Source organism: Zeus faber (genome assembly GCF_960531495.2).
Source record: "Zeus faber genome assembly, chromosome: 6".
Taxonomy (NCBI): Eukaryota; Metazoa; Chordata; class Actinopteri; order Zeiformes; family Zeidae; genus Zeus; species Zeus faber.
In genome coordinates this window covers 13,295,224-13,439,402 of record NC_137201.1, presented here as the reverse complement: position 1 = coordinate 13,439,402, position 144,179 = coordinate 13,295,224, and the positions used below count along the sequence as shown (strand labels likewise).

The 144,179-nt window shown below is 42.5% G+C and overlaps 8 protein-coding genes across 8 annotated transcripts in view; 5 read left to right on the top strand and 3 right to left on the bottom strand.

The window, feature by feature from the left end:
* Positions 1 to 1,497, top strand: part of phrf1 (PHD and ring finger domains 1) — an 18,344-nt gene extending 16,847 nt beyond the window's left edge. The window contains exon 20 of the mRNA XM_080002795.1: positions 1 to 1,497. This exon is cut by the window's left edge and continues 472 nt beyond it. The gene's annotated coding sequence lies outside the window, so the exon portion shown is untranslated.
* A 149-nt stretch (positions 1,498 to 1,646) lies between these two features.
* Positions 1,647 to 5,908, bottom strand: irf7 (interferon regulatory factor 7; the record flags this gene model as incomplete). Its single annotated transcript, XM_080002793.1, has 10 exons — positions 1,647 to 2,208; positions 2,300 to 2,415; positions 2,608 to 2,809; positions 3,211 to 3,413; positions 4,428 to 4,571; positions 4,713 to 4,764; positions 4,869 to 4,963; positions 5,066 to 5,237; positions 5,330 to 5,483; positions 5,892 to 5,908. The coding sequence occupies 10 exons, from the start codon at positions 5,906 to 5,908 to the stop codon at positions 2,032 to 2,034; spliced, it is 1,332 nt and encodes a 443-aa protein (XP_079858919.1). The 3' UTR covers positions 1,647 to 2,031.
* Positions 5,909 to 9,667: 3,759 nt separating this feature from the next.
* LOC307231917 (aquaporin-9-like) lies at positions 9,668 to 10,717 on the top strand (the record flags this gene model as incomplete). The annotated part of the gene is made up of 1 exon (XM_080002792.1): positions 9,668 to 10,717. The coding sequence occupies one exon, from the start codon at positions 9,668 to 9,670 to the stop codon at positions 10,715 to 10,717; it is 1,050 nt and encodes a 349-aa protein (XP_079858918.1).
* Positions 10,718 to 31,804: 21,087 nt separating this feature from the next.
* On the bottom strand, positions 31,805 to 42,080 carry LOC307232159 (hydroperoxide isomerase ALOXE3-like). The gene is made up of 14 exons (XM_080003061.1): positions 41,847 to 42,080; positions 40,708 to 40,909; positions 40,536 to 40,617; positions 39,616 to 39,738; positions 39,236 to 39,339; positions 38,937 to 39,109; positions 34,893 to 35,036; positions 34,491 to 34,694; positions 34,295 to 34,381; positions 34,042 to 34,208; positions 33,632 to 33,753; positions 33,421 to 33,521; positions 32,796 to 32,966; positions 31,805 to 32,441 (listed from the first exon to the last, which is right to left on the bottom strand). Exons 1-14 carry the CDS (start codon positions 41,991 to 41,993, stop codon positions 32,262 to 32,264), a joined length of 2,007 nt encoding a protein of 668 aa, XP_079859187.1. The 5' UTR covers positions 41,994 to 42,080; the 3' UTR covers positions 31,805 to 32,261.
* Positions 42,081 to 45,285: 3,205 nt separating this feature from the next.
* On the top strand, positions 45,286 to 64,980 carry ferry3 (FERRY endosomal RAB5 effector complex subunit 3). Its single transcript, XM_080002641.1, has 14 exons — positions 45,286 to 45,385; positions 47,103 to 47,291; positions 49,417 to 49,562; positions 51,240 to 51,421; positions 52,169 to 52,268; positions 53,530 to 53,654; positions 55,067 to 55,173; positions 56,036 to 56,230; positions 57,311 to 57,439; positions 58,587 to 58,655; positions 58,795 to 58,997; positions 61,506 to 61,563; positions 61,698 to 61,765; positions 63,729 to 64,980. The coding sequence occupies exons 2-14, from the start codon at positions 47,111 to 47,113 to the stop codon at positions 63,819 to 63,821; spliced, it is 1,656 nt and encodes a 551-aa protein (XP_079858767.1). The 5' UTR covers positions 45,286 to 45,385; positions 47,103 to 47,110; the 3' UTR covers positions 63,822 to 64,980.
* A 20,626-nt stretch (positions 64,981 to 85,606) lies between these two features.
* LOC307231800 (solute carrier family 45 member 3) lies at positions 85,607 to 103,705 on the top strand (the record flags this gene model as incomplete). Its single annotated transcript, XM_080002640.1, has 5 exons — positions 85,607 to 85,754; positions 89,682 to 89,872; positions 90,006 to 90,669; positions 102,888 to 103,153; positions 103,253 to 103,705. The coding sequence occupies 5 exons, from the start codon at positions 85,607 to 85,609 to the stop codon at positions 103,703 to 103,705; spliced, it is 1,722 nt and encodes a 573-aa protein (XP_079858766.1).
* Positions 103,706 to 108,682: 4,977 nt separating this feature from the next.
* On the top strand, positions 108,683 to 127,047 carry LOC307231388 (fibroblast growth factor 4B-like; the record flags this gene model as incomplete). The annotated part of the gene is made up of 3 exons (XM_080002072.1): positions 108,683 to 109,076; positions 109,884 to 109,987; positions 123,514 to 127,047. The coding sequence occupies 3 exons, from the start codon at positions 108,683 to 108,685 to the stop codon at positions 123,688 to 123,690; spliced, it is 675 nt and encodes a 224-aa protein (XP_079858198.1). The 3' UTR covers positions 123,691 to 127,047.
* An 8,159-nt stretch (positions 127,048 to 135,206) lies between these two features.
* Positions 135,207 to 141,366, bottom strand: tigara (TP53 induced glycolysis regulatory phosphatase a). The gene is made up of 6 exons (XM_080002474.1): positions 141,284 to 141,366; positions 140,347 to 140,384; positions 138,685 to 138,806; positions 138,105 to 138,182; positions 137,805 to 137,915; positions 135,207 to 135,734 (listed from the first exon to the last, which is right to left on the bottom strand). Exons 1-6 carry the CDS (start codon positions 141,319 to 141,321, stop codon positions 135,360 to 135,362), a joined length of 762 nt encoding a protein of 253 aa, XP_079858600.1. The 5' UTR covers positions 141,322 to 141,366; the 3' UTR covers positions 135,207 to 135,359.
* Between the last annotated feature and the right edge of the window lie 2,813 nt (positions 141,367 to 144,179).

The following is a 144,179-nucleotide window of genomic DNA, read 5'->3' as shown; positions in this document are numbered from 1 at the left end:
TTTTCTTTAGGCACAGAAGGGATATTAATCACGAGCATACTTAATTTTGTTGATTTAAAGAATAAATTGCAGTTTTGCATATTTGAGAAATGTACCACGCACAGAAAAGTAGATTTCTTTGTAAATAATATGAATTTGATAAATCTACTCTTCGGTTCCGTACTGTTTTGGTTAAGTTAATAGTTCTCTTGTCATAAAGTTTATCAGTTTCTATGTATTTTAAGTCTTTTTTATGTCCTTGCACGAACCTCCACTGTCTGACTGACTGGTAGATGTTCAGAGCAAGATGATAGAACTCAACACACAACCCATAGCCAAGGTTAGTTCTGAAGGTGTGATATTTAAGTCTACTGTGATTATTTGAACATTGATAGATATCAAAAACTACTTGAATCTTGCAAATAGTCATGTTGGTTTTTATCTGCGAAAAAGGAACCTTTGGCTTGTTCAAAATACTCTTCATTAGCCCTGATGCTGCTTCTATTAAAACCTGAAAGGAATTTCCCATTCTTACTCGATTTTGGTTATAAATTTAAAGGACACTGGAAGTGTCAAACATGGCAAAGTAAAATAAAATAATTGCTGTTATTTGTCCAGAAGAGTAAGTTAATTTAGGTCATGTGGTGTGGTTTAGTGTAAGGTTGGAGTACACAGTCTGTGTAAGGGATTGTTTAAGATGTTTTGTTTTTTTTGTTTGTTTTTTTTTGGCCCAGATTATATACATCTTTATAGGATTTATTGCGGTGAAACTCAAAATACAAAACATATGCATTTGTGTCCAACGCGCACTAACTCATAACTCCTTCCTTACGGTGTCTGTCCAGTAGTTTCAGGTCAAGTATGTCCTAAAGGTGGTTAAGAAGCCATAGCGTAGTGTACTGACGGGAACTAAGACAAGCAGAGTCCAGGAGGGTCTCAGTTCCGTCCCTTTTTTGTGATTTGTTTCTTTTCTTATTTTGAATTTTTTTTATTTACAAAACCTTGCTCTGTGATCTCCACTGGCCTGACGAAGAACGTCTTGTGGGAGGGGAAAAGCTGACGCTCTTTTATATTAAGACAGGGGGTCAGATCTAAAAAGGTGCTTATTTTTATTTGAATGTATTTCATTGCTCTATCTTAATTTACTTGGTCAGATAGGTGTTTCAAGAGGGAGCACAAAAAAAAAAAATACTAGATGATAAATGCGATTTGTACCAATTTAATAATTTTCTTTATGTTGTACAAATTACAGGTAAGAGGGCTTCAGGAACTTAAAACTCTGACAGTTAATTGGTGAACCTTCTGTGAAGAGACACCCATTAAGTGTCATTCTATCAAATCTTTGTTGCCTGGTGATACAATATAGGCCTTGCGAACGTTTCTCTAGCTGCAGCTTGATAATTCTTGTGTTGCTGTTCTAAACCTATGGCAGATTCTAAACTGATACTCATATTTAATTATTTGTAAATATGTTTTGGGATAGTGTTTTAATAAATAAAAAATGTTTATTGGATACAAGGGCATTTGTGGTTGCAATATGTACAGTATGCATTCTACTCTTCTGGTATCTACTGTATCAAGCAAACAAGGGACATTTTCTTGCAAATACTATTAACTACAGGATGTTTTGATCCATAAAAAAATATATTTTGGGGCAAATGGGTTTCATAACATCAAATTGAACTGACGTGTGCTGCCAATGGACATTTTAATAGGATATAGAGCATGCTACCTATGTGCTTATAAGGTATGACACCATTTCTTGTCGCTGTAGTCGAGCAAAAGATAAATGTAACATTTACAATGTGACTACCATATAAAAAAAGTGCTCAAGTACATAAATAACTATGTAAACAGATACTTTGAATCATTGGCTTCATCCAGTGACAAGATTAATAATGCGGAAAGAAAGAAGAGTAAGTCCCATTCCTTTGTCCACCAGATCCTAAAGCTGGAAGTATAGCAAAGGGAGGGATGGTCAAGGCATGTGAGTGTTTCTTTTAAGGTCCAAGCAGAAGCTGCGAGTCACCAGAGCCGTAGATCGACTCTGGTCTAGATGTGCTCAGTGGCTTGTGGGGTCTCTTCTGAGGTGGGCAGGCCAAAGGCGGAATAAATCAGGTCGTAAAGGCTGTCGTGCGAGATCTGCAGGCTGACGTTGGCGCTGTGAAGAGACGATGCGCCCTCCATCTGGGCCATCTCGTGGAAGTGGCGGCAGATTAAAGGAACCACCTGGAGGAGGGGAGGGGAGTGTTCAGTTAGACCTGGTGTCTATGTTGTATCGATAAAGTTCTTAGAAGGTAGGATGGGATAGTAGGGTTACCTTGACGACAATGAGCTTCTTCTCCAGTGGTTTACCATCTGGGAACTTCTCCCCAAAGCACATGTTGATGGTGTAGCCCGGGGAGCCCCCCTGGTTCTCCTTGAACTGTTTCAGTTCTGAAACATTAAGGACACAACTGTTGGCTTTTGCACTGCAGTTCTGTAAGACCTCAGAACATAAATACAGCAGAACACTTCCTCTAAAGATTTCAACCACTTCTTATTAAACAAATTCAGAACAGGGTGGTGTTTCACTTCTTGTTGGGTTGGTGGTATTTGGATGTTGCAAATTTGTGAAAAGACGCCTACCATTAACATATTTCTCAAAGCTGAGAAGTTCCACCAAGGTATTGAACGGAAGCTTCTGAGGGTCTGGATCGGCCACGCTGGGGTCATTGGTGCTGGCGAACACATGGCACCTGTCCTGCCTGACGGCATAGACCCCAGTGTCCCGGACCTCCAGGAGTAGACCTCTCTGAATGCTGTTGAGGATGCAGTTGGTGTAATCGATCTAGTGGAGAAAATTGAACAAGGCAAGTTTATTTATATAGCACTTTTCAATACGCTTTACATAAAACATCAGAAGCATTAAGACAAAGTGCAAAAGAACCATAAAAAGACAGAATGCATAAAAAAAATATATTGCATAAAAGTTACAGTGCAGTGCAAGAAATTAATCCAAGAAACCTTGTTTTACTCTTTGTTAGCAATTATTTAGCCTATTCCCAGAATAGTGTTTTTCCCTATTGGGGCGATTTCTTAGCCCCGGAGAACCGGTCTGGAGATCTTTGTATTCACCTATTCCCAGAATAGCGTTTGTTTTTGTTGTTGTTTTTTTTTGAGGTTATTAAAATGCTATTCTTTGAAAATCTCTACGATGCTATCAACGGGTCGTCATGGTCACGGCCGTGCCTGTTTGCGGTCCAGCAAGGTGTCGGTGGTGGGGAAGCACAGCGGGCTGGCGTTGAGCTCGGGAGCCTCCTGGCAGAAGTGGAGCTGGATACGAGGGCATGACAGCTGCGTTTTCAGCATTTCTCTCTTTCTGTACTGGATGGAGATTTCCAGGTCGTAGATGGACGGCTGGAGGGGCGAATTGGGCACTGGCTTGAGGTTTGCTACGGACAAAAACACATCGTACAATCAATTCAGCATTCTGCTTTGGAACGCTTTTCTCTCCCAGAAAAGTCTCTGAAGGACGTGGGACCGCGGCCGCACGTCTGCTCGTCTGCCGCTAGTCTACCACGCAGTCGACCAACAAGTCTGATCCCTTGTCTACCCCTAGTAGCAATTAGTCTACCAACTAGTCATCCACTAGTATTCTACTTGTCTACAGCTACAGACAAGTCTACCATTAGTCTCAAGGCTTTGTCTACATGTATATGGGTATTTTTAAAAACACATTTTGCAATCGCTTAAAAGAAACTACGCAATTCCGTCCACACCAACAGTGTTTTAGAAAATATCTCCGTCCGCAAGAAAACGCAAAAACGCTAAGATACGTAAGCTGAGAAGTTGATCGGCTTCTTACCGAGCTGGAAACACAACAGCACAGCACGGCACTGGCGTACTTTGAGCCGCAGAGTGGTGCCTTGAGAACTATTGGGCGCGCATCCGCTATAAAAAACACACACCGTTATCATCAGCGGAGAAAATACGGGATATTTACGGGGAAATACCCTCCATTAAACCTAACAGTACGAGCCACATGTCAACGCTCGGATAGTCCGCCGTCGTTTGTAGGTTGCTGGATGCTCAACGTGTGAAACAACATGCGCGCGTGTGTAAATAGAGGTCATGACGTCATCGTCTGGTGAAACCTCAGTTTCCCCGGTCCCAAAGAGATACGCAGAGGATGGAGGTTTGAAACATCTCCACCCTGGAGGGCGTTTTTCCAAAAGCGTCGCTTTCAAAGACCTGAAACACAGTTTTGGTGCGGACGGGAGGCCGCAACATGGAGAAAATACTACGTTTAAAAAAAAATACCCATATACACGTGTGGACGGGGCCTAAGATCAGTCTACCGACTAGTCTACCATGATCGCGAGTCTACCACCAGTCTACCAACCTTTTTTTGAGGCCATCTTTTTCATTGTATTCCAAGTGCTACGACGAAAGCCGGATGAACGTACCCCGGTAGTAAGACTGTTGCTCTGGCAGCTCCGTGTGGTTCTGCGAAAGGGGTACTGGTTCTGCTGGCGAGGGCTGGACCCCCGGGTAACTACAAGGGGCAACTGGACAAGGCTGGACATAGTTCTTTGCCCACAGGTCCTCCTCTTGTCAAATACAAAGAGACAGAATACAGATTTAGAGATGAGCACGCTTCGACCTATGTTGTATGGCTTAGCGTGCGGAAAAGTTTGAGATGTTTGGTAGAGCCTTAGCGTGGCAGTAGCCAATAACGTGAGATGCTTTACCCGTGGGGTAGTTGGTGAGGTCCAAGGTCATGAATTGGTTATGCAGATTGTGCTGCTTGGAGAAATATTGCATTGGAGGGATTCGAGATAAAGGAAGGCAAAACACATGATAAAAAAAACCCATTCACTCACGATGCACAACTGTAATTGTCGTACCTCACTCCCCGATGGGTGACATTCTGTGGGCGAACTGTAGAGGACTGGGACTGTGATCAGGTCGTCGTCTTCTATGTGCTGACTTTCATAGCTGTCTGCAGATGCAACGGCAATAACCCAGATTACAGGCTGCATTAGGCTGCGTTAGGCTGCGTTAGACCAAAAAAAATCAAAATGCCAAGAAATTGTAATCTTACACCCGATATTGATGATTTCGTAGATCTTATGAGGGTCTTCGGAATTCTTGGAGTTGTCCACAATCATCCTGAAGCGCTTGGTGAGGTTGTTCAGAGCGCAGCGGAAATTAGTTTTCCACTTTGCTTTGTCGTTGGGAAATTCGTGGATCTTACCACTGGCCACTGCCCAAGCCTGTAAAAACCATGAAAAAATAAAAGTTAAGTAAATTTAAAAAAAACCCCAAGAATTCCATTGTATTACCAAAGGAGAGGCGACGGCCCTACCCTGAATATTTTGCAGTCCTCGTCGTTACAATCCTTCCTGGAGTTATGCTTCCAGGGGACTCTGAACTGGTTGTGGCCCACATAGCACAGGCCGGTGTACTGGCCTGTTGCCACCTGCGCCACCAGCCAGTTCGAGAACTGTGGCTTCACGGTGCTATTAGAATAGGAAAGACAAAAACTATGAGATAGGAATCAGAATCAGAATCTGTTAATCCGGCATTAATCCGTAGATTTTCATAGACAAGGAATTTGGCCTTGAGGTGAGGATCGGTGCATTGCTGGAAAAGAAAGTCAACAAACTATAAAAATATATAGATGTTATACAAAATTATACACAGTATACATTAAGTTAAAAGGTAATATCTGGAGTTAAGTGACGGTATGGTTGCTGGTATCAGTATAAATACAGTATGAATATACATGGCTATTCTGTACAGGATCAATACATATGTGTACAATACTACAGCCGTGGATCACAACATTATTTGATTAGAAACTAGAGCTATGTGTTTGTTTTTACACAGAGAGAGAGAGAGAGAGAGAGAAAGCAACAGCGTCCTACCTTTGCATGTTCAGCATGTCTCAGCGGGTTCAGTGAACACTTCCTTATTTATAAGCTCTACTGGTGACGTCGTGGGCCTTCCCACTTCCTGGCTGGGTGGGAGGAGGATTGAAAAACCCTGATTCTTTGTCTCAGATCGCAGGAACGAACACGGAGCGCTTGCAGACATTTAAAAACTGTGCCGAATGAGACCTGCTGGTGAGGTGTGGTGACTGGTTGGGTACGTCAGACAGGATGCAGGATAAGGGTTTTTTGTTCAGTGTGAAACATAAGATAAGAGAGATAAGTCGGTGTGAACGCAATAATGAACCAAGTTGCACTGCCATTAAATATCCCAATGAAAACAGCCGATACAGCCTCATTTACAAGAGATTCAAACCATACTTTTCTGTTGTATTGTTAATAAAGATGGCTTCCGGAATGAAGCACATTCCCAATGATCATTCTGTTGTATAGGATAAAAGACAAGGACTGTAAATCTAAAGTAGAGTTCTGATTCAATTAACAAGAGAACTCCAATTCCAATTTGATTTCATTTATATCCATTAGGTCACACGAGAATACAATAATGACATATATTTGGCCTGTCAACGCGAACAAGCATTCAATTAACGTTTGAGATGAGACCCAAGGAAAGTGCGGCTACACATGTTGTGGTTAAGAGAGACGTGGAGCGATTAAATACTTTCTATAAACTGTGCTGTTATTGAGGTGCTTTTAATAGGAATTGATTCAATTTTGACAGCATGTTGTCACCTGTAATGATCGCTTCCCAAATGTTTGGGAACAAACATGCAGCGAGTCTAGCCTGGTTAGAATGACATTATTTGATGTTGAGTTTTTGTGGTCCCCGCATGCTGGCACATTATCCAAAATGCTGCTGGGCTGGTTTCTGGCATAGCAACGTGGCCTCGAATTAGTCACGCGCTTTCGTTTAAATCACGTGATTACAATGATACAGTTAGAAAGATGGGGAATGTATTTTACAACCTCTATGGACGCACTGTTGTACAGTCCCCCATGCTCGGGCATGCTTGGGCCGTTTTGAAACGGTTCGATGCTCAGGAAGTGCCCAGAGGCACTTTTGGTCGAGAGGAGCTGCAGATCAGAAATAGCGGCTCAGCTCTGTTCCTAGGAATCCAAACAAAGTGCCGCCGCCTACTGTGAAGCGAGCGCACCTCTCGCAGGTGTGGGGCCGCTCTGTGTCTTTCAACGGGACGGAATTTTTAGCCGAGCGAGAGTGGTTGTGGGGACAACCCCCCGCACTGAATAAGAGCAAGATGGACGCTACATTGCATGCCGTCACTCAGCTGGGGCCCGACGTGAAACTTCCTCTTTCCACTGTCGGCGTTTCATATTATAATTGGATTGGAAAACACCACTCGTCTCATCCGTCCCCTTGCCCAAATGTACCAGGGCAGGTATGATGCAACGTGTTGGCACACAAACCAAGCACAAGCGCCTCACTCTCTCTGCACTTTTCTTCCAAGGGGGGCGGGACGACTCGTTTTTGAGACCCGACAAGGCTCACCGCGGTCAGTCTGCATGAAAAGCAGTTTGAGTCTTTCTTCGCTCCAGAGGAAAAGGGAAACGAGACGCACGGTGACTTCCACTTCCCTCTTCCTGCTCACTGGAAGCCACTGCGCCGCACATGGAAAGAGAGTCTGGTGGGAGGATGTAGCCAGACATCGGCGCGATTTAGTGCGGCTTTCACATCCCTTTTTCACGTTACTCAAAAGCCAAACGTGACATATATGCCCCTTTCCCCCTGCACCGAAAAGCTGGTAACACCCACCAACAATTGACATTTGTCACCAGTAGGAGAGGAAAAACCCGGGTCTCAGTCTTGGGTCAAATGACCCGGTAATAGATCCGGGTTTTAATCGGCTCCACCTGCGATCGGCTCTGATGTAAACAGGACACCCAGGTCGACACGCTCATTTTGGCCCCTTTACCTGCACGATGGGAGGTGCATTGAAGTTCCGGATGCTAGCGCATAAATAGACATGAATATCCGTGTATTATTCCATCATTTCATATCCCATTCAGAATCCAAAAGCAGAAGTTATTGACTTTTTCAGCATGGGGGGGGCCATGAAATGTTGTGAGTGTGGGGATGGCACCGTGGGGAGCACAGCAGAGAACCCCCACCGGTCCCCGCTCCCTGGGGTGATAGTGTAGGGCTTAAGCGGCATTGTGTGTTCAAACAAAATTGAGATAGTTTAGACGTCAGAAACATTGTCATAGACGAGAAACTGGCCTTGATGCATCGTCGTACAGACATTTAGCACAAAAAAAGTTTGAACAGTCAAAAGAATGACTCTAAATGAGCATGAAGGAAGCACAAACTTGTTAATGACAGCAATGCAATCCAACCATTAGTTATCACATCATCCTCCAACTCGGTACACTAGTGCACCGTGAGGGTTGGCCAGGTGTGCCTGAAACATTTTCAAATTACACTTAAAAAAATTTAAAAAAATCAAAACCACCCCTTCTGTTGCCAGATCAAAATTGAACAGCTGTACTAAGTCATGAGTTCCAGGTTTGAGAGATTTACATTATGAATTTATATTACAATATTTTGCGGAAACCTTTTGCAGGTTTCCCATGGGAAAATGCAGTGCACAAACCAGCGAGGACCCAGTCGACATGGAAACATATGAGGGGAATTCCCCACAAAGCCCCCCACTTCCTGGTAGCTGCGGCAACCAGATGTGATGTATTTGTGATGTCACAACTCTCCCCCTATAAAGCTGAATGCTGGGTGGAGAAGCTGTCGACAGGAACCCCAGAAGAAGTGGAAGTAGTAACCCAGTAGGGCTGAAACCCGATGGTTCTTGTAAATTTCTAAAATGATCGCGACATGAAATGTGGCACATGCATATATATTCTCTTGCAAATCTCTTGCCGATCTTCACAAAAAAATACATTCTTTCGAAACAATTATTAGTCAAAATATGCAGTTTTGTTGTTATCGGTACACAGCCTGGCCCAGGCGTATTTATGTGGCCAATCACATATGACGCCTAAAACTAGTTGGCCGCCAATTTGGAACGTATATACCAAGTTTGGTGTGAATCCATTTAAAGGTTACAGAATGGCAGGCCACATGGTGCCGCTATAATTAAAGAGCAACTATCAGGTTCTTTTTCATGAATTTACAGTCTTGGGCTTATAGAGAAGATGCTTTGAAAAAAATCGATCATTTAAACAGGCAAAAAAGCTTAGAAATGCAGAAAAAAATTAAGTGTTTTAAGGTCACAGGTAAAAAACATGAACATTTTTTTTTTTTTTTTTTTTTTTTATGTCTGACGTTGATGTCACAGGGGGGAGTGGTCAGCTCTGTGAGTCAGATAGCTTCACGGCTGTGAGGATGGTGAAGTACCTTGTTTAAGATTTATTATTTAGAACAGGAAGTAGTTATCCCCGCATTCATTGTTTCATACAAGTAGATTTCAGTAGAACTGCTGTAGATTCCAATATTGTACAGATCACTCTTCTTCTTTTTTGACATCTCATATCTTGGTACACTTTAGGAGGAAACCTGCTAAACATCCTTTTACAGCTTGCACCATAAGATCTAAATGGCTTTCATGGGCTTGTCCTGTTAATGTCAACTTGCTGCTATAGTCATTATTATTTTTATTATTATTTATTATTATTATTATGATTATTACAGGAAAAACTGTTAATAAGTTGCTGAGATGACAGTTGCTGATATAGTCCGGCGTGCAAGGGTGAATCATCAAGGAAGAAATATGGAGCACCCAATAATGACGAAAATTAAGCGCCGTTGGGGCCTGAAGACGGTCCTTATCAAGGAGTTCCTGGCCGAGTTCCTGGGGATATTCCTCCTCATCCTGTTTGGGTGCGGTGCCACGGCCCAGGCGGTGCTCAGCAAGGGAAGGCTGGGGGAGCCCCTGACCGTCCACATTGGCTTCTCCATCGGCCTCATGATGGCCTCCTGCGTGGCGGGGGGCGTGTCAGGGGGTCACGTGAATCCCGCTGTCTCATTCGCCATGGTGATCCTGGGCAAGTTGCCCCTGAAGAAGTTCCCGGTGTATGTGCTGGCACAGTTCCTGGGAGCCTTCACCGGCTCCTGCGCCGTCTATGCCCAGTGCCATGACGCTTTGATGGAATACAACAAGGGGGAGCTTACGGTTACGGGTGTGAACGCCACCGCCCTTATATTTGCGTCCTACCCAGCTGAACATCTCTCGGGCCTGAATGGGTTCGTGGATCAGGTGATTGGGACCACAGTGCTGATCCTCTGCATCCTGGCCATCAACGACATGGGCGCACCGAAGGGAGTGGAACCTGTCTTGATCGGCCTGATCCTCATGGGGATCGGAGTGACCATGGGCCTGAACTGCGACTACCCCATCAACCCCGCACGGGACCTCGGGCCGCGGATCTTCACCGCTGTCGCCGGGTGGGGGATGGGCGTGTTCAGCGCCGGAGGCTTCTGGTGGTGGATCCCCGTGGTGGGGCCCATGGTGGGCGGGGTGCTGGGGGCGGCCCTGTACCTCTTCCTTATCGAGCTGCACCACAGCGAGCCACGCAGCAGCAGGCTGCACTGCCGGGGTGAGTCGCACCGGGACGAGCCGCAGCAACCCAACCTGCAACGCGCCAAGGAAGCCCAGCAACCGGATGATGAGCTTACAATGGACATCAAGGTCAAAAATGACAGGATTATTGTGGGCGATGTGAAGGGAGAACCAAAGAACGAACAAGAAAAGGATAGCTTACTCCTCTCCCCCATAGGAAAAGATTTTTATACTGAAGCACCTAAATTCCCTGTGAATTTTGTGATAAGGAGTTAATGCCAGATATTATCTATGTGCATTATTTTCAACATAATCACATTTTAAAGATTTTCTGGACTTGACCGTCAATAAAAATCGGAATTATTTTGGAATATTTAAATATTTTGCTTGCAGAGTAAGATGTTTTGTTAAAAATCTCAAACAACCAGCTTGATCGGGAATTGCAGGCTAAGTTTGTACATAACCCATATTTTCATGTCATATTGCACAATACCGTTTTGTTTAGTTGAGGATACAATAATTATTTTCTTTACTGGAAAGCATTTAAGACATTTCCAGCTTTTTTCAGTTTTTTTACATTGATTTTTGGATGATCAACGGCAACAAATGAGCCCTTGTCGGTAAAAATTCCAAATTTATCACATTAGTTGTGATGCAATTCGATTTTTTTTGATCAGCAGAAGCTTATTGCATTCATTCGGGGGAAAATAAAATCAGCCTCTTATTATGTTATAAGGTGATCTTATCTCATTATAATGTGATCTTCATGTCGTTATAACATGAAAAGATCAGCGCTCGACGTGGGCAGGTACACAACTTGTACACATTTCCACTTTCATTTTATACGACATTTCCTTGCTCACCCGTGTTGTGCTAAGTTCCGCCTGCCCGCTGAGAATTGCATGCCCCTTGCAGGAGCGCACACAGCCAAAGTGGAAACTACCAGACAGGCAGCGTACTGTCTTTACGCTCTTTACGTCTTTACCGTACTTTAAAAACGACTCATATTTGTGGGTGTTCATCAATGATGAATAATGATACTTGAGTCTGAAATTTATCTGAGAATATTTCTGAGGGTGAACTCCATGGTGTTTTTAAATGCGGAAAAAGGCCAAGCTCTGTAAACTCTGCGGATGCATTATTTGACAAAACCGATTTTGACGGGATTTGCATCCCCCTGTGTTTTCAGCCAGGAAGACTATACGCATATATTAAATTCTCAATTTCAAATCAACAGGCCAAAACATGAGCTGATAAGTGTCTGAAAAGAAACTCATGAGGTGGAGGCATTATTTGGCAAAATAGATTTTACCCCCGCCGATTATGGGCTGATTGATTCCTGTGCCATTGAAGCCTTGGAGGTTCAACACTTCTCTTTTAGCAAACCAGGACTTTTATGTATTCATGAACAATATTTTAGACATTTTTTACGAAAGCACACCAGAACAGCACAATATTCCCTGGGATGTTCTGGGATGCTCTGAAGTCTTATCTTAGGGGGGAAGCATCATAGCATTCTCATTGTCTCTAAAAGAAAACTAGGAATACCCTCCACTTTCCACCCTAGAGATGGAAAATGAAATCAGAGACTTAGAAAAGTGTCACGGGTCAACTCAAAATCCTCAGCTGCTTCTGCAGCTAAACAATCTCAAAATAAAATATAACACTCTAAACCAGTGGTCCCCAATCTAAGGCCCGCGGGCCGGATACGGCCCGCCCTCCACATTCGGCCCGGCCCCCCGAACAATACCAGAGACGCATTGTGATTTTTTTTTTTTCAGTCTGGCCACGCGAATCCTACACTAGCCCCTGTCAAATAGAACGGAATAATGGCGAAAAGGTTAGGTAAGACAAAAATTGATTCAGAATGCAGGGTATTTAACGTGCAGTGCTCAAACGATTATTTTTTTGTTCAGTGCAAAGAAAAGGCTGTTTGTCTCATCTGTCAAGAGGCGGTGGCGGTATTCAAAGAATACAATCTGCGCCGATACTATGAATCCCGTCACAAAGACAATTATGATAACTTGCAAGGCCAAATGCGAGCAGACAAACTCTCAAAGCTAAAAAGCGGACTGTTAGCTCAGCAGAATACATTTGTACGCCAAGCTCAGCTGAACCAGGCATCCGTTCGGGCCAGCTTTCGGGTTGCTCAACTGATAGCGAGCGGCGGTAAACCTTTTACCGATGGAGAGTTTGTCCAGAAATGTTTGAATGCTGTCGCGGAAGAGGTGTGACCCGAGAAGAAAGACGTCTTTAATGCCGTGAGTCTGTCGGCGAGTACAATCACCAGACGTGTATAATGTATATGCCCAGCTGCAGCAGAAGACAAAAGAATTTGACTTTTTCTCATTAGCACTGGATGAGAGACACAGCTGCTCATTTTTGTTCGTGGAGTTAGCGCAGCCCTCCAAAGTCTCAAAGGGACTACAACGGGGGAGGATATTTTCGACAAATATGTCAAACCATGGAAGAGTTGGACCTAGACTGGTCAAAGCTCGCCAGCATCACGACTGACGGGGCTCCTAGCGCGATGGCACCTCGCATTTTTAACAGACGTGACAGAAATGCTGAACAGCCTTAACTTGCAGCTACAAGGCCAGGGGAAACTCATTTGCGACATGTATTCGCACATAAAAGCATTTGAGGTGAAACTTGCGCTGCTTTTGGAACAAGTGAAAAAGCACAATTTCATCCATCGCCCTGCTACCCAAAACCTCTCTGCAGAGAACCCAGCGGCACGGCACAACAGAAAGTTAATGTTCAATGGACTTTTTTTTGTGAAGAACCCAGAGATGATTATTTATTTCACAAATAGTGTTATTTATTTCCTGACTTGTTTTCTGTGGAGATCCCAGAGAGGGTTATTTGGTTATTATTTATTTCATAAATAGTGTTATTTATTTCATTAATAGTGTTATTATTTATTTCCAGATTTTTTTTTCTGTGAAGATCCCGGAAAGGGTTATTAATATTTGGTTATGTGTGGCTTTCTGGAAAACAATAAATGTTTACGTTTAGGCACCCCTGCGATCATCACACTTTTTCTGTTACAGACTGACCCCGGCCCCCATCAGGGAAGGGAAAAGTTATGTGGCCCTCACAGGAAAAAGTTTGGGTACCCCTGCTCTAAACACTAAAGAAATTGAGATGACTTTGCTCAATTCAAAATATAGATTCGTAAAAGAGGGCGAGACAGTTGGTAACTTCTATCGTGGCAGATGAAGTACAAGAACAATTTTAAGGATAGCAAAACTGGAGGGTCATTATATTGGGACCCATGAGACATTTGCATCTTATTATAAAGAACTTTATAAATTGGATTCTGCTAACAACTCAGAGATCCTTTCCACATACCTGAACCAAGTTAATCTTCCTACATTATCTGAATCTGCTAAAGCTTCCCTAGAGAGGGATTTCTCAGCTGAAGAAGTAATCAATGCTATGAGACTCCAAGATAGGAAATAGACACTTCTCAAAACGAAGAAACACCTCTCCCCTGTGTCGGAGGGCCCTGGAAACGCCACTTGCATGGCGTGTAGCAGGTGGAACTGCCACAGTGGCACCTGAACAGGGACTCTCCGGCACGGGGAAGGGACACAGAGGGGCCATCCAAAGAAGGACTGGAGCCACCAGCGGGTCAAGGGGCGGCCACAGCACCGGCCCTCTCCCGTACCGGCAGCAGCAGCACCCAGGATGTCCAGCGGAGGACCGGGGGAGAAGCAGTTGCAGCAAACCACCGCAGGTAACGGCTTTCAGCTAGCTGCTCCGCCCAGTAGCCACCGCTGGGACCATCCAGCAGCCCAGCAGCCAGGCCAACCCTCCAAGCAGCCCTCACAACACACGAGAGGAGCCCTTGTCATGACATGCTTTCCATCTGCTCCGGGCTTGTTCCACCTTGCCCACTGCTCTACAATAAAACTGGTGTGTTTTCAACCTCCATCACCTGTGTCAGAGGGCCTTGAAAACACCACTCGGGTGAAGCGTGGCAGGTGAAACTGCTACAGACCCATTACTTTATTCTTCCCATAGGCCAATTTCCCCTATTATTATCGGCTATTAAAGTTGTATCCATACGTTTGGAAAGTGTTATGCCACATATTATCCATCTAGATGTGTCTTTATCAAGGGTCGTTCATCATCTGATCAACTTACGAAGATACTTCAATATAGTGTACCATACTAGTAATTTGAATGGAATGGAACTATCTGATGGCAGTTTTAGTTAAGTTCAACTTTGGCCCAATTTTCATTGCTTGGATTCAAACACTGTACAACTCCAAAATTCCATAATATGGACAAACTATTTACTCATCACCCTCACTGTTCACGATCGCCATAGAGCCGCTCAGAGCAATGATTAGGTCTAATACCCACCTTAGCGATATTGGCAACGAGAACAAACCATTATTTCTTTATATACAGATGACATTTTATTCTACCTTCAAAACTCCTTGACCGTCCCACTATTGCTGGATTTACTGAGTGATTTTCGGAAAATCTCAGGGTATAAAGTTAACTGGTCAAAAACTGAGATTATGCCAATCTCCCAGTTTAACTATGACAGACTACAAAATCAACTAAATTGGAGATGGTCTCATTCCTTCAATAGGTATAGGGGGTGTGAGCATTCCTTCCAAAATACCTTTGGTCTTAATTACCCCCCGGCAATTCAGAAAGTCTCGAAAGACTTGAGAGTGAGTCTGCTCCCTCTGTCCCTGATAGGCAGGTCCAACATAATTAAGATTACTGTTCTGGCCAAATTCCTATACCTATTTCAAAATCTCCCGATTACACCACCCGTTAATTTTTTTGAAAATGACAAAGTCCTTTTTCATCCTTTATATGGAACAACGAAGCAGCTTGAATTAGAATGACGCTTCTATACCTTCCTACAACAGGGGGCTTAATCTACCTAACCTGAAACTGTACTTTTTGGCTGCACAGCTCAGTCAGATTAAGCAGTTGCTCTCACTTCCTCCCTGTCCTGAGTAAAGGCTGAAATGTTTGACTATTCCCCATACAAACTGAAATACCTCCCCTATTTTGGTCTTAGCGTTGTTAATAGAAATACTCACAACCCTGTGATCTTAAACAGTATGCACCTATGGAAAATGTTACATAAATTTTTGGGTCAGAATGAACACATTTCTCCATTTACCCCCATTTGGAGAACTCCATGCTTATCAGTTTTCTTTAATGACGATACATTAAAATCTTGGGACAAAGTGGGTATACATGAAACTGCAGGACTTTTATGTCCTTTCCTCAAATACAGATATAAATAAATATCTCCAATTTTCCCGATTATACTCCGGTTCTTTGAGGTTCGACATATAGTGGAATCAATACAACTTTCACTACATGATCCACATCTGTTTAAGTTGGATGCTGTTCTAAATACTACAGGCAGAGTCACTCAATGCATCTCCAAGGTCTTCAGAATACTGTTGGACAGCTCCCCAACTTACACTGAGAAGGTTAGGCAAAAGTGGGAGAATGACATTGGCAAGATAGTAAGTACAGCAGATTGGTCCCAAATGTGTTCTAGAATTCACAATCTCCCTTATTACTTCAGACATAGACTATCCCAACTTAAAGCTGTCCATAGAGTATATTTTACACCTGAGAAAATGTATAAAACATTTCTGCGCTGGTGTTGTACTAGGTTGAAGGGAACCTTTTCCACGTATGCTCTGGTCGTGTTATTAATTAATTTATTAATGTAGTCCCTTTTTTTTGAATGATGTTACTGACACTATCGACGTGTCTCAAAGTTTCTATCCCATGTTCACAAAAATGTCTTCTTGGGACCCATTCTGACCCATGGAACATGTACCAGAAAACAATACATTGACCTCACCCTACTGGCAGCCAGGGAATGTATTACAGTACTACACCTTGGAAATCTTCCACTCCTCCATCCATATCACACTGGAATTGAACTCTCAAGTGACATACCCCTTGACAGAATATATTATAACAACAGGTGTAAAAGACATGGATTTCTATAAATAAATAGACTTTATGGCATGCAGGCATACACGGGTATCACTTTAGAATATATCTTTTTTCCATTTTTATTCTCTCATTTAAATTTAATTTAATTTTGTTGCATATAATTTTTTTGTAATTAAATCTTTTATTAATTTTTCTCTGTACAGTCGTTGTCCTGTCTTTGTCTCAGTTCTGTGTCCCCAGGTCAATGTACCTATCTAACCTGAAAGCCATAACCTTTTAGGGTTAGAATTATAGTATAAGGTCAACCATATACCATGGCCTATGTTACTGTTGTTTTTACTTTCACTTTCGAGTGAACGAGTGGTGCAGGTGTGTTTAGGGCCTGGGGAGCTTGGGTAAGTTTGAGTGCGACTTGCTCATGAGGAGGGTGAGCGTCGAGTTGCCGGTGAGGGTATGTTTGTGTGTGTGTGTGTGTGTGTGTGTGGATGTGTGTGGGTGTGTGAGTGTGTGTGTGAGTGGGGATGCTCTCTACTAATTTTCACATCTTTTATGCTACTTTTCTTTTGGCACGGGGAAAAAGTGCATACATGATAACATGGGGTTTCATTCGGTTAATGTGCCATTGTAAAACGTGTAAAAAATTTTATGATTTGTGCACTCCTATATGAAGACATTAAAAGATAATTTAGGGAAAGTTCATTTTAAAATAATTAATTCTTGCAACTAAAGATAGGTGTAGCAGAGACCAGCATTCCAAATCTTTTTGCGGCCACATTAAGCGGCATCACTTTTACTAAGATTTATACCCTGATAAGTGACTGAAGAATGTGAAAGCGACGAGGGCAGTAGGAACAGAAATAGAAAGGTCGGATGTGTATAAAATAAATCACCCGCATAGAAAGGCAACTTGTGTTCATGACCATATTTAACTATACCTTTGATGAGCAAAGTGCTATTGCATGGGGTTCTATGGCGAGGGCAACCCTTAAGGGCTAAACCCTAAACCCTTAATCCTAAAGGGCAACTCTGGTGTGTTGACCGTTGCAGAGGGAAACATCCTGAATGAGTGGTCTCAGTCCTGACAGAGGCTTGAGGGCATGAACACAGAACTCTCATCCAAGTTATGGATTTCGAGCCAAAGCCAAATATATTTCCAGTGTACAAATGGTATTTCCACTCCACCCGGTCAGGCGCTTTTCCTGCATCCAGGGATTTACAGTTAGGGCCTCAGAGGCGTTGGTGACAGAGGGATTATATACGAAACTGAATAATCGTTGAAGATTGAAGAATGAGCGTCTATTATTTATAAATCCTGTCTGATCAGGAGAGATAATTGATCAGAGGAAAATTTCCAGACGTGTTGCCCAAAGTTTAGATAGAATTTCATAGTCGCCATTTAAAAAACGAATTGGACGGTATGATGCAGAGTCAAGAGGGTCTTTATTTATTTATTTATTTATTTATTTATTTATTTATTTATTTATTTATTTATTTTTAAGAATAAGACAAATAGTTGCCTGAGTGAAAGTCTGTGGAAGATTTCAACTAGAACAGGGGCTATTTTGGAGAAAAAAAAGCTTTTTCAAAAACCCTGCCAAATAGCCATCAGGTCCTGGCCTCCACCCGGATTGAAGGGATTTGACACCATTAGACAATTCTCCAACAGCGATCGGTTGGTAAACATTTTTGAACCCAATCCTGGCTGGCTAAAGCCACAGCAAGGGAGCGGAAGAAATCATCCAATTCCAAAACATCCACTTCATTTTCAGAGCTGTATAAAGACTGGTAAACTCTCTTGAACTCGTCATTGATCCCCCTGGGGTCTAATGATATCCCAGACCATGTACGAATTTTTTGGAATCTGGTGTGATGATGATTGACTTAATTTGTGAGCTAGCTATTTACTGGCTTTATCTCCTTGTCTGTAGTTAGTGCTCCTAGACTTTACAAGCAGTTCAGTAGCCTGGTCTGTTAGTAATCTGTCAAATTCTCTTTGCAAAGTTAAATGCTCCTTATAAATATCCGGAGATGGTGAAATGGCATAAATGTCATCTAATTGGGCAATACAGCGTGTTAACACAGACAGACAGCCTATCTTCTTAAGTTTGTTTTCATGTGCGGTGTAGGAAATCACTTGCCCTTGATACAAGCCTTTAAAGTTTCCCAGAGAATCGATGCAGAGATGTTTGCAGTTCAATTTCCACTTATTAAAAAAGTACATTTGAGCCGAAACAAAATTGACAAAGTTTTCATCACTGAGCAGTTGAGTATTTGGCCGCCATGGCGGTCACAGGTTATCATCAGTTTGAAAGACTACTTCCATAGTAACAGGGTTGTTGTCAGATACAACAACTGGATCACAGGAACATGGAGAGAGGGAATGGAGAAGTTTGTCATCTACAGTGGGTAGTCTAGGCGTGTAAAAGTATGATGAATACAGAGTATGCTTTTGCAGATGATTGAAAAATCTCCAAGGATCTGAAACTGCGAATTAAGACATAAAAGTTTGGACAGCCGTAACTGAGGTTGACAAGGTAGTAGATTCAGTGGAGGATGGATCCAAATGCAAGCCTAACAAACAATTAAAGTCACCTCCTAAGATCAACATATGCGAGGACATATCGAGGAGTGTAGAGAAAACCATTTTGAAAAAAATCTCCATTGTCCCAACTGGGAGCATAGATTTTGACAAAAAGTACATTCGTATTGAACAGCCTCACCACTAACAATAATGTATCTACCATTGGGAGAGATCACATTAGAACATCTAAAAGATACCGATATGTGAAGTGAAATAGCCACCTGTGGTGTGGGGCTGGCGTGGTTTGAGCAGCCACACCTGTCTTAGGTCTATGTCATTGGGCCCGGGATCAGGGTGGCTGTAAGCATGTTGCTTGTAAGAGTAATCAACGAGCAACAGGTTAAACACCCATCCCCAAATGCACACACGGGAGGGGCCCTTGTCATGACACATTCCAATTCAGAAAATGAAAACCGTTCCCTCCAGCTGGATGGCTGTCTTAAGGGAGAGAGGATGTGTAAAGGACAGCACAATATAAACTGAAGATCTTAGTTGACCCTAATAGTACAAGTTTAAAAAAGAAAGACAAGTGACAAAGCACAAAAAAACATATTGAAACCACATACAAATATAGAGTGAAAAACCCCTTTCCCACAAAACCTCCCTTGACGAAGCAAAACCCGAAGTACAAAACATATTTAGAGAAGCGCATGATGACTCTAACTCCTTGCTACCTGAGGCTGGTGACCATTGAACCAGAGTAAGCCCAATGACAGTAAATTGGACAGTAAATTGGCCCCCAGTAGAATGCGGAACAGAGTTTAAAGACAATAAAATGGCTCACGTCATAAAACTGCACCTGAACGATGCAAACAGCCAAAGTAATGGACTGACCGAAACAGAAATACACGCAATTTGGCAAGAATAGAGATATGGATTTGATCACCGACTCAGCAGCGATTGAGAGACGCGTCCTACGTCCTACAGGCTTCCAAGAGCTCCCCCAGAAATCACCTTATTAAGTTACACATCAGTAGAAAAGAACAGAAGAAAAGAAGTCTAGCCAGGCTTCATATAAAAGGATCATTTTTTTCACGATCTTAAATGCTATGGAGCGTTACTTTTAAATGATGTGTTTATTCAAATGTATCTGAAGGGAAATGTAACAATCAAAAACATAACGATATGTTTCTCCTGTGGGTGTTTTTTTGCAATAGCGATGAAAGAAAATGTTACAGTTCTGTCACATTAGTATTGAATGGCGCAGAGGGTGCCTGAGCACCTGCGCCTTTTCCCCTTTGATGCCCCATCGGCCCTATGGTATCCTTTCTATCCTTTTTATTTTTTATTTTTTAAGCATCGATGGGCATAGAGGTAGTGGATTTTCTGGGCAAGGTATGCACATTCATGAGGAATGTGTCCTCTCCGCACACGCGATGTGAAAACACCGTACATAACGGGAGCACTTCCTCACGCACTCTCTTACTCATCTAGTACCTATAAAGTATCTAGGAACAATGGGCTGCCAGGTAGCAGGCCTGGGGACCAACCAGGGAATCACACTTGAAATTTAAAAGCTATGAGTAACTAGAAACTTTTAGTACTGTTAAATGAAGGCGATATTAACTTATAAGAAATTCTGCAAACAAGCAGCAAACAAACAAACAAACAACAACTTATTGGAAATGATTTAAAAACAGTGTAAAACCCTAACCTGTCCGAACCGTATTCAATTATACATTATTATTTTAGTGTGACTGAATCTTTACAGATCGCCTAAGTTTTTTGTATTCTATATACCTATTATTTTTTATGGATGGCGTAAATATATGGAGCACTGTTGCTGGTCTATTTCCACCATCTACTGGTCAAATTAAGTAACGTTGTCAAATGACTGGCACAGTTTGCAATGTTTGGGTGCTTTTCAGTAAACATTTGTGAATTTTGTGAAGACCAGCGGGGTAACAAGACACAGGGATAAATGAGGTCAAACTTTTTTATCTAACGTTCCTTTTACCAGTTCTGTATATTATTGGGGATATTGGGGATCTCACTTTCATTTTTCTAATCGCAGAAAAGACAGCTTTGGAAGGAACAATAAAAATGACTCTTGGGAATAATATGAAGATTAAAATGTTAATGATGTGATGAAAGATGAGGGATCTGAGTCATAGTGGGGCTGCATGAAAGCCATGTGCGGCTGAAGTTTTGCAACACCTCAGAACTTGCTCTTGTTGTAGAAATAAAGATGGAGTACCCCTGCATGTCTACTGTATGTCTTCCCATGAGCTTTAGGATGATATTTTAGCGTTCTGACAAAATACTCTCCATCTCCAAAGTGCAGTGTCTCAATAATCAGGTTCGACAGTCACAAAATTAGTGTCGTTCATGAGACATGCTTTATCTATAAGACCACAAAACTCAATCTCATCTCTTATGTCTTCAATCATGCGATCAAATAATTTGCATAATAGAGAATACACATATTACTCACCACTCCACAAAAGGTTCTCTAGAATTGACTACTATTTTACAAGTGACTCTGCTATGTCCAAAAATACTGAACCTGAAATCACCTGAAATCCAACCAATCGTAATCTCTGATCACAGGCCGATTAGTTTCAGCCTTATAAAAGAAACCAACCCAAGCGTCCTAGCAGGTGACGGTTTAACACGTAACTTCTGACGGATAGACAATTTTACCGTTTCTTTTCCAGATAATGGACATGCTTCATTGAACTGAATGACTCTCCAGAAATATCACCATCCTTACTCTGGGAAATGGCAAAGGCAGTTCTGAGAGGTAGGATCATTTCATTCTCCACTCACAAGAAAAAGAAAAGACAAGAATGCCAAAAAAAGACTAGAACCAACCAATAGGAGCCTTTCTGTGTGGAGTTTGCATGTTCTATCCGTGCTCACATGGGGTTTCCTCCACCTCACGTCAGTAAGGACCCCCACCAAAAACATGCACCCATCATCGTCTGACCAGCGATGGACACTTATCACCTGGTCCCCGGGCGCGTCCACGTACGCTACCCACTGCTCCTGGCTGTGCCCCCGGAGGAAGGACAAGCCAGGATGGGTCAAATGCAGAGGAACCATTTCACCGGCCACCATCAAAGCATGTGTGTGTGTGTGCAAGCATGTGTTGTAGTGTGGTGTGTTGCGTGACAAATAAAGACTGTTTCTTCTTTCTTCTTCTCTGTTTCATCGGGCACCATTAGATACCTTGGTATTGATATCTCCACCAATCTGTCAGATTTGTTTACGATTGTTGTTTGTGAACTTTATTCAATTGCTCAAATCCATTGAAGAAGACCTCACTCGATGGAACAACCTACCCATCTCACTAATTGGTAGGATAGGAGGTTGGCTTAGCTGTTTTATACTCTAGACTCAATAATCGAAAAATTCTATTGGAAATACAAGAAACCGAGATGTAAACTAGCAACACTACAGAAAACAAAGACTGTGGATGCCTAGCAAACCCACACTTCAGAAACTACTGTTGTTTCTTTATTGTCAAGGATGTGCTGATGAAGAAGAAATCTCTGCAGAGGCTGACTTGATTATAATAATACGTTTATTACAAGGTAGAACAGGGTCAAACCAGACTTGCCATGGATGTCTGGGAGAGAACAGAAGTCAAATGCATTCTCTCGCGAATGAAGCAAGAGACAGTCTTTTAGACAGACATAACACATCTGGTTCCATTACATAGGTCACAGTTCAGCACCTGTCTGACATAAATCTAAAAATTTTCCATTCTCTTCTCACAGGGGCCCCTTCTACTTCCCTTCTCCCAAGGGTGCCTAAATAGACACTCTAATGTTGACGTTCTCCGTGTAACAATGGAAGCAACATATGTTAGTAATTATAATATCAATGGGCTCGTTCTTGGGAACCCAGTGCAACCCAAACCTTCCAAACACCTCCGTCCGATTTAGCAATCCATTTTTAATTTATAATTAAATGGTGACAACCGGAGAAAAAATTGGGCCATGGATGTGAGACATTATACAAACAGAATGTCAGGAGTTATTAATATCTGATCTCCCATTCCTTACTGAATCAATAAGGAAATATAATTGCTTTAAAAACCCATTCATCGCAGTCTGTCAGCCTGGTTAGTGATTCCTCAAACTTAGTGGTCACACTCTATCCCCAAACAAATTCACCCCTGGCACAACCCAGATTTTCTGGTTAAAATCAGACAGATGATCTTCAGGTCTTGGAACCTCAAGTCAAATTGACGAACAACATCCTACAACCAACTCCAATGATTGAACTTCTTACTCATATATGTAATTAAAAAAAATCCCTTTTCCAGAATATACAAACTTTTATTAAAAACAGATGACACTTTATCTTTACCTACCATGGAATGGGAAAGAGACCTTGCTGTTTCCACTGATATCAACCTGTGGCTTATTTCCAACAAAACCTTTTCTATGACCTGTAATTCCAAAATGCAACCCATCCAATACCGAACCCCGTTGGGTTGCGGGAGCTGCTGAATGAACCTGGTTTGGGTAAAACTTTGAAGGTGATTATCTCAGAATCACAGTTTGCCACACCCTTGTCATCAACAAGTCATAGCTTTAAAAATATTTGCTCGATTTGCACAGGTGACACCTTTTTTGGAAGCTCTGATTCTTCACTTTCAAATGATGCGCAAATAAAAAAGTCGAAAACCGCCAAATGACCCTAAAGTATGCGGTGGGTCACATATAAGATTCTGCACAGAGCTCATATCACCCAACACAATAATGTTCATAATGGGTTTTGTGGATAAAGATGTTTGTTCTCACCGTTCCCTTAATATTACAGATGACTCATGCCATCTGGCTATTCCCACCTATCCAAACATTCTGGACCAACATCACCAAGAATCTATCTACCCATCTGGGTCACAGCATTCCAGTCTCCCTGTCTGTATGTCTCCTCGGTGACCTCTCCTCAGTTGACAACACAAAACCATTTTGATCACCTTAGGGGGGATTGACATCCAGACTACGTGGATGGGCACTCGGTCTCGGGGCTGGAGTCTGGTTGGCTGCGGTGGGGTGGGCCTCGCCCTTGCATACGGCGTGGATTCGGGCGGGGTGTTGGTCTGTCGGCGTGGAACCTGGCTCCGGGGCTTCGGTCAATGCCTGGCACCCGTGGGCTGGGTTCTGCGCCTGAGGCTGTGTCTTGTGCCTGCACATGGGGTAGGTTGTATGTGTGTGCTTCGGGGGTGTGGGGTCTCCTCAGGCTCTCTGGGACTGGGTTATGCGCCTCGGAGCCGGGCGTGGAGGTTGCTCTGTGGGCTTCGGGCTTCTAGTTCTCTCTCTTAAGACTGTAGCAATGACCTACATTAAATAGTTTGAGGGGGGAAGACAGCAAAAGTAACAAGAATCTCTATGAAATAAATCCCCAGTGACAACCAGAATGGGTGCCAATAATAGTAAAGCCCAACAGAAGGATCAGCAAGTGAGGAGATCAAATGAATGTTTTGGAAAGTTGTTGGAAAGTATATGAATGGAAAAGATGAACAGACTGGTGTCCCCACTGGCTGTCATGTTGAAACCCTCGTTTGTCACCTGGTAGACGGCGACCTTTGCTGACACCATCCTCCAGGCTGAACACGTCTATGAGACACACCAAAGGGACAAAAGCCGAAGATCAAAAGAAACAACGTGAGTGCCAGACCCAGATGACCATGCTCGCTCAGCCCATCACTCAAGGTCAGCAAGGTCCATCACAGGCCTAAGCGAAACCCCTGAGGCCAGACCCAAAAAGGCGGGAAATTCCATGGAAGCAGTCCTAATGGAAGCCATCCTAATCGCAGATGCTGAGGAGGTCCCAACCCAGGCTACAACACCTGTTATAGTTGCTGCCAGGAAGGACACTGGGCACGCAACGGTTCCATGCCGCCACAGAGACGACCACAGGGCAACTTGGGTGAAACAGGGGAGCAGGACAATATCAGAGTTGGAGGAGGGGACCCCAGGGAATGACCCAAGTCATGGCTCTGCACACCCTGATCAGGTGACAAGTACACATACACGTCACAAATGTGAATATTGAGAATCGTACCCACACACATCAATTATACCCAATGACAAAAGTGATGGCAAAATACACACGTCCATGTATTAGAATGCCGTTATCAAGTTCCCAGTCATTGATTTACAAATTAGAAGTCACAAATTAAACTTTATCGTCGACCCGAAGCCTCACGCTAACTAAAACTCCGCCACGAAACACCCGTTAAACCTAATTTGTCCGCTAAAACATGTACCATCATTGGCTGTAGTAATACAGTGGTACCTCGACTTACGACTGCATCTACTTACGACTAATCCAAGATACGAGTATTGATAGTCGCGAAAATTTGTATCGACTTGCGACCGACTGCTCCAAGATACGACCGTGGAAATTTGCAGTTGGCGCATCGGTGGCCAGTCAGCAGCCAGTCAGTAGGCGACCTACATCGTGTGTGCGCGTAGTTCGTGGCTTATCAATATTTTTTTCATATTTACAGTGTTTGTGCTGTGCATTTTGTTTATTTTCACCCTACATGATTTCTTAATTTATATGGGAAAAATTGCTTCAACATATGACTGTTTAAACATACGACTGTTCTTATAGAACGAATTACAGTCGTAAGTTGAGGTACCACTGTATTACAAAATAATGACACTACACCTCGTTGTTTCACATACCATATTTGCATCTTTATTTTGTCATAATTAATAGTATTTCATAAGTTTGTGTCTTTCCTTAATTACTTTATCTTACATGTTTAGTTTTTGCTCCGGAGCCATCTTGCACGCACTGATCAAGGCCTGCAATCTTCTGATCCGAAGTCATATGTGCGCTGCTGGCTCTCCACCTAATAATGGGTCTTAATGACTGAGAGGGTTGGCGTAAGTACATACGAGCTCCTCCAGTAACTTGATCCAAGCGCGATTTAATGCTGGACACAAATAGCACATGCAGGGCCATTTAGTGGCTGTGGTTTTGAGAATTGCGGTGTTCTTTTTATTTTTTTTTACTCTGTCATTTTTCTAAATTACACATTTATCTGATGGCCAGTGAAAGAATATAATGCATAAAAATAGATTTATGGTGGGATTTGTTATTGGCAACGCAATGGTGACAGAAGAAAAAGCAGGATATTCTGGCTTTTTCTTCACCAGGATCCTTCAAACTAGTGCATGTGTTTCTCGTGTTTGTTGGATTTAGTGTGTGGCGGTAGTGTATAGAGCACATTTTGTATATTCTGTATATATTAAATATTTTCTTTATATATTTTATATACAGTATTTAGTGATTAAATACTTGCATACATACATACTGTCTGTAATTTGCAGCATTCTTTGATTTTGTACCAAACTTAAAATCGACAAATCTCTTGTTTATCAAAATGTACTTGGCCCAATAAACAGATTCTTATTCTTAAGTCATAGTCTAGAGCGGCCACCAGGGGTGCTGTGAGCTACTGCAGAGGATCGTGGAATGTAAAGTAAAACCATTTTAGCTTTCATTGCCGCGATTTTCTGATTTTGGAAAGCGCTGATTCAATCAATTGAAATGACGATTGGAATATTTCAAACATGAAACTGTATCATGGAAATACGGAATCCTGTCAGCAATTTCCTTGCCATATCAATATTTTTAATGCATCCGATGTGAATGTATTCAAATTTAAAACGCATGGGTTTAAATTTCATTCTGATGAGCTAGTAATAAAAATGGGATACTTGTTTCGCTTTTTCTCTTTTGAATGGTCTAGTAAATTTAAGGTTGAGCAAGAATAGGGTTATTGGGCCATACACTCATTATGAGTTTCATTCATAGATACAATTAGCTGGATATAATAGCAGCGTTTGCGTGGCTGTGTACCCAATGTACCCATCAGCCAATGCGGTGGGTACATTGGTAACAGGGAGCCCCACCAATCAGAGACGTCGCAGTTATACTTAGGATTATGGGTAGTGTTGTCTCATGACATGACGAATAAAACATGTTTTTTTCTCAAATCAAGTTTGATATCATACGGACTTGTGGCTTCTAAAAGAGCAAAACTGAATTATTTTATTTATGCGTAAATATAAGGTAGTTATTTATAGACATTTTAAACCCTAATGCTAAACCTTAACTCTATAAACTACACAAATTCCGAGACCATTTTGTAACGCATCTTGATGCAATTGCCTCATGGGTAAAAAAGTTGTATTATTAAAAACCTAAAAAGAAACAGATTTGAAAACAACATGCATGTGTTACCAGGGGTTTATTTAGTCGAGGAATATACCTGCGTTTTCCGAATTTACATATGTAATTTTCAAAGCCGTGAATTATATGTTAGGTCATTTTAAGTGGCGCGCCTATTAGCACGACCACCCATTAAAAAGTATTATTTACTACCTTATTTTGGTAGCGTTTTAAATTACTGTGCTATCTGGCTTCAAAGGTGATATCTGGTCAGCATATCAGTTTAGGGTCCACATATATATACACTACTCACAAAAAGTTAGGGATATTCGGCTTTCGGGTGAAATTTCAGGATGAACCTAAAATGCACTATAACCTTTACAGGTGAACTTAATTTGACCTTCTCTAAACTTTTGAATGCACATGTCCAACTGTTCAATGTTTCAGTACTTTTTGCACAACTTGCTGTTCTCTAACAAGGAGCTGAACGGCAAAATTCACAACAGGTGTTTGATCCATGAATCAACCAATACATTTCTTGGTTCAATTAGAATTGGTATTTAAACAGTCCTCTTCATCATGCTGTTCACATTTTGACATCATGAGACCAAGATGACACCTAACAACTGATCAACAGTACCTCGCCTTTGTGAGGCTTCAAACAGGATGTTCTCAGAGGGAAGTGGCCACTGAGCTTAGAGTGTCACAGAGTGTCATCAGCAGGTTGCAACAGAGATACAGAGAGACTGGAAGAGTCACAGAAAGGCATAGAAGTGGACGTCCTTTGGCCACATCCCACACTGATGGGCGCTTCATTTTGAACAGTGCCCTGCGGAACCGGATGATGAATGCCACTCAACTCCAGGCACATTTAAGGGAGGTGAGAGGCACCCAAGTGTCACGTCAGACCATTCGAAACCGTTTACATCAGCGTGGTCTGCGTGCTAGACGACCTGCAAGGGTACCTGACCACACCACCAGGCACAGGCATCATCGTCTTGCATGGGCCAGGGAGCATTGACCCTGGACGAGGGACCAGTGGCCTCAGAGCTGTTCTCTGTTGAAAGTCGATTCACGTTGAGCAGAAATGATGGCCGCCAACGATGTTGGAGATGTCAAGGAGAGCGCTATGCATCAGCCACTGTTGTCACCAGACGAGCCTTTGGTGGTGGTGGTGTTACAGTGTGGGCAGGTGTGACTAGTCAATACAGAACTGCCCTACACTTTGTGTATGGTACAGTGACAAGCCCATACTACCTGAATAACATCATTAATCCCCTGCATGAACAACACAGGCCTAATTTCATTTTCATGGATGACAATGCTCCAGCTCATCAAGGTCACATCATTATTGAACAGCTGCTGGAGACTGGGGTACCTCAAATGGAGTGGCCTGCACTTTCTCCAGACCTGAATTCCATAGAAAACCTTTGGGATCAGCTGAGTTGCCGTGTAGAGGCTCGTAATTCTGTACCCCAGAACCTCAATGACCTGAGGGCCGCCCTTCAAGAAGAGTGGGGGGCCATGCCTCAGCAGACAATAAGTCGACTTGTGAACAGCATGAGACGTCGTTGTCAAGCTGTTATTGATCCTCAAGGCCACATGACAAGTTATTGAGACATTGACATTTTTTGTTGTGGTATACCCACCACTGTTGTTGGCTTTTGTTTCAATAAATTGTTTGAGATGAGGAAATCACCATTGCATGCTTCTACTTAAATGCCCTACTTTCATGATATAATATCACTGTACCATGAACTTTTAACGTTTTCCATAAATTTCACCCGAAAGCCAAATATCCCTAACTTTTTGTGAGTAGTGTATATACATGTACTCAATTAACGACCGAGTTCTGGTCCAGGTCGTTTAGCAAATTGGTCGATAAGCGAGGCCTGTTTTATTTCACAGTAAGGGGCATGGTGATTGCGAACGCTAGTGTAGTGAATACTGACAGACTGCGGGAACAAGACTGAGACTGAGAATGGTGATGAGGGATGAGATGCTTGACGCAGAGACGCTGAGACGGCGCGCGCACGCCACAGTATTGCGATACCGACTAGTCAGAAAGCTGGTCTAAGTCAGAATGGTCGTTCAACAGGTAGGTTGATAAGTGAGGAGTACCTGTATACTGCCTCCCGAACGGTACTCGAGCCGGTGATTCACACTCGTGGGATCGGAGATCTGAAGTAAGCGTGGAAATACGAGTATCTTGTTGTGGATACTTCCCAAGAAAAGTAAGAAAAGAGGAGGAAGTGGAAGTCGAACCCCAATATATACCTGTGTGGACAAGATGGTACCGTGGCGTGGTCAATTCCTCTGCCTTTCAGGCATGAATGCAGAGCGTTTTGACTGCACTACGTGATCCGACGATCAGTCCCATGAGTAATAGATTGCGGGCCCTGTGATAGGGAATCTAAGGAGCTTGTGAAAAGTGGCCAATTCCTGAGTCCTAATCAAGGTTACCAAAGTGCCAAATCACTGTTAAAAAAACATTTTGGCAAATAATGAGGAAGTTGCTGTGCAAACTTAGGGAATGATGGAGAGCTGCAGCCTGTGAGCTATAGAGGCAAAGAGGTTACAAAGTTATGTTTCCAAAACTGGTTAATTTAATTGAATACAAGTAAAAATACTGTCAGATTTGGAGATATTCAAGACTCGAGAGTTGACACTGGCAAAAGGAGTTTAAAGGTCAAAAGTCAGATGTGTAATGGAAGCAGTATTTCTACTGTGGCAGCTGTTAATACTGCTGTGGAACCAGAACAACCAAAAGGAAGTAGCGTTCCACTTGGCAATTCCAAGAAATTCTGTTTATGCTGTGGAACAGCACACGGCTCATCTGCAATGTGTGAAATTCCAAGCACCCAAGCATTCTCCATAAGAAAAGGAGAAAAGGAGAACAAAATGTTTAGAGAAAAGTAGACTATTCAGCACTTTTCAGCAACAGGAAGTGCCAGTGAGCAGTACTCTTATAACTATGCAATCATGCGGGCATACAGGGTCCGGAGAAGAGGATAAATGTGTCCTTTCAATTGTGCCTGTACAGGTGAAATCACAAAAGGGTGATAACATGGTGCAGACATATGCATTCTTAGACCCAGGAAGTACAGCTACTTTTTGCACTGAGAATTTATTGAAGCAGTTGAATTTGACAGGAACCCGAAAGGGAATATTACTTCGCACATTGGGACAAAACAAAGTTGAGACTTGTGATGCATTTAAAGGATTAGAACTCTGCAAGCTTGATGGTGATCAATTTCTTCCCCTCCCAGAAGTCAACACACTAAAGTCAATGCCTGTGTCTAAGAATTCTCCTAAATGCTCCTTAAAAGGAAGAAGTAAGGAAATAGCCATAACTGGACAAAATCCAAATTAAGGAAATTGACACAGATGAGGATCTGTTGATTGGTACCAATGCTCCACATCTCATGGAACCTCTGGAGGTTATAAACAGTCGTGGCAATGGCCCATATGGAGTGAGAACTGAATTAGGATGGGTCGTTAATGGGCCTCTGAGAAGTGGAAGTTTTCAAACCTGGAAAAAGGGAACGCTGTTCAAGGTAACAGTGATATTTCCATGTTGAAAGTAGGAGGCAGATTCAGTTAAGCAGCCATGCCTGAAGAAGTTAAACACCCTGTGATTCTATCAAAAGATCAACTTGTTTCCATATTCCTTTTACAACATATTCATAGACTCATGGGACATGCTGGAAGAAATCATATGTAAAACCGTCACTTTGGTCACTGTGATGGCTGCTGGGCTGGCTGCTTTTGGTCATTGTGTTGGCTGTGGCTATGGTCACTCGAAGTCTATGGGTGGTGCTTAATCAGTGAATTTTTCCAAAATGTGTAAAGCCTAATGTGTAAGGCTCAAGTTTTCTCTTCTTTCTTGTCTTGTAAAGTCTCTTGTCCCAAACAGTCATTAAAAGACAAAATTCATCAGTAAAGACTGAGGTCAAGTTTCAACACGTATTTGCCCAGTGTGGAGGAGTATGGCCCATCAACTTATTTGTATCAATTCTTCCCTAGAAGTTATCCACTGTTTACTTAGAGTCCCCGATGAGCCCAATCAGCCTGTACCAGAGTTTGGTCGTCTATTAGAATTCTTCCTCCTTTTAATTCTCAACAGCGCCATCCATCATTACTAAGGTTGATCTGCGTAGCGCCAACAACATAAGTGCTGACAACCAATAATGCCAGCTCAAGCTTCCAGTGGACATTGGACCAAGCTTTAACCAATTTCAAGCAGCACCTTGTTTTCCATGAGCCAGGAAATTCTTTCCTTCACTGTTGCCTGTACTACATGTACCCAAAACAAGCCTTTGCGCCAGAATCTTCCTGATCTCCTCTGCCAGAATAGTTAAATCCATATTTTGATTATGAGGATGATTTCATGCCTTCTCAATGCCTTCTCATCTACATTTAGAATACATTTATTGAGGTTATGTTGGAATTGTAACATTTTCATAGTTTAGCCATCATTACTTCGGGACTTCGAATCAAATCGTAAAATGTGTTATTTTCTTCTGAGTTGATAGTTTGGTAAAAAACTTGTGGTTCTTCATCAATAGCTTTTGTATATAATTTAAGAGAAGAAGTCTCCTAAATATCATGCTTTTAGGTTGAAAACTTGAAATATGAAACTGACACGAAATCCCAAGCACCATTTTATAGTAATGTGACAGAGTTGGAACATTTTATTTTATCGCTATTGCTTTGCAAAAAACACCCACAGTAGAAACATATCGTTATTATATTTGATTACTACATTGCCCATCAGATTCATTTGAATAAACAAAACATTTAAAGGTAACACTCCAGAGCATTTAAGATCATGAAAAGAATAAATCATTTTATATGAAGCCTGGCTCGACTTTATGTTCTTTCCTACTGATGTGTAACTTTATAAGGTGAGTTCTTCTTGGGAAAACATTTCTTTAAAATTGTATTTGTAGGACATTCAACATTGTATTAATTACAGGATTTCTGCTGCATCTTTTTCTGTGTTTGTGTGTGTGTGTGTGTGTGTGTGTGTGTGTGTGTGTGTGTGTGTGTGTGTGTGTGTGTGTGTGTGTGTGTGTGTGTGTGTGTGTGTGTGTGTGTGTGTGTGTGCACATGTGGTAAAGTAGTGCCCATTATTCACAACGATACACTATTCTCCACCTCAGCAGGCTTCAGGTAATTGTAGGGGAGCTTGAGATTTGAGTTCCTCTTTGAAATAGTGTCATTGATGTCAGAAAGTTCTGCTTGGAAATTTTTGATAATCTGCCTGGTTTTCAGCTCATCAAAACGTTCTTCAGGGTATGACCCAAGAGGGACCTGAAAGCACAAGGAACATTCCATCATGAATATTTAAAATGACCACCTTTTGAACTTTTAAACAGTAACTCTCAGTCAGGCAATAAGAGTTTGAGGCATATATTAAAAAAAAATCAAAATACTCTCAAACAGGACACATGTTATGGCCATGTCAAACACTGAATAACTTTTAGGGCCCCATTTTTTAATTCCTTTCACATGAATGTGGTAGAACGCTTGGCCCTAACTCTACTACTCTTGTTTTTTGTATGATAAAATAAGAAGATAATTCGATTAAAGGGTCTTGGGGATGTTTATTTGTACTGTTATGTTTTTTGTTGAATCTATGCCAAATATATTAAACTCCAAACTCACCAAGTCAGCATATTTCTTGCTCAGGATCCATGTTGCTACTATATGCCCAACTGTGTCCATTACAACTGGTAAAGTCTCCAAGATGGTCTTCATGGTCGCCTGCCCCTTACTTGTTGCAGGAGGCTTACGTAGCATGAGGGGATTATTGGGGAACCAGCTGCTAAAGTCAAACTACAAGAGAGATTGTTAGGATGTGGTTCATCTATGCCTGGGTACTCGACACTGGAATAACTTAGAACAGTAAAGTCATGGTGATGACATGTAATAGGAGGAAAGAACATCTTGGATATATAAGGAGGTCGGAAAGATCGATTTGTCAGTCAGGCTCTGGAGCCCCACTCACTGTTTATTGTTTACTTGACTCTCAGATACACAATAAACTTTTTCGCATCAGACCCTGCTCGATTCCAGTGTTTAGTTCTTCCAAGTTTTTGAGGCCAGAACAGATAGAAACATTGTCCAGAGATCCAGACTTTTTACTGGTACAGGTCTGGACCTTCTTGGTCACGATTTCCTTGTGGGTAAGTTTACTTTTGTCGCCTCTATGTATTTTGATATACTTGATCAACAGGAATTGATTGCATTTACTGTGTAATTTTCTTGGCCAAACACGTCACACTCTCACCTGCCCGCTATTCACCGCAGCATGTTGAGCGGATGCTGTGAAGATCACCATTGTGATGAACTTTACGACCTCCTCTGCTGTGTTGAAGAATTCTGGGATTCCTGTACATAAAAGGTCTCACTTTTCACCTTTTGGTAAGATTAACATTATGAAATGAAAAACAGTATTGGGCCTTTGCAATGTTATGACAACAGAGCATAACAGCATGTACCTGAGGAGCAGTTGCCCATGAAACCCTTTGTAAAGATGTCATTGATCCACCTCTGGAGCTCAGGGTCTTTGGAAATCTCATGATCTGTAGGGTAATAGTGCTCCACCATGGCCTTGACAAAGCTTAAGAGAAATGGAGAGGTTGTTGTCCATCATGCCATACAACTAAATGCATAAACTAACATTAGGCTATGAAGTGAGATCTCCTGGATGTCTCCTCAGTTTCATCCATACTATGCTTTCTGCTGTCATCCTTAAATTTTTAAGCTGAAAATTCTATGAAGATTGTCACTTCACATCAGCAAACTATTTGGCCTTACAGGGCCCACAATTCGTGTTTTTATGTGGGCCGTGTTGGAAGGCGGTCACTTCATCACCTTGTGTGCTCAAAGTTTAAAGTCTAGTTGGAACCTGTAGATGGCGTTCCATAGCTTCAATCCATCATCCCTGTAGTAAAAGTTGGGTATTTCCTCCAGACCCCTCTCGGCAATGTTGTCAGGCAGACAGAGGGAGCTAAAAGTAGTCACAGAGAGGGACCGCCTCATGATCTCACAAAGCCCCTCCTCTCCAATTGTGATCTGAAATTGACAAAGGATTATAAGTTATTTCAGTTCACCAAATCAACAAATTATTTAAATTTGCAGTTAAGAATAAAAATAAATACCTGAGTTAAAAGTCCGTGTGGTCCTAAAAGTTTCTCACGAGCAGCGGTGTTTATTTGCAGAGTGTAGCGGAAGTGGGGAATCAGCAACTATGTATAGAAAATAAGTAGAAACATTGAGCAAGACTGATTCATAGATGGCATTTTGGTTTAAATAAGACTACAACTGACTTTTGATCTTGAACTTTTGTTCACATACCTTGTAAAGGGGGTGAATCACCGGGAAGTTACGAAGGGTAGCGAGTGCAAAAACCTCGGCCAGAAAATGAGTCTTCATCAAATGAGCGACAACCTGGTGGTGGATGGTATCTGCGTTTTTCACAAACATTTTGGCCAGGAGCCAGTCGGGCTCTGCATCACTTGGGAGAAAAATGGGGTTCTGTTCTGAAGGCTGCTGGCCCAGCTGTATAAGACCAGACATGATGGTGGAAAAAACACAGTAAAAGTAAAGAAAAGCTGTGATATTAATAAATTCTGCCCCTCATATCAACTATAACCGTTTTTAACTGATCCGTGACCCGTGACCTGTCCTAACTGGTGGATCAGGACCCACTAGTTGGGAACCTCCAAACTATGCTTTGTGCATGCATTTGTGCAGTACCTGAATAGCGATGGGTTTCAGCTGATTCTCTGAGTTCAGGTAGAACAAGCAGAGGGCAGGAGTGAAGTGCTGCGGTTCTCCCAAAATGACCCGTGTAGGCACTCCCTCCATTAGCTTGTAGTCACAAAGGAAAATGTTCCCTTTCTGTATATGAAGCATAAACATGCAAAGCATATTTATCACATACATAAACATACGAGCATACATATATACAGTGTAATGTCATTCAACACACCCGGAGATTATGCACAATAAGTACAAAACTGACACAATAGCTCACTAATTACAAACTAACTAAACTCACTGATTCCTAAAATGTGATGCAGTTAGTAAATAGAATAAAATAAGAGTAAAAGGGAATATACTGCGTGGGAATACAAAATAGAAATAAGAAGACTAATATGTATACAGATATGTGCAGTAAAGTGGCATGTGAATGAAGGAAGGTAGTGTGTGTGGAGATAACACAGTAAAGTACACAATAGCACGGCACAGCACTACAGTAACACCAAACACAACAGAAATACGGCACAGTATGCACATAACCCAGTACTGTGATACAGTATGCAATGCAGTATGCAACATACAGTACAATAAGGCAGTTGGGCCTATGTGAGTGTCTCGGTGAGGGCCACTGGTCAGTTCAGCATTGACAGTCCTTATGGCTTGCGGGAAGAAACTCTGTCTCACTCTGGAACAGTCCATAGTTGGGGTGGTGAGGACCCTTCATGATCCTCCTGCAGTCCTGCAGGAAGGGGAAGGTAGTCCCAGTGGTGTGTTCAACTGAACGCACCACCCTCTGCAGGGCCCACCTGTCATGAGCAGTACAGTTCCCAAACCAGCCAGTGATCTCTTGAACTTGAACAAGGATTTTCAGCTGCCTGCGGTGGTACAGACGCTGCCTCACCTTTCTTACCAGAGTGTCTGTGTGTATTGTCCATGTTATGTCCTCTGTGATGTGGACTCCAAGGTACTTGAAGCTGCTGACCCTGTTGACAGAAGTCCCACTAATCACCAACGGCGCATGCGTCCTCGGTTGTAATCCGGTCAGAGCAGCCCCCCCGCCCCCCAAGTGGTACCCCAGATAGCGTACCTCCTTCTGCTTAACCCCGCACTTCTTTGGGTTGGCAGTGGCCCCCAGCCCCATCCCTCTCAATCGTTGCTGTGGCCAGTGCGAAGGGCACACCTTCCCTCCATTCTTTTATTCGTGGACCCCCCCCCCCCCCCGTCTGTGCATTTTACTTTATAATCGACCTCCCCCACGCGTCATGTAACCACGAAGAGCCCTTGCCAGTTCGCCAGTAATTTTGAGCTGGACATAGGGAGCACTACTAACACCTTGTCTCCTGGTGAGAATTGTCTTGACTGAGCCCCCCTGTCATACAGGTGGCGCTGACATTCCTGGGCCTGGAGCAAGTTCTCCTGTGTTCCTGCCCTAACAAGTATAGCTTTGCTCTCGTCGTTTTTACTGGTGCTGGGACCTTCCTGCCAGTTTTCCTTAAATAGGGCGAGCACTCTACAAGGTCTCCTGCCAAACAGTTGCTCAAAGGGGTAAAACCCCATGGAGGACTGGGGAACCCCCCCCCCACTGCAAACAACTGGGGGTTCAGCCACGTGTCCCAATTTCGGCTGTCATCGTGTAGAAACTTCCAAATCATGTTTTTCACCGTTTTGTTGAAGCGGAGTCCCTCCGTTGATTCGCCCGAGCCTCAGCAGCTGGGTAGCCCCAGGATGGGAGCCTTACCGCCTGTCTGCAACGGGGGCTTGACCATGCCCCCTTGGCCCGCCACACTGATGTTCAGGAGAAGGCTGTTGTCCTGGCACAGGAGTGGCAGGTCAGCCACCTCATGGTAGGTCTTCTCATCGTGGTCGTCAGTGATCAGGCCCACCACGACAGTGTCGTCAGCAAACTTGTTGATGGTGCTGGAGCTGAGCATGGCCACACAGTCATGTGTGTACAGGGAGTACATGGGGTGCTGAGGATGCAGCCCTGGGGGATCCTGTGTTCAGGTGAGGGTGCTAGCTAGTTAGCATAGGTCTTCAGTACTTGCCCAGATATTCCATCTTGGCCCGCAGCTTTCCTGGTGTTCCCACGCATCAGAGCCATCCTGACGTCATGCTCAGACACAAGAGTGCGCCCACGTCCCCAGGTGTGTAACTCCAATTAGCTGGCGATATAGTGGTGTTGCTGAAACTGCTTTTATAGTGGGTAACAGTTCCGCAGCCCCTGCCACAAGTGTCTAGTGTCCCGTTGCTCCATCTATAGCTCCACTGTGTCTCTGTATGTCCGTTTAGTGTCCTATACCGCCCTCCACAGTTTGTATGATGCTGCTTTGTAATTTTCCATGTTTCCGGATACAAGAAGTGTGAGCATTCAGAGCTGGATTTATTAGTTCAAGTTCAAGTTCAAGTTCAAGTTCAAGAGATTCTTTTTCACATACATACACATACAGTCGTACATATACAGTATGCAGTGAAATGTCATGACACCCGGTGATTACGCACAAACTCTATAAGCTCGAAAAATACTCAAATGTGCGTAATCGACACGCGGTGCTAACCCATGGTTTCTGGTTCAGAAATATCCGAACTTTCACTGTGGGAACGATGCTGTCCGCTAAGGTAGTTATGAAGCTCATGGCTAGTTCCATAAACTCGCTGACGTCACAGGAACATGTCCCAGAGCATCCTGAAGCGTGGCCTCTGATTTGTCCGACCACCGCCTCACGTTACTCATCACTACCCTTCTACGTCAATGCACGGCCAGGAAGTAACGAGCTGGCAGCGTGATCAGATTTCCTGAAAGCAGGGAGCGAGACTGTCTCGTATCTGCTCTTGTACGGAGTGTAGCAGTGGTCCAAAGTTCTAACTTCCCTGGAAGTACATGTGACATGTTGGTGAAAATTAGGCGGAACTTTTTAAAGGTTCGCCCTGTTAAAATCTCCAGCCACCAACACAGCCGCAAAGGGATGTTTGTTTCGAAGTCCGCACAACACATTATATAGGTCCAATAGTGCTGTGTCTGTGTTGACCTGCGGTGCAATATAAACGGCTGTGATAATGACTGTGCTGAATACTCAGCTGCTCCAGATTCGGCAAGCAGGAAGGGGAGAGAGTCTTGATGTTATTGGGCTTACACAAGATGCTGTTAGTCATGATGCAGACACCTCCACCTTTGGATTTCCCTGACTCCCCCGATCTTTCGGCGTGGAACACGGAAAAGACCTCAAAGAATTTTTTTATATCCACGAGCATCGCAGTCTTAGATGATCACTGCCAAGGAGTTTCTGAGGGACATGGCGTTGTTAAGTGAAAAAAAATACTAAAATGTGTGTAATCGACAGGAAGCACTCGCGCAGGCGACCACAAGAGGCGGTGCCACAATCGCATTACTGCAAAACATTTATGATTCGGAAAAATATTTATGTCTCATTATACATTGAACATTCTTCAGAAAAACTTACCTCAAATATATTAATTGAGGTGAAAAGCTAAGTGTGAGGTGAAACAACAGAGACAAGGTAGACAATCAATAACGGATGCAATCAAATATACATCAACCAGCCACAACATTAAAACCACTGACAGATGAAGTGAATAACATGGGTCACCTCATTCCAATGCCACCTGTCAAGGGTTGGAATATATTAGACAGCAAGTAAACAGTCAGTTCTTGAAGTTTATGTGTTCGAAGCAGGAAAATGGGCAAGTATAAGGTTCCGAGGGACTTTGACAAGGGTCAAATTGTGATGGCTGGGCGACTGGGTCAGAGCACCTCCAAAACGACAGGTCTTGTGGGGTTTTCCAGTGTATGCAGTCGTTAGTACCTACCAAAAGTGCAGTGCATTGCAGCGTGCTGTGTATGGGGCTGTGTAGTCACAGATCGGTCAGAGTATTAGTGTTTAATATAAGTGTTTTTTTATCGGTGGTTTTAATATTATAGCTCATCGGTGTATAAAATGACATCATATCATTCTCCTGTATATGGGTTACCTTGACTGAGGCTCAGTGTCAATATTTCCGACCAACGTATTTTCCTCATACCTTCATTTCCTTATGTAAGCAGCTACCATCCTCCAGAAACGGCTGTATCATCTCCTCAGTAACGACAAAATTAGAGGGAAGTTCTGAGCATCTTTGGATGACAGTGGGATTCACGCCGTTGAGAAACTGGTATCCATAAAAGTCGTCTTCCATCCAGTGCTCCATTACATAATCTTTAGGGATTATAACAAATATGTTGATTAAAGAGAATATCTTAAAGATGTTTGAAATAATTTTTCTTCTGCAAATTTAACAAATATTATCCATTAAACGTTGAGAATCAGTATGTTGTGTGTTACCAGCAATAGGTGATTTTTGGAACCAGAGGACTTTCTTCATGTGCTCAAGGCTTTCCCATTGATCCTTACATGTTCTCATTCCTTGTAGATCGAGTACAGCTAAACTGCAGGCAAAGCAGGGAAAAACACCTTAAAATACACATAGTAACTATGTCATCAATTATTTTCAGAAAAAAGCAAGATAGAGGAAAATTCTTTCAAATTCCCGTTGGAATGAGTTTTACAAATAGTTTTAGACTTCATCGCTTAGTTAATATTTCTTGAATAGGTTATTAACATAAGATAAAAAAAAGGAACCTATGTGAGAGATACAGTGATTATGTAATTATATACTTAAAGCATTTGTGTGTTTTCTACTTTATTATCTAAATTATACTTACGCCATATTGGAGGAATATACAAATTCAATTCCTTTGGACTTTGAGAAGCAATGTTCAGCCGGAAGCTCTGACTGGTCTTTGAAACAGGAGATGTAAAAAAGCCCATCAGCCATTTCGCTCCACCTATAAGAATTGTACACAATCATGTAAATATGAAGAATGTAAATATTTACCAGGGTTACTTCGACAATTGGTTTAGAGTTATTCCATGAAAGGAGTGCCATTTTGGTCCACAACATTTAATGAAGTCTATAAAACATAATGATCCGCAAACATTTTTGTCAAGCTAATAACTATTAATTTTATAAATGATATACACTATATTAACACACTCCATTAGAAAATGTTATTTAAAGTGAATATGTTCTTTCATAACTTTTTCAAAATACCTCTGTTAATTTTCATGACTATATATACAGTATAGTCATTGAAGTTGCATTACACATATGACAGAATAAAATATATATCACCATTACATTATAAATTATAATTATAATAATCATTATAAAATGGAAGTTACATCATTTAACCCTTCCGAGGTGCTCAATTCAAAACCTGTAAAATGATTATGTTAATTGCAATATTTTTATGGGGTCTGTCAAGAATAATCTATACACCCTGTCACCATAATAGATAGAGCATGTTTTAAATAAAGTATTTGTGATATTTATTAAAAGAAACATGTTATTTACTGTTATTTACTTCTAATTATTGGCTAATGAATTTTACATTGAGTATATTTTTTGTGTGTCATCCATTAGTTGAAATGGATGTCCAGGATAAAATGTTTCCAGCCTATTACCTTTGCACCAAGTGATGCTTTTGATTGAATTTTTTTTTTATGTTTTTATGTTTTCATAATGTTATATATTGTGATTTAATAATAATGTAGTCCCAGTGCAGTATGTATGCTCACGTACTGAAAAAGTTCTCTTCTTAGCTCCAACTCTTTTTTCCTGTGCTCAATCAGCAAAGGATGGTCATCATCATTAGCCTTCATTGCTGTATATACAACAAATAACATTCAAACATTGAATTTGGTCATTTTATTTTTGAAATTAAATCAAAAATCTGATAGAGAAGCAAGCAAACCTTTCCCCCCTCTGAGTTCCACATATTCTCCCCTGGACACCCATCGGTGACAGGGGAAAAGAACAACCTCATCCTCGGGTGTTGTCACTGTTATCTTGGCACAAAACCACTCATCCTCCGGCAGAACAATAGTGGGATCTTTCTCCACCTTGAGAAGAAGAAGACGACCCAGAGGGTTGGTTTTCACCACGTAGCTCCCTGTCTGAGAGGAGAGAAGGGGGAAAGTGGCGAGGATCTATTTTAGCAGAAGTTGTTTCCTGATATAAAGCACTGTGGATTGATCAACACTGCAGATAGTATTATTAGAACAGAAATACTACCAAATAACAAATGCATTTTCTTATTCATAAAACTGTTTGGAAACCTGTTATAAAATGGCCCGTGTTTTTGAGTATTCCAATCAAGACCTACGATGTTGTTGTTGAATTTTTAAATAGAACAATTTATATAGAAGAGCACATTCTGAGTTCTTACAGAGTGGTATTCTGTACTTACAGAGTAACAACGGGATAACAGTGGACACTTCAAAATGAATCCCACCCCCAGTTATTACTCTGTATTTACAGAGTTGTTACTCTGTTCTTACGGAGTCACAGAAGCAGTAACAACAGGATAACAGTGGACACTTTATAATCCGGCCTACCCCCTGTTGTTACTCTCTTCTAACAAACAAGGGGATAACACTGACACTTCATAATCTGGCCCACCCCCATTTATCTGTATTTACAGAATATGTACTCTTATATACATACAGAATGTATATTATTACTGTTTTGTTAGTTTTTCATCCTCGGGTGACAATACAATTAAGCCCTCCAGTGAGGTATTTTAGGCTTTCTACTCCAGCCTGTCCATTATGAGTTTCGGGTGAACATGCCTGGTAGAAACAAACTTTCCAGAGTACAAACCCATTTCTCGACTTGTTCTTATTCAAAAACATATGATAAAGTTGAAGACATAAGCATAATAAATCCTGAGTGTGGATGAGCTTGCCGGCCGAACTCATGTGCATAAAATATGATCGTCACAACTGCCATGAGCAAAGGGCAAAAGCATTTGGTCTAACGGGTAAGTGAAGGGAGATAACACTCGAAAGTGTGTCCTATGAAGTGTTACCAAATGTTTCGAGAACGTCTCACCTTGCCAGCTGAGAAATCCACGCCAAAGTTGTCCAACTCTGTGCGCTTGCTCCTCCCCTTTGTTCCAATCAAGGTCACATACACATAGTCAAATGTCCCTGCACATACTCTGTCACCTGTGGTCACCTCTAGTTTGTACTTAGCCATGGTAGAAATCTGGAAAAGATCTCCGGAGTCTGAAGCTCCTGAAAGCCTAAAGTGGCTTTTATAGTTATAGGTTGGCGGGTTGGTGCATGCAGAGAATGTCCTGGCTCGCAAGTCATTGGCATGAGGAGCTGCTGGAGGCATATCTTCATGCCTACAGTGATCAAGTCGAGTCATGTCAAGTCAATTTTGTTCATGAAGCACACTTAGCAGACGGACAATAACACAGAGAACAGAAGATAAAAAGTCATGCATGATATGCAGAAAGATTCAGAAGAGATTGAGGGCAAGGGATTTAACAGCGTGTGATTTAAAACAGCATACAATGTAGCAGACAGAGAATAACACAGAGAACAGAAGATAAAAAATGTGCATGATCCTCGATTTTAAAAAGATTTGAAGGGCAGGGAGAAACTGTATTTTTTTTAGTCTGGATTTTAAAGGGTCCAAAGGAGGGGCAATCCTAACGGGGAAGCGTAGGCTATTTCACAGCTTTGGAGCAGCAGCAGAAATAGTGGGATCACCCATTTCAACGGGTTTCGCGGAGTGAGTGAGTTGCAGTAGTCCAGCCGGGATGAAATGAGAGCACACATTACTTTCTCTAGATCATGGACAGAGAAAGGACTTTGTTTTTAGCTAACTGAGTAGGATAAAACTTCCCTTTACAGCAGAGTTGATCTGCCTGTTGAATTTGAAGGCAGAGTAGAACGACACAACAAGCTTTTCGTGTGTGGTTACGTGAGGGAAGATAGTGTTCCGTGGATGTACAGATAACAATAATGTTTTCAGGGGAGCAAAATAGAAAGATCCCAGTTTTACTGTCATTCTTATAAGAATTTTGTTTGTCTGTGTTTTGATGTACTTTTCACATTAACTTTTGTACAAGGTATGTGTACAAAACTGTATAAAAAAGTTAGCTCTCCAGTGAGAACCGAGCACTTCCTCTGTGGCACTCTGTTGTGTTGTTACACTGAAACTGCTCCTCTTGTACAAGATTAAATACTTTATTGGCCTAAAGTAAGAAGTAGGAAATTGTCTCAGATTTCCTCTGTAACGATTAGTCTGTCCACGAACAAGGTTTATAACAACTTAACTATACCAGTCATTAAACATAAAGTTTTCGGTCATCCAAGATTTCATGTTTTCAAGGCAGCCTAACAGGGGTTTCAGGGAGCATTTTCTTTGCATTTTTTTTTATTAGTGGAAGGTACAGCTTGGTATCGTCGGTGTAAATATGAAAAGATATGCAGAGTTTCCAGCTAATGGAATTGAGAGGGAGCTTGGACAAGGAAAATAGACTGAGACCTTGAATTGACCCTTGGGGGAACCCGCAGGTGAAGGGGGCAGAGGAGGACAAACAATCGCCAAGCTGAACTGAAAAGGTTCTATCTTGCAGATGCGAGGTCAAACATTTTAAGGCCGTTCCCTGAACGGCAACTCTATATTTGAGACATAAAATTAGGATTTCATGGGCGGCTTTGACAAAAGTGGCGCTGAGGTCCAGCAGTATTAAAATAGCATAGTCCCTAGAATCAATAGCTCAAAGTAAGTTATTTGTAACTTTAAACAGAACGGATTATGTGCTCTGACATGCTCTGAGAGCATACTGGAGCTTTTTTCTTTTTGATGAGGGGGCTGAACCACACTGTGTTTGACTACTGCTGCCAGTAATTTCCTTGATCAGGGGGTGTGAGGGAACAATATCGACGGAAGCAGGTTTTGGGTTTCAAATGGGAAACTATGTTGTACTGGGCCATTCACACCATTTTGGTGTGGACGGGAAGCCAAAACATGGAGTAAATACAAAGTTTTAAAAATATACCAATATACATGTGGAAGAGGCCTTAGTCTTTGTGTTCCCTCTCTCTGTGCTAGTTCGCCATTGTACCCTGTGTCAAGCACTCCATTCTTTTCCTTAGCTTCCTGTGCTCCTTGTATTTTCAGTTCCTTGCTCTATTTCCTGGACTTCGCCTTTTGTCTGCTCCCGGTCGGATTGTTTGCTCTGCTGACTGTCTACCTGCCTACCGATGCTGTTCAAGTAAAGCACGTTTTCTTTAATCAAAGATCCTGTATCTGAGTCGTGCATCCTCTTGCCTGTCTTTCCACGAGTCGTTCACCTAACTCGTGTATTTGTTTGTTTTCAATTAATAATATATTTGTAAAGGTTTAAACTTGATAATATGCTTGATGTTATGTTGGGGAAAAACCAAAGTGATCTATTCTATTCCATTCTATTCTATTCTATTCTGTGTTCCAGCGGCAAAATCAAACCCGCTCAAGTTCGCAGGGACGTCTGCTTACCGAAAATGATGTCACTCAGTCAAGTAATACAAATTCCTTAAATGGGAAATTTCAGATTTGTCCTGTCAGGGATGTGGTTGGAAGTCTAAAAGATAAAGAACCGCTGGGAATGACTAAACCTAATTTTCCATTTGAAAAGGAAGTTATTTTAAATTAAATGAAATTCTATCCAGATTTCATTAATTTTTTTTTTTTTTTTTAAACTATGTCATTTTTTAAAAACACACTTTTATCTGATGTGCACTGAAAGAATATAATGCATAAAAAAAAATATTTATCCCAGGGGATTTGTTATTGGCAAAGCAATGGTGAGCGAAGAAAAGGCAGGATATTCAGGCATTTTCTTCACCGGGATCCTTCAAACTAGTGCGTGTGTTTCTAGTGGGATTTAGTGTGTAGTGGTGGTGTATAGAGCACATTTTGTATATTCTGTATATATAACATATTTTTTAAATATATTTTATATATTTAGTGTTTACATACATACATACATACATACATACATACATACATACATTCTGTCTGTGCTTAGCAGTATTCTTTGATTTTGCACCAAACCGTACATCGACAAATCCCTTGTTAATCAAAATATACTTGACATCAGAATAAGAATAAGAATATTATTCTTATTCTGATGTAATACGAATATTATTCTTATTCTGATGTAATACGAATATTATTCTTATTCTGATGTAACAGTCTATCGCGGCCACCAGGGGCGCTGTGAGCTACTGCAAAGGATCATGGAACGTGAAGTGAAACCATTTAAGCTTTCGTTTGCACCGATTCGCCGATTTTTGCAAAGCGCTGATCCAATCATTTGAAACGACGACGGGAACAAATCAGACAGGGAGCTGCGTCACGAAGGTCCGGAACGCTGCCAGTAACTTCCTTGATCAGTCAATATTTTTAACGCACCCGACCGCTGCCGGCGACACATGACTGTGAATGTGCTTCCTTCAACGGCAAGGCTGCACCTCAAGCCCAGTCAGCTGACAGGCTCCAAACCGAGGACCGTAGAACAGAGAGAGAACTTTACTAACGTCCCTCTACCTGAGCAGGTGCAGCGAGAATCGGCTGTTATTTCACTGCATGTAAGTGCGCGGGCTGTGGCCGGCCGATCGATGTCATTCCAGATCTTGTCCCAGCTTCATTTAGCTGTCGTCATGGGTTTTTCTCGTAGCCGACGCGACGCATTTCACCCGATCGAATACACTGAATGAACAGCACGTTTCTGCAATTAAAAAACAACAAAAAACAACCTTTCACACTGACACATAGCCATAGTCATGCAGTCATTATGAATAATTCATCATAAATGGCGTGTTGGCTGTACTATAGCTTTATTCAATCAGGTTGTCCTCAATGAGACGACGATAAAGCCACAGCTTACGGAATCGCAGGTCACTCAACACACACACACACACACACACACACACACACACACACACACACACACACACACACACACACACTGAGAAAACCTGTCACTAGTGTTGATAGCAATATCAGTGATTAAAACTGTAAAGTTACCCAAAGGCTGTTGGACTCATTCAAATAATGTGCGCGTCATTGCAGTCCGGAATAATTATTGCAAATGTTATTTTTTTAGAGAGTTTATTGTGTCTTAATTTAAGCACAGTTGCGGTGTTTGTTACCATGCAATATAAACAGCCTTTATGTCCCACAACCTGTATATACTTTAAGACACTTAAGACACTATTTTCTATTTTCTATTTTGCAAATTTATTCGTAAAGATGCAGTTCGGAATTTAGGTTTTACCAATTTCAATGTTGGTTCTAGGATTTTTTTATTTTTTTCCCCAGACCTAACCTATCCTGGGATCCGGTGCCATGATCGATAACATGGAGTTTTATTTTTTAAATGCCATTTTATTTTGGAAAAAACGACTGTAATTATTATTATTTTGTACATGTGCGCCGCTGTCTATGGTTTTGCCCAACTGATTTTGATAACAGGGTTCTTACCAGCTCCTTGAGTTTCTTGAATTTCGTCCTATAAAAAATAAAAAAGTGAAAAATTATATTAAAAATCAAAAAACAAAAACAAAACGTTTTTACCCACAAACTCAAGACACCTACATTCTTCCTGTTTTTTTTTTTTTCTTCTCCATGAGCCCAAAAATTTAAATTCATTAAAACATGCAACCCAATAGTTGCTCTTTAAGTACTGGAATAATTTGAAAATATCCCCTCTTACATTTACATTTACATTTAGTCATTTAGCAGACGCTTTTATCCAAAGCGACTTACAATTGTTCAAACACCGACGGACGCAGCCATCAGGAGCAATTAGGGGTAAAGTGTCTTGCTCAAGGACACTACAGTATGCTAGCAGGAGGAGCCTGGGATCGAACCAGCAACCTTTAGATCACTAGACCACCAGCTCTACCGCCTTGTATTGAAGTGCTTGAAAAGTCCATTCAAAAAACACAATCATTGAAAACCAGGTTTTGTTATTCAAATCGTAACGTAATAAACATTTTTCAGAATTGCTTTTACAACATAGATTATGCCAGAGTGCATGCAGCATGGTTGGAAATAGACACCTATAATAGTAGATGACAATGAGCTCAATCATAGATATGTAGATATTATATAATAGACAACAAGGCTGAGATTATATTATATTATAATGAATAAAGATGACATTGAAAATTTATTACTGTGTATTTGTTTTGTTTGAAGCCTTTGAAAAGAAAGAAATGAGTACTTAGAAGAGTATTGGAATTTCCTTTTGTAATGTTTTGTCAGTTGCCGTAATCGTTGCCTGTCACCGTCACCTTTCAGATCCGATCATGAAGAAAAACAAGGCCAAAGTCAACAATGCGACTGAGAGGGAGTTTGGGTTTGAGTTCAGAGCGGGGAAACACAACTGTGTCCTCAAAGTTCCTCTTCAGTTTCCTGTTCAGGAAAACATCAATGATCTACACGGACGCCTGATGCTTCTGCACAAAATACCATGTTTTGTAGAAAATGGTAAGTTTTTATTTGTTTGTGTTTTGGTGTTGTTACTCAACGTTTATTAAAACGTACTTCATCAGAACCAGTTTATGTCACCGGGTACATTGACATATGCTACTGTGGAGATGTGTTCAGGAGAGGTTTGAGCAGTGAGCCAGCGAGCCTGAAGTGGCTCCTATACTATATATGTAGTTTGTCCGGTTGGAGCATGCAGAGAAGATCCCGGCTAGCAAGTCATTCTAGAGGTTTACGTGCTGGAGGCAAACCCTCATGCATCTAATGGTCGAGTGCGATGAGAATGCTTTGCATCTCTTTAAATGTGCATCTTTGGTCTCTCTTTCGTAAGAGGTAGACAGAGCGTTGTCTGTTTCCCTACAGACAATTTGCATTTACAAAAAAAGCTTAAGTCTGAAGAAAGGAGAATAAAAATATTAATAAAATAGAGTAAAAAGGGAGGTAAAAATGAAAATGGTCAAATCTATAAAAATAGCCAAAGAATAGAAAGCAGAAAATAGTGTATAATTTATTTATAAATGCAGTACTATGCACAGGATAAATTATTGTTCTAGGTATAAAGGGTATATATATGAATTACTAAGAAACGTACTAACTTGCTTATGAGGTAGTTTTCATGAAACCACCATGAAACATGTCTGAAATGAATAGATACACATATATACAGAGAAGGCAAAATAATTCATAAAATATTGAAATACACGCCTACCACTTAGTTGTTTTCAACTGTGATGTTATTTCAGTGTTTTCTGTGTTTTTCTTATCAAACAATTCAATTAAACAATGGCTGTTACAGTAAAGAATACACTTTAGTTTAGCTTCGCTTAGCGTACAATTGCGGAAGACGCAATGACAGTGCAAAAACGTATACTCCATCACTACATTCCCGCACTACTTTTTCTATTTTCATGTTTAAAATGACAATTTATTTAGAAAAATATGAGATACTACAGTGTACAATGTAGGGGCACATTACCGTGATGTGTTTTTGCCGTAATACATTTTTTGATAAGAAGGGCACAGAAAACACACTCAAATAATGGAACGTGGGTCATATGGTGGGCGTTGTACACTTTCATATTTAAATGAACTATTTCACATTCTCTGTGAATATGTGTATCAATTAATTTGGGACATGTGTTATGGTGGTTTCATGAGAATGACCCTGCAATGTCATACCAGTGTTATTGCACATATGTGTGTGTGTGTGTGTGTGTGTGTGTGTGTGTGTGTGTGTGTGTGTGTGTGTGTTAATGAAGCATGATTTATTCCCACCAAACCTGTCCTGAGATTACGCAAGGAAAGCCAAGCGAGGACATGTTTGGTGGTAATAAATCATATTTCATAACCCACACAAACACACCAGGTTTTTATTATCACTGGGTTAAGAGTTGAGGTGCTGTTCTCCCTCCCGATAGGAATTACTAGCAAATAGGAATCAGTCCAGGCACAAAGCAGTAGAGCTGTCACAGTTATTCAAACTATTGTATTGCAATTATTTGATCAGATTGCAATTTAATACGATTGTTTTTTGTGAAATTGTAAAAGAGTCCACCATCATACGTTTCCATCCAAATTTATGGGGAATTTTAAACAAATTTAGAAATTTTGCAATAAATAGACTGAAAAATGAACTGTCTACCCAAATTCTCATGTTCCAATCGTCAATGCCAGTACATGGCATTGACGATTGGTGGACATCTGCACGATTATTACAATGACTTGGAAAGAAAAAGAAATCATAACAACAAAGAGTAAAGGTGGCATAACAAATCCAGGTCCAGGCACTCAAGTAGGTTTAAAAAATGAAAAATCTTTTAATAAGCGGCTACAACATTGAAGGCAGAATGCCGTTATGTGTCGGTGGGTATTTCAAATTTATTAGCCCACTTATTAAAGACTTTTTAAATTTGCTATGCCACCTTTAGTCTTGGTGGTTATAATGTCTCCTTTTTCTTTCCAAGTCATATTCCCCTCCAAGAGCAACAGAGGTCTGCAGCATCAGAGGTTTTTCCTCCACGTCTATTATTACAAGTTCTATTTTGTCCATTTTGTAATACTCTGTTGTGTTTCCTCCTCTACTCCGCCTACTCCATGGTGCCTGTACGTGTGGCCCGCATCCTAGAGCTCAGGGTTTCGCTCTCCAGCTACATCGAGACGAGGACCATCCAGGATTATGACCGGGAGGCGGAGCTGGCCCTGCAGAAACTCACCACCGGAGAGGTGGACACAAACAAGCTGACCAACGCATGGGCTAGGTCCTACGCCGAGGTAACTAATCGTTCCTTCAAAGATCAAATCACCAAATGACCTATGCATCTATCTGTAAGAGTGATACGAAACCTAATCTTAGAGAACTGTCCTCGAATTCCCCCACTAACCTCAGGGCGGTTACGGGTCTTTAAAGTAATTTATACGGAGGTGGTGCACCCTGACTATCAATTGATTATTCATGACTGATTACTCCATTTTGAACAAATCTCAAACCCCATTTGCTGCGGCCACTATCTTCCACACTCATTTCACACTCACTGTGATGTCCTCCCTGCTAACAATCCGCTATCATTTTGAATGTGTCTATCTTGAGAACAGCGCCGTCACTTTTACATTGGACTCGGCCATGACAACATTTTCGACTGAGCCGTAGTCGCAGCCCTCGGATTTACCACAAGGAAATGATCAAAGTGTTGACTCCCTGTGAAGGCATTATCTTTCTCATTTCATCTTCTAGGGCGGCCAATGAGTTCGTCTGCTTTCGCATTTCAAAGTGCAGTAGTCTAACTTCTGCTGTCACTTGCCCATACACAAAAAGACGGGGGTTGCCCCAGTTTGTTCCACAAAGCCTTTACCTTTACTCAAAATGATGGGATGCAGAGTCCGGGTCTCTCTCTGTCGTTTGCTGAGGAAATGCAGAGCCGTGAGGCTGAGCCTATTTATAAAAATAAAAATAAAAACCCTGAATATATTTCGCTGATTGTATTGAAAGATTGTGCATTATGGAATAATATGTATGCAATAGCACTTGTATTACACTGTACATACTGTAATAAGCTGGTTAGTACATAGTAATTATTCATATTTATAATTGATACCCGATATAACATAACAATTTATCCTGTTCATATTTCATAGTTCATATTGCATTTTGTATAGTTTTTTCAATTACTATTTCTGTTTGGTATTTTTTGGGGCTATTTGTATATATGTGACCATTTTTTTTTATTCATTTTGACCTCACTTTGTATTGTTTTTGATTGTAGTATTTGTTTTTTTTCCATTTCTTCGCACTGTTAAGGTTTTCTTTTAATATTTTCATGTCAGTCATTTGTAGTGAAACGCACCACACCTCGGCAGAACAAATTCCTAGTAGATATGAACCTGGCAGAATAAGCTTTTTATTCTGAAAAGATAAATACAGATAATGCAGATAAATCAACCCTTTAGTTTCAAGTCTTTAAACCTATATGTGCCAGAGTATAAAACACTGACCTGAAATTAGATTTTAAGGGTCGTTAAATTACTTGCTTTGAATTATAAAAAGTGGAATATTGGGAAATTGAGGATGTTGCTGTTCTTGGGGGAAAAAGCGAAAAAATTGTCTTACATTTTGCTCAGCTGCGTTAAAGATGGCCAGAAAAGTCTGTCATAGCTTTTGTTAATATCTGCAGCAATTGTGTCTATTAATACACTTTCAAAAAACCAATTTCTCTGTCTTATGCAATGCTGCTGCGCCTCATTATTCCATTGTAATATGAATTAATGGCCCTTTTCCGCTTTGTGCTGAATGGGCTGTCTGTATGTGGCCTGGTGTAATGGGTGTAAAATGCTGACTAACCCCGGGTTTCCGTCTGATAAACCACACGTTTGTGTAATTGTGTAACTTTCTTATGAAGCACTTTGCAGGCTTAATAAAAAGTTCCAAACACTTCAATTTCTGTCACCGTTCAGACTACTCTGGCGCACGCTCGCCCCGAGGAGCCTAGCTGGGACGAGGACTTTGCAGATGTGTACCACGAGCTGATTCATTCCCCCGCCTCGGACACCCTCCTCAACCTGGAGCACAACTACTCCGTCAGCATCTCCGAGCTCATCAGCGAGAGGGACATGGAGATCAAGAAGCTGCTGGAGAGGTTAGTATCCGGGAAGGGAGTGATGGGGAATCGCCGGTTCAAGGGTGAATGAAAACTTCACAATGAAATGAAATTCATCCCTGGAAGATGGTTCCATGCAGTTCAGTTCATATATGCTAAAAAGCAAAAGGTAGTCTTCAGGCTTTGAGAAAATAAAATAATTGTTATAATGTGTTTTCCTGTCACTTTGACCATTTTATAGTGATATTATACAGCAGTGGCCATCAGTTGTTCCAAGGAATATAATAAGTCAAACCCCCACGGTCCTTCAGTCCCAGTTGTAAATTTAACAAACCCGAGGCATTACAGTCCATCTGTATTTTCCATGGTACGGATGCATAAGCATGGTAAACAATTACACAATTGTAGTTCAGATTCCTTTTTTAAGGTGTTCATAGAGAACAACAGCTTAACTTTTTTTTTTTTACTCACCATATCATCTCTGCAATTTAGTGAAATGTGAGTGGTAAATGTAAAAAAACAAAAACGCCCTAATACTACACAGGCCTGCCTGTCCGTGCAGGGTAAGGTCTGGACAACATGGAGCCGGCTCAGCGGCACTTGGTGTCATCATCTTGTTGAAGGATCTTCTCATCTAGGGCATTCCACTGCTTCAATAATATACCAATAATGAGTCAAAGCAAATCAAGAGTCTGTTTTTTTTCTGTGCATTTCCTTCAGTATCAGGGGCGTCATCGGAGTACCAGATCAGAAACAAGTGTGTTTTGTTCTCCCCCGGCATTCCAGGCAAGCGGCAGAGATGGTGAAGGTGATGCAGGAGCTGGGGAACACAATCACCGACCAGGATGTGAACACCGTGGCCTCGCAGCACTTTGAAGCGCAGCAGGTCAGAAACGGTTCTGACACAGCAAACGGTTCTGACACAGCAGCCTTTGCCGCTCCTTTGGCTAGATGGGCTCATTTGACTTCTTATAACCACCGGGTTGGAGAGTTATGAGGCTGTCGTCATTGACGGGAAAACCTCAATTAAACGCTTCTACGAGATCTGGTCCCTTGAGCATCTATTTATTTATTTATCTGCCCTTTTCTCTTTCCGTTCTACTCCCCACTACCCAAATGTATTCTCCTGTAAAGAAAAAAATGAACACATTTGAGTATTTTTCGAGCTTATAGAGCTTGTGCGTAATCACCGGGTGTCACGACATTTCACTGCATATATGTACGACCGTATGTGTATGTTTGTGACAAATAATCTCTTGAACTTGAATGGTTCCCGTGAAGCAACACTGAACAAGCAGCCCCACCCCATTTTTTGTAAATTACTGCATGATGAAATGATTGAAAATAACACAGTGCATGTTGAAGGGCTTTTAACAGGTTTTTCAGGTTTTTAACACATCACCGTGCCTTAACATGTCTGCCTGGTTACTATACGCCTGTTTTGCTGGAAATTATAAGACAGACAAAGGCTCCTTGTGTTTTAGGACAGTATTCCAGGTGAGGGATGGCGTGTAGGCTCCTCATCCTTGGTTTACTGGGATCTGTAGTTGTCCAGTCCATGAATCCATGTCCGGCAATGATGGGCGATGGCTGATTGAGTTCCCCTGCTCTTTCTTTTTTGGTTTTCTCTTTTCCTCCACTACTCCCCCTGATAGGTCTAATGCCATAGAAGTGTGGAATCTCTTATATAACATACTTTTTCCTTTTGGGTTCAAGCCTGACTTTTGCATGAACCAATATCTGGCTCTAACTGATTGTCCGCTGAATGCACTCAGCGATGCCACGCAGGCCCTTTTACTTTCCCTTTGGCCGATCTTGCATAATGAAAATGGGTGAGAGCCTCTGCTGTATGTGTTTCCTCTTTCTTTTTATCACTAGGGTCTGCTATCACACTGGATTGGTCTAATAGTCTCTGAACAGCTGTGGGATGTTCTATAGGGTCGACAGATATTAGTCAGTGTGAGCTGGTTCTGGTCGATGGGGAAGGCTGTAGTTCAACTAGTGTCGTTTTTAAAAAGGACCTGGATTGGGGGGGAAAAACACCTCCAAACATGTTAGTGAAACTCTTTCAGTAAGTATTGACATTATGGTCTTTCCCCTGTCATATTGATATGTATGGAGTGTTCAACATTGTTTCTGGTGGGCAGGTGCTCGAGAGCAAATGGGCCAATGAGCTGAAGCAGGTGACTGGCATCCAAAAGCAGGAGTACCAGGAATGGGTCATCAAACTGCACCAGGACCTGCGGAAATCCACCAACAGCAGCAAAATTAAGTAAGTGTCTATGCCTATTGTTTGTCTTCTGTTTGGATGCAAGCCAGCAAGTTACCTCAGGTCTTTGGAGATCACACCAACTTAATGTGATGTTGAGGATGTAACACTTTACTGGGGTGGTTCACTGCCTACCTTTTGGGGAAAGGAAGAAGAGTCACAGCGCAGAGACAGAAACACTATCTGCAGATGCAGTAGCTGTGGTGGAAAATGCTTTGGAGAGAGTAACAGCTCACACATCACATGTTATAGTTGACTGTAATTCATGTAGGTAGGCACGTCTGGGAGGTGAGCCCCTCTTGTATTGACCACTGCGGTGTCCTTCCTCCGCGGAAGTCGCCGCAGCATGCCATTTTCCAACTGTGTTCTCTACCCAGCGTCCGCTGGGTGCGCTGGTGCAGAGGACTTAATCCAGAACCATTTCATGTCTGGTTGACGTTTGAAGTGCCGGCTATATTTACATAGAAATTGGAGTCATTAGGAATCAGCAGCAGCTCGAGTGAAGTCGTGTCTTGACTTTTGCCGCAAAGGCTACTTCGGTTTGAACTTTAGATCAAAGTATAACTCAAGAAGGAAAAAGCAACCTAATTGATGTTGAGAGTCGTGTCCTTCTGATATCGATTGCCTGGTTAGGTCTAGAATTATCTTTTTGCAAATTTGATATTCCATCAATTTCCAGATGCAACCACGGCCTGTGTTCTCAAGGTTTTTTGGGCTGTTTATTTTAATAATGCATATCATTATATTGCTATAGATTTAAGATCAGTGAGTTCAGCATTTTGGGCCACTATTTAGATGAAGTTACTTAATTAACTTGTGTCTTTCAATGGGAAATACTTCAACCAACATCTGGACCTACTATTCTTTTCCTTTGATATTTTCCTTTGACAGTTCATGAAGAACAGCAATCTTTTCCATAGCCAGAATCCAAAGTCAGAATGGTTTGTACCGTTCATACGACAGATATATATTTTTTCTTTTTTTGTTTGGAACGAGGGAATAGGTCTGTAAACCTTTGTCTACATTTGGAGGAACTGCTTTTAGTTACTACGCCACCTGCTGGAATACTCACACACTAGCTCCTCCTATTAATTAACACTAACAGTATTAAAGAGCAGACCAAGAACCTACTTTTTGTATCTGCATTTGATTAATCTGGTTTTCTTTCGCTATGGTTTTGTGTCTGTATATTTAGTACATACATATAGCGCATAAGTACAGATTTCTTCTGGAGCATCCAGAAAGAAAACATTTTCCATTCTCTTTACTTTGGCCTGATACTGAATCTTCTTCACTATTTAAAACTCTTGACAGTTCTCCATTTTAATACTTTGAATATAGTTAATTGCAGCTTAAAAGCACTTGCAAATGAAGGCTGTATCGTGTTTGACTGTTATTTGTGTGACTGAATCCAGCGAGGAGATCAAGATGCAGCCCAGACAGCTATCAGAGGCGGCGGACGCTGGGGCGAGGCTGTTCGAGGAGCAGCCACAGCTGGAGGAGAGCTTTACTATACACCTTGGTACAACCCGCTGTGCTGAATATTTCTGTATTTTGAGATGTCCCAAAATGAAGCAATAAATCAAAACAAAATATAATTTAGGAGTTGATCCATAATTAATGTCTCGTGGTTCCAACTGGTTCGCTTGAGGTCTTATTTTGTGCTTCTTGCGTAGTAAATTATTTTAATTTGCTTTTCTTCAAACATCCTCTCTGCAAAACCATGGCCCTTTTAATCATTTTTAAATAGAGCGACTTTTTGCATTCCTTTTCAGTAATGATAAAAAAAAAGAATAAGTCTTTCCATGTCTGCCCTGCACCCTTTGTTTTTTAAAAGGTTCCAATGAGAACGCAACTCAATTCACTGCCTTCCTGTGATGAACAAAAAAGCCTGAAAATCAGGAACAATTGATGCCCTAAAAGAGCTAAAAGCATCATTCCAATTAACGTGGGCGATGAATGCTGAATAGCAATGGAAACGTCGCAAACTTGTGTTGATGTTTAAATACAAACTCACCAATCTCCAGTGGGATTTTAGCAAAGAGTAACCCATTTATTTTGTGTATTGAACATTTTGTGAAGCTGATAAGCCTCTGTTAGTCCTCTAATTTCTGAATTGTGCTTTGATATTGTACCATGTAACTCTTTGGCGTTCGCCCTCCACATCGATCCGAGGAGTCAAAAGATTTGAAAAAGTCAATTTACATTGAAATTCACGATTTGCCCACAACCGCTGCCTGTGCTGCTGTAAATATGTACAGAAACTTTTTGGTTATTTCGCAATATTCTGCCATGTAGGTTCTGGTCTGGTCTGAGATGTTTCAGCGTGTGTGTTCTTGCATGTGTAAATGAATGCGCGTTTGCTTGTTTTTTTGCACACGCAGGCGCCCAACTGAAGACGATGCATAACCTACGGCTGGTGCGGGCGGATGTGCTAGACTTCTGCAAGCACCGTCGCCATGGCACCAGCGGCGCAAAACTGCGGCGGCTTCAGACGGCACTCTCGCTCTACTCCTCGCTCTGCGGCCTGGTGCTTCTGGTCGACAACAGGGTCACTTCCTACAGCAGCATCAAGAGAGGTCAGGGGTCAGATCGCAATGTCAGTGCAACCCCGCATTTCACTGCAGCGCCTTAAAACATTTGAACTCACAAGGTCTTGAAATTACATGCCGCTTTTTTTTTTGTGTGTCCGATTCAATTATCATTGAAATAAATTTGATATGAAGACATTGTAACTCTCCATAAAGTACACTGAATTTGACACCACTTTCAAATTTTTTGTGAGTTAATTTATTCATTTTGGGAGTTTTGTGGTTTAAAAGTGTTAAAATGTCAGGCAGTGATACCGTGGTTTAGACAGTTAAAAGACCTATAAAGCTTTTTTTTACGGTTGTACCGCCTGAGCTTTTTAACAAATTAATAAATGATCTAATAAACATAGATTTAAAAAAATATTTTTTACAAAATATAAAATGAAATGCATGTACCTCAATATTGTTTTTACTCCTAAAAAACATATTTGTCATCGACCCATAAACATTGTGCCTGATTTTTTTATCCATCCATATATTTATTTTTGTCAAAATTAGTAAAGTTCTCTTGCCTCCAAAACTCCAAAACCCAAAGTCTTTTGCTGAATACTTGAGGGATGTTTGGTCCAAAAACTACTTCAAAATTTGCCTTTAAAAGGTCTTTAAAAAAGTTTTAAATGTAACTTTCTGATACATGCATACACCCTGATTGATCACACTCTTCCACTCTTCTCCTGAGTGCCGACAGCACAGTTAAGAGCCGGGGTCTCAAACTACCGGCCTGGGGACCCACACCACAGTTTAATTAATTCACAGTTAAATTAGTGCACTCAATTACACTGTTGTGTCAGAATCTAGAAAACACAGTCAAATATAATATAATTAAGATTTTATTGTGATTGCATGTCTATTTTTAACTGATTTATTATAAGGCAATTGACTAATGTGGCTTTAAAAACAAAAACATGGGACAGTTTGTTTTACCCTTGACGTTCAACACAGTCCTCCTCAGCTGAAGACAACCTGGCCATTGGGAGGGAAGGATCCAGTTAATCCAATCAATATAATGGATATAAAGGATCCAATCAATATTTTATCTATCTGCTCTCTGTCCTCGCCCACCACTAGACTTTGCAACAGTGGCCATGGAGTGCACAGATTTCCACTTCCCTCGTCTGGAACAGCAGCTGGAAGTGGTCCAGCAGGTGGTGCTGTACGCCAGAGCTCAGCGCAGCAGCAAACAGAAGGAGCAATCAGGTGCATTTACACATGCACTGTAAACCTGAAAATTATCCGGACATTGCACGGATAAGCTGTGTGTGTGTGTGTGTGTGTGTGTGTGTGTGTGTGTGTGTGTGTGTGTGTGTGTGTGTGTGTGTGTGTGTGTGTGTGTGTGTATTTTTTTTTTTTTTATTTACCTCTGCTACTAACAGAGAGGGTCTATAGTAGTTCTTGGTTACTTCCCATTCCCCTCTTCTTGAATCTTAATGCTTCAAAGCACTGACAAACTCTTATCGCATCATGTCTCAGAACAAGATCTTTATTTTATTTTTTTTCCAAAACATTCTTAACATTTCAACCAGTTGCTTCACTACAAAACTCTGTCGCAGTCCAGGGACTTTTACTCAGATGAAGGCCTAGTGTCATGCTGTCAATGTCATGCTATTTGCCTAGAGTGTGAGAGAGTCATCCTTGCCAATGTGTTATTAGAAATCGGTGTCCAGATCCTTAGTGGATAGGTTTGCTCATTCTCAATCCAGGCCTTATTTAGGCCTTATTTATAACGCTATTTCCTATTGAGAAACATCCAGCTCTGCTGCAGCTTCTCATTGTGCTTAAATTGCAGTCCAATGGGGCAAAAGTTCAAGCTCTAAATTTTTATTTTCTATTTCCTTTATCAAACGGGAATGTCTTTCTGTATTATTCGAACATGTTTAGAATAACACTAATATCACATTTTATTGAAAACTACTTTTTGCAATGAAGTGGCGCAACTTCCTGTTTCTAGTCTAAAGCTGATTCGAGTCTGTTAAACCCAGTTGCACGGTTGGCTACCATTTTTTTTCTGCTATAACAAAGTCTGACTTGAGTTTCCCATTTGCAATTTAAAGTTTTTCAAGGCTCAAACGCCTACCTATTGGACTGCATTTAGGAACAGTGAATGTGAAGTTTCTCAATAGTAAAGCGTTGTGCTGTGAAGAGTTATAAAAGATGCGATCCGGCTTTTTCCACGGCCTTTGATGAACATATCCCTTAACAAAATCTCGGCTTAGTTGTGCTGTGTATGGACACATTCTCACTGGCCATTAAGTCTTACATGGAGATTGAGTTTGCCATTAAGCATACCTTGTTAAAATTTTGTATCCAGCCATGACCTTGTTTTCTTTTGACTTTCCTCTTACAGAGGTTCTGAGGAATGGCGCTGACGATAAGAACAAAAATGTCGAAAGAAACCCCTCAAATATCTTACCAGGTAATAATGTCCATTATGTTTTTTTGCTGTGAAACAGTCCTGCATGTAGATCACGCGACGCGTTTGCGGAGTGATATTTAAGCCTCCTTAAACTGGCTTCTTTAGTCGCCTGCCAACAAAGCTGATGTGCTCCTTTAAGGTGAGTTCTACATCTCCCGGCACTCTAACCTGTCGGAGGTCCACGTCGTCTTCCACCTGTGCGTGGACGACAACGTGCGCTTGGGGAACATCACGGCCCGGGAGCCGGCCATCATGGGCCTGAGAAACATCCTGAAGGTCTGCTGCACGCACGACATCACCACCATCACGGTCCCACTGCTGCTGGTCCACCACATGTCCGAGGTGAGACTCCGATCGGACAGTTTGGACGATAACCCTTTTAGTTATTTGGCTGAGTGGTTCTTAATTATCGAAACGTGGGACGGGAGGAACGACAGCTGGAAGTAATATGTCAGCACCACTTTTCCTTGCCGCACAAGATTGCCGAGTCAGTCGTTCGACAAGCTCTCGCATTCTCCGCTGGCTTCCGCTCGTCTGTGGCGCTCCAGCAGTGGCTGCGGTCGGGGCCCGTTGATCACCGGTTGTGAAGTCGGCGTGGCATTTTCCTGGGTTTCCTGAGGCAAAGGCCGAGAGTGGAGTCAGGAACGTTTCCATTTGCCGAGTTCCTCATTCCCTACGGGAGGACTACGTGCTCACATCAGAGAGATAGAACAGCTGCGGCTTTTATTGAATAGGGATGATCTTAGCTTAACACACAAACGGATTTAGGCTGACAGCCGTCAAAATGTTTTAGGAAAATTCAAGCAAATATACTTAAGTTGATTTTTATTGTTCAGTCTGTCAACAATTACATAATAAAGCCAACGGATTTAAGAAGGAAAGTGATTTCTTAACAAGCATTTGGCATTCATATCATGCCACAACCTGCCCAATGAAATGTTCCCTCTCATGTCCAGTCAGGAGGCTGTGTTTACTCTACTGCAGACTCTTAATTGTTTGCCTCTGGTTTGACTTCAAACAGTCTACATTTTTGTGAGATATTTTGTTGTTTGCACAGGTCTATTCTGGCTTTATGGCATTAGAACAAACAGCCTAGTTTGTCCATGGAGCCAAACGCTGGAATTATAAAATCATACACCACAAGGCTGTTCCCGGAGATTTATATTTAGAGGAAATGGGAATGATTAGCGAACTGTGAGTGATGTATAGCAGTCCAAAAAGGAGATGCTCGATACCTAGTTGTTATTCTTTGGACCAATTTGAGACGCCTGCTTGCAGACACTTCTCCTTGGCTTGCAGGCCGTACATTCTGACCCTAACCTAACCCTTGCTATTTCTGCTTTACACAACAGGCTGCAACAGCCCTGCTCAGTGGCCGTGGCCTCAGTTCTAACAAAAAACAATGTCGAAAACAAAAACAATGTCTGGTGCTCTTTTTACCTGATCAACACAGCAAATATGCAATCAAGTCATGAATTGAGTAGCCAACAGGGAGAGGGTTTACCAGGGTTGCCATGATTCCGATTCGAAATCGAAAATAGAGCGCAATGAGCGGTAGTTTTCTTTGAAATGACAAGCAGGGGCGCGATTCTCCCCTTATTTTTGTGGGTAATATTGTCCGACATGGATCTTGACCCACAAGACAAAATTGATGTGATCGCTGATGTAACATTGTCTGAAAAAAAACTGCGTGCTGTATCGCTGAAGCACAGCTTTTCCAGCTGAGCTGCGTGTGCGCGGGAGGGAGGTTCGAGCCGCGGGAGCCGGAGCTCGCAGCGTGTGCCTTCTAATAATTGAAAGAAAAATCTGATAATTTTACAATATGTCCAGTTGGTTTGTCCACTTAAGAGGGCAGAACAGAGACCGGCAGCTTGTGAGAAGTGCCCATAGGCACCGGTACGCGCTCTATAAGAGTAGTTAACGTTATGGGTATGATTTGGATTGTGATATCAAAGATAAGATAATAATGTTAATGTTAAACAGAACATGATGCTGTGATATGATGAGTAGAATTATGGAAAAAGGTCTGATTAGAGAAGAACACATCTATCTATTCCTTTTGTCTTATGTATTGATAAACAAGTGTTTTTTATTTATAAATCAGGAGTCGAACAATGGCATAGCCACAGTCGGTACTAGAAAAAAAATACATACGTTTAAATCGAATAGAAAACTGATCTAACTGACCTTAAAATCAAAAGTCAAATCGTATCGTGCGTTTGGAGAATCGTGACACCCCTAGTGTTTACATGCACAAAAACAGAACAGGGAACATTTTCGGAAAGTCTCCGCTAAAGTGCGCGATACAAACAATGTGAACTTCATATCCTCTGCTCCCAATATTTGGACAAATGAGCCATGTAAACTGGCTTGGTTGAAGGAGCCAACACGTGGAAAAACCCTATTCAAAATATCTTAACTTCTTTTGATTAATGTGTGCATGTGAACGTACTTATGGATTGCAACATCCACTTTTTGCTCCAAATGTTTGTTGATTGTTTCCGGTGGCCCATTTTGTTGTGTATAGGGAAATGAGCCTGAAAGGCATGTTTGTCTTCTTCCAAAGCCTCTCAGCTGTTGTCCTGTTGTTGCTTTGCTTAATCTAGCATTGCATTATATCTGTGCCAGTCAAAACACCTTGTTATTGGTGTTAACGTGATTTGTGTTTTTTAATCTCGAAGGATAAAGTTAAAAGTTTGTCTCAATGTAGGCCTCTCCTGACTAGTTGCTGTATCATTTGTCTGTCGTGATGACAGGGTTGATATGACTGGTGCCACCAACACACAGTGATGCATAGTTATTTAACTTGGCAAATGCAGGGATTGTTATTCCTTGTCTCTCTTTCTGCAGGAGATGACTATACCCTGGTGCCTTAAGCGAGCTGAGCTGGTTTTTAAATGTGTAAAAGGTAAAAAGTATTAAAAAAAGCAAATGTGTATATTGAAGATAAAACATGTTCATATCGTGGTATTTTCATCATTTTTTGTGCACTTGTTATAATTCAGATAGATATCGGATCATTTTATGTTTTTTAATTTGCAGGCTTTATGATGGAGATGGCCTCCTGGGATGGAGGTATTTCCCGCACGGTTCAGTTTCTAGTGCCAAAGGTAAGGGGTTAATTTGCTGTACATGATTTGCCGGTTCACAACATACAGCAGCCTTCATATATCTTCAGTAGTAAACTGTCAGCGGTGCTCTTATGTTGATTCAACGGTAATATAGACTTAAGGCCTCTCTTGTATGCGGTGCCATAAAGGCACACCTGCCGCGTGTACGTCGGAGAGAAAAGCAGTCCGTCTGAAAAGCACACTATAAATCATGGATTACATGCGTCAGGCTCCTTTTGACCACAGTGCGTTCAGTGCTCGGATCAAGAACGCCCTTTGAGGGTCATCCTTTTGAAAGTATAATAATCACTGGGATCAGCCGCTGTTGCTCTCGGACACAGAATTCTAATCTTGTCGGAGACAGCAAAATAAACGAGTCTCATTTTGGATTGCGGGGGTTGACATCAAACCGGCCAAATTCTGAGTCGCCGCACAAAACTTGCTGGACAAAGAAAGAAAAGGGAGAAAGAGAAACTCTCCCTCTGAGCCTGTCTCGCCCACGAGATTTTGACTAGAATTAGGACTCTCTGGACTGAGCCTCCAACTCCCTAAAAGAACACAACTGTCTGCTTATTCTGGAGGCTTACGGGGAAGGTTTATCCCTTTTAAGTCATACAAGTTACTGTATGATATGCCAGAAAGGCAGAGTGGCCTGTCGTACGTGCTACACCTGCTGACATTAAATCGCTCTGGCAGTGGGAACTTTCTGCTCGGACCTCATTCAAAATGGCACCCACAAAAACACTTTATTTTTAATTTTTCATTTTACTGGGACACGGTGGCTAAATTTCTCTGCGTGTTTCCCTGTGTTTGTTTGTGTGCACGCCCGACTGAATGTTGTTCCTGCGTGCCCCTGCGTGTGTTTGTGCTTAAACCTGGACACTTAAAATGCTTATTTGATGAGCGGCGGTGCTTGTGACTGACGCGGCGTGTTCCCCATTAAAAGCTGCAGCTGCCGGGGCTTCACATCATTCCAAGCGTCTTGGACTACCGCTCCCTTGGGAAGTGTGCTCCGCGGTGTCAAACCAAAAGGGCAAAAACACTTTGGGGGTTTAACACTAGATGCTGCACAAATAACAACAAAAAGCAACCTGTGTGCAAAAGGGTTTTCCTTCATCTGGCTCTACATTTTATAATCTGTTCTTTTGGCCAAGAACTTTTTCATATACAAGGAATTAAATGTGGTAATAATTGGTTAATTGCTGTACAGACAATTAGCAAAAAAAATAGCTTAAAGCCAGCTTTACACTGAGCTCCTCACTGGAAGTCCATTCATTTCTATGGAGAGTTTATGTTGGAATTAATGTTGGATGTTGCCATATTCACCATCAATACATTTACAAGTAAAATGAGAATAGATATAAAGAGATGCAAATAAACATTTTTAAAGGGTTTTTTTTTTGCTCTTTTCAAATACTATTTGAGGGGCATTTTTCAGTGCCCCTTGATTCAGTGAAAATGACAAAGGCCACTTTTGGGGGCAAATAAGAAAGCTGCAAGGAGAGTCACAGTGTTGCACCAGATCCGCGGGGAAAGCCGGCTTTATGCAAAACATAGACAGTTCCCCGGCGGCCGCGGGGAAGTACTGTGGGATCCTACTGTCGGATGCGTTTTCTAAAATATAGTGTAAATCCCGTTGAACAGTCTGAAAAAAAACCCCAAAAACAATTATACAGAATATACAAAAATGTTTCAACGTCATAGACGCAACTTCATCGGCCAAATACGTTAACATGCAGGCCTTGGACTTGGTCAATTGGATTGTCAGAAAAAATTATAAATATGAAGTGTGTGTGTGTGTGTGTGTGTGTGTGTGTGTGTGTGTGTGTGTGTGTGTGTGTGTGTGTGTGTGTGTGTGTGTGTGTGTGTGTGTGTGTGTGTGTGTGTGTGCGCGCGCGCGCTTCAGTAATCTCAGTTCTTCTGCTCCCCAAGCATAACTTTCTCTCTCTCTCTCTGTCGACAGACTATCTCGGAGGAGATGTTTTATCAGCTGAGCAACATGCTACCTCAGATCTTCCGTGTCTCCTCCCCTCTGACATTCACCTCCAAGCACTGATGGGGAGACAGGTGCAAAACGCACGTTTTTTTTTGGGGAATACCGCTTGAAGATGAACATGCAAATGTGTTTTGCTGCATGACAACCGTGACCCTGAGGAAGAGACAGACTTGGGAATTTGCCTGTTTTTTGTTTTTTTTTTGTTTGTTTTTTTGTCCTTATTGAAACAGACACAAACCTGGTTTGAAACGCGGTATTGTGCCATTAGAAGTAAGAGGGGAACAAATGTTCCATGTGAAGCATGTAGACTTTAATTCACTAAATGTCTAAACGATGAAAGAAGGAGGTTTACCATGGCCCCACCAGTTTTATATCAAACACATTCCTGGTCCTATGTATGCAAGTCTTCACCCGCTCCACCCCCTAAAAATACTATTATTCAATCTGTTTGAATTAAGTATGATGGATGACCACGTGATCCGGGCGACAGAATAGATTTAGTAGTCTAATCCCTTGGGTAATTGGCATCGTATCGCTCGGGTTTATCGCCACGAAAACGCCCAGTGAATTTATCTCTTCCAACGCAGAAGACGAAATGTGTTTCTGATTAGATGACCATCAAACAGATGCACTTAGGTGTGTGTGTGTGTGTGTGTGTGTGTGTGTGTGTGTGTGTGTGTGTGTGTGTGTGTGTGTGTGTGTGTGTGTGTGTGTGTGTGTGTGTGTGTGTGTGTGTGTGTGTGTGTGTGTGTTCTGTACTTCTCTGTCACAGCAGATGGCACTGTTCCAAAGGAGACAGATCTTTTGGGGGGTGGAAATAGAGAACTTGTACTTTACTTTTCCAGGGTAAACTTTGTTGAATTTGTACCATTTATGGCCTCATTTATTGTCAGCCTGATATCCAAGTGTAAGAGGGTGTAACATATTATACTATCCCCCTTGTACGTTTGAATATTTTATGTACTCCCTTGACTGTGAAGTCTACCAGAAAATGATCTACAATACAAATGCTTATTAAAGCCACCGTATGTGTCGAAAGCATTATTTCACATCTTGTTTCCGACCAGGAAAACTATGCACTTCAATTTGAATGGATTGGAAAAGGAGTCTCTGATGGTTAATACTGTAGCCTGTGTCAGTCTGAAATTGTACTTTCTCGCTACCCGTACAATTGGCCTGGACCATTTTAGGCTCTGATCAAGTCAAAACCTCAAACGGCATTGATGATAACCCAGGAGATGCATTGCCAGATGTTTAGCATTCTAGCCATTGTTCTCGTTGGCAACTAGACATGCGTTGCCTTGAGTAGAATGCCGTGGGTCCAAGACAAATTTCGCGTGATACCTGTTATCCTGTGTCTGCATGTTCACAAGCCAACAAAACAAGTATTTGTTCATCCAGTCTTGGATTTGTGTCGTGAAACAAGCACCAAAGTGGCAGTGGTGGATGAAGTGCTCAGTCTGTTTACTGTAGTAAAAGTACAAAATACACCTGACACAAAATGACTCTATTAAAGGTGAAGGTACCACATTGACAATTTATACTTAAGTAAAAGTATAGTTAATTGCTCTTAAATGTACTTAAGTACTCGTCATACTCAGCGCCCTGATATAACAGAGCCTATAATACAGCGTAAAGTGATTACTGCTTTAAGTCAGCTTTGATTCCCAAATATCAAAGTCAAAAAATAAAGGTTGAGTTCATTGGTGTGGAGTGAAAATCCTGTTGTTACTCAAAAAAGAAAAAAGAAACATTTCACATTCATCAGCTCATGATCAAGTTTTGTCACGTGGATGGACCCATGGATTGCCATATGGAAATAAAATACCTGTTTTGCAAAGTTTTTCATTCTTTTGACATTAACTATGAGGTGTAATATTTATTCCCCTCACAATTACAAAAAAAAAAAAAAAAAAAAAAAAAAATCCCAATCAATACGACTAATGCTGTTGAGTTATGTTACTATTACCACTCTCTTCTTAATATTATTGGGTAAAAACATTGCCGTTCAGCACACAACAAAGTTTTTACTCCATTTTTTTCCACCATAAGGCTCTGCAGGAAGAAAAAAAAAACGAAGAAACTACACAAATTGGAGATGAAAGGCTGATCAGTCCATAAGTAAGCCCGATAAAACACTATACAACGTCTGTGTGTGTGTGTGTGTGTCAGCCTTTGTTTAGATGCCTTTGTGATTGACTATCAGTGCATTCCAGTTATTTGGGTTGTCGTATGCTTTAGATGAGTGATGGGCAGCTTCACCTGAAGAATTTGGCTTTCAGGCTACATTTCTTACATTTCTAAATTGGTTTTGATCTCGACAAATCAGGAGACTTGCCTCGTCAAATGAAATGTATTCCATTTTTTTTGTAACTCTACATTCCATAAGATTCGTTTTTTTTTCCCACGATTGGACGTGTCCGGCAAGTTATCTTTCTGCTTTGGCCTGTCTCGCGTGTAGCAGTATATTAACGCGGTAATCCATACGATCGTCTGTGTTCTATGGGGATTTTCAAGTCCCAGGGTTTCCACGTGGAACCGGAACAATCAAGTTCACCGTGGTCTTCGCTCCAAGACTGTCGCGTTTTTTTTTTTTTGTTGCCTCTCACTCGAGAGGTCATCGCACTCGAAAAGTATTTTGACTTGTTCCTCTTTTTCTGTTGACAGTTTTTGTTTTGGGGGTTTTTTTGGGTTTATTTTATTTTATTTTATTTATTTTTTTTTTGCGTGTGAATGTTCATCCACGTCAACCGCTCGGTGGCCACCACCAGCCGACACACACACACACACACACACACACACACACACACGCACACACACACACGCACGCACGCACACTGAACGGTTTCCCATGAATGGAGCCTGAATCTGGTGCCCAATCGGGAGCTTGTCGCACAGAATAATCGGACGGATTTCCCACTTTAAAGTCGGTGCCTGTTTTAGTGACAGTGATTTATTGGGGCCCTCCGCATTCCTCCATCCCCACCTCCTCCTCCTCCTCCTCCTCCCGCTATGTTTAGCCCCCACCCACTCCCTCTCCCGGTCCTCCCCTATACTAGTTGGCCGACACGGCGGCGCGTGGAGCAAAGTGAGCGACGCCGCCCGCTGCGCTGCACGGGATCCCGGAGAACCGCGCCGCGCACGAGGTACAACTTTTCACCCCTTAGCGCGTAACTCGTGGAAGAGCGGCTCGTTGTTGTGGTTGTTGTTGTTGTGGTTGTTGTTGTTGTTTTTATTGTTTTTTTTTGGGGGGGGGGGGGTTTTAGCGCGTGCGGTTTTATAGCGAGCTCAGAGCACCTCGCGCCGTTATTGTGGCGACTTTTCATGCTTTTCATACAAACTTCTTCGCAGCGACGAGCACGTCCAGCTCCCGACGGACACGGGGACTCGTTTGGTTTAGTCATTACTCTGTTACCATCCGTGGAAAATGATGTGCGTGTCGTTGTTCGCGGTGTCGTTGTCGTTGTTGTTGTTGTTGTTGTTGTTGTGGTTGTGGCGTGTGAGAGGCTGGGATAGCAGCGTGGCGGCGGAGCTTCCACGACGTTTTGGCCGTGGTTCGACCCAGACCTGAGAGCAGGCTGCCTTGGGAATCCGATGGGTGCCAAGTGCCATGGTGGCAGTCCCGCCGCGCCGAGGGCGCTCTACTCCACGGACACACCGAGGGCATAGTGGTGTAATCTGACGGTAATCTGTGCAAACGTTGGGGGTCTGTTGCACAGAGCCCTGCCTGCCCCTACACATGGGTACATGGGGATGAGGAGGTCCCAACCCCGGAGAGCCCTTATGGAAAACTTATAACTTAATTGGTGTCGTTTAATAGTAGTGACCAGCACGATTTCACGTTAAAGTGGTAATCCGTAATATAATTTTGTAAAAAGAAAAACCTCTCATTTTAAATATATATATTTTTAGTTGGCACTTTATGGGAAATAGCCATTCAATGTATGAAATGTTATGTGTTATGTGTGCATGTCATCGTTTGTGGCGGGGTCAGGTTTGTGGCAACAACACAAACTTGCATCGCAATTTGTCGCCAGGGAGCTATTAATATGAATGAACAAAAAAATCATTTGATCAGAATATTTTCGGGACAAGAAAGTCACCATCTTGGACCTGGGTGTTGTGGGTTGCTGTTTCGAATGGAATTCTGGGACTGATGATATTATGGATAACTACTTAAAAAGTAGTGTGCTTAATGCATCCTATTGTAGGGAGAGAAAGGTCCGGCCGTGGGCGGATTGTCAGTGCTTAACGTTTTTCCACATTGTTTTGGGTTTTTTTTTCCTCATGTATTTGAATGAATGGTGTGCTGATATAGTTATGAATAGGATTATCATACACCTGGCTTCTGCATGAGCATATCTGTGACTTTATTTGCTTACACCTTTGAGATTAACTCTTGTCATGAATGGCTGGTTACGTAAATCTCCACCCCGGAGCTGCACGGGCCGCCAAGGTTTAAACTGTTCAAAGAAAAATATCATCAAAACAGTTGGAGATGAGTGCCTACTTCACTCGTAGTTTTTATAAGACTTTAGTAGTTATTATAGTTCAGTAAAGGGCTGGGGACTGTCTCAGGGATGCTTCTTGTACACAGGTCCACTTTTCTATAAGTTTGCCAATTGTTAATACATCTTAGTACAATAGTGTTGTACTAAGGCTATAATCATTGTAAAAGGTGTACTTCCTTTGCGAGAGAGTGAATAACCAATTTATATATATTTTTCCTTTCATAGTTTAGACTAAAGTTTAGACACTTTCCAATAGGCTTCATTTTGTAAACGGGGTCGGTTGCCAAAAGCTCACTCTAAAAGTTTTCATCCATGTTCTTTGACTTTCACTGGGATAGCACGGACTCAAAACCACATTAAGAAGCAAGAGGATCAAAGGTTAAACAGCTCTAACCCATGACAGAGGAACTTTTATTGTCGCCATGGCCATGACACTGGCCCACACAAAGGCCCCTTTCCCACTCTGAGGACCACTCAAGTGTGTTATTCATTTTACCCAGAAAAATAGACTCCACGCTTTAGTCCCCCCTGCCCCGGTGGCTTGTCTTCTCTTCTGTCCTCCTCTCCCTTCTCCTTTCTGCACTTCTTGCTTGCTGTTTAATAACTCATTAAAGATCTGGTAATAACTGAAAGCTAATTAATAGAATAGAATTACCAATGCCTATCCTGCCTTTAAGCTAAAACTCCCATTTATTTTGAATGTATTTATTGATTCTTACCCCTCTGAAAAACATGGGTGTGGAATTAGCTGTTGCATAGGAAGTGACGACAAATCCTTTATCAATGTCACCCACAACAAAAACACATTCATTTACCAAAGCTATTTATTGCCCTCTGAAGCCATGATTACATTCTGTACTGTTGACACTGCTTGTGAATGTTGCAGGGCAGAATCTTGGAGTCGGTTGATTTAAAGCATTGTACACGAAACAAATGTGTCAACCGCACCTATGTTGCTATCTGCATTGCACAGTGGATTATCAGACAGAACAATGATGTTTGTTTGATGCTGCAGCCAGTCGCAGAAATCCTTTGGAGAGCCATGCTGCTGATCAGAGATAAGTGGCCAGGGCCTGCTGTCCCATCCACCTTCACCGTAATCCAAACAGCAAGGCTGACTGTAGAGCAGCAGCATTCTTACCGCTAGCTGTATTGTAGAGGCCGCCCCAGGGGGCATCTGTGCTGCTCTCCTTGGCGCTCATCTGCTCCATTGTGGGAGACGCACTCTTCACCCTGGATGCTCTGGCTAGACCGGCTGTCTGTTTCCCTACAGTCTAATTTAGCCCCAGGCCGAGCGCAGGATAATCGCCCGCCGCCAGGATAGCAAGCTACTTAGACCGACTTGCGGCTTTGTGCGTTTAATCATTTGTTGGCCGCTTATCAACAGCAACGATTGCTGTCCCTTGACTGTAAAGCGTTGTATCGGTACCTGGATTCGCGGTGACTAACACTTGTTGCCTGAATGGGTGGATTAAGTGGGTGTGTGTGAATGCCGTTATCTCTCTCTCTGGGAGAGGCCCAGAAAAGCCTGTACCAATGGATTTTTCGAAGCCATTCTATCTCTCTCGCGCTTTTAAGCTCTGTGTCCTCTTCAAAGCTTTGTATGCTGCTGTCGCTCTTGTGTCGTGTGTAGCCATGAACAATCAGAGGTATGTGATCTATACAAAGGTTCTCTTGCCTCAGAGTACCTAATGAGACTCCCATAGTTCAGAGGAATAGCAAAAGGTTTTTTATTTTTATTTTATTTATTAGGTTTCTGTTACACTGCGCACACAATGTACTTTAAGCTATACACTCGGTTGTGGTTGCGCTCAAGTGAAAACCTATAGACATTGTCTTTACTATGCTATTCTTTACCTTTCTTCTGAATTATGCTTTGCTAATTCTAACCTATTTATTGTTTTAACACTGAATACATATGTCATGCAAATATTTTTTCTGTGGGTCTGTTGGTCTTCACCAGCTTTTTTCATCGCAGAGTGTAATGGCTACCTTCTTTGATTTTCAGTCAACAGGCAATGAGTTGAAGTTTTGCCTGCTCTTAAATTTTGAATAGCCTTGAGTGCCATGTAAATGAAACTGCCGGCTTTATATTCACAGAATCCACTCTGGGTCCATTTCCTCCGCCTCTGTTTGAGCTTCCATTTACCATGTGTTCATTTTGTATGGATACGTGCTGTATTCTGGAGATATCTTAAGGCAAACATTCAAATTACTGGAGCCCTGTTAGTTTACTGCAGAACTGAACGAGTCCCTCAAGCGGTAATCATTGTAAAAACAGTGAGCTCATTTGTTGCATTGAAGGAGGGTGGTAATGGCAAAAGAGAGTTTGTGTGTATGTGTGGGTGGGTGGAAAGTGTTGGATGTTTTTTGTTTCCTCTCCAGAGGACAACTAACTGTGCGATCAAAAGCAGCCCAGCACCTGTTCATTGACTACGAAAAAGTGGTCCTAGTTGGGGAATGCACGTTATTGGATCACCATAACTCACGAGCAGTGGGGGAAGAAGGCTGAATATTAAGGACTCTGGTTCCTGGATGTCTCATCCAGGGGAGCAGAGACGCACAAAAGTGTTCTTAGCCCTCACCAGGCCCCAGGGTCAGAGTCCACACAGCTTCCCTGTAATAGTGTCCTATCGCCAGCTGGGCCGTGAAGAATGGCCACTAACGGGCTCGCCTAATGAGCCAAATCAATAAGGGAAGATGACAGCTACCTCACAACCTTGGAATTTCACCTTTGTAACATTGGCTTTCCCAGCTACTTATGTATTTTCAATATTTTAGCTTTAGAATTTTTTTGACTGTTTTGAGGTAAGGGAAGTGAATAGATCATGTGAAGATCTAACTCTGTACACATCCTAAATCCTTATTGAAACTACTCAGTGAAACCACACTGATAGTCTTCTGGCAGTTTCCTTGCATGGCTGAGTTAACGTCACTTTTGGAGACCACAAGAGACTTCTCTTCCTTCTGTTCTAGCAGTGCTAACATTAATTGGTGAGATCTCGACATGGAGACCTGGACTATGCATTGGATCTTTGAGAGAGCTCTACATATCAACAGAACTACTCTTCTCGTCAGAATGGCGAGATCGTGCGCCATGCCAGTGTGTGGGCGCACTGGCACCGGCTCAGTTCTGCAGCAGCTTGCTCTTCCCGACTGCTTTTCTTAGGCTTAACATGCCACTCTATATTTTTCCTTTTGAACTTCAATGAAGACCAACACAACTAACTGCAATTACTGACGTCACACACTGACTGGTTTCTAAAAATTGACTTTGAAACTGACACGTATTGCTTAGAAAAAGGCTTCTTTACGGTTGATGCAAGCTTCTTGCCCTTGTCCTTGGGCAGCCTTATACGTGAGGGGGTGTAATGCGACAAACCCCTCTCCTCAGCATGTCAAAAGTAAGTAAATAACTATTGATATGTTGAAAGTGTATATATATTATTTGGTGAAGTGGATTAATGGCCAAGAGGCTATGTGAGCTTGCTTCTGTTGTGTACCGCTGTTGTTAATTTGGGGAGGGGGGGGGGGGGTCCATGGTTATTCACTGCAAGTGCAGAAAAACAAACAAGACCTCATATAAGCCTACACACATAGATTTACATCAAACCACAATATTATTAGACATTTTCAATCAAACAAATTCAAACCATTTATGCGAGATGGCTCTGCTCAAAGGATTTTTTTAAAGTCTTGTGTAAAGTACGTTTTGAAAATGGGCAAATTGAGAGACCTTCACTTTCCAGTTAGATAGGCAGTTTGGTCACTGGTACAGTCTCAAAATAAGTTAGGATAGGAGGTTTCCTGAACCCTGAGCCACATTCTTTGTTCTCCAATCACTATATTTTTACTTTTCCAAAGTTCAGAGATTTGAAACACTTGAAAACAATTTCTCTCTTATCCAATCTCAACCAAGTGCCCCTGACAACAGCTGAGTTACTTATGACTTAAGTTTGAGGGCTCCCTCCCCTTTTTTGAGGAAGAAAATAACAAACCCAACCATCTGAGAGCCTTTTGTCTCATTTCGCTCTCCCGATCCCTCCTTGCTTAACCTAATTGAATTGGGGGTGGGGTACAGAATGTGAATACTGCTTCAGGACAGGTTCAGTTCATGAAAGGCATTGCATAGGATGTAGTAAGGCTTATCTGTTCTAGCTAATTCTCCATTAATTCGAAGCACAACTTTGTTGGTTTGTCGCAGAAGCTCTTAAACCACAGCCTAAGGCAGAAGTGGACAAGGCTGAGCCCTGGAGCTAGGATAACACACAAGCTTGTCCGCAGACATTTTCCCATGGTGATAAGGACTTGGCCAGATGTGTGCACTGCACATGCTTTCGCCATCTCTCTCCCTTTCTCTTCTCGCTTTCGCACACCCGCAAAACACATTACGACACTATTTAGAGAAGTCACAGCGAACTATGTCAGTAGATGGGGGAAAAGAGGACATCAAGGCGTTTTATTGCGCCACATTATAAATGTCGCTGACACTAACTCCCGTTGAAAGTGCAGGGAAGCGCCCTGCAAGAGAACGGAGGGAAAGGTTAAAAAAAATCAAGATTTTACTCCTTTTCTTTGAAGTTTGGCTCTGCCGGTGAAACACTGCAAAATATAAGACGCCACAGTATTCTCTTTCATGTTTTAAGCTGAAAGGGATGCTAGTGTAGTGTTTGAAACCTTTGATATGTGAGACATAGCATGCCCTGTGAAAGGATCTAGCCTATCATTTAAGTCAATATGTGTGTGTGTGTGAGTGCTTTGATGCTAATTTGAGCCACAGTATTGTTTTGTCAGAAATGGCTCATATAGAAGTATTATGGGATCAGCTGGATGGGTCCATGTCAATCCTTGCTGCTCATGTCTGTGAAAATTTGCATAAACACACACACATAGCATAACATAAAAACAAGAGAGATTTTGATCGAAAGAATGTACACGTTTTTATTTGTGACAGCCAGTCGTGTGTGTGTGTGTGTGCGTATTCTGTCAACATGTGGGCACCTGTATATGTGTCCTATTAGTTTGTGATACAGGGTACTTCTCACTTAACTACCGAGTTCCGTTCCTAGGACCAGGTCGTTAAGTGAATTGGTCGATAAGCAAGGACCCATGTTATTTCACGGTAAGGGGGCGTGAATACTGACAGACTGCGGGAATGAGACTGAGCCTGAGAACGGTGATGCGCGATGAGATGTATACAGTGTATATAGTATATAAAGGTTGATGCGCCATGAGATGCTTGACACTGAGACAGTAAGTCCGAACAGTCGTTAAACAGGTAGGTGGTTAAGTGAGGACTACCTGTATAAAGGGAGAGACAGAAAAGAGAAATAGAGGAAGGGTTGCCCTCTCTGCCCTTTTCCTCCTTCTTAACCATCTGGTTTGTGTTGCTTTTGACTCAGGCATTAATAATCAGACCCCAGGGTCGGTCCCCAGCTCCCGCAACAGCTGTATCCAGAGACAGACCTGTTGATGTCCATCTGTCCTGCTGCCCCTCTCTTTGATTGTGCTGCGATCCATTAAATGTATCCATGCAGCTCGGTTTTGTATTTCCACTTTACGGAAGGAAAGCTGGGAGGGCGTCCTCCACGCCAGCTCCTCTGTCCGTAATATCTCTGGGAATGCAACTTCCGACCCTACAGTGTTTTCTTTTGAAGCGTTTCCAAGCGACTACTGCAGTTGCTGATATCTGGATGGATGATGGAAGACTTCACAACACCCCTAAGCCCCACCCCACCTCTGCGAGCCTGACTTGCCAAATGTAAACAGCTGGAAGCGACTCCCCAACATGTTCCCTCCTCTCCTTCTGTGTTCCTGCTGCTTTACAGCGAACCTTCCAGAGTAACTCGGGGAGAATGACTTGATAATCCTGCGCGCTGCCACAGTTTAAAGGTTTTACAGTGACTTTTAGAGAGGATGGCATTGTGTGCTTTCAGGACAAACCGTCCTTCATCACTGTCTTCCTCCCACTAGCATCCGGAACGAACATCAAAGAGTGAGGATTGCCCAGTTAGACAAAGTTACAAAGTGTTTCCCTTACACATCCATTTCCAGATCGGGCCTTTTACAGTAGTCAATCTTTTATAAGTGCATTTCTGTCCGAACCCAGTGAGGTTGTCCACGAACACCGTGGGTGTTTGTCTGCAATAGTTTTGTGTCGTGATATCATAATGGCTGCCTGTCCCCCCCCCCCCCCCCCCACCAGCAACTTAACTCATGTCCCGCAGTGAGGTTCCTTTTCATGGAGACCTCACTACGACAAGTGTTCTCTCGCTTGCCCTCATTTTTTCAGGAGGACTTAACAGTGGTCCTCTTTCACTGTCGTAGCGTCTGATGTTGCCTCTCCTGCTAGCAGTGAAGTAGACATTTCTATGGTTTATTCAGGGACGCGCTATACAGGATTATTTAATTATATGGGAAGATAGAGAAAATGCGGCAATTTCGGCCAAAAAAAAAAAAAAGAGGCTCCAATGATTTTCTTGATGTGAAAGACTGAGTCCAGACATGCAAGCTAGGCATGAAAAGCAAGAAATACATTCAATCAAACCTTAGTTTAACAAAAGGTTCCTCACAAGATATACTGTGTGTAGAAAAGGATTTGTTAGCTCAATTTATTTGAAAAGATATTTATATGCAATCCAACATGGGTTACCCAGAATTCCCGAGCCTTTGAGGGCAGGATAGATGGGTCTTGGACGAGCTCCACTGTGTCCCAGTATAGCTGCAGCTCCTGGAGAATGTTAAGTGTCCGGTGAGCTGAGTCTGTCATAGGGGGACAGTGTTATGCTGTGGAAGCAAAACATGCCTTCTGCTAATGAGTCAGTGACAGTATTTAAGCATGTATTTACTTAAAGGTTAATTTTCAATGGGACCACACAATGACTGATTGATCGGTACAATCACCTTCATGTTATCTATAATGTGGATGACATTTAACTTTTATTGGTTCCCTGACGCTCTACCAAGAGCAGTGCCCCATGAGCTCTATTTCTGACGTGCTGCTTTGGTTTCTTTGCGTTATCAAAGTGGACAGTAGTCTGTCGCAGCTCAGTATGAGCCTGTTTAGTTTGGCCAAAGTGGAGAGGCCTGGTCTGTGGAATGAGCTACTATACAATTATAAACTGTGGCTGTGCCATTTGCTGGCGTGTGGCATCTTTAGCCCTGGACTAACTGTAGTGGAGCAAAAACAATAGACCTTGAGACATACATTAAAAAAGTAGTAAAACCAGAAGGAATTTTGTCTCTGTTCACAGGTCTCAGAATGTGTGTCTATGAATCTTAGAATACAAGAGAGTGCAGAGTGCTCAGAGTGGTGTTGGGTTTAGAGAAGTGAATAGCTATATGGGTGTAACTTCGTGTTCTGAGTCAAGTTACAGTTTATATAGTTACAGTACAATTTATATACCATATACCTAATTCTTCTAAATGTTGTCCATGTCTTTCTCTTGGTCCAACTTACAGTCAAAGGCCTTTTTAGAGTTTCCTCTTTGCAGTTAATAATTATTTCAAGGTAGTTAGTCCTTGTCAAGGTTCTTTGTATTCAGGAATGTAATTGCTTGGCATTGACAGCATACGCCATTGTAAATATTGTTGAAAGCACAAGCGTATTTGTTCTTGTAAAGAAACCAGAAATGTTTTCTATCTGACTGAACAAAGATGCCAAAAGTATTATCTTTCATGCAGGAAGCAGAGGTCCAGGCTGAGTTAGTTAAGGCGGCCCTCCAAACTGTGGGATTTCCAGTACCTTCTTAATTTACACGGAAGCGTCTCCTGTTGCAGAGAGGAAGTGCTGCCACTCTCTCTACTCCGTCTTTCTATTGATCTGCCTCTGGGCTCCAGAAATGGAGATTCCTTGAAGCCAGTCACAGACTAATGACTTACTCCCCTCCATCCAACCAACACCCAACACCCCACCCTCTTCTTTCTGCTCCAGCTCTCCCCCCCTGCTCTTTTTTTTTCTTCTTCCTCACACTGTTGTGAAATTAAAGGCTTTTTTAGCAAGGACTTCTCTTGGTCTACATGCGTGAGGTATGGACATTGTTGCCAGCCTGATGTCGAGGGGCTTGTGTTTGTGACTATACATGCACATGCTTGTGCATCACTAATTTGAGAGGCTTAAGATGGCAGTATACTACAAACAACTAAATAACTTGAAAAAATATATATGAAAAACAACTGCTGGCACACATTTCCTTTAACGTTGACGTCAGCAGTGTCAATACGTCAATACGAAGAGCATTCACTGGAATGGATCGGAAAAGAAAGTTGAACTCTAACCCCAAGCTGATCAACTAACACATAACCACGCGTGAAATTTGCAGACGGGAGGAGGTCTGTATCATTTGGGGCGCTGGTGAAAGTTTGGGATGTGGGCATGGCCTCACCTCCATAGAGAAGCTACCATAAACTTACTTTATTGATCTAAATGTGTTTTTGCTCAGGGATTTCTGTTTAGGCATGAGTAACCTGCCACCTTTACTCCATGTTGAGCTGGCTTACCGGGTATGGACAAGAAGTGCATGAAGGGGAACTGAATCGTCCAAAATACCCAATATGGTTGTCTCTTAGATGATCAGCCAGGTGGACAGGGTTTGACTTTTTCTTTGGGTTCAGTTCCTTGTATTTAGTATACTGCCAATGGTGTTTGGGGTTATGGTTCTATTTGGTTGATTTCCCTCTTCATTGGTTGTATGCTGCCTACGTGAACTAGTACTACGGTGGAGGAAGACACAGGATTGTGGGAATGGTGAGAGGAGTATTTGGGGGGGTTACGAGGTGGGGTGGGGGGTTATCCCTGACCTGATAGGCAGTTGAACATGATACCGGGACAGAGGCCATTATAGAAGACTTTGAGGGGAGGGGTAATTGACTGCGAGACAGAAAAGAGGGAGGGGTGACCTGGGTGTACAGTTCTGAGGTGATATCAATTCATTCTTTGTTTCCCACCTGCCTCCGGTGACATACTCCAGGTGTGTGTTGAATGTCTGAGTGGTCAGTAGGCTGTCGCGGGCCAAAGTTTTGGAGTACATTTTTCTGTTACTCATTTGGTAAAACAGAATGAGAAGGAACATAATTTAGAGAGCATGAGAGAGAGAGAGAGAGAGAGAGAGAGAGAGAGAGAGAGAGAGAGAGAGAGGGAGAGGAACAGGATTCCTCGAGTGCTTTGGGATTTTCCCAATTCCCACCTTACAGGCTGGGGCATAAAACGGGAGAAGGGAGGGAGGGAGAGTGAGAGAGGGATAAAGAGAGTGAAGGGGCGGGGGGCGGTAATGGTAGAGATACAAAAAGAGGAGGGCTAAATTGGGAAGGAGGGGACAGGGAAAGACCAGGAGAGAAGGAGGAAGGGAGAGAGGGATTCAGACTCCTGCGCGCTGAGTTCAGGCAGGTAGTCCAAGGTTTCGTGCAGATATGCCTTGCAACTGAGTGGAGGCGACTGATTGAATTGGGAGAGTGTGATTTGCCTGTGAATGAGATTACTGCAAGACTGTGAATGGTCATCGCCTGAGCATGTCTGCGTTGGACAGTAAGTATCATTTCACCAAATGCCTCTACTACCCATCCGATCAGGTTTTCCTGTTTTATGCTTTTTGCTGCTTCGTGGAGCCTTAACTGACTTAACTGTTGTTGTTGGGACATGCACTTAAGTAAGTTCCGACGCAACAGTTGGGATGTTTACTTGTACCTCTGTTCCACTGCACAAGAAACCTGCTAACACCTGCTGACATCTGGCTTTAGTCTTTAGTGGGAAAGGTTACAAACTGCATTAATTCCCAGCACAAATGACTGCAGTAGTCACGGGTATTTATCAGCTATGATCAGCAGTGATGGAAACATCACACCCGGGTAGACACGCTTATTTGTGCCCTGTTTGCGGACCTTGGCGCGTAAATAGACAGGAATATCTGTGTGTCATTCGTTCATTTCATATCCGTTTTAGAATCCGAAATCAGAAGTTATTGAATTTTTTTTTGAATGTTCTGAGTGTGGGGACCGCTTCGTGGGGCCCGCTCGGACCCCCGCGCTCCCCACTGAGCTCCGAGCCACTCCAGCACCGGAGGAGTGTCCCAAGTCGGCCTCCGAACCGGAGGACACCGAAGGACTGGGCCTGATGAGCGGAAAGCAGCCGGCTCTCGGCGCACTGCGCATCGGGCGCTACTGGTGCTTGCATGGATACACCATGCTCCTATCTACTGTTTTTTTTCTCCAATCACTCTGGAATCATGACGCCGCCCCTTTTCCGGCATGTTTGTGACGCTGAACGTGACACACCAGGAAAAAAAAGGCATACTTGTATACTGGCAGTGGGAATGGAGTCAATCGCCTAATTTTAGCGGGTTTACCTGCGTTTTAAAAAACCTGCAAATACACATTTATTTTGGTGTAATAATGGTAATGCTGTCTCTCGGACAGGCATAACATGATATGCTCACTGTAGACCTCTGGGGGGGTGTGCCTAAGCTGCTGAAAGCGGCCGGCAAAGGACCACTGCCCTTATTCTGCAGTTTCAATATACTCTCTTCGTGTCTGTTCATGTTTTTTTGTTGTCGACTTTGACTGTGTTCATCAAAAATGGCATCTTGGAGCAAGTGTGCATGAACTACAAAAACACCAAAATCGTTGATATCTAATTTAGTGTTTAATCGCTCTATTAGTTAAATGTAAACAAACCTGATTTGGTTTTGAATGAAAACCATGAGTATTTGTATTCACTGTTATTAGCCCCTTTCACCTTCACACAATAGGTTCTGAATGGCTCGAAAGCCTGTGTCCTGAGGGAGCCCCGTTATCAGCCACATTGACTCACAAGAGGCTGCAGAGCTGCACTCTGCTGCGCTCCATTGTTGCGCTGTTTGTGTGGCCTGCTGTGATAACGGTCACCTCCCTGATCCGCGCTCTGGCTTCCTTCTCCTGTGTGAGCAGAGGCGAGACGGTGCTCCTCTACCGTGCACCTCCCTGACCACACACATGCTCACAGACACCCAGATAGTCTCTTACATTCACACAGTATCACACACAGTCAGACACACATGCAATCATGCACAATTACACACCAAAATCTTACACCAGGACAACCCATCCTCCTCTGCATGCCTCTAACGGTTCACCTGATAAGTGCAAGTGTGGGTGTATGTGGATACCGTTGAAACTTGGATTGATGAGTTGGGGGTTGTGTTGGAGTTATTCTGTGTTGTGAGTGAGTGACTGAATCTGAATTGATGAATGAGCACAGTGGTTTATTGGATCTGAGTGATTATGAATGTTGATTAAAAAAAAATTGGGCCGTTAGAATCAGGAATGTGTGCCCAGTGCTTCTGGATTACCCGTTATACTCTGCACGGAGAGAGAAACTGCCCCAAAAGCTGCCACTAACTCACTTTACACGCTACCTTTTTTTTGTGTTTTGAACTTGAGATGAGATTCAATGCCCTAATTATGTGAAGAAATATAGAGAGAACTTTGCATTTGCGCACGGCCGAGAGTATTATTAGGCTCTCCAAAAATAAGACAAGGTCATCTTGAGTGCTCAGACATAAGATGCGCGTCCATCAAATCTCTCAGAAGCGTTACTTAGAACCAAAAAAAAAAAGTATCTTAGTTTTGTGAGACATCGCCCTACAGGAGCAAAGCTTCAGCATCGGGTTGCATGGCTGCCACCCGCCTGCTGGTGCTGTCTTTGAAATGCTAGGTTTGTCACATGATTTGTGGTGAAAGGTAGTCAGAGGTCGCACTAACGGATGTGGGCTGGAGATTACAGGCTGAGGAGCGGGTCGGCGAGGTCAGGGCACCCTTTCAAGTGAGCAGGGAGAGGGCAAGAATCAAATCACGAAAACCTTTTCTTTCTCTCTTGTTTCAAGCAGCCTTCAAACGTTGCATTTTAGTGTCCAGTGAATTTGTCTCGAAAACAGCTGCTTTTCTTGTTTCAAAAAACTGTTCCTGCAGGCCAGCTCTACAGAGAATGCTGCTGCATTCTCCGCCAATGGGAATTCAGGCTTTGTAACAATGGAGGAAAAGTGCCTTGGAGGGATGAGATTGCAACACATGGATAAAGGGAATGGAGGAGAGAGGGGAAAAAACAAGCTCGGAAGATTGGGGGAGATGGCTGTGGTGAGGGAAAGAGAGTGCAAAAACGTCCCGCTGCATCGCTCCATGGTAACTGAGCACACTGGGCTGATGTGGACAGCGGTCGAGGCCCTCTTCCATGCGTGTACACGCTGGGGTCCATGCCTGCGGAGGAAGTGCATGACGCCGCCGCCATTCAGCCGGAGCCAATGTCACTGGCATCCAGGAGCTCCTCCTGAGGTTTCCACAGCCACAGCCTAAATGGTGCTTGTGGTTCTGATGTCATCTGTGAGCAATGCCTTCCCTCTGCTTTCCCCCCCTTTATTCAGAATCCATACCCTGCACTACCGTTGCTGAAGCCCCCCCCTTCTTTTTATGTCTTACCATTTAAATGGACCTGGTGTTAAATAAAAGCTCAATTGAAATTGGCCTGATACCTCGGTATATCAAGTTACTCTCCCTGGCACAATGTACACAAAGCCTGTTTTGTATTGTAAGAATACCCCTCAGAGTCATTAAGGCTGATTTTGGGAGGCCTGCGGCTGAATAGGGCTTGGTAATAGGGCAAGGGGAGAGTTGAGCTGTCATTACAAAAGCAACCCCCCCTGCTTTCAATCCCTTACTTTTCTTTTCTAATACCCTGCAACCCCACCCAACCCTGTCCTGGTTCTACTTGTAGTGTTTAAACACTTAAATTGACAAGGGGTGTGTGTGTGTGTGTGTGTGTGTGTGTGTGTGTGTGTGTGTGTGTGTGTGTGTGTGTGTGTGTGTGTGTGTGTGTGTGTGTGTGTGTGTGTGTGTGTGTGTGTGTGTGTGTGTGTGTGTGTGTGTGTGTGTGTCCCAAGCTTATGGTTATTTTGACATTCTACACATTAAGTGGAAAGAACTGAAAAAAGTGTGTAAGGAGGAATCGTGAATTGCTGGAATGTCCCTGTGTACGCTGCTATTAAGCTTTGTCTTCTCTTACATGAGCATGAACCATGAGCAACGGAGCTAAAACAGAGGTAAACAAGATTCAAAAATATAAATATATAAATATAAGTTTCAACAAGGAAAGGGAACACACACCAGTGTAAAAGTGCATAAAAAAATACAATTACAGAACCTCGGAATCGGGCTCAGTGTCCAGACAAGCTGTGACTGTGCGCTTCAGGGGCAGACAAATCAGATTTGTCTCTCTGAGCTATTAGGGGCCCTTCTGTTTTTCAGTGAGAAAGTCTGACGGCAAGTCAGCTGGGGTAGAAATAGAGGGCATTCAAACTGTGATTCACAATAATCAAGGCATAACCAGTCGTGGACAGATATGTCAAAAGGCTCCTCTTAAAATGCAGGTCAGAGAAGAAGCTGACCTCAGGGGCGGCGGAGGAAGGGGGCCACAGAGGGGTGAGGGGAGGGAAAGATGGACAGAAAGAGGCACACACACACACACACACACACACACACAGAGAGAGCACTTGTGCATTGTGGGTAGTGGGCAGTCAGGCTGTGGGAACATGGACTGGTCCCCTGATGGGCGTCTTTCAGTGCACTTGGCCTGGGTGGGAATGAGATCGGATGGATGTGAAATGGTCGTCTCTCTCCCCGTGCTCAGGCCCCTTGCAGGTTCATGCCTGCTAACACTGTTCCTTTGTCCTTACAAGAGATGTGATATCTTAAACCTGCTGCGTTGAGGAATACTGACGATTGATATGATATCGATATCGTGATATGAGAGTAGCTACGGTCTGCGATTTTGGTTATCGCATTGTTGTCTTTTCCTGGTCTTCAGGTCTGCATTACAGTAAAGGAATATCATTTTCTGAACCTACTAGACTGTTCTATATGTTATAATCAAAGCCTCTACGTGCTTGATCATAATATCTAACTGTTTCTCTTGTGTCTTATGAAAGCACCAGTAGTCATCCCCAATCATGAAAATGTTGTGATATTTGATTTTGTCAATATCGCCCAGCCCCAACTCATGGGATTCGCTGATGACTGCCCCCTTAACATTATGTCTTTAAGGGTTCTTGACTCTGACTTATGAAAGAAACTGTAGAGTTCAAGATTCAAGATTCAAGAGGTTTATTCGTCACATACATATACATACTTTCATACATATATGCAGTGAAATGTAAGTTGGTGGACGGCATTAAGTATGTGGGTGTCATACTGCATAGCAACCTCACCAGTACCACAGACAATACCAACAGACACTATACTATCAATAATCTGGAGGCATACATACATGTCAGTTTAGCCCCATGTACTCCTCCTCCTCCTATATTTTGCCCAACCAGTCTTCATCTGCATATTTATATATATATATATATATATATATATATATATATATATATATATATATATATATATATATATATATATATATATATATATATATATTCACCAACAGCTAGGAGCAGAAACACATTTCTCAAAATTACACACAAATCGCTCGTTCCATCATTAGTTCTTCCACACCTACAACTCGCTACAAGCCCCGAGACTCAAAAGTCAAGATAATAGCACATGACCTTGGTCACCCCACATCGCCAACACTTCAGTCCTCCCCACTGGCGATAGACACAACACACTTGGATTTAAAACACCAAGATTCAGGAAAAGCTGCCATAAGTGTACTTGGATAACCTCCTGTGTACCACCCACCACCTCAAGCGTCATTATGACATTTTTACGTAATATGTTGTAATCTGTGTACTCTATTATTAATTCCTTTGCATTTTTTTGTTTGTATAACTACAGGTGAGATTATGTCTTAGTTATAGCCAGTTTCTTGCTCTATATGAGGTTTTCATGCTCTGCACAGATCTGTCCCCTTTGGGGACAGTGCACTAACTAAATTAGACTACGAATCTTGGGAATCAGGTGATCTTATAGCTTATACTCTCAGTGAACCCAGTCACTGTCTGGGGCAATATGATTAAATCGATTTCTGGCTCCTAACGATACAAATGTCCTGTTGTAATGCTCTGAGCTCCAATAGTTGGCACAGAAAAGTGTAATTTTGTCTCTTTTTTCTGTCTCACACTATATTTCAAATAATCGTTTTATCAGCTGCTGTGTAAATGCATCCTGTTTGTGCATCTGATTAGATGTCAAGATGTGCGTTTCAGAGATCAACCAGACCTGATAATGGAGATGATGTCAGTGTATTTTTGCCTGCCAGGGGAGAACAGATGGAGAGCACTGGTGGAAAAAATTCACACCAAATATAAATATAGCACCTTGTTGTTAATCTGTCTGTAGCTGCACTCGCTGTTCTCACGCCTTTTCTCTTAGTGGAACGGAGCTTGGAACTGGATGATGATATTGATTATGATATTAATTAGGAAGCTTGTGTAAGGGTGTGCTTCTCTTTAGTATACTCAGGACCACAGGTAAATATACTGACATATAGGTATAAACATATTGAAGTTGGTCTGATGTATCATTAGTGGAAATTTAGCTGTCGAAGTCATAGTTGTTTAATAAAGAAAGCCTCCGATAGTACTGTTTTAAAGACGACTGAAATCATAAATCAGTCTTTGCCTACAAAACTTGAACATGGGATTTATAAAACATTAAGCAACATTTTGTGTTGATTTGTAAATTACTAACATAATATTTTATCCATAATAACTCTCAGTCATCTCAATGACAGAGAGGGAGTGGGCTAATTGATAGTCATGAGCTCGTCTTTAACCTTTGAGTGGCAGGTACAACGTTTCTCACTAGCTGCAACTACCGGTGAGAATTGGAAAGCTTAATGTAAGCTCAGTTCAATGGGTGAGTGTTGACTTTCTAATGTGATGCTGTAATCTGATTTGCTGGATGTAATTGTAAGCAAGGTCTTGTCGTAGAGATGAACCCGGTGAAGGTGTCCTTCAGCTTTGAGACTGACGGCCCTTTCCCCATGGAGTGCGGTGGGAGGAGATGAGCAGCGAGACGGTCGAGGAGTTTCACCTTGGTCCCTCAGTTTCATACAAATCTTGGGCCGTCTGTTTGTGTTTGGCAAAGTGGGCGAGAGTGTTCGAATAGGGGTGAGTCAGCGACGGCGACAGCATGAAAGACACTGTCTTTCAAGCTGTCGACAACATTGCCGCCCCTTCCACGTTAGATGGCTACCTGCTTAAGCAGGACATGGGAGTTCCCTCAGAGGTTTGTTCCCATCTCCCATTTTAAGTTGTCAATTAAGCCACTCCCTTCCCAGTCCCTTATCACCACCTCCTTGTAATAGCCCTGCCATGAATATGTAATGCCATTAGTTCAGCTTTAACAATAGCTGTTGATGAAGCTGATAGAAATGCCTGTGAGCCAGCATGTGGCTGTCGCTACAATCGAGACAACAGCTTACGAGAACAATACGAACGATATTGTCACTGATTCCAAGACAAATCACTGGCATCCAAATGAGGAGAGAGAAAGAGAGGCAGAGACATATGAGACAAAAGAGACAAATTCTATTCAGGAGGTTGATCTTTTTGTCAAATGGCCACATTTCTCATACCTGCTGTTGGGCTATTTTGAAAGACGACAGTGGGGGATGAAATTGTCTTGGCAAATGGTTTGCTGTGTTTGCCGAGCAGCTGACCCAGTCCCCCTCATTCTGTTGTTCTTCGAGCCACCCTGGTGCTCGATTTCCATGTGAACCTGTTTGTCCGTCCCCCATTTTCCCTCTTGTGACTCTTTGAATTTGAAACCACAGAGCTTTCATGCACGACATCAGTGCTTTTCTTCAACACGCAGTGGAATGTGATCACATCTTGTTCTTCCTTAGTCGCTTCAAAAGTGTAAAAGAACTCGAGCCAACGTGTGGCCTGAGGGCTGCTGACATCTAGGTGTTTGTAACCTTAGATTGACCCATCTGGCAGCCTGTAACGCTGCCTGTATGCAATTGGACAAAAACCCAGAGAAGGCGATATGAGACGAGTCCATTCAGTGCAAGATGTGTCCCATTTACCTTAATTTGAGCCCTGCCTCTTAAAACCTCTGTTTTTCCTCTCCAGATCCAGAATGCTGAGAAGAGGATGGACCTCCCTGGACATCTGAGACATCCACGTGTCCTTGCTGCTGCCCCTTCCAGGCAGCCCACTCGTCCCACCAGGGCACCATCTGCCTGCCCCCTGTGAGAGAGAGAGAGAGAGAGAGAGAGAGAGAGAGAGAGAGAGAGAGAGAGAGAGAGAGAGAGAGAGAGAGAGAGAGAGAGAGAGAGAGAGAGAGAGAGAGAGAGAGAGAGAGAGAGAGAGAGAGAGAGAGAGAGAGAGAGAGAGAGAGAGAGAGAGAGAGAGAGAGAGAATGCCTGGATGGAGGTCTCAGTGGCGTCTCGTCCTGCTGAACTCCCTGACCTGTGGCCTGGAGATCTGCGTGGCAGCTGGGATCACGTATGTGCCCCCCCTGCTGCTAGAGGCGGGTGTTGAGGAGCGCTACATGACCATGGTGCTAGGTATGGACTGGTTAAAGATCAGAGGGTTTACTGGGCCTCATAAATCCCCCATGGTGTGTGTGTTTGGCTATGTGGGGATGACAGACTTTCTCTCATGCATGCATGCTCTCTTATGCCCCCCTCGATCTCGCTCTCTCCTTTTCTGACAGGACATTCATTAATCAGGCAAGGGAGGGAACTCACACTCTATCACAAACACCCTCAGGGAAGAACCATGAAAGTTTTATTCCACTGTGCTTTATCTGCGGCCTGCTCACGCTGTCATTGTTTTTTCTGCTTTGTTCTTTGTAGGTGTTTCTTATCAATTTTATTGTCCAGTTATTTGCCCGCCACGCATTGTGAAATTTTCACTCTATCTTCCAATCTAAAGGCTTTGTTTGCTGCACTAATCTAATATTTGATTCGCAAGTGCAGTCTAAATAAATACCATAGAATTTCATGTGGAGCCTGAATGATTTATTGCGTCCCCAGAGTAAAGTGCCCGCATGTGACTTATTTTATCAAAACACACCCGAGGCAAACTATGCAAGAAGTTTGGGGTGTGGTGATGTGTCAGGGGTCATGGTGGGGGAAGGGGGTTATTGTGCCACAGGGCAGCCATCTTCTTTCCCACTAAGGAACGTAAAGACATAATTGAGGCCGTTACACAAATCAGTGGTCCCATCACCTGTTGTTTTGTTGAGGTGGTAATCAGGCGCTAATTGAAAGGCAACAGGAGAGGAACCGGCCGGGGGCAGACTTCTCATGCAGAGCCTTCCAAATTGGATTCATCTTTACGTCACATGGAGCGGGATGTGCGGAGCAATTGCCATATAAATGAAAGCGTTTTCCTATTTTTTCCACTTCACTTGCTTGAAATTACTTGAAGTACAAAGTGTACCAGTGTGCAAATGGCAATTTCTTCGATTATTAATTTTCAAAAAAAAAATCATGCAATGAATGTGATGCGCATGACTCATGTTATGTGAGGTATTTGGAGACGGTTTGCTGGACCTGATGTCTTTTAGCCGTGGAATAATCGTATGTTACTGCAAAATAATATTTTATTGTTGCTTATTAAGTTTGAAGATACCAGGAAAACACAGTTATGCCTCGACTAGCCTTGCCGTCGGCGGTTTCATGACGCCAATCTAAGTTTGAGATGTTACTCTGCGAAAACACAATCATAAACAAACAGGTATTCCCGTATATTTGAGCGAGTACATCTTTCTTCCTGACGAGAACAATTTTGGGTTTACACTATAGCAAACGTAGTGCGAGGCAGGAGAACATTTTTGATATACTGATCAAACTACTGTAAGTGCTCATCTCTACTCACGCCTTCCAATCTGCTATGGGACATCAACACAAGGTCCAGTGTTAAGCCAGCTATCTTGCCAAGTAGTCATCACTCAATAGAAACTACTTGGCAGGGACCACATCTTTATTTTATGATAGAAATGACTAGAGATGGGACTGATCCAGTATCGGGTGCCGATACTGGCTGATTCGCCGGTCCCAATTCCATTCCATAGCCTGTGCTGGACCATGAACCCACCGTTTTATTTTGCCAATTTAATGGTCTGCCACCTCAAGAATTTAACTCGGCAAATAATTAACCTGTAGAGTGCAGTGCGGGATAGGAACCGGCAAATGGAGTTGGGAAAACAGTCACAGATTGAAGCAGCCATTCGGCTGTGTTGGTCCTCAAAATAAGACGTCATGATTCCGACGTATATAATATGCGCCGCCATAGAACTACTTGGCCTGCAGCGTCACACTGAAATTAATTACTGGACCAGGACTAAAAACTACACAGATATGTCCTTTGGCTTGCTGGTTGCGTCCGTTTTGAAACCAAAATAATCCTATGTCAATTTCGCCACCATACTGGAACGGGCAAGACTGGCCTGGAAACAAATACAAGTAATGGTCAAATGTATATCAAATTGTCCTTGATATTAAAAAGGTTGTGAACCACTGCTGTAGTTAATTCATACAATTTCTAGGAAACAACAATGAAAACGACATGTTTAAAAACTCATACAGTTGTATCTTGTACGGCATATATTCAGTCATCTTCTTTCTGCAGCTTTTGTGTAGGCGACTAGGCGACGTGAATAGTGCGATCCATGCAGTGTCATGCTGTGCAAATTGGATTCACAAGGTTTTGTGTAAAGGCATCTCTTTTAGAGATTATCTTGTGACTGACCAGATGAAAGATAAAGCATCTTCTCCAAACCTTAGCATCCGTGTGGCTGTTAAAGTCACCATTGAAACAGAGAGATAATACAATATTTGTAAACCTCTGCTCCTCTCTCTCTCTGTCTCTGTCCCTCTCTCTGTCTCTCTCTCTCTCTCTCTCTCTCTAACAACTGCGTGCGAAATCAAGAAAAATGATTTCATTGTCTAGATCCTCCCAAACAGACCTTTGTGTATGCCAATCTGGAAATGGTACCCAACCCAATTCTCCTCTCCTTGTTTTATAATGGAGTGGCTGAGGGTTACATGAATGAAGATAGATAATGTGTCTTGGGAGGCTCGAAGCGAATTTCCCAGAGCCGTAGTGTCAGGTTCTCCGATGGCTGCTTGGGTATTTTATCTAATGGCCATTTGTTGGCTGCACTTTGCCTACAGTTGCTACTCTCTTTCTCCAGTTTCCTCTCACTCGCTCATGCTCTCTCTCTTAATCTCTCTCTTTCTCTCATACCCCCTCCTCTCTCTGTCCAAGGAAATGAGAGAAAGTGGGTTTTAGATAGCTGCCCATTACTCTTACTCATTGGTGTGTGCTGTCATTTGGCGTATGTGAGACTATCCAATGCGGGACGTGGCGTGGTTAACTTTTTCCTGGAATTGCATGTGGTCCAAGGGTTAAGTGGATCTGAGAGTCCACTGTTGAGTTGCAAGCGTGTTTGTCTGTCACACATGTAAGAATAGGCGAGAGAGCTATTTATGTTTGATTTTCTAAGTGCGTATAGTGTGGTTGAAGCCAGGAAAGTGAAGGCGTATGTGTGAATGAACTTGGAGTGGAGTGTTGTGATGGACCTTCATAGCTGTAGAGACAAGAAATATGGCTGAAAGGGATGATGTGATGACTGTCTTCTTGTCTTTCTGCCTGTCTTATGTCTCATGTGGTCTTTTTTGTGCCAGCTCGTCTGCCTCTCGTCTCTTTGCCCGTCTTGTCTGTGCCTGTGCTTGTTTTCCTCCCATGTCTTTCTGCTTCACAGGGGGAGCACGGGGGAAGAGGTGTGGTCAGGGGTGTTACAATAGTTTCCAGACACCAAAACCACAAATTGTACAAATATGTTTTGTGTGTCTAGCTTGATCATCATAACTGCTAAGAAACAGTGTCTTATAGATTTTTGTTTCCTTGCTGCAGGACTTGAAACTTTGTTTATAATGTTGCTTGTATATTTGCTTATGGCTGCATTGCGTTTTAATTAGCCAGGCTTGGTCTGGTCTGTGGAGGGGCTGATGATTGGTTACCTTGAGGCACTGGGCCATCTGTACACACCCAGCGTTCAATTAGAACAGTTAGAACACACAGACAAACGCTTCCCCCCCTGCCAGAGATATAGCAGGTCCAGGAGAGGCTAGGCACACTGCACCAGCGTGTGAGACAGCAAGCTGTGGAATTGAAGCAAATATGGGCCGGATTATTTGACAGCTACAGGAGACACAGTTCGCCTTTGTTGTTGTTGTAAAACCACTGTGGCTGAACAGAGTTTTCCCACGCGGATTGCATGCTCTATGTAGGATCTATGGTATTTACAGCTTCCACCATATATACACATGTGGCAGCAGTTCTACAGATAAGGCCCATTGCATGAGAAAGAAAACACTTATTTTGCTGAAATCATGCGTGTCAAATCCCCTAAAGTTGCGCTCTAAAGTCTCATTTGCTCAGTCAGAGTTCCATGTCCCATGATTTTGTGGTTCTCCTCTTAGGTATTGGTCCAGTGCTGGGCCTCCTGTTCATCCCTCTGATTGGCTCGGCCAGTGACCACTGCAACAGCAGCTATGGCCGACGGAGGCCCTTCATCTGGATACTGTCTCTGGGGGTCCTGCTGGCGCTCCTCATCATCCCCCATGCAGATGTACTGGCTGCTCGCCTGGCCTGGGGTGGTCGGACGCTACAGGTAGGCAACTGAATTACTTTATGGTGATAGTTACTATTTTGCTTTGGTACAATTCAATAGAACCAAATGAATGGAGAAAATGTAGATATTCTAAGAGCTAGTAAAGGAATATAGATATTTTTCTTTATTTCAGGTTGGCTTCCTTATCCTTGGGGTAGGTTTACTTGACTTCTGCGGCCAAGTTTGTTTTACACCACTGGAGGCACTGCTGTCCGACCTGTACCGGGACGAGGAGGACTGCAGCCAGGCCTTCGCCATGTTCTCATTCATGGTCAGCCTGGGCGGCTGCGTGGGCTACATGCTGCCTGCGCTCGACTGGAGTCGTGGGCTGCTTTCCGTCTACCTGGGTGGCCAGGCCGAGTGCCTCTTCTCCCTCCTCATCCTCATATTCATCTCCAGTGTGCTCATCACCATGAAGGTCTCTGAGGAGCCCTCCTGCGCCAGCGGTGGCATGGCAGGTTCTGGGGCCGTGCTGGACAAAGGCGTCGGCGTGCTGGAGGCTGGCCGCTGCGTTGTGCCACGCTCTTGCTGCTACTTGCTCAAGTGCAAGCTCAGGCTGCTCAAGTCGGGACCCCTGCTGTGCCTGCTCCGAACCTGCTGGTCCATGACCCCAGCCATCTACAGGAGCTACTGCCATGTCCCCAGGGTGATGAGGCAACTCTGCGTGGCCCAACTCTGCAGCTGGATGGCCGTCATGTCCTTCATGCTCTTCTACACAGACTTTGTGGGCGAGGGTCTTTATGAAGGCGTACCCAGCGCGTTGCCAGGGACTGTGTCCAGGCAGAGATATGATGAAGGTGAGATTTTTTATTTGCCATTTATAGAAGTGCTGTGTTTTTGCAAGAACATGTTAGCCACATGCTGTGTGGAATTGTCCACAGCACTGTTATCCAAATGGCCTTGTCTTAAATGTCAACACATTGAAGAATTACACATGGCTTAAAGTTCTCAGACACTATGCCAGATTTCCCGCACACAGACGATTTAGATTCATAAAATATAATCCCTGAATGCAGTTTTAATATTGTAAAGCTGTTCATAAAAAGAGTAGTAGTGTTCTCTGAGATGGGAGTAGGATAGAGGAGAAAAAATAGAAGGAGGCGATTGATTATCTATCATATGCATGGCCTCCTCTCCTGCATTCTGTCCTGAGAGGACACATACGGTCTATGGTCAAAAATAACCTTGATTGAGTTAATGCCGGAATCTGTGCTTTGTTCATCCATGTTGGCAAACACATTTATTTGATTGATTTTTATTTTTAATTTTATTTTATATATATTTTTATATATATATATATATATATATATATATATATATATATATATATATATATATATATATATATATATATATATATAATTTTTTTTTTTTTTTTTCCTGTGGTGTCAGCATGCTGGACATATAAAACAGAGTACTTATATGCCATTGCATCTAGGACAGAATTAGTCTCTAGTGGAGTTCAACCTCTCAACCTCTTAAGAATGAATAAAGAGTTGCATTGCAACTCTTTATTCATTCTTTAATCATCAAGTACTGCTGCAATAACTCTGTCCTGTGGACGACCTGTGGCATGACAAGAGCACAGCTTTTGTGTTACACAGAACCACCACCAATCCCCTGTGTGTGTGTGTGTGTCCACCAGTGAGTGTATGGGACTTGTCCCAATTGGTTTTTGTGTATAAGGTCGGTCTTGTATCGAGCGCCTCTAAGCAATGGGAAAGGCCCGAAGCCACCCCTGAGGCCTGCAGCCGTACAGATACCCCACAGTTGCAGGAAAGCCCTGAGCACCCTGCCCTGTAGCCACAGAAGGCCCCCGGAGAAGCCGGAATCCCGCGGAGCAACACCAACGCCCGGCAAAAGCACAAGACATATATATATATATATATATATATATGTGTGTGTGTGTGTGTGTGTGTGGGGGGGGGGTGTGTGTGTGTATATGTGTATTCGGTATTTAAACGACATCCATCAGATTGGTGTTTTTGCTGTTACCCTTCCCCTCCCTCTCCTCACACTCAGTCAACATCCACTGATACGCAGCGGTACATTGTTATCCACCAGAGCGTAACGCTGCATTGCTCAGGTAAGACAGGTAGAGGGCGACTTATAATCGGGCACAAAAATGTGACCGTAATGTCAACATATAAAGACCAGCCAATGACCGGAATTTCAGCTTATATTTTCAGCTTGATCGGCTCTGGTGATCAGACGATCAGTGTCAGATATATTTTCAAATTCTGTCCCGGTCAAATTTACACACCCAATACTGTGCTCATGTACTATACTGATAAAATTGCTCCATTACTCAGACCCAGTACACCGTAATGTAACGTAGTTGCGTAGTTGACGCTCAAAAATGAGCGAAAGAATGAAAATGTCGGCTGTTTCAAGGTACTTCAAGTTAAATGACTTTGGATCAATTATTTATATATCGTTCGACAATATTCCAACATTGTGCAGATGATATATCGCTGTCACAGCGGAGCTCTGATTTGGATGTCAGGTTAGAGTGGGTTCTTGACGAGTCACTCAGTAAAACAAGTCGTTCAATTTGCTTCAGTTGGTTTAATTCACGGTGAGGGAAGGAGGACTTCCAGTGAACTAGAGTGAGAATAGTCAGCCATTTATTTTATTTTATTATTTTTTGTAATGATTGCGATTTAATTTTGAATGGCAAGTACCATATAAATATAATATAAATGTATATTTGCACATAAAGTGAAATAGACTTTAATTTGAAGTTTGGATTGGACATTTCTTTGTTAGTTATATGTTGTGTACTAAAACCTGAGTGGGGGTTACAGGTTGCGTAATATTGAAACTTGGTGACAGTCCCATGTTCTATTTTACTAGAACTCAATGGCCACTCCATGTTGTATTTTATTTTATTGGAACTCTGTGACAGTTTCATGTTCTATTATTGTTCCAGTGGTACTCCGTATGTGCAGCTGTCCAATCACGTGAGCATGATCAGATCACATGATGTATTTGTCATTAACCTATAGCAGATCGGAAATGGGAATCGGCAGGTCAGACTTAAAAAAAAAATCAGAAATAGGAACCAGCCAAGAAAATTTTAATCGGTGCATCTCTAGTTGGTAAGCACGTTTCAAGGGATATATTCAAATGAGATAAATGACTATACTGTAGTTAGCCGTAGTAGCTCGCATGCATTGTGATTTGCCTCGTTATGAGACGGCTACGATGTGAATAACTGATGGAGTCATTTAGCTGCAGTAACTCAAACACCACAGAGAATCCTTGTTGCACTATTGTGGAACTGAGTGGTATTTTTCCGAAGTTGGCCGGTCTGTTAATGTGCAAAAGGATACTAGGGCTTGGAAATACATGGTTTATAGGGTTTATCTTGGTTATTGTTTCGTATTCGTATTTTGTGTAAATATCTTATCAAAGCACCGATAGTCATCCCCAGAATATTGTCAAATTGTCAATATCCAGGTATTTGTAACAAAAAAAAGTTATAATATTAAATTGTTATCAATTATCAGCCAGCACCTACAACGTTTTGGCATTCGATTTTATTCTCTAAGCTATCTCTTGATTTATCTGTGAGATGGCTAAAAAATTATCATATCTGAATTCTAATTATCCTGATGGAAACATCATGAAAACTACTCCTCGTTAATGATGCCATTTAGTTTTGGGGGGGGGGGGTTATTTTCAGGCACAAGATTTATAATGGTTACACCCACAACAGTTACACAACACACATAAAAAATAATAAAACAATAAATAACTAATAGACAGCTGCCAAAAAATACAGATTAAGCCGTTATACACATTCCAAATTTAGTTGTTTTTTCTTTTAGATAGTGTTTTTTCTCTGGAGCAGAGAGCAAGTTCAGGTTCAGGAACAATGTTCTTTTTCGTATGATCTCAGAAAAAACATAAAAATATTCCTTGACCAAAAATGATGCAACAGAGGCCATAGCTAGAAAAAGCCTTAACAAACTGTTCATGGTCCACCTCCCCTCCTCCTGTCTCGGGCCGCTGCCACCTGTCCACATAGTTTTCCTTCCTTCTCTCTCTGCTGTCTGCGCGGCACAGCTGGCCAGGATGTGCTCACATTCCTCAGGCACAGGTGGAGACGGAGACGAAGCCCGTCTGCCTCCCGTCTAGTACACCAACCCCCAAAACCTAACGTATACAATCCCACAACGCAATGGACTGCACACAATATTTGCTAATAATAATAACAACCTTAATTTGTGTAGCTCAAGTTCATACACAACATGCAACTCAAAGTGCTATACAGCAACAGAAGGCACATCATCAAGCAAAATGCATCCGAATGAAAAATTAGTGAATATTTTACTCAATTTTAGGTTTTGGGTCATCAATTTAGACTACAATCTTTCCTCATTCAAACTGGAAAATAATCGTTAATGAACCTGACGAGCCATGAACAATATTTTAAAGCGGCGTTTCTATGTTGTTGGATGCAGATTCACATGTTTATATTACGATGTGCAAGCCACTTAAAAGATTCATTGCAGATCTGGTTTAAAAGAAAATACATTAATGAAAATATCACATCTATATTGTATTTTGCAATGACCTCTATTTTACTTGTTTGGCTGCAAGTACTATAAAACATCACCCCTTTAAAAGCCTTCAATTTTGCAATTGATCTGTGCCGAAACCCGGGGGCGATCCGTAAGGATCATGGATCCAACTATGTTCCGTTGCACCACGACTGCAAAGTTCTGTCTGATTATCAATCAATCAATCAATCAATCAAATTTATTTAAAGTGTAGAGATCACCATGTGGCATGGTCCTGATACACTTCACAATCAAAATAACTCACAGGAAAAACAAGCAAGTAAGTAGCAAGTAAAAAAAAAAATCACAACAAAAGAACATCAAAAACGTCAGTCAAACAACAAAGCCAAAGAGATGCCGTCACAACAAACAAAAAGATAAATAAAACATATAGACAAACAATAACACATTAAAACGTCTTTCTTTCTTTCTTATTTATTATGTTTATTTTTTTAATTTTTTTTCTGTCTGTATTTGTGAGTATTTGTATGCTATTGCATCCAGGAAGAGTTAGTCTGCAAGTGCAGTTCAAGAACTGCTGCAATAACTGTCCTGTGGATGACCTACGGGAGGTTTTTTTTTTTTTGTTTTGTTTTTTTACACAGAACCACCACCAATCCCCCTCTTTGGAAAATTATCTTACCATGTTTTGGTCTTTAAACAACTAATCACTACTCCAAGAGGGGGAGAATCACCACGGGTGAGACAAAAACATAGAACCAAATAGCAGTGTGTGTGTGTGTGTGTGTGTGTGCGTGTGTGTGTGCGTGTGTGCGTTCGTGTGTGCGTTCGTGTGTGCGTTCGTGTGAGCATGCACATGGAAAAACGTAAACATAGCAAGGTCAGATGACAACATGTTATGACAAAACAGAGTTAATTAAGTCGAGAAAAACTGGAACAGCAATTGGGCACGTGGCGTCTTCCTGTCATAGTTATGGCAGTAAATGAGGAAGAAAGGGAGAGGAATGTAACCAGGAGGGTATTCGGGGGTGTGTTCAAAGCAGGTGCTGGTGGTGTGTGTGTGCCTGTGATGAGTCTGCCTGTATGTGTGTGTGTGTGTGTGTGTGTGTGTGTGTGTGTGTGTGTGTGTGTGAGCGTGATGTGTCCACTGGTAAGTGTACAGGACTAGTCCCAGTTGGTTCTTCTGTATAAGGTCAGTATTATATCGTAGCGGAAATGGCCCCAAAGCAGCGGAAATGGCCCCAAAGCCACCCCCGAGTACCACAGCTGTAAAGACACTCCACGACCGCAGGAAAGCCACGAGCAGCCGCCAGGACCCGAACCCACCTGGCAGGGGGCCCACCCGGTCACCCTCCGGCCAACCACACCCCCACACCAATCTACCAGTGCCCTGCCACCCCGGAAACCCCAGTGCTTAATGTATGATATGGGCAATTGCAGCTAAGAAGGCCATTCCAGATTTTGTTGTTAACAGAGGGAATGACCGCTAGACCAGCATCAAAACGGCACAGAGCCTATTGAAAGCGACTCATTGATAATATCAAGAAAATAGGACTATTTAAAACAGGAAGCAGTTCTTCAAAAAGATAGGGTCCGGTCTAATATACGGTATAGGGTCTTATATAGGGCTGGGCAATAAAATAATCTCGATAATTTTCATGATAAAACCATAACGATGACAAGTTTCTGAGATTTATTTTTGATAGTTTTTTTCGGCCGTTTTCCTCTACCTACAAAGACACGACACAAACAGCCAATCGTCCAGCAGACGAAGAACCATTTGACACGTACAGCCAATCGTCTGACCAGTGTCGGGTCCAGGCGAGCCGGGGCTTCCTCCGCCGGGCAGCACCCAACGGGGATGAGGCCCCCCAAATCTGACGCGGCGGGTCTTCCTTTATCACCAACTTGAACTTGGAACTCACGCTCCTCCCAATCCGAGCCCAGTGGAGCGATTAAAGAAAGAATCCACGATTTTCAGTGATGTCTGGTCTGACACGGTCGAATAGAGAGTCCATTGGTCCGCTGCTAATGTCCCATATAATCGTAGAGCGCAGATTCAGGATCTTTTAGGACTGTTCTCAGACAACAATGATGATTATATTATTTATTTAAATGTAAATAATATATATTTATATATTATTTATTTTATCCCTTTCTTGTTTACATATTTATTATTTTATTTTATTGATTCAGTGTTTAACATAAAGCCTTTAACATGAGAATACACTTAACTGCAAATCGAGCATTATTATTGTTATTAAATATATACTGTGATAATAATTGACATCGATCAATATAAAAAAACCTAAAAAATTGTAATAACATTTTTGGCCATATTGTCCAGCCCTAGTCTAATATGCAGGTTGTAGATTTGGAAGCAGTTACCACGCTGGTAAGGGCCTCAGGGGAAATTATTTCATACTGTGAAGGAGATGGGTTGGTCCGAGTCACAGTGCCTGCATCCATCAAAGCATTAGAGAGAGTTAATAAAGTGTTAATAGCCATCATTCTGAGAACAGTGTGGACCAGTGAATTTATCTCTAATGGAGGCAATCTTACTTGTAAAGAATTTCAGAAAATCATCAGCACTTAATGAAGAGCTACTGGTAGGGGTATTCTGTGTGAGTTTTGTAACCGTTTCAAACAGAAACCGTGGATTATTTTTTATTATTGTTACTCAAGTTTTCTGTTTTGAGTGCACGGGTGTCATCTAAAAGCCAGGACACTGATTCCATCCTCGTGCGTTTTCTGGTTGTAAGAGGAGCAATTTGATCCACATTCTCCTTTCATATGAGCGAGTCAAGCGTTTTGAGTAAGACACTATTCAGGTTGTCTATAAGATTGTTAAGAGAATCAGAATTTGCACTGTAGGAGTATGTCAGGTAAACACTCGGTATAGACCTAGCATTGCTGTCAATACGGGGACAAGTATGTGTATGAAGCTCTGAGCACTTATGCCGAGTTCAGACTACGGGATTCTGGCCTGATTTTCCACTCGCTGACAGGCTTTTGATCGCCGAGCAAAATCCCAGATCAGAGGAAAATCATAGCGCACTCCCATGAGTGATGAGCGTGTGGTGTGAACTGCTCGCAACACGATCCGACTGCTCGCCGTGCGCTCGCTGATGGCTAGATATCAAGCAGGTTTAATATCTGGTTGTGTCGGGCTCAACTAGGGAGTGACGCAACAAGGTACAGCCAATGAGAGCGGGGGGGGGGGTGTCCGTTCAGTAGGGTTCACAGTAGACACCATTGACAGTAATGAGGTTCCTGGAACATGCACCATTTTGTTTGACTGTAAATCTAATTGGGCATCTATAAGTGATTTTCACATGGATGTTAAAAATGTCTGTGTCTGACCTAGAGGGGGTGTTTTTTGTTAGTCAGCAGGCAAGAGGAAGCCTTACAGGAGTGCAAGGTCAGTTCAATGTTTATTGATAAAAGGCGTGAGCCCTCCTGGGAAGGTTTAAAAAGCAGAGGCCTATTAAAAAAGGCAGTAAAGTTGTCAACAAAGGGATATCTTTGTTGCAGCAGTAACCCTTTAGCCAGATGGAAAGTTGTCATCTGCAAATTAACTTCATGTCACCAAAACTTGCAGGGGAGTGGGATAATTACCGGCTAACAGCAGACTGTCGATGAGGCACACAAACTCCTCTTTGGGGGTCTCTGACTGTTCGCTTTTTATGTTGTTGTGCCAGCCTGGACCACGAGTGCAGAGGGAGAGTTGTGTTGCTGAAACAGCTGCAGAGCAGTGGGTGTAATGTTGTTTATGCAGGCATCTGGATAGGATACGATAAAGTCCTGCCACCACGCACTGCCATGTACCGGGCCATGGAGGTGCTGATAACAAGCACCGAGGGTGGGCGCCGCACCTGAGTGTGCACGCCTGACCACCTGGGGGTCTGTGACGCCGGAGACAACGGAGGATGAAGGCAATCAGGGAGGTGTCCAGTCCAGTCCAGTCCACCTATTGTCTGTCTGGAGGACCCAAGGTGAAGACAGATGGGATAGTCGCCTGCCACGGTGTTTCATCCCATGAATCGCGGTCCAGGGTCACGTCTGGTGTGGTGTAGAGCTGACATAAGCCTTGGGTCTCACTCCTAGCTGCGGCAGGGGTCATTAGCCTGGCTCGGTGCAAATTCACTTCTTCGTAGTAGTAGTGGCCACCAGAGGTAACTGCAGTGCACTCAATGAGGACCCCGATCCTCCACCCAGAGAAGGGAACTCCTACTCATAGAGGGCTGCTTTTCCTGCCAGCTCAGGGCAAGGAAGACCTTCAGAGCGTCTGACCACGGCATCTTTTAGGCTCTTCTGACTGGAGGAGGAGGTCCCTATCTAAGATGAGGATTATTGACTAAGCCTTGCCATGGAATGGCGAGCCACCCGAACATCGCCAGTGACCAGCGACAAAGAAGCTGCAGTGTCAGCAGGCGTCGCCTTCGGAGAGGGATCTAGATCAGGACAAGTCGGAACCGCAGGAGCACCAGCTGGGTAGACCGGACTGTTGTCAGACAGAGTCGCGTAGTGGTTGGAGAGGGATGGCGCGGCGGTGAGGCAGCCCCGTCCATGTGTCCCCCTCTACCACAGACTATCACTTCGGTCCAGGGCGACCGATGGCCGGGTGTCGAGCAGGAAGAAAGACGTGGACAAGTGGAGGGTTGTCCTAGAAGATTGCGTTGAGAGTGGAAACCTGCTTGGAATACCCAGAAGCCAGATCCACAAAGCTGGACAAAAGAGAGTCTTTCTCCTGCAGTTATCAGAAAACTGTTGAATATCCTTCTGAAGGTCAGCCTTAAGAAGGATACCGCTTACTTTCTGGAGAAGCACATAGTCCTAACTGGGCATAGTTGACATGTTTGAGTAGTTAGCTTAACTAAGTTTAGCCACCAGGCTAAAAACAAGCCTGGCTAAGCTAGTAACCGGAACAGTAAACAAAGTGTAAACCAAAGAAAGCAGGCAGGAATGTCTCATGAAACCAAAGGAATGATAAAATGATAAAAGATGAGGAAAACCGCTTTGATCAATTCCGATCAGTGGGTTAAAAACATTAAACAGTCCTGGCCATGTCCATCTAAATATAAACCCCCGGACATTGTGAGTGAACATGGCATCCAACTCGCTTGGACAGATCTAGTGTAGTGTTTGGAGTCAAATGCCAAAGCTTGCAGAAATAGAGAACATGTGCTCCGCTTTGCTTGGTTTGTTGTACCGGAGGAGGTGTGAGCGAGCAGGAGAGATGAAAATGGAGCTAATTTAAACCTTTTTATTAATTCAAATCACTATTGAACCGCCAGGGGAAATCTGATTTGCGGCTGCGACTGGTGTTCAAATCAACATAACAATGAATAAAAGGATCATAACCTTGACCACACAAGAACAAACAATCGATCATTGATCGATAAGACCCCCCGAGGTGAAAGGAGACGATCAATAAGTCCCTATGCAGTCAAACAGACATGTTCTCTCTCTCTACATGTCATGGTTTATACAAAGGTCCACTCTTAACATCTAACGGCCGCAGTTAACGGGTCCTTCGGAGATTTGACTTCTTCTGTAGTGACTCGCGTCATATCAGATCTATCCTTTCCCCTCCTTCCGTACTGTCCTTTTCAACCCCCTTTTCCCTTTCTTTGCCCGCCCCCCTTCTTCTGTTCCTCCTTCCCATACTCCGCGGACCACGAGGAATGTCACACTCACAAAGAATTAATGTCACGGAATCGGCACACAAAGAGCTAGTGCCCGTTCAGGTAGGAAGGGCCCAAGAACAAACCTATCTGCGGAACGTCTCAAGTCTATTTCTTCGTTTTAATCTGTAATTAGATCATCCTTGACTTAAACATAGATAGGTGGCTAGATAGATAGAAACTTTATTAATTTATATCGAAATTCCGGTGTTACAGCAGCTCACATCGAAACAATAAGCCACAATCATAAAGTAATATAATAAAATAGAAATAAATTTGCATTATGCAATAAAACTCAAACTTTACTAAAACATTTCAATATTAAGAATATACAATAAACCTAAAAATGAAGGAACAACGAGAAACAGTGTAAAATATTCCTAAAAATAAACAATCAATAATAAACCCAAAGATCGAGAAAAACAATAAAGATAAAAGATTATCTCAGTTATTTCTAACCCACCGCGTTGGCTTGTGGATTAATTATTCTAAGTAAAATGCCCGTGATAAATACAAAAAAATTGATCATGATCTTAATAAATACCTTATCTGAAAACAATGTTTTTTTCACTGCAGGGGAAATGCCTCCAGATGTGGTAATATACTTCACTTACTTTGTGAAATATTTTGTGAAATTTCCTAGAGGGAATATTGGTTCATTTTGATTTGTTTTAAGGTTCGAGGTTCCTCGGTAGGCTCGAGTCTCTGCTTTTATCGCACTCCGTAGTGTTTGCAAGGCAGGCTCAGTACCTCTGCTTTCAAACGGTAATTTGATCCACATCCTCCTTTCATATGACCGATTAGCTGCCCCGCCGCTGAACTTCTGACCCATAGCTCTCGCCGTCATCGAGCCGAGGAATTGGTTTAATTGTTGTGAAAGCACCTAATGCTAGGTCAGATTGCCACTCACCCTAAACACATTTCAAAGAAGAATTTAGGGGAAAAACATCTACATTACATTTACATTTAGTCAATTAGCAGACGCTTTTATCCAAAGCGACTTACAGGGGAGAATAACAGTCAAGCTACATTGCGACAGAGACATTAGTGTAACAATAAATTCTGCTAAGTAGTGCTAAGTAATTGTAAGTTAGGAGAGGAGGTGCTCTCTGAAGAGCTGGGTCTTCAAGTGCTTCTTAAAGGCAGAGAGGGAGGTCCCTGCTCTGGTCGTTTTTGGCAGCTCGTTCCACCGACGTGGAACTACAAATGAGAATAACCTGGATTGCCGTGGTTGTACGGCCGGCAGAGCCCGGCGACGCTCATTTGATGAGCGCAGAATCCGGGGGGTAACAGGGGGGTAAAAACAAAGCAACAAGCCAAAACATTCATAACGTTCAGCAAAGGAGCACAAACAAAGTGAGGAGATGAACAAGGATTTTCATGAAATGAAGCCTTTTTCCCCCCGTAGAGAGAGACATATTTTTAAACCCATTTGAAGATGTGTCACAATCGCTGTTATGTTATCGAACATCACGCTTCCCACATTGGATTCTGCATAGTTGACCTACAGTTTACCACACAGTTATTTCTTTAATAAGGAACCGTTACAGAGTCACTGTTATATTATCGAAGCCTTCACCAGTTGGAATTGCTTGCACGTCATTTGAAATTAGACACGGATTCACATGCCCCTTGAATTTAACTTTTATATCAAGTGTTGACGGGATGAAAAATAGGCATCCTGTAAAAGGTTGTATTGCAAAGAGACAAATGCACTCGTTGCGCTTTTGATAAGCGCGTCTGCTAAATCACATAATGTTATGTAAAATGATATTTACCCTGCCAAATGTACGGCTCAGAGGGTGGGGAGATGTTTAACATATAAACGGATTTATATGGAAGTGCAGCCATCCAGTTATTATCGCAAATTAACCCCCAACAGAGATAATTACACAGTTACAAGGGAGTAACTTTGGCTTGAAAATTGGGGGGGGGGGGGGGGGGGGGACACAATAAAACGGGGATGTTACCATATCCACTCCGGCTCTACCCATTTTGCCGCTTTACGCAAACTGACGACGTAGTAAAATAAAATAACCTACATCTCAATAAAAACGCTGTTGTGGCCGATCGCGGTCACCCCATCGGAGAGGGAGACAGGTGCTCAAATTGCGCCCCCAATCACTCCCTCTCCGCGCCCCCATTACGCATGCATCGTCGTATATTGCGGTTGCCGCGGTTATCGGTGTTAATGGTGTTACAGTGTTCGGGCGTACACCGATTACATTACTTGCCCACCGCCCGCACCGTCATTTTGCTTTATTATTATTATTTAGTTTTTTTATCAAAAATAAAACCTTCATAAAAACATAAATTAATTTTCGTGGACCAGCGCCAGCATTCATCAAGTAAAAAATTGTCTAATTTGTAAAATACTATTAGTGCTATCAATACTTACTCAATACTGAAAGTGGCTTTACGCGCACACAGCAGAGTCTGCTCATCACGGGAGGAGAAGAGGAGAGGAGGCTATAGGAGTCCTTCGATCGGGACTTGTGTTCCCTCCATCTCAAATTAGCGCCCGTGCTTAGCGGGGACATATGACGAACCTATTTACTCTGAAATGTGAAATTGGACAGATCCACATTCATCTATTCAAGTCTTCCATTGTAGGTTCTCTGTTGTGTCACAAGATGTCGCCACTAGCTAGTGTAGGCGTGAGCCTATACGGTCGGATAAGACAGCGGTCATTATTCAGAAATAACTGATGGCTGACTGCCACTACAGACCAATGAGAATGGAATATTTGACAGAGCTGTGTTATAATTCATCTTAATTGGTCCCACCTTCTTCTTCCAGGCATCCGTATGGGCAGCTTGGGTCTGTTCCTGCAGTGCGCTACCTCGACCTTTTTCTCCCTCGTCATGAGCCGCCTGGTCCGGCGCTTCGGCTCGCGCCGGGTCTACCTGAGCAGCATGGTGAGCTTCACTGCATCCGCCTCGGTCATCTGCATGTCCAAGAGCATCGTCCTGGTCACACTGATGTCCGCCCTCACCGGCTACGCCTACGCCACCCTGCAGACACTGCCCTACACCCTCACCTGCCACTACCACAAGGAAAAAGAGGTAAGATATGAGGTAAAACGTGTTAAACACAGGTGGCATACGTGGCAAATTACTTGGCACAGTTTCATTCACTTTTCTCTGATGTTTGGGTCGTTCTAGGTCTATATGCCAACGAGGAAAACCAAAAGCGTCCATAAAAACTGCATCGCCATCAATCGGGACTCGATCCACTTGACTGCTGTGGACAAGGAGGCGGGGCTTAACGGCCACGTCTACTTTAGGCAAGACGACTCCGGGTACTACCCGGTGAGTGCCGCTGGCCAGAACGGCTCAATGCACGGCTCTAGTGCCACCGTCGAGGAGCAGCAGTTGTTGCAGCAGCAGGTGGAGGAGGCGGAGGCGGGCTATGAGAAGCGCGGCGTGGGCCTGGACTTCGCCATCTTGGACAGCACTTTCCTCCTCTCCCAGGTCTTCCCCACGCTCTTCATGGGCATGATCGTTCAGTTTGCGCAGTCGGTCACTGCCTACATCGCCTGCTCCGTCATCTTCGGCTCCGTCGCGATCTACCTGGCCAATCGCATCGTCTTTGACCAGAAGGACCTGAAGAGCTGAGGAGGGGGGGGGGGGGGGGGCAGAGGGGGGAGGACTTTGGGACAGAGCGGCGTTGACGGAATCACACTGTTTTGGGTTCACAATGCACTACTTCTCCATAATGCCTTGGTGTAGTGTTGTGTTGCAGTCCCAACGTGTTGCTGTCTCTCTGTCCGTCTGTCCGTCTGCCTGCCTGCCTGCCTGCCTGCCTGCGTGCGTCCGTGTGTAAAAAAAAAAAAAAAAAGTGCAAAACTCTTGGCGAAAATGTCCCCTCGAGGCTTATTGGTAGCCACAGTCAGTTACTTTGGTTGCCGCGGCGATTGTTTTGAGTCATGTGTGCCACTTATAAGAAATAAGACCTGCTGAAATACCATCCCGACATTTCTATGGTGTTGTTCCCCCTTTAGCTTTTTTTTCCCCTCAGTTGACTTTGCAGACACCCTCTTTTTATGCTCATCGTCCTTTTCCTCAGGTACAAAACTAACGTATTTACTGTAGAATCAGAGCAAGAGAAAGAGAAACCGTGGGAGTAGAGCCCCTCACACGCACGCCCTGCTTATTTCCTTACTCATCTATGGTCAACTCCTTGTGTATGAAGTCCAAATTTTGGTTTTGGAATTTGAAATAGTAACTCTAAATGTGTCACCAATCCCAGTTTAAGTCACACGGTCCTGTCTTTTGTTTCCGCCTCCAGCACCTAAACTGGAACAAAGAAACACATCTGTCTCATTAAAACCTGAGGCAGAACTGCACTTCCAACGGCTTATTCACGGATATCAGCAGAGAATGATGAATTTCCTCTGCAAATCGAATCAAACCAATCAAGCGGCGATTCAAACAACGGGACCGTCTCCCATCCACGATTAAAACAGGTTTCCGTGCACGACATAAGCACGTTGATCTGTGTGTGCGTGCGTGCGTGTTACCACCTGTATAATGAGCGGTTTTACTGTACATATTTTGTATACATGATTATATTCCTATTGGAATGATTTTTATGCAACCTGTTTGTGTGAGGTTACCGACTGTTCAACAGCCTAGGGTGTTTTTTTTGTTTGTTTGGTTTTTTAGAATTAAGTATTAGTTTAACCAGAAACTGGAACTGACTGGAATGCTGGGTCAAAACATTTAAATGTGGTAGAGAGACAGAGGTATATAGCAGCATTTTATCGACACCCTTAAGTATGCTTCACACCGAATCCGTAATCACAGCCTATTGCAATTAACAGTTGGATTCTCCCTCTAGTGGCCATCGGATGAACTCTGTCTAAGTCACATGTCTGGGGAAAATGGGAGAAATCGTTTTTTCCAGTAACAGCGAGTAGTTTGCTCCGCTGGACATTTGCCATGTTAATGAATGAAAGTTTAAAATCCCCTTCATATAGTGCTTTCAATGTGCAAGAAAAACAAAATCCACACAAGTGACCTATGTAAAAAGCCGTAAAAAGATTAATTTACAGTGAATATGTTGACACCAGAGGTTAACATTAGTAACGTCAATATTTTAAATGGGTGACATATTTACTTTGTTTGAAGCCCAGTTACAATAATCCAGTCATAGTGTCGCACTGAGACTTGTCGCATGAGTTGAAAAATTTGAATGTATGCTGGGGCGTCCCGCATCGTGTCATAGCTTTAGGAATAAATGAACTTTCAGTTTGTTCTTGTTGTTTTTCGGATTCGGTGTGTATCTGGCTTGAGACTCGATTGCCTAGGAAATACAATCACAAAAGGCAAATTTGTATTTTGCAATTATTTAAATAGTAAATGGGGTAAAATAATGACAAAAGCTGCTGTAAACAAACCAGTTCTTGAAATATGAGCATAGTTATTGAACGATGAGCCAGTCGACCACATCGGGTCGGGAGTCATGGATTTGGCCGTGCTCTCGCGTCTCTTTGAATATCGCGTCTCACTGTACGTATGAAGCAGGTCAGGACACTTGTCTCAGGTTAGTCGCCTTCTCAGCATTCCGTCTCTTGATACTGATGTAAAACTAAAGTGTCGTCGCTTGCCACTAATCATCCCACTCCGCCCTGGTCCTGGAAACGAAAACAAGACAATCCAGAAAAATTTAGTTGAAGGTTTTCTATTCAGTTTCAACAATGGTGAAGGGTGAGTTCAATTGGCTCCCTTTTGCCTTGCGGCAGCCATTTGCCTGAAGACCAAAAATAAATAAATCAATAAAGAAATAACATCATTTTAAACAATCGGTTCCTCAAAATGACTATTTTACAATGGGCTGAAGGTCCAGAAGTTGAAATAAGATCACGTGTGTGTGTCCGTGTGTGTCCATTTGCAGACTTGGCTCCCATTGTGGGGAAAATGAGACAAAACGAGAGAAAATGAGAAATGATTGTACCTACTGATTGGGAGGCTAACGAGAAGACTAAAAATATGTGTGATGGACTTTCTACGCCGGTAGATTAACTACAAAATGGCCGTTCCCGAGCCAAACGGTATACTACATTTACGTCATGATCGGCTTGTATTGTGGCCTTCAGTTATGTCTCTAAATCGGGTGTTGGTGGAAAGGAAAATGCCATTTTGACAATTAATCACACCATTTTATTTTCCATTTCTATTTTGATTTCTACCCTTCAGGGTGTTGAATTACCCAAATGTCACAGCACAGACACACACACACACACACACACACACACACACACACACACACACACACACACACTTACAGTAAGTTAGTTCCTCCTTTACTGTCTTTCAACACTACAGGCAGTAGACAACACATCACAGTAGATAAACACTTTTGTAAGTGCCTCTAATGCATTTTAAAAAAAAATTCTCATATATATTTATTTATTATACTTAAAACAAGAAATCATAAGCACATTTAAAAGTATTGGCCTTTTTGGCATCCGCCGTGCAGGCTCGAGGGCAAAGCCCGTTGCTGTAAAAAAAGAAAATTTACATTATTTCTATAGATGTGGTTTTGACACATCATCTAAGCTATAATTTATTTTCATATCGTGCATCCTCAGCCACAGTTCCCTTTACAGATTAGCTCCAGTTCAGAATTTTGATGTTTGACTCTGGGAAAATATTGTTTTCTATACATATTGATGCTGTCCGTGCAGATATGTAATTTGTCAATATGCTTTATAACCACTCGTTTTCATTTCTGTCAAAGTTCTATCATATTCTTTTAATGTTTTTTCAATAGATCAAATGAATTGTTTATCGACCCATATTTTTCCTGTTACATTTTTCGCAACGCAAAGAGCCAAGAGTAAAAGTTATTTAAACTCCAGAAAAAATGTATAAAAGTTATATTTTGGGATCAGGTATATTTTTTATATTTCATAGTTTTTTTGCCACATGACTTAAGAGTGCTTTGCTATCAGACGTGTCAATGTCACCAATGCATTCAGACGTTGCGAAAAGCTTACTTTAAATCCTCTAATATTGTGTATATTTATGCCAAATAGATTTTTATACAGAATAAATGAGCTGCATTCTATATCACGTCTTGTCCCTTTGTGATGTTGTGAAATTAAAGCACATGTACATAGAATATCTACTGTATATTGAAACTCTAGCTCAGGGGTTCTCAAACTGGGGGTCCGTGCCCCTCTAGGGGTCCTTGAAGGATTTCAAGGGGTCCACAAAAATAAACATGGATACATACACAGTATATAGATGTGAAAAAAAAAAAGATGTATATACATATATACGGAAGGCTATGTATATATTGTTTTACTTTTTTCCTTTCAAATACTTGTGATTTTTTGTTCTTACTTAGTTTTGCACAGTTTGTTGGCAAAGTTCAAGTTAAATGTTAAACCATGACAGGTATGTGTGTGTGTGTGTATACAGTATATGTGTGTGTGTGTGTGTGTGTGTGTATATATATATATATATATATATATATATATATATATATATATTTATATATACACACATACAATGAAAAACTTTGGGGGAAAAATACTTTCTACCACTAAACAATGTATCAAGATGATATGGGCAACAGCACCATCTGTCGGGCATGTGGGGGAACTGAGGCCAGGTCTGGCATGCTGCTGCTGTGGCATTATCTATTACATGGAAAAGATGAGGGGCTTCTATGGTGCAAGGCATGGCATCCTAACTATGCCCCCACTTCGGTGCATGCCTCTTCCAATATGCTCCCACGCACAGCATTGTGCTTAAATGCACTTTATTCACATGTTCTGCGGCCTTGCAATCACAACTTGAACTAATAATTCGTTCCAGCGCCCGTGCGTGTTTATTTTTCTCTCGCGGGGGTGGGGGGCTGCGAGGAAAGTTCCTACACTGTAGTAGGTTAAGTTGCACCGCGAGAGCTGCCATTGCTCTCCGGTGACAAGTGTCCTGCTTTTACACCTTCCTTTCTAAATAAGGAAAGCAGGCTGCCAGACATATGACCACCGACCCAATTTGGGAGCTGCCCAGAGCACCCATCATATGCTGCGTGCTCACCCTCCTCACCCACTGACGCCCCCCCCCCCCCCCCCCGCGTCCACTTGAACTCTCCACACATTTGGCATTGCGAGACCCTGCGTGCACGTCTTTTTCTTTTTGTCTGCTTTTTGTAACTCCCCCCCACCATTCCTCCACCCCCCCCACCCCCCATCCTTCTCACCCCCACCCACCCTCCCCCACACCCTCATATCATCCGATTGGAGCAGTCAGCATGATGTCATCTGGAGATGCGACAGCATGGCAAGGTGAAACTGAAACAGGGTTTTGGTAAAGTGGTTGCCCACCAGAGAGGGGGAGAGGGAGGGAGAGAGAGAGAGAGAGAGAGAGAGAGAGGTAGAGAGAGAGAGAGGGGGGGGGGGATCAGCACAACATGGTAATCACCTCCACCTCCACCCCAAAAATACTCCTCCTCTTCCTCCTCCTCCTCCTCCTCCTGTGCCAGCATGCCGAAGGAAGGAAAACAAGAAGAGGAGAAGAGGGGGTATTTTTAGGGGGTCACTAATTCTGGACCACGTGGTCACCCGGGAGGTGACCCGGATGGCCGCCGCGCCGAGGCTCCGCACCAGTATGTCCCGCGGGGCCAGCACGCACTGGACGCCGCCCGCGATCGTCCTCCTGGGGCCCCTGGGGCTCCTGGTGCTCCTCCTGGGGGGGACCGTGTCATCGTCACACCCCGTCCATCCCAGCAGGACGAACGCAACCACCACCACCACCACCACCACCACCGCCTCTTCACTGGAGAGGCGATGGGAGAGCCTGTTCGCCCGCTCCGGCTCCATACTGGGAATGGGAGCGGAGCTGAACTGGGAGAGCGACTATCTGCTGGGCATCAAGAGGGTGCGGAGGCTCTACTGCAACGTGGGCATCGGCTTCCACCTGCAGGTCCTCCCCGGCGGCAGGATAAACGGTGCACACAATGAGAACCAGTACAGTGAGTTGTGACCTCCAGTCGATTAATCGATAAGTCGATCAGTACGGATCTGTGACGAGCGCCCCCCCCCCCAACCCCACCCCCACCCCCACCCCCCGGGTCTGATTTAGTTGCATGATCAATGTCATCAGCTCAGAGACCAAACCGCCTCCATCCTGAGCTGTCACAATTATTACAGCATCGCCTAATTGCACTTATATCGAGCGAATCGCGATCGCATTGTTAATATCGATGCATTCTAAAATGATGTTTCCACCCACATTTTTAGCCAATGTCTCATATGTTGCAATACATATAATGTTTCACCAGTCGGGTTGAGGCAAATGAACCAGTCTACCCCTATATATTACGTTGCAATATCCATTTATTACACTGTTAGAATGAACATAGAATGCAACGGCGTTACTGAACGTCTCCCCGCAGAAAGAGAGTCACCGTCTCCTCATTATCAGCCGTAGCCGTGAATGCGCGGACGCGTTTAGGCGCAACTTTATTTTTTGACGCACGCCAATGACCCGTGCGCGGCGCGGCATTGCGGTTTTCCCAGCACCGCAGTGGATCGATCCCGTCCAGTCGGTGTGGGCGCGAGTCCGCGGCGCTTTCGGTGGGAGGACGCGCGGGGACAAAAGGCGCACCACGGCGTAACCCTGCGTGGATGGGGATCCACTCTGCGCGGGGAGCCGCGACCAGGCCGGATGATCCAGACCATAATAAAAATAGCAACAACGACAACAATAATAATAATAATAATAATAATCATAATAATCATCATTCTCTCCCCCGGCTCGATCCTTTGTGTCCCACCAGGCCTGATCGAGATCTCCACGGTGCAGAGAGGGGTGGTGAGCCTGTGCGGGGTGGAGACCGAGCTGTTTGTCGCAATGAACCGACGGGGCAGGCTGTACGGAACGGTAGGTATGCACGCTATTCCATTTACTGATCCTGGAAGAGGCTGCTCCTAAAATACCAGTTTGGGTCCTTCCGTCCTGTCATGTGTCGGGCTGGTGCTGTGGAGCTTGTTTTCAAACATACAGTGTGTGTGTGTGTAGGGGTTGGATCGTGCCTTTTATAATAGTGCTGGTTATGTGCCATTTCACCAGATCCCAATGGGGGGAATAAGGATGAGGTTAACAGCTTATCAGCTGATACTGACTGAATTCATCAGTTTTCTGTTCTCATAGTGGTTATAATAATAATAATAATAATAATAATTATTATTATTATTATTATTAGGGGCCCTTCCCTGTTTTTATTGTTTCGGAGGAAAAGTATCGGAATTTTAAGTCTAAAACTATCTGGAACACCAACTTGGGCACAGCACGCAAACACAGTTCACGTGTTGCTTGAACAGCGTTGTCACAAACACCTGGGGGTTTAAGTTCAATCCAAATCGATCCACATACAGAGCAGATATTAGCGAAAAACCAACCCGATTTCGATTGATATTAGGGACACGGGCCAATGCATTTATGTCCAACGTGGATAAAACTATTTGGAACACATACTTTGCCAGAACCTATGAACAGAGTTAATGTGTCATTTAAACCAGCATGTCACAAAGATCTTGTGGTTTGGATTTAATCCAAATCGATCCACGTACGGGGCAGCTTTTAGTGAAAAACGAGACAACTTCGACCCCAAATATTCAGCCGCCTTGGTTAAATGACACGTCACTATTCCTAAATAAAATGAACAAGATGAGATTTACAGTAAGATGCTGTATGACGTCATCATATTATTGACTATAAATGTACAGGTTCTGGTTCAGAATGTCCGGTCAGACCGTGTCCAGCAAGCGGTGTGGACTCTGTCACTCTGTAATGGTTCGACATTACCAACTATCGATTTACGTGTGTATTTATATAGCCTCTTACCTGGTAGATGTCAGTAGATCTGTTCGATTTATATTTTAAATATAAGTCCCCTTAAAAATTCAATAAAAAGTAGTCCATAAAAAAATCACCACTTTGAGTCGAAACCACTGAAATGTGCGACTGAGTAATGCGTTCAAGGTCCAGCGAGGCTTCGGAAAAATAGAAGCCATGCAAAGGTATTCACTTTATTTATTATTATGAATTTTTTATTTTTTTTTTCACATATTTTATCAGTGGAAATATATAGCAAGGCGTACAGGATTGAGAGGTCTAGTATTTCCGTTTTTCTGTAATTGACAAATCACAATGGAAAGAGAAAAACCAAAACAAAATAAACAAAAACAAAATACAAGCTAGCGAAAACACCACAAAAACAAACAAGATATATCCAAAAATCCAAACAAGCCCATCCACCTACCAACCCACCCAAATAGCCGTAATGTTCAATTCAGTAAAAATTCTATAGTACAATCATTTTACTATAAAATTACAGTATGGTATCAATTGTCCAGACAGGTGAGTCTCATTCAGGAGGGAACACGGACAGGGTGCTAAAATATGAAATGAAAGGTTGCCATTTCTAAGTGAAATGATCGTAAGATATCTATTTAATTTTCTCAAGGCTCAAGAAAAACATCACGTCTTTTAAGCCAGGCAGACCGAGATGGTGAGGTCGGATATTTCCAGCCAAGAAGTATTCTGCGTCGCGCCAGAAGAGTGGCGAAGGCAATAATGCCCTTTTCTCTAGTACCATAAAAGATAGGTTTGGCTGGCACGCCAACATTTTCCAGAAGAGGGCATGGTTGCACCTTGATCTTGAACTTGAGTTTGAGTATCAAAAACTTAGCACCAAATATCGCTTAAGTTTGGGACAAGCCCAAAACATGTGTACCAAGTCCGCTTGTGGATAATCACACCGGTCGCATCTCAAGTCGTGATCTGGGAATTTAGCTAACCTGCTTATACTACTACTACTACTACAACTTTGAACTGAATAAGACTAAGTCTGGCACAAGCTGTAGAGGTGTTCACTCTATTCCAATGTTCGGTTAAATTCATCTCCAATTCACTTTCCCATTTCGTTTTAATCGTAGGAAAATTATCACTGACAGTCGTAATCTGATAATACATATTGGAGATCAGTCCCCTCTGAGTTGGATGCGTTTCTAGTAGTTTTCCCCATAATGTCTGACATGGGAGGTAGGGCTATGAAGGGAACTGTTTCAGCACAAAGTGACGGATCTGAAAGTATGTGAAGAAATTTGAATGGGACGGATCCTCTTTTTTACATTAAAGTGTCAAAGCTGGAAAAGTGGTCGCCGTCGTAGAGGTCTATGAAACACTTCAGTCCCCTTCTTCTCCACTGTGAAAAGGTTGTGTCCACTATAGAGGGCGGGCATGTGTGATTATTACTAATAGGACCCAGAGAGGAAGCTGTAGAAAATTTAAAGTGAAGGCAAAATTGAATCCAAATTCTAAGAGTGGCAATGACAATTGGGTTAGAAGAATGGCAGGACGGTCTTATTGGAAGAGGAGAGAATACCACGGCAGAAAGAGACGATGAATGGCATGAATGAGCCTCTAAGATACACCAATCTGTCTCAGGAGCATGAACACAGAACTCCATATTTTGAATGTTAGTTGGCCAGTACAGTGGTACCTCGACTTACGACTGTAATTGGTTCTATAAGAACGGTCGTATGTTAAAACAGTCGTATGTTGAAGCAATTTTTCCCATATAAATGATGAAATCATGAAGGGTGAAAATAAACAAAATACACACCACAAACAGAGTAAATATGAAAAAAATATAGATAAGCCACGAACTACGTGCACACGCGATGTAGGTCGCCTGCCGACTGAGAACGAACATGGCCGCCGACGCGCCAACTGCATATTTCCACGGTCGTATCTTGGAGCAGTCGGTCGCAGGTCGATACAAGTTTTCGCGACTATCGCTCCTCGTGTCTTGGATTAGCTGTAAGTAGATGCAGTCGTAAGTCGAGCTACCACTGTAATAATGAATGAATTTCGGAAGAGCGAGGCACACCCATGTCCCGGGGGGCGTTGGAGAAAGACTTTGCTACCTCTCGGAATTTTACCTGCCCAAATAAAGTTCAAGATAGCCTCATCAATAAAATGGAAAAAAAATATTTGGTAAAAATGCATCTCAACGTGTACAGGAATTTTGGGATTATATTCATTTTTATTCACTGGACCCTGCCTGATAGCGATATGGGGCAGACTGCTCCATCGAAGGAGATCATTTTTCATACTCTCAGCCAAGGGGTTAAGTTGGCTGTACGGAGAGAGGCAAGACTACGGGTTATATTGACACCAAGTTACTGTCTGTTGAATTTGACGCGCCAAATCATTTATTGGGAACAGTTCACTCTTTGGAAAGTTGAATTTGTATCCTGTAAATGTGACAAATTCCATTAGAATCAATTCCATCGTAGGAAAGGATGCCACTGGATCATTCCGATATAACAAAATGTCATCTGTATAGAGTGACACAATGATCTATCCCACCCTAGCAGATTACCAGTAGAAGTGGAGATGTTTTCAACGCAATGGATAGCGGTTCTATTGCAACTGCAAAGAGTAAGGATGACAGTGGGCATCCTTGGCGTGTGCCTCTTGTTAATGAAAAATACGGAGAACGTAGTGAATTGGTGCTAATTCATGCTTGCGGGGATGAGTATGAGAGTCTAATCCTGGCACTAAATTGATCACCAAGGCCAAGTTTCTGGAGGGCCGCAAATAAATACTCCCGCTCAATCCGCTCAAAGGCCTTCTCTGCGTCCATTGAGATGAATGCCTCAGGGACCAGCGTCGATTGTGAAGTGTGAATTTTATTGAGGAGCCTGCGAATGTTGGAAAATGAGTGACGTTATTTTATAAAACCCGTCTGGTCTTCAGAAATAATTAAAGGCATGATGCGCTCAAGTCGGCGAGACGGCACTTTTGCGATGATTTTTGCATGTACATTAAGAAGTGAGTAGGGGGGAGGGTACCCTTCGTCAGCGACTCCTGGAACATTCCGAAAAAATTGGGGAAAGCTTATCCTTGTTTTTTTTTTTAACTATGCCATAAAAAGCCATCAGGCCCCAGAGTCTTGCCGCTCTGCATAGATGTCATTTCCATGTCGATCTCTTTAGTTCAGCAATTTGATCTGATTCAAGACAGGGGAAATTTAGGCTGTCTAAAAATGTTGTCATTCGCCCTTTGTTTGAAGTAAAATTCAGAGCTATACAGTTTAGTGTAATTGGACTCAAAAGACCTTGTTAATTTCCCGTGGGCTTGTTACCAGGTTACCATGACTATCTTTAATTTCAAGGATCAGTCGTGATGCTGCTTCTCGCTTTAACTGATGTGCTAACAGCCGACTGTTCTTGTCCCCGTACTCGTAAGACTGAGTACTGGGTCTGCTTTTTTTGTAGATAATGAATTAAACTCTCATTGGAGGTTTTCGATTTTTTTCTTTAAAGTTCAGGTGAGGGATTAGAAACACGCTGCTTATCAATGTTAGTAATGGATTCGGTTACATTTTGTTGTTGCTGCCTCTCCATTTTGTTTGAATAAGACACCAATTTAATTATTTCCCCCTGTCAAACTGCTTTAAGAGTTTCCCACAAAAGGGGGTAGGAGACTGTATTCGATGTATTCGTTTTTATAAAGGTATCTAGGGATTTTGAAATTTCATGACAGAAATCTTTATCGGAGAGCAACAAGAGGTTCAGCCTCCATGGTGGACGGTCCTTCTGAGTCAAGGCAAAGGAGATGTCTGATTGTAAAGGCGCATGGTCCGAAATAATAACGGTAGATATTCCACAGAACAAATAAAGTAATCAATGACAAAAAAGGAAAAAACCTTGAGCTTGGGTTAGAAAGCCTCCAAGGGTTGATATTATCCATTCTCTTTCATAAACATTGGAAAGGATTTGGACATTTTAGTAGGAGGAATCATTCTAGAGCTTGAGCGGTCCAGGCTAGGATCCATTACACAATATAGATCCCCTCAAAAGATCAGTTGCTGTGTATTTAAGTTCGGAAGGGAGGCCGAAAGCCTGTTAGCAAAGTCAACGTCCTCCCAGTTGGAGCGTATACGTTCACCAACAAAACAGGTATGTGGAATAGAGAGCCTGTCACTGTCACATATCGGCCGCAAGGGTCCGATACAATATTTGTTGGAGTACTGCAACCCCCCCCCCGTGCCCTGGTATTAAAATTGGAGTGGAACACATCACTAATCCAAGCTTTTAAGCTGATCACATCTTTTTGGGCCTCTTGAAGAAAAATGACAGATGATCAGCTCTTCGATTTTTTTCACTCTTGAGCGTTTTATCCGTCCATTTAATCCTTTTGTTGTTTTGTAGTATCTCCTGTATCTCCTGTATATCAAAGCATCACAGGAATTGCGAGTATTAGTCATTTATAGTTTTTGGTTTAAAGTAGGGGGGACACTAAAGTCGAGATTAGAGAGAAGGAGTTGAAGAAAATGGTTCGAAAAGAAAGGCGTTTCTGACTCTGTCATTTAGTTCTGTCCTTTTAGCAGCTGTATCGATTAGTTTGTCTGTACTACAGTGTAAGTTAAAGGCCAAACCCTCATTAAAACAAAACACAAAATACCAAACAGACGATCGTAGGTCTACTTCCCCAAACGAAGAGAAGCGCGCGGAAAAAAAACGACTCTTAAGCTTCGAGTGCTTCCACCCACTCACTACCCCAAGCACAAACTAAAACGGGGGATGGCTCCCATACAACAGTCAGTCAGATAAAATCAAATAGAAAGAAAGAAATTCCATTTATAGCAAACAAAGTATTAAGCACATTGAGTACCATTGGTAAATAATAATAAGGAGAAATATTGGCAGAATAGCAACAGCAGTGTGAAAGCCTGTGTAACAAAAGGAGGCAGGCAGAATAATCATTTAAAACAAGATGAATATTATCTTGAGGTATAACTGAGTGTCGCGCACGTCTTTATATCTTAACCTGATACAAGCTTACTCTAAGTACACCAACCACTTAATGTTACCGTTGCTGACTAGAGATTCACAGCAATATTGGCCTGACATTAATTAACACCATTGACAACAACATTGGCTTTTTCAGCCAACCTTTGTTTCTAGGAGTATCAGTTGGTACAAAATAAACCGGGTAAACTTCAATAGAGTTTAATCATAGGCAAGCTACAAACTTCAAGGGCCAATATAGGCATTAATCGGGTCTACGTGGGTCAGCTACCGTATGATTGCATTTATCAGCAACCGATAATCCTACTGCCGCAGTATGTCAACATCAGTCCCATTTTTGTTTAGTCTGTTAGGTCAGTTATGAGTCAAGTTATGAGTCAAGTTACTCGCGCTTCACCAAACCACCGATATTCTGCTCATAGAATTTATTTTCTAATCGAAATTGATTTTTGCAGGAATAAGTCTCCCCCTGGTAGCCCACCTTTAGCACAGCAGGGAAGATCATGCGAAACCTCACTCCTTTCTGGTCCAGAAGAGCCTTCACAGGGTTGAATGTCGCTTCTTGTCGACAGAGGCGCTGTCGTCCGGGGTAGAAGGTGACTCGTCCCCCACGGTCGTTGGGTTTATCCCGACTCACTCTCAGTGCGCGTTCTTTGTCCCGAAAGCAGTGAAATTTCACCATCGTTGGTCTCGCCTTGCAGTTGGGCTCCTAGTGCGGTGCGGCGAGACGGTGCGCCCGGTCCAGAGGCGGTGGAGCGGGGTACGCGTCGCTTCCCGAGACCTCAGCAAAAAAGCCCGACATGATCAGTCCCCTCCACCCTGTCCGTGGTTCATCACTCTCATGTTGCGGCGCCTCCATCTGTTTTACAAGATCATGCGCTGTACCAGCAAGAAGTTTATTACCGTTTTTTAGTGAGGGACACATTTCTTCAAGGTCGACGATTCTGTCACTGTAGCCTGATAATGCTTCCTCAAGACCAGCAATTGCAACGGCCATGGTTCTACGTAGTTCCGCCGAGTTTATTGACAGTTTATCGACAGAGTCTGCCCACGGAGCCAGAGCATCGTCCATCGTGCTTTGGAGGTCGTTGACCAACACGGTGCGCAACTTCTCCAGGTCCGCCGGGAGACATGATGAGTCAACGCTAGCATTAGCCATCTTGGCCTTAGTAGCCGTCGTCTTTCCCGGCGGCGTGGCGGGTCGTTCTCCTTTCTTTGTCCGCAAATGAAGACTCATTGCTTCTCAGACTTAAAGATGAAGCAGTGTAGGCAAAAATATGAAGATACGAATATATGATATGAAGATATGAATGCTTTTTAAGCTGAGTTCTGTAAAAGTAGCGAAGCACGGGGCCCTCCCTGAGGCACGGCTACCTCCCTCACGTGCTAACCGGAAGTCAAAAAAGAAGCGGCGCAACGGTAATTACGAACAGAGATAGCACAGCGTTTTTCGTGTTTTATGGAAATGTAACTTACTCGGAATGTAATCCAAGGCACCAAACCGCCACCAGTCACTGAGAGTGCAGCTGTATTGCTACAGACAACACGATGAGTCCTGACAATGAGAGGTTCTGGTTGACGGGCAAACATGGATGGTTGTTTTAAAGACAGGAGGGTTGCGCTCTGTAGACCTCATAGTGGTTGCTCCGCAAGACGAGCAACCAGGAGGCGACAGACCGGGGGGGGGCCCCATGCAGCGTTCAACTTAAACTCGGAAAATTGTGCTGCGCTTCAGAGTACCCGGGAACTGTAGAAGGCACCCAACACGACTCAAGCTGGACCCCGTGTGTTGCTGCCTGCGGCTATATTTATTATTATAATTGTCCTTGGCATTTTTCAGGCTAAAAGTGTCTGGAACACGACAACCGCTGGAGCTAGGGACACGGTTGGTCTCATTAGAACCGGGACGTTGCAGACATCTTGTGGTTCAAGTTTCATCCAAATCGGTCCACATACGGAGAAGGAACTAGTGAAAACCAGTGCGTGAAAGCCAAATGTTCATTGCTCTGTAGTGGTTACAGACTGCAGTGTGTGTGTGTCTGTGTGCATGTGTGAGCGCTTGTGTGTGTGTGGCCTTACCTGCTTGACGTCGGCGGGACGTTCCATTTGATATCTTATTATTTTGCCTTTTTGTAAATATCAACGCATTCTGTTTGCATCCAACCCGCCGCCGTACACCTCCTGCTGCATTCGAGCCAGTCCTAACACACAAACTGCAGGAGTCGAAAATAGTCGAAAACATATTACGTGTCTGTGTCCTCACACATGGAGTTTGCTTGCAGCTCCAGAGCAACGGCTCTGAATCGTGTTTTATTTTAGTCCCGAAAGTTTAACAAGTTGATGAAATGTCTGTGAAGGAGATGCAGTGTTTAATCTGTTTAAATGGAACCGTGCTGTTAGGAACTTCCACACGGAGTGATTTACTTCCACAGGTGTCATCAGGACTCGGAGAACTCGCGCCATCGTGTCATTTCCTGAGTCGATGCTGCGTTCATTGGAAACTCAGAAAATTTTCCTTGTTTTAGACATAATGCTGATATAAAGAGGATTGACAGTACGAACTGATGGGGTCCAGTCCTCATAATAGTCCAGGCTGCAGGGCTGGAACCCTTGTTTTTGCTTGGATTTTTATGATTATTAATATTTGCATTTTTCGGGCTGAAAGTGTCTGAAACAGGGCAACCGCAGTACGCACAGACATGGTTAAGGCTTCGTTGGAACCGGGACGTTTCAGACATTTTGTTGTTTGAGTTTGATTGATATTGGTGTACATTTGGAGCAGAAATTTGTGAAAAACGATTGCAAATTTACCGGATGTTGAAGAACGTTGGCGTGACTTGATTCGTTTGAAGAGCGAGGACTTTTGTGACATCATCATCCGAAGTTATATAAGTCCAAGTTTCGTCATTTACGTCCAGCAACCTGCGCCCTGTGGACTGCATAGCGTTTGCTACACGTAGACAGACAAGCAGTGCCGATGCTGCCTTTATGAAACTCGGAAAACCGTAACTCACGCTACATTTCACAAAAACTCAAAGACTATTATTGGTTAGGAAGGCGTTCCAAGAACCTTTGGAGGAACTGTCGCTTTCTTTTGTGTCTTATTCAGAGCGACCCTTGATCATGACAGGTCTTCCTCAGTGCGACCCAACCAAGTCACATTAATAAATGGGATATTTTCTTTTGTTGTTTTGTGCAGATGTTTCGACCAACTTTTCAATACCACAATTATCTGACATACACTACTCACAAAAAGTTAGGGATATTTGGCTTTCGGGTGAAATTTATGGAAAATATAAAAAGTTCACGCTACAGTGATATTATATCATGAAAGTAGGGTATTTAAGTAGAAGCATGCAATGGTGATTTCCTCATCTCAAACAATTTATTGAAACAAAAGCCAACAACAGCGGTGGGTTTACCACAACAAAAAATGTCAGTGTCTCAATAACTTGTCATGTGCCCTTCAGGATCAATTACAGCTTGACAATGACGTCTCATGCTGTTCACAAGTCGACTTATTGTCTGCTGCGGCATGGCCCCCCACTCTTCTTGAAGGGCGGCCCCTCAGGTCATTGAGGTTCTGGGGCACAGAGTTACGAGCCTTTACACAGCGACTTAGCTGATCCCATGGGATTCAGGTCTGGAGAAAGTGCAGGCCACTCCATTTAAGGTACCCCAGTCTTCAGCAGCCGTTCCCTAATGATGCCACATCCATGAGCTGGAGCATTGTCGTCCATGATGATGAACTTAGGCCTGTGTTGTTCATGCAGGGGCACAATGACTGGATTAATGTCTTCTTCTTCGTCTTCTTCTTCTTCTTCTTCTTCTTCTTATTATTATTATAATTAAAGGCTGTATCCCTATTGTTATTGCTCTGACGTTTTTATTTTTAATATTCTCAGTGTTTTTCAGGCTTAAAGTATCTTAACATAGCACATGGTTGAGGTCTCGTTAGAACTGGGACCTTCCAGACATCTTGTCGTTTGAGTTTGATCAATGTCAATCTACATGAATTAGTGCAAAAAATGTCGTAATTCTACCGGAAGTGGAAGAATGTTGAGGAGATTTGATTAGTTTCAGGAGTGGGCCGCTTTATGAAATCATCATCCAAAGTGTTATACAAATCCAGTCTTCGTCTCTCGGAACTCATTCGCATCCGTCGACTCGCAACGCGAAGACAGACAACTTGAGCCGATGCTGCGTTTAAAGGAAACTCTGAAAACTGACTCGCGCTGTATTTTACAAAACCCGGAAAACTATAAACGGTTCAGTGATAGGAGGATTTAAATGTATATTTAATACAACACAGTCAATTAATTCAATTATATAATTATAGGACCCAGAATCGCGATTGTGGCGCCTCCCCTTGCGGCTGCCTGCGCGAGCACCTTGTGTCGATTACGCACATTTTGGTATTTTTTAGTATTTATAGAGCTTATTGTGCGTAATCACCGGGTGTCATGACATTTCACTGCATATATGTATGAACGTATGTATATGTATGTGACAAATAATCTCTTGAACTTGAATTTGAACTTGAATGATGTTATTCAGGTAGTTTGGGCTTGTCACTGTACCATTCACAAAGTGTAGGGCAGCTCTGTGTTGACTAGACACACCTGCCCACACTGTAACACCACCACCACCAAAGGCTCGTCTGGTGACAACAGTGGCTGATGCATAGCACTCTTGTTGCCGTCTCCAACATCATTGGCGGCCATAATTTCTGCTCAACGTGAATCAACTTTCATCAGAGAACAGCACTGAGGCCACTGGTCCCTCGTCCAGCGTAAATGCTCCCTGGCCCGTGCAAGACGATGATGCCTGTGCCTGGTGGGTGGTCAGGTACCCTTGCAGGTCGTCTAGCACGCAGACCACGCTGATGTAAACTGTTTTGAATGGGCTGACGTGACACTTGGGTGCCTCTCACCTCCCTTAAATGTGCCTGGAGTTGAGTGGCATTCATCATCCTGTTCCGCAGGGCACTGTTCACAAGGAAGCGCTCATCAGTGTGGGATGTGGCCAAAGGACGTCCACTTCTATGCCTTTCTGTGACTCTTCCAGTCTCTCTGTTGCAACCTGCTGATGACACTCTGTGACACTCTAAGCTCAGTGCCCTCTGAGAACATCCTGTTTGAAGCCTCGCAATGGCGAGGTACTGTTGATCAGTTGTTAGGTGTCGTCTTGGTCTCGTGACGTCAAAACCTGAACTGCATGATGAAGAGGACTGTTTCCAGTCCAATACCAATTCTAATTGAACCAGGAAATGTATTTGTCGATTCATGGATCAAACACCTGTTGTGAATTTTGCCGTTCAGCTCCTTGTTAGAGAACAGCAAGTTGTGCAAAAAGTACTGAAACATTGAACAGTTGGACATGTGCATTCAAACGTTTAGAGAAGGTCAAATTAAGTTCACCTGTAAAGGTTATAGTACATTTTGGGTTCATCCTGAAATTTCACCCGAAAGCCAAATATCCCTAACTTTTTGTGAGTAGTGTATGTTGTTATCATTCCTCCAAAAGTACCACTCAGCTCCATTTTGCCAGGAAAAAAAAAAAACATGTTTGATTTAAATATGTTCATCTGGTCGGTTGGGGCGCTTGGGGCGGTGCTGGAGTGGCGGAGCCCGGTGGGGAGCATGGGGGTTCTCCACTGTGGTCCCTCCCGTGCGGTCCCCACACTCAAAACATTTCATTGTCCCGCATGCGGGAAACAAGTCATTAACTTCAGATTTTGGATTTGTAATCAGATATGAAATGATGGAATGATAGACGGATATTCCTGTCTATTTACACGCCACCTTATGGAACTTCAGCGGGCGTCACATTGCGCTGGAAAAGGGGCGAAAATCAGCAGGTCACCCCGGCTGTCGTGTTCACATCAGAGCCGATCGGAGCTGGAGCCGATGAAAACCTGTGTCTATTGCAGGGTCATTTGACCTCGTACTGAAACCCGGGCGTTACCTTTCCCACTAATGACAAATGACGGATGTTAGCGCCTGTTACTGGGTTTTTGGCGCAGTGGGAAAGGGCTTAGAGACAGACAGCTTGAGCCGGGGTTGCGTTTAAAGGAAACAGTGAAAACTAACACGTACTGCATTTTACAGAACATGTGACGCAAACAGCCAATCGTACCACAGGAGCACCGGTGCTTCCTCCGATCCCTCCCCGGCTGCGATGCTCTCCGGCCCGCAGGGCGCAGTGGGGATGAGGCCCCCCAGAGCTGATGCAGTGGGTCTTCCTCAATTGCCAATTTGAGCTCGAAACTCGCCCTCCTCCCAACCTGAGCCTGGTGCGTCCCCCTTCCCCGCGAAAGGAGAGCGATTAAAGAAAGAATCAGCGATTTTAAGTGACGTCTGACATGGCCCGAGAGAGTCCCTAGGTCCACTCCAAACGTCCCTGCATATAATCCCAGAGTGCAGATTGAGGAACCTCGGATTACGGACCCCTGGAACCTCGGAAACCTGTAATATGTACCAAACATGACTAAACTGCCTGCAGATATATTTATTAGGATTGTTTATCATTTTCCTTGGCACTTTTCGGGCTGAAAGTGTCCGAAACAGGACACCGACACGGTTAAGATGACATAGAACTGGGACGCCGCAGACGTCTCGTGGTTCAAGTTTCATCCAAATCGGAGAAATCCACACGCGGAGCAGAAATTCGTGGAAAAACCGACAAAATTTGAACGGAAGTAGCCAAACTTTGGGTAGTGGAGCAAGATGAGTTTGTGGAGCACTAATATTAATGTATTAAAGTGTTGTCATGCGTAACCTCGCAGGATGATAATATGATAAAACAGAGAGGCCACACCTCACAGGTCAGAAGACATCCATATTTCTGTTGCTCTCACCATAAATACCTATCTGGAAATCATCTCGGTGATTGTGTTTGAATAAGATCCAATGATCGTCTTGACAGCAACTTACACCTTTCAGCTGAAATGTTCATTTGATTGCTCGCTGAGAGCAATCCATTGTCAGTCTTCAATATCATATCTCTCAATGTCAGTATCAATAAACATTTTAAATGTAAAAGAACAGATTACTGTCATCATGGTTTATGCCAATTTATAATTACCATCCATACATTATAAACATATCTTTATCCGTCTGGCTTATACCATGAAATTGCATTTAAAGTGGAAATCCAGAAAAAATAACCAGGTCACTTTCTTTTCACGAGTGTTTGCCTCCTTCTGATTGGTCGTTTAGTGGGGATTTTGTATCACCTTAAGGCGCTGTTCTTTTTTTGGAAAATGATCATCTATATCAACAGTTTACTGCCCACAACTAGCTACGCGCCTGATCGGCGCATTCTTGCCGGGAAAGGAGGACCCCGCCACCAACAATGGAAACGGCACGGGCACATGCATAACGCGAAATACGTTGAAGGGCTGTTTCTTAACAAGTGACAGCTATATAAAGTACACAATTTGAGATTACCACTTTAATCTCTTCACTTCGAACATATATGTTTATGTTTGCATTGCTCCAGAGCAATAGACCGTGAGGCTTGTTTCTCAAGCTTGCCATTAAAACTGACTCTCTCTCTCTCTCTCTCTCTCCCTCCTTCCAGACAGTCTTCCATGATGAGTGCAAGTTCAAGGAGAGCCTACTGCCCAACAACTACAACGCCTACGAGTCCCTGGCGTACCGCGGCTCCTACATCGCGCTCAGCAAGCACGGCCGCGTGAAGCGGGGCAACCGGGCAACCACTGCAATGACTGTGACGCACTTCCTCCCCCGAATATGACGAGCAAAAAGAAAACACCTAAAAAACAAAACTGGCAATAACAAAGAACTTATTTGCACATTATGGATTATTTCCCAGGTAACATAGATATAAACACACACACACACACACACACACACATACACAACATAACAATACAACGCAGACTGCATCAGAAAGAAGCCACTACACAGTATATATTAGTATTTATTGAACTTTATATGTATATTTGGGTAGCTTACTTTGTATTAGAACTGAGGGAAATGCCTTTGCTGCTTTCACGATTTAAGTTGTTTTGATATTCAAATTCGATTTTTTTTTTTATCGGTGCTTCCCATTGGTCGGCTGTTGGTTGGCGTCGTTGTCCTTATCAGTGGAATGAAACAGAGATGTTTGATTACCTCAATGTACCATATCTGAAGAAGAGGAATGAAGAAGATGAAGATGCATGACATTTTTACAGAGAAGATTGCCTGTTTACTCCTGGTTTGATATTTATTATTATTATTGTTATTATTATTGTCCGTCCATTATCGTCACTGTAGGGGGGCGACTTACAGCACTTGGAAACATGGCGACGGGGTTTTTCTTGCTTTGGTGTGAGGCAACGATGCCTCAGATTCCTGCTCCCCCCCCCCCCCCCCCACCACTCGAGTCCGAAATAGGAACAAAACGCAAGTCATCGCTCCCAAGGACACCTCCCCTCAGTCGTCAGCCCAATTCCTGGAGGGCCACGAGTGTCTCCGGGTTTATTTTCTCTTCCTAATTGCTTGGATTAGCGAGTCTCGGGACTCTTTGCCTGAAGGGCGCCCGGCGGAAAACTCCTGTTCATGTCAAGAAATGAAAAAAAAAGATTTGATTTGATTTGGAACTTTGTTACAGCTACAATGTCCAAGGGAGCTTTGACAATCCCAGTTCCGTAGCTCCAGGGTCCGGTCAGAACGACGCGCGTGCGTGCGTGTCCACATGTGTGTATGTATCGCGTGTGTGTGTGTGTGTGTGTGTGTGTGTGTGTGTGTGTGTGTGTGTGTGTGTGTGTGTGTGTGTGTGTGTGTGTGTGTGTGTGTGTGTGTGTGTGTGTGTGTGTGTGTGTGTGTGTGTGTAAACGCTCTTGTCGCGGTGTTGCCGGAGGTTGAAGTTGTGATGTCGTAGCCGTTCGTCCACGATGGAGACGTCGAAAGGTCGATCGATCCTGGGTCTCTGCTCCAGGGGAAACGCTGGGATTCGGAATCGGCCTTTTTTGGATGTGGCGGAATATACCTACTCAACGACTCACGCAGATGTCTATTTTCATTTCTGTATTTTAAACTGGCGAGGACTATTGCAAAAACGCATCGTATTTAATTTCGCACCAAAAGCGGAGATGGTGAAGCTAAACTAAATTCTATCGGTTTTCGTATTGCGTCAAATATCTAGATATTCTGATTTTATCTGTATTATTTGCTGAGTAATGGCACTGTTTGCTAAGTTTGCGTTCCTGGAATTTGTGGACGTTTCTTCGATCGACCAGCTCTTCGATCGACTGTCTGATGACGAAGATGACTGATGATGATTACTCTCACTGGCCACTGAGTTATAGTTTGAGTTTTGTCACATAAATGGTTCTGTAAATTAGGTTGATTCAGGCTTCATTCATGCGGCGTACGATACTTGAATTCAACAACTACTGCTTTGAAACACACACTCCACAGTGGAGATGATTGAGGAAGAGGAGGAAGAGGAGGAGTGGAGTAACTAGAGAGGAGAGGACTTATGTGGGGACTGTGCATGTGGCATCCATTGTTTGCTCAACTGGCTCAGGATGTCGACAATGTGAGGGAAATACCGGAGTATCACACACAATATGCCCCTTCGCTCAGTGGGGCACCTTTAGAAAACAAAACTAGATGGATGGACGGATGTTCGAAATAGAGCCTTGGGATTCCATCTGAACAATTTTGGTCTCAGACCAGTGCTTTTCCCAGTCCGGTCTCTTTGAGTCTGGGAGTGTAAACGGCCCATCCCAGTGACTTCTACGCCTTCCCTCTGCTTTTGGCTTTCAATGCACTGGACCGGACACATTTTTAAGGGCAATACTGATGGGAAAAATGAGTTTCTCCAGTGTACATGAGCAGCCAAGCGATTCAGGAATTCTCTCATAATTCTGGGCCAGTCACAAGGGTTTGATCGTTTTTTTAAATCACAGGGGAAACAGTTCAGACGGTTATAAAGATTGAAATGTAGGCTCAGTAGCACTGGCTTGTTGATATGTCACTGTAGGCAATGGATGCTGTGGATATACTGTAATTCATCATGGTTTACCTCATGGACTTTCTTATTTATTTTCACTGAGAGAATATGTCTCGTAGCCTCTTAAGATCCAACCTTTTTTTTGGCAGAGATGGCAACACAAATGTGCAATATTTGGTTAGATGCAGCCTTGCATTTGTCAGCGTGTGGGCGTGGCCATCGTGGGGTTTTATCATTGGACCCATTTTCCTTGGGGTCAGGACCAGCATGGCACCAGGGATCCATTTCCTTCGAAGGAGATTTGGTTCTCGGTTACGTCGGATTGGGTCATGTAGCAAAAGACTGTCAAATACTGTATAATCACAACACTTCCAGTACACTTTTTGGTATGTGAATGGTTTGCTTTCTTCTGGTGGACTAGAGAACTGTAACAATAACTCACGGAAACTGTGAAACTGAACACTGAATACCCCTGCGATGCCTGATTTAAGGTGATATTTGGGGATGTTGACATTGTGAAAGTTAACGCTGGTTATCCACTATACCAATGAGCACCTGTAGCTTTTTGATTTCTACCTATGGTGACAACGACTAGTTGCTAGAATGAGACTGTTAGTGTGGCACCTATATAAAAAAGCCAATATTCAAACATATTGACACTAAAATTGCAAATGGGGATAATTCATGATTAAGATTAATATACATCATCCGTCATGTTTTTTTATTTTATTTTATTTTTTATGGTATTTATATATTTGCTGGCTTGGTTCTACCTGTGCAACTGTTTGAAACTCCCAGGTTCACAGGCACCTTTGTGTTTTATCTCTCACTTTTCTATTCTCTTCTCTCACTTTTCTATTCCTGCACTGAGGGGCGTGTGCTTCCGCTGAGTCCCCCTCCTCCTTTTTTAACATATTACCTCACCTCCTGCCTTAGTTCTGATTTATTGAGATGATTGTAAATTAGTTTGAAACGACAAACTTCTCCAATCATTTGTTTCTGAAGTAAAATTTTAAAAGATGACGATGATGAGGAGGAGTAAGTGAAATACTATATAATATAATAAATGGTTTTCCTTTATTTTTGTACGTATGTGCTGTGCACAGCAGTCAACTGTATTCCTGAAATGAAAATAAAAGATGTTTTGTAAAAAAAAAAGCTGTTTTGTTTCTTCTTAAGTGTAGACTCAAGCAAAGTTGCTAAGTTTAAAGGTCTTTATAAGTCTCTCTCGGTTAAATGCAATCTGGGCTTTATTATTGGCATGGGAAACAAACATTATTTTACACTGAATAAGCAAATGGAAAAATATAATACAATAAGTGAATGTGAACTACACAGTGCTAAACATTGCACTTCTAAAGACAATACACAGTTAATATTTGCCAACTACAAAAGAACATTACATTTCAAAAGGTTCCAGTTCGAATGCATCTCTGGCGTCCTCTTGTGGCCAAACCGAGCACCTGCACCCACACAGCGTATGGACGGATAGGGGCAGAGATGGGTGTGTTTATTTCACAATAGGGCCCAGAGAGAGAGAGAGAGAGAGAGAGAGGGCTCAAAATACCAATTTATATAATCTTTCAGTGGTGTACACAGAGCATTTTAGGGGCATTATTTTGAACACCCGAGACACCATTTCCAGCATATCTAGAGCACCCAGATTAAAAACCGTACACCCAGATTGCACAGAGCACATAGTGACCTTGACCGGGTTGTTCCTCTCAGTGGACAGCAGCATACGATCTGGGAGTCCTCTATCTTAAGGGCAATTTAGAGGGCACTACACAATGTTTCCTCTATCGTAGGGGCACTCTAGAGGGCACTTTATAACGTTTTCTTCATCCTAGGGGCTGGGGCCCTTTTCTGAGAGGAAGTTTTGAAACACCTCGGAGTTGACTGTTAGTGTAGAGATGGTGTTTTACGGAAAGCTAGAGACCTGTTAATGCCAAACTTCACGTGGCATTTCAGGTCTGTGACAGAAAGCTTCACCTTTTGTAGAGTGTAGGGTTGACGCTAGTTCAAATTGAAGTCTTATTGTTAGACAGTGAACTTCATTCAGACACAAATCACCTATCAAACACTATCAACTATGTGTCATAGTAGGTAGTCGTGTTTTTCATCGTCTAGACACACATGACCAATCATTTGCTTATCTCATCTATACTCTCATCGTCTACAACAGCAGTCAACTCTTAGATCTCCCCCTGCCAAACCGACAGCAGCGGGATTTGTTGTTGTTGCAGCCCGGCTTCCAGGGCGGTGAGGGAGTTGAACCGGCCGCCCGCCATCTGCGGATGTGAAGCAACACCATCACCCCAGCGGGTCTCCTTCAAGCGCAACCGCGGAATCCAGGCGCTTTCAAACATGCCCTCGGGGTGTTACTTTTCAAAAAGCTTGCTCGACATCAAACCCTGAACTCCCCAAAGCTGAAGTCCTCATGGTCCAGCAGCTTATGTCTTCGAGCTGATGACTCTGGTCCAGCAGCTTATGTCTTCGAGCTGATGACTCTGACTGAGCTTGGTCATCTCCTCCAATCATCTGATTAAAGAAACCTCCATTCTGATGAATCGAGACTTGAAGAACCAACGTTATAGAGTTAACAGGAACCACCCTGGCCTTCAATGGGTTCTGAGCATGTTTAGTAGAACAGAGAAAACCCACCTCCCCTGGAAAAACTGTGAGTGGTACTGTTTTAGTAAATGAGTTAGCTGGTTTATCGACCCCCTGTTTAAATAGACCTGTTGGACTTTCTCCTCCTCCTCTACTCACTGCCCTGTCCACAGCTCCAGCGCTTGTCCTTCACTCTGGTAAGCGCAGCATCTCAAGTGACCATGCTGTTTTTTCCCTTCGCTCTGATTCTGGCCACCTTCCCCTTGAATGTACCGGTGGATTGTACGACCGCCGTCCCTGAGATTGAACACTTTCCACCGCGACCAGCCCAGCACCGCAGGAGATCCACCACCACCGGACGTTTCCCTCCGAAGCTGAAGGGGAGAAAAGGCATCAACCAAGACTCTCTAGGTAGGATTCAACATTTCTTTTTCCCATGCCTTGTTTACTCCAACATGGTTATTTATCCAGAGCTCAATCTTTTGTTTTATTTAGACTCATTTACCCACAATTTCCCTATTTCTGACAGTGTATCAAACCCTGTTTATTTTCAGTTTTTTTACCGGTGAGAGCAAAGACTGCCAACTTTGTGTCAATATTTGATTTGAGAGGGAAGCAGTTCCTGTGCAGGGATTCAAAAGCAGAATGGCAGCACGGCCCTGTGAGTATTCTGCGGATGTAGTTCATAGGAATACGCTTCATTTGAATCACTTGAGTTTATACTCATTCGTTTCCCGCCTCTCCCCTACCCAAACAGAGAAGAAGGAATATGGCAGACTGTCTCTTCAGGGACATTCGTCAAGGCCTGGAGCTCCAAGGGGACACCTTGTACTACTGGCTGCCACTGGAGGAGGCTGCTGGTCTTACTGGCCTTACTGGTCGTCCAGAGTCGCCCAAAAGCTTCCTGGCCGTGTTAGAGAGGCTCCGGGACCCCCTGGTGAGCAGGCAGAGGAGGTCTGAGTCCCGTCCTGGTCCTGATCCCGTGGAACAGGACCCCCAGCTGTCTGAGCAAGACCAGGCCGGCGCCGTTTCCAAGGAGACGATCACGTCCTGCGACGACCCCTTGGAGGTGTTGCATTCCAGTGGGCCAGTCAGCCCCATCAAGACCAACACCGCAGAGCGGGCAGAGCAAGAATAAGAAACTGGAGAGTTATTAACTTCAAATTAAATAAATGAATAGGTAAATATTTTTATTCAAGCATCACATTTTCTTGCTTCTGTGGACTGTGCCAAATCGGTGAGGCACATAGAACGACTTGCAAGCGATCCAAAACAAGGGGTCGTCTTGGCTTGTTACCCAAAGTAAGCGAAACATTATATAGATGATAGCTATGAATAATACTGCTATTATCGTATGTACACTTGTATGTATATATCATATGTATATATATGTACATTTGTATGTTCACCCTTAAAGGATGGGTGCGCTGTTTTTAAACCCAGGCCTTGTTAAAACGTTGGTTCCCATCATTTAGAACTGTTCGTGGAACGCTTTACTATTAAGAAACATACTCCTCTGCTGCAGCTTCTCATTACATGTAATACAGCCCAAGTTTTCTGGGTTTTATTGCCCCCAAAAATATAAGAGACTGGAAACAGGAAGTTGTGTCGCTTCCTACTACTGTTGGCTATGTAGTAGCCAACATTAAACCACGGAATTGCAAAAAGTAAAATGTAATATTACTGTTGCTTAAAACATAAAAAGAAACCCAATAAGACACGTGTGATGATAATGCGAGTTTCATGTTTAATAAGCGATACAACTTCCTGTTTCTAGTGTCATACTCTTTAAAGGGGAGTGGGGGGGGGGGCTTCATTATTTTTTTTTAAGGCCCATTGGACTGCAAAAGCTGTAGCAGAGTGGTTCTCAAAGATTCTCAGTGAGTCTTTTTCTAGGAACGGATATAAAAGACGGGACTCAAGATTTTCACAAGGCCTGTGTTGAAAAACGGCAAACCTATCCTTTAAATATCATTAGTTAATCCCGTAACAATATACTTGTCACAAATAGACAATGTGTGCCTTCAAAGTCAGTTTGTGTGTGTGTGTGTGTGTGTGTGTGTGTGTGTGTGTGTGTGTGCGTGTGTGTGTGTGTGTGTGTGTGTGTGTGTGTGTGTGCGTGTGCACGCGCGTGTGTGTGTGTGTGTGCGTGTGTGTGTGTGTGTGTGTGTGTGTGTGTGTGTGTGTGTGTGTGTGTGTGTGTGTGTGTGTGTGTGTGTGTGTGTGTGCATGCTCGTGTCCTGACGTGAGTAGCCATGCCATGGAGTAGCCCTGGTAGTTATGCAAGTTTGTTGATGCACTTTGAAATATTTGCACTGGGATGGTGGACTACTTCACAGAACGTTGGACTTTCTTTTTGGGGATAAAAGCTTGATGAATGCCTAAATCTGTAACAGTACATTTCAGAGATAAATCATGAGCATTTTTAAGTGGGCTTCCCAAAAAATACTTGTTTCCATATCAGTAACACGCAGTCTCTCAGAGGGTATTATGTCATTGTTCTTTATCGTATTGCGGGTTATGCAGGACCCTCTGTTTGAGTTATGGTGGAGGGAGTGTTTGGAAACATTCAACGTTATTCTAATCTTTTGGGAGAAGCAGGGTCCCACCTGTGTCCCTTTGCCCTTTGACGTCTTTGGCCAGTTAAATTTTAAGCTGATGTGTTGCTGGGCGAGGTAGAGCAATATTTCTCTTGCATCTGCAAAATGTATAAACTGTCAATAATTATCCATATTTGTCTAGAAATTGGAGAAATTTGTAGGATTTGTAGTTATGGATGACTTCACTATTTATTACTATTGTCAAGCTTTACAGAAACACGTGTAAGTGCGTATGCAAATCATTTATATGAAATATTAATAACCATGGCAAGCATGATTCAAAGATTGTCAGGTCATCATTTTATCCAATAATTTTGATTTGTTTAACCGTTCTGTGTTGCTGTTAAGTTCTGCTCAGTTATTTTCTCCTGTACCAAGGGTTTTCATTTGACAAGAAGAAGTCGCTGCTGTTTTTACATTTTATTTTTACTGCAATAATTCATCTGTTGTTTTCATCTGTTTATATCACAGATAAACTGTGTCAGGTGCCGGACACCGATAGCTACAACACAAATATTTATTTATTGGAGAAAATAAAATACATAATGACTTATAGGCTACTGTACTTATTCTTAATGCCTGTTCTGCAAGTTAATAGTTGATAAAAGTGTACTAAAAAAGTAAATAAAACATGAAATATACCCATAATACAACTTTGTTACAACTTCTACCCTTTATGCTGGTGTTTCAACTTGTCTCCTTAAAGAATCAACTTTCTAGTCACTAAAAAATAACAGAACAATGACATGTTTGTATACAACTGTACCATGGTAGCTGGTATCATCAAACATTTTATGCTAACTTTATAGTGCAGGAAGTGACTGAATATGGCTGGACCATTATCAAAGCAAAACTGTATGGACATATTCATTCATGTATTTTTCTACATAGTGACAATTTGATTCAATATTCTACCAATAATCAAGTTTAAATGAAACTCTAACAGTGGGTGTAGGAGTTGGCAAGTTGTTTTAAAAGATCTTAGATCAATCAGGTCGGGCGGTACCTCGAGTCTAGAGAGAAGCTACGATGTGGGCCATAGGACATAAAACTCACATTTCATTCAAAAAGCAAGGTATTATCTGATGCTATTTTGTGTAAAAAAAAATTCAGGTTAATGTTGTGGCAATGTTGTTCCGCACGCCACCCAAGTGGCGTTTTCTGGGCCCTCCGGCAGAGAGACAGAAGACAAACACCAGTAGACACCAGTTCAATTGGAAATGAGGCTAGCTGGAATTAGCCCAGGAGCAGATCAAACATGTCACGACAGGGCTCCTAGCCTGAGTGAGTGTGAGGATGGGGGTTTTAACCTGCTGCTCATTAGCCCAACCAACGAGCAACAGGCATGCAGCCACCCTGACCCAATCACCTAGATCCAGGTCAGGTGTGGCTGCTCAAACCATCCCATCCCCACACCACAAATGTGCAGGCAGCCCGTCATTATCGCAACTAACCCTCGGAGAGGGTCATTAGGTCTTGTATCATTATGAAGGGGGTTATTTTGCGGTAATGACTGGCTGGCTGCACATTATCCTGATTATCACACGGCTACTTACTAAATAAAATAACACACTGAGACGGAATATCGATTTTTAATTATTTTATAATTAGTAAGCCTAGTGTAAGAGCTTTTGCTAAGAAAATTAGTCCAAGACGACACTAAGTGAAACAAGGGACATGAAACCAACAGTCATTATTAACAGACAGTGGCCATTATTCATAAATAACTGACGGTTGTTTACCGCCCATTGACTAATCAGAATTAAGTTTTTAAGTATTCCATAGACCTGCGTAATAACTTTAGTTTTTAATGCACCATTAACATGTATTAATAACAGTCCTTATTTATCAAACACATTTTCCATCACTGACTTTGTACTACTGACTGCTACTGAGTGTATAGAAGTAACCTTTTCTTTATCAGCGTAAAACTAAGCAGAACAACAATGTTCTTTTTTTTTTTTTAGGTACACTGAGTTAAAATGGTTATGTAAGCAGTAAAAATAAAGCCTGGAAAAAGCACAATTTTGTCTTTAAGTACAAAATACTGTATACAGCTACTCCTCACTTAACGACCAAGTTCCATTCCTAGGACCAGGTCGTTAAGCGAATTGGTCAATAAGCGAGGACCCGTGTTATTTCACGGTAAGGGGGCGTACATGAGATGTATACAATGTATATAGTATATATAGATTATATAGTGTATATAGTATATATAGTGTATATATAGTATATAAAGTGAATATAGTGTATATATAGTGTATATATTATATATAGTGTATTGAGTATATATAGTATATTTACATTTTACATTTACATTTAGTCATTTAGCAGACGCTTTTATCCAAAGCGACTTACAAGGGAGAATAACATTCAAGCTACAGTATATATAGTGTATATCGTATATATAGTATATATATATAGTGTATATAGTATATATAGTATATTGAGTATAGTGTATATAGTATATATAGTATTTAGTGTATATAGTATACATATTATATATAGTTTATATATAGTGTATATAGCATATATAGGGTATATATCATGTACATAGTATAGTGTATATATTGTATATAGTAAATACAGTATATATAGTTTATACAGTGTATATAGTATATATAATTTAAATAGTGTATATAATGTGCATACACTGTAGTATATATAGTGTATATTTTGTACTGTATATATTGTATATAATATATATAGCATATGTAGTGTATATAGTATATATAATTTATACAGTATATATATAGTGTATATACTATATATAGTGTGTATAGTGTATAGTATATAAAGGGTGATGCGCGATGAGATGCTTGACGCTGAGATGCCGTGCACGCAGCACGCACACTGTGGTATTGCACGCAGTGTACAACACAGACTGGTCAGAGAGCTGGTCGTAAGTCCAAACAGTCGTTAAACAGGTAGGTTGTGAAGTGAGGACTACCTGTATAAGCACCTGGACGGTACATGTCGAATAAAGGTGAAATAACGTAAATGTGCATGTGTCCGTGTTCACCAAAGTGTTAACTCACAACAACCAGTCACTGATTTCCAGAAAAATCAACACTGGAGTGGAGTTCTGTTCTCAATATAACTCTGACAGGATAAATATAGAAGAGAAACTCATTAGAGGAAAACCGCCCGCACATTTACAGCAATGAACAGCCAAGAGTTACAAAAGGGACGTCTAACGGAGTTCATCATTTACGATAAAGCGTTTAAAATGATCATCATCACAGACGGTTTTAAAGTGTACAAAATAATGAGACAAAAACATATTTAAGTTTCATCTTCATTTCAAGTTTCACATCTATTTTTTTCCTCAATGATGTTTTTTTTTTTACTGTATTCATGTGTCTTTGGGGTTTGTGATCCAAATTCCCCCTGGTGGGCGTGGGACAATCAACTTGAAAGCCACTGGTATGGTCTTACTGTCAACTTTATCATTTAAATTTCTTAATTTGTGACCATATATGATCACTCTGAAGACATGACATATATGGTGTTTAATAAATCCAAAGTAAAAAAAATCATTTCCAATGAATAACTTGTCCTCCGTCCTGATTGGCCAGTAGCGGCAACCAGCGGTCAGTTATTTGTGAATAACAACCGCTGTCTGTTAATAATGACTGTTGTCCCAGGCAACCGCTTCCCCGCCTGGATTCACATCCTTCGTATCTGACATGTTGATGCAAACACTAGCTAGCACCAATATCTTGTGACGTTGCATAGATACTACGGAACGGAAGACTTGAGACGTATGCGGATATCTGCAATTTCACATTAATAAAAGTAAATGGAGGGAGAAGCTTGGTTCGAGGGTGAATAGTTTGCTACGTTTTTGGACTATTTTTCTTAGCAGAAGCTCTTAAACTACTCTGGTTATGAAACTATTTCAAATCAAGATGCACTCTTTTATTTGGTAAGTAGCCGTGTAATAAGTGGGATAATGTGCAGCCAGTCAATCATTATCACAAAATAACGACCAGGGTGCTGATGACTCTGTTGGGGTTTTTTTTTCGCGATAGTGACCGGCTGGTTGCATTTGGTTGCATCCATTACTTATAAATCACTGTTTATTCATCACATTTAAATTCATTATTTATTGTGGAGATGAGCGGCACAAAACACACAAAGCCGTACAAACGCTTTGGGAAAACAAACGGGAAACTCTATTACAGTGTTGAAAACTTTTTTTTTTGTCTTCTGTCTTTTTTTGTCTCCATTCGATTCTCTCCGACCCTACGCCTCAACGTGCTCTGCTCTGTGGACGAACACACAGTCCACCCCGTAGGCGGCGAGCCTTCCGTCCCCTTCTTTCCTCGCCGTCAAGATGAACCTGCAGACGCCCGTGTTGGGGCACAGGGACAACATGTGCGCCCGGTCCGAGCCGGGCGGCGGGGCACACCGCAGCTCCTCCACGAAATACCGCAGCGCGACGCGTATGAACGCCCCGTGGCCCACCACCAGGGCGTGGACGGGGACTCCCCTCACCCCGTCGTCCGCTCTCCCCTCCGTGGGAGAGGTCTCGGCCTCGCCCCGGCCTCCCTCGCGCCAGTGGTCGGCCTCGATCCGACGCAGCATGCGCTCTAGGAACTCTGTGACCCGCTGCCTGACCTAAAGAAAAGAAACAAAAATAAACTTTAACTGAACACAACATGTACCTGCTCAGAATCTTTTATTTTATTAACATCCAACACCATAAGGACATAAAGTGATACCCTGCAAGTGGAAAAATACAGCTTGACGCTCTTCCGTTACGCCCTGCAGCCCAAACAGGATTACACCGGTTGGATCCTAGACTAACAAACCCTTTAACTAGATTTAAGAATGCCGAGCGACAGGAAGCCCTTTTTGGCCCCTACGTGGTCCTCTGATGTTCTATGTCACATGTCTACGTCCCTCCATTTCTGCAATATCATCCCTGGGCGGCACGTAGGTCACGTAACCCGCTGGATCGCATTGGGAGGGTGAAGCCGTGGGCCAAGTTCCATCAGATGAAGCCAAGCTGGTTGACTCTGGAATGGAACATCCCGTGTTCCGACACCGCCACACGCACGCACACACACACACACACACACATACAAATACACACATACAAATACACACATACACACACACACGCACACACACACACACACAACTATGTGGTGACTTTTTAATCGGAGGCAGTGACGAACATTCTGTGGTGGGGTGACGGTGGAAGAACATGCACTTTGATCCACCTCACTTTCAGAGAAAGGGTTGATGCATTAGAAGTCGAATTTAAATAAATGTTGCCAGACTGCAGCCTGCTGCACTACTTTACATCTTCTCATGGACTGCAGGTCAAACGGTAGGTTCCTCTGCACTGACACCTAGTGGTCAATAGAGCAAACTGCCGATTGACGCCGCATGGATCAGCGTAATTCAGCTGGTTCTGTTGGGGCCGGATTTTCAACCGGCAATTGTCATTGTCCTGAGTGTAACTACACTGGCTCAACAAAGACCAAGGAAATGCCAAACCACCTTCATACTCACTACAGATGACCTTCAATTGAACACATTTCTAGATGTTCATTTCTGAAATGAATGCAACTGCAGTTCATTGCTAACCTTAAAATGTATTCAAAGGTCCAGTCTGTGTAAATATGAGGGCGGCATTTGGCCAAATGGGGGCCACGCGTACCAGTTGAATAGGCCTGTGATATGTGGTAAAGATTTAATGTCATATAGTACAAAACAGTAAAGTTGGAGCAACTATATGCAAAGCATCAATTATAGCATATCAACATTGAATATTACAGATTCATTACTTAAGAAAATTGAAGTTAAATGCTCAAGTAAAAATACAATTATGTTAAATGTTGAGTTAAATAAGTGAAATATCCATACCACACAATTTATACTATCTATAAACTAGAATTCATTTTGGCACCAATAATTAGGTAATAGGTCACAGCCTTTCGAAAGTACATCCAGTGTACTGTAATAAATACCAAGCAATGCTCTGATGGGCTTTTAGTGAAGTATAGTCTTACTGCGGTTTGTGTGCTGAAATGTTAGCAGCTAAAAAAAAATTCAGCCTACAACAGTTTCCGCTCGCGAAGCTATTTTGGGAGATAGCGTTTTTTCTAAAGATAGAATGAACTTGGGGGGGTGGAGGTAGTTATATCAGTGAATTTTACCAAAGTGATAAAAATATACTTTAGTAAACTTAATATATTAAGTATACGTTTATGTATTCACAATTAATAAACTAAAGTTGTGTTAAATGGAAACAACTTAAGATGTACTTGGTGTGTTAGAAGTTGTCCTTAAGATGTGCTTAAATACATAAAATACATTTTTATATATGTATACAATTGAATTAATTTCTTTATTATTTCTTTAAGTATACTAAAGTACAGTTTAAGTTAGGTTACCATTTAATATAATATAATATATAATATTATATATTTAATATTTAATACACAGCACAATAATGTATGACAGTCTAAAAGCTGCCCTTTAAATTTGTACATAAGGTACCCAAAAAATAAACTTCAAGTATACTCACAAAAAAAGTACAAATTTGGCAGAAATTTACTTTTAACACACTTTATATACTAAAAGAAATTCTTTCACTATGGAAAAAAAAATGTTTACCCATACTTAGGTGGAGAAACGGAGACCCCTTGTGGCCGACTCCCCTACACCCCAGTTCACCTGCTGGTTGGTCTCTCCCCCCGGTGGAACGAAATCCAGCCACGACAGACCGGCTGCCTGGGCCATGTCCTTGAAATCCTTCACCTTGAGCCCCTCGGCAATTCCAAAACTCTGGAAAGTCACAATTTGGTTATTGAATATGAATATGGAACGGTAGGTCATTAAACGACTGGGATGGATATGGATCACTCATCCTGTAAGTCTCAGTATAGATTGACTGGATCTGTGTGCGCGCGCGCGCACACACACACACACACACACACACACACACACACACACACACACATACGCGTCACTCACCTTCTCCTTCAGTAAAGAGTCACAAACCATTTCTTGGCCGGAGCAACTGATGTTGCATTTCATGATGGTCTCAGCGGTCTGGAACAACACACCGTGATTCCCATTACAGATGATTGCTTAAATGATGTGTTCTCAGCTTGAAATTGAGAAAATAAAATCCACATTTTAAGGTGCGAGAACCTATAAAAATATAGGTTTAACAAGTTACTGCAACTAGTTGATCCAATGACTCCAATCCAATGATTTATTTTTGAGTGCCTACAGTACACACACAAAATGCATTAGAACAAGCATAAGAGCTTAAAAAAACATTATTTGTATATATGTATTCATTTCACATTATAAAAGCTAAAGATTATTTATCATAACACAAACCGAAAACAAAACAATATTTCGTCCTCCATCTCGCCCTCTCTTGTCCGTCTATCACACTGTGTATGTTCTGTCTTCAGTTAATATATGCGTTACGAGTGAGTGAATTACGAATACGAGTTTTAAATATGCGTCATTGTGCGATAAGTAATAAAAGCACCACTAAAGGTAAAAAGGTATATTCCGTTTGCAAACCGAGGCGTCCCACCTGCCGAGCTCGCAGCATGTCACTGACGAAGACGTTGGTGAAAGTGACGTCTTTGAGGTAGCGGCCGACGGCCTCTGCCTGCCGCAGACCTGTCTCGGATAGGGGAGAATCTATGGCCTGGCCTGGAGCAGGGGAGGGGATAAACAGACATATAGGAATTAGAATGACTTTAATCAACCAAGTGAATTTACATATACAAGGAATTCATCATAGTAAAGGATTGGTGCATTTCTCTACAGGCAATTAGCACAAAAAAAAACAGATAAATAAAACATGAACTAAAAATTAAATACAAATAAAAAAATGCCAAATATGCACAAATAGCTGAAAAATATAAAAATAATATACAGCATTTACAAAGTGTGATTCTATGCACAGTAGGGCTGGGTATTGTTTAAAAATGTATTATACCAGTACCAATACCAGTACCTTAAAGTGATACCGTTACTCTTGGAGTACTTCATTCGATACATTTTTTCTACTATACCCATCATGTGAGTGGAAGCTTTGCCTAAAATGTCACCACTCCTCCCCATGCAAATGATTTTTACACAAATACATTTTCAAAGTGTTCAATTTATTGAAATATTTATAAAACAACGGTACAAAACTGTAAAATTAAATATTTGGGCGGTGTCATTTTTTACAAATCGCCAGTACAGGAGGAATGATATGACATAACTATGACAGGAAGAGGCCATGTGCCCAATTGCTGTTCCAGTTTTCCTGGACCTCATTAACTTACTTAACTGTTTTTTTGATACATGTTGTTGTCCGATGTTTGTTTTTCCAGGTACACGTTGTTGCTTGTTTCTATGTTTATGTTTTTCCGTGTACATGTTGTTGTTTGGTTCTATGTTTATCTGTCTCACCTGTGGTGATTCTCCCCCTCTTGGAGTAGTCATTAGTTGTTTATTGACCCAAACATGGTAAAATAGTTCACCAGAGAGGGGGATTGGTGGTGGTTCTCTATAACCAAAAACTGTGCTCTTGTCATCCTACAGCTCGTCCACAGGACAGAGTCATTGCAGCAGTTCTTGTCTATTAAAGAATGAATAAAGAGTTGCATTGCAGGTTGAGAACTTGAACTCCACTTGCAGACTAACTCTATCCTAGATGGAATGGCGTACAAGTACTCTGTGTTGTAAGCCCAGCATGCTGACAGCACAGGTCGAAAACAACAACAACAACAACAACAACAACAACAACAACAACAAAAAAACAGTATTTTTTTTTCTAGATCCGGGTACAAAAAGGATTGAATACAGGTATTGTTTGACTGGAGAAGTTTAGATACTATTTGGTATTGGGTTATTTCGGTTGATACCTTAAAGGTATTGAGTACCGATACCCAGCCCTAATGCACAGGATAAATTATTGGTATGGGTATATAGGATATACATTTTTCATCATTGCTGTGTTAGCTTTTATTTAACTTATTACACTTTCTACAGTGTTATTGCAGGTTTATTATTGCACAAAAAAAATAAACAAAAGGGATGCGGTCCAAGAGTGTAAGGTAATAATTACACAATGGTAATTCGTATATGTAATATATGTAATGCCTTTGCCTTTGTAAATTGAAATGCTCTCAATAATAGAAATATATAAATACAATAATAAAATAAGATAAATAACATATATCACAGTCACCACACGTACCTTGCAGCAGGCCGTCTTTATTATACTGCGTTTCACCACTGTCGGAAACAGTTGAACAGAGTGGTCACTATATCAATAATATTCATGAATACTACACTTTATTTCAAACAAAATATCTCAAGTATTTACTGTACTTCATTTCTAACACAGTTGGATTACTTTAGTTGTTTTGTTGATTTTTTTTGGAGAGAAAAAATACCAGGATCAGGATTTATATGAATACATTTTAAAAGTAAGCCAAAGCAAAATAAATATATAGAATAAAATAAATCAGGGACTGAATCTCTCAAACTGCTCATCAGTCCGGACTCCACACACACTATTTTAATTGCAAATCATAACCTGGATACACATGATACAAAGAAATAGACCAGGACCTTATGCTGTATTATAGGTTCAACTCTTTCAGTATCACTGGACAGGACAAAAGTACTTTTACTTTGAATTCTTTAAGTACATTTAAGTACTTAAATGGACATGTCAACGTGGTACTTTGGCTTTCACTGGAGTCGTTTTGAGTCAGAGTACTTGTACTTTCACAGTGTTTATTCTGAATGAGGAACTGTGACCTTTGCAGCTCAACCTGGATGTGATTCAAGTTTCAGTCCGCAGAACTACACCGCATCTATTTTGATCTAACGTACCACAACTTCATTCGCAGTTGCATTCGCTGCATTATGTAGTTGATTATACAATATTTTACTATGTTGGACAAAAGTGAAATATTGCACGCCACGCTGCTCTACGGTATTATGTCAGCGTAGCTGTCAAGCAAAAGTCCGATGAACCTTCTGCTTCCGTCGAAATCCAGACAGTTAGGGGAGACGTTAGAGGAGACAAAACCATTATTATACTCCATGGCAATTAAACACCCGTTTCGCACTCATGTAATCACTCGAAAAGAAACACGAGGAAACAGGCTGGAAATTCAACTTACTGCCGCACGACGGTCAAACCGAATGTAAGCAGTGCCATTGTTGGGGGGGGACGGAACCACGGTCAGGGAGAGTTGGTTTCCAGTCGGACGGGTTTACAGGTGGCGCTTCGGGAAAACCTCTATTTCCGCTTACACATGTAAACATGAAAGTCACGTACACACGTAAACACAAACACACAACGACGCGGTGAGTTTTTTTTAATTCGGAGGCAGTGACGAGCACCGTGGCGGTGCAACAACGTGCACGTTGATCTTCGTCATATTTTGTCACGTATATGTAAATGTGTCACACGGTAGGATGAGGTGAAGCTTTATTATTTCTTTATAAATGAAATTAGGCTTTAGAAATTAGCGGTGCAAGCCAAGAAAGGGATAAGAAGTAAGATGGAGGTGGAAAAAAATACCTCAATACACAAATAAATAATAATGATAATAATAATAATAATAATAATAATAATGATAATATATATATATTAACTAGTAGTGACCAGTTATGCCAAAGTAAGCAGTAGCAGCAGTGCAGTACAATAATGTAGAATTCTTTATTGTCATTTTTTATATTTCTATATCATATTATCATTTTTATACAGCTCTCATTCGTAAAAATGGGTATGCGACAAAAATGTACTATCTCGGGTCAGTAGGCATTGCCACTCTGTTTGCACAAACTGAAAGTAGAAAGCGACATTATCTTTTAATTATTTGCGTTATTGGGGGGAAAGAATAGTGTTCCATGGGTGTATGAGAGGCATGTGTATGCCCACTAACACATGCCTCTGATAAGCGATAAGGTAACATGAATAGGCTATGTTGCCCACATGAAAGGTTCAAGAGTTCAAGAGGTTCAAGAGGTTTATTTGTCACATACATATACTGTACATAATTTCATTCATATATGCAGCAAATGCTGTGAATATTTGATCGGGCTCCGTCAAATGTTGAGACAAACAAAACATCTAAAAAAAAGTGCTCTTCCAGTACTAAAGGTACTGGACAAACAACCTCGGCTTATTGATTGGTCTTTGGGTCCGGCTCAATGCTTATACCGCATTCCATTGAAGTGGGAAGTTTGAAATCAGACCTCCTACTTGGAAAAGTGCAAAGGAAGGGCCATTAAAGTCTTAATTTTGGGGCAGATTGCTCAGGCCTGAGTTTGCTGAGATAACAGATCTGGCATACGTAACAGCAGCATGGAAGCACCACGGCAAGCAAATTTCCCTTTATATTGGCTTTTATTTGTGTAAGCTACTCTGTGGTTGTTGTTACGTAATGTTAACACAAGTTTTGTAGCTTGTAGAATTCACAAGATTTGCCAAACAAACACACATTTACTGTGGAGCGTCCATGGTTTCCCAATCGGAGGCAATATAACACATTTAGCTCGAAGTGGGAACAACCAACCTGGAATTACCGATTTCCGACTTTCAATGGAATGTAGCGTTATGGGTTGGGCGCAACCAACTCTAACAATGCAGGGGTAAGTTTGAAAAAAATGTATTTGCTTTAGATTGAAAAAGACAAAAAGTAACGTTATCATGTTTTATTACACTTAATATTTTTAATTCATCATGATCTTATTTGGAGGCTGTTGTATTGGTCAGTTTTGATTATTAGGGGATTTATAATCCTCCATCCTCCCAGCCCCTTGTGCCACCTGTCATTGTGACGCAATAGTTCCAGAATGCATCCAGCATGTACAGTACGCACATTTGTGAATAACTGGGTGTTAAACCACTTGCATACAACCTGATTCTGGGTCAGGGTGTCGTAAGTAGCAGAGCAGCTTTGTGCTTGCGATCTATTAAAAGTCAGCCCTCGATCCAAGCTTTTGTCTTCGTCGCGAGCTACTATAAGGCAGTTTGCCCAGTCTTTCCAAAATTAAGTCGTATATGAGTAGTTTACACCTTGTTAAATCACAAGAAGGCGATGTTGACTACTCATATATAATATGCATTATTTATATATGTATTTATTTATTACCTATTTATTACCTATACCACATTTTTAAGCCTTTAATAATCTTATGCTTTTAGGCTTAATTATTTTCCTTCCTATCTGCTTGCGCCTGCCGTTAACAGTATAATATTCGATCGATAGAAGAGAACACTGCTCTGAGCTGTAAATTAATATAAAAAAAGTAATAATAACACTTTATGAATCCCTGTGGCAAAATCACCCTTTTTGAGACATCTGAATCTACAAACATGGATAAAGATGTCAGAAACAGAATGGTATATAAGAGGGAAAAGAGTTTTAAGGAAGAATTGACTGTTGAGGTTGAAGTCTGTGGAGAGGAAAATGTGACAATGATGCAATTGCTTATAGAAATCAATAAACAGTGTGGCAGTGTCATTGGCTGTAGGTTCCGATCTCCAAAGAAATATGAAATAATGATGGAAGACGAAGACAGCAAGAATAAACTTACTGACGGCATCAAAGTTAAAAATAGTATAATCATGGTCAGGGATATAAGAAACAATGAACTGGTGGTATCGTTCCAAAATCTCCCAACATATATAACCGATGGACAAATTCTGGAGCAACTGCAAGGCTGGCGAGTTAAACCGATCTCTCTCATTAAAAGAAGTGTGTGGCCGGGTACAGACGTAGCTGATGGAACAAGGTTCCTCAAAGTGAAATTGAATGACCCTGACACAGTTCTGCCGCATTCAGTAAAGTTTGAGACTCTGGAGGGAAGTGAATATTTCCGGGTGACTCACAACAGACAGGTGAATGTGTGCAGGCTGTGTGTTCAGCCTGGGCACATTGTACGGGACTGCCCCGAGTTCACATGCCACAAGTGTGGAAAACAAGGACACTATGATCGGGAGTGCACAGCGAAACAGTGTAAAAGTTGTGGCCGGAGCCGTGAAAAGTGTCGCTTTAACCGAGAGAA

Bases quoted from the DNA above. Each gene is read 5' to 3' on its own strand.
- LOC307232159 (XM_080003061.1), bottom strand. From the start codon at position 41,993: ATGGCTAAGTACAAACTAGAGGTGACCACAGGTGACAGAGTATGTGCA. The intron at 39,340-39,615 runs GTAAGTATAATT...CTTTGCCTGCAG, and splicing joins GTATATTCCTCCAATATGGC to TTTAGCTGTACTCGATCTAC. The intron at 39,110-39,235 runs GTAACACACAAC...TAATCCCTAAAG, and splicing joins CCAAAAATCACCTATTGCTG to ATTATGTAATGGAGCACTGG.
- ferry3 (XM_080002641.1), top strand. From the start codon at position 47,111: ATGAAGAAAAACAAGGCCAAAGTCAACAATGCGACTGAGAGGGAGTTT. The intron at 51,422-52,168 runs GTTAGTATCCGG...CCGGCATTCCAG, and splicing joins ATCAAGAAGCTGCTGGAGAG to GCAAGCGGCAGAGATGGTGA. The intron at 58,656-58,794 runs GTAATAATGTCC...TGCTCCTTTAAG, and splicing joins CCCCTCAAATATCTTACCAG to GTGAGTTCTACATCTCCCGG.
- tigara (XM_080002474.1), bottom strand. From the start codon at position 141,321: ATGGCACTGCTTACATTCGGTTTGACCGTCGTGCGGCA. The intron at 138,183-138,684 runs GTGGGACGCCTC...GTGTTGTTCCAG, and splicing joins ACATGCTGCGAGCTCGGCAG to ACCGCTGAGACCATCATGAA. The intron at 135,735-137,804 runs GTGAACTGGGGT...TCTTTTCTTTAG, and splicing joins GGGGAGAGACCAACCAGCAG to GTCAGGCAGCGGGTCACAGA.